This window comes from Anabrus simplex, chromosome 1 (assembly GCF_040414725.1).
Source record: "Anabrus simplex isolate iqAnaSimp1 chromosome 1, ASM4041472v1, whole genome shotgun sequence".
Lineage (NCBI taxonomy): Eukaryota > Metazoa > Arthropoda > Insecta > Orthoptera > Tettigoniidae > Anabrus > Anabrus simplex.
In genome coordinates, this window is record NC_090265.1 from 24,646,080 (window position 1) to 24,767,975 (window position 121,896).

At 39.1% G+C, this 121,896-nt stretch overlaps 1 protein-coding gene across 1 annotated transcript; it reads left to right on the forward strand.

Moving 5' to 3' along the window:
* Nucleotides 1-17,432: 17,432 nt before the first annotated feature.
* On the forward strand, nucleotides 17,433-121,621 carry mRpS22 (mitochondrial ribosomal protein S22). The gene is made up of 7 exons (XM_067155777.2): nucleotides 17,433-17,789; nucleotides 37,819-37,985; nucleotides 38,220-38,384; nucleotides 70,423-70,566; nucleotides 79,740-79,969; nucleotides 100,941-101,046; nucleotides 121,441-121,621. The coding sequence occupies exons 1-7, from the start codon at nucleotides 17,663-17,665 to the stop codon at nucleotides 121,570-121,572; spliced, it is 1,071 nt and encodes a 356-aa protein (XP_067011878.2). The 5' UTR covers nucleotides 17,433-17,662; the 3' UTR covers nucleotides 121,573-121,621.
* The last annotated feature ends 275 nt before the right edge of the window (nucleotides 121,622-121,896 follow it).

Sequence of the window (121,896 nt, forward strand, 5' to 3'; positions counted from 1 at the left end):
TAACTGTAACACGTACTTCGGAAACGCCAACCCTTGCGGTGTCACAATATATTCTAAGAACCATAACTGCATGCAATTAACTTTGAATCACAGTTTAAAGCTCTCAAATGCCATGGAAAGAGACTATTTCCAAAATGTATCCAACACGATGCATTTACAGTATTCAAGCAATGCACTTGGATAACTCACCAGCAAATATAACTTCACGCAATGAAATCAAAAGAAAGAAAACATGATTCAAAGACGAGGAGAAATCTATACTGGCTCCCCTGTGCAAGTGCTTTATTCATTAGATTACTGTACTGTATGCATTTTAGATGCCTTGTGCTTGCATGGAAAGTAGGCCTATCCGATGCCCTTATCAAACTTTCCTATGACGAGGGGAGAAAGTCTCTCACTTCCGTCCACATTACAACAACAGTACAGTGACTATACTTATTTAGTTTATTTTCCGGGCTGAACCATGCTGCTGCCATCCATACATTACGTACAGTCTGCCTGGTTCCTGACCTTGGTCTTTTATATCCTACTACCCTTATAGTGTGATTGCTGCCTGGGAGACTGACTACCTCGGATTGATTAGGGGTATTTCAGTCACATTGAAAAGGAATACTGCAATGTATTCAAAGCGTCGGCAAACTGTACTAATGTATAGACAACAACAACATGGCTCAACCCGGAAAATAAACTAAATAATTCTACACACCGTGGAAGCTCCACCTCTAAGTGACTATACTTGTGTGATTTCCTGCCATGGCACTTCTAAGACTCATTAATGCATGCAATCACCTTGATTCTCAGTTTAAGCTTTTCACATGCCACGGAAAACACTATTTCAGAAATGTATCCAACAAGGTGCATTTACATTATTCAAATAAAGCACTTGTATAAAACAATGGGAAAATATAACCTCATGCAACGAAAGGAAGAAGAACACGATTCAAAGACGAGGAAAAATTATGCTGGCTCCCCTGTGCAAATGCTTTATCTTTTGGATTACTGTACTGTTTGTTGCATTTTTAGATGCCTTGTACTGGCATGGAAAGTGCCTGATGCCCTTAAAACATGGTAGCTTTTTGAACTTTCCTATAATGGGGGAAGGAGGCCTCTCGCTTCCGTGTACACTGCATAGTAACACAGTACATTTCCCGACTGGCAATTCTCTCCTTAACAACCATAAGTCCATTTGGTCTCAGCATTAAAAAAATAAAACAAACATACAATGCAGTTTCATCGGCATTGACAATATTGTTTGGTGCGTACGAATTGATTATGGGCTATAAGCCACGCTTTACCGCCAACTCTTGGCATCGCCAGTGTTCGCGGATTCTACCTCTCTGCACACTGCCTGCTACGTGATATTGTGGCGTTCCTTAAACGCCGGATACAAAATAATTACGATTCCGCTCGAACATAGTAGATATGAAGCACACTGTAGACATGCCGAAGTAGGTGAAAGTGTGCAAAGTTACCCCTGCACGTTCCAGAAGGCGCGTTCTTTCCTGACACGGAGAAATTTTGAATTTAAATTACTCTACTCTGCAAAATACTACATTTTTTTTTAAATGTAAAGGAAGTTTCGAATTAATGGTCTGAATTTCAGTAATGGGACTGACATTGTTCTTCAAAATACGAATTATCCGTATTTCGAATAAAACGATTTAAATAACATGCAAAACCATACCTCATGTTTCTAGGAAAGACAGCTGCTTCAAATTAGGCAAGATTTTGAATTAACTGATTTTGAATTATCGAGGTTCTACTGTATTCCAAAAGTTGTTATAAACATGGCTTACCCTAGCAATGAGAAAATTTCGAACACCATAAAAAATCTGCGATTTCTGGAGGATAGCACAACATTATGGTTTATGAAGATCTGCCAAATTCTAGTTCATTTCCAGAACATCTGTTCAACTCTATGAACTATTTTAACTATGAAGTTTCTTTTTTTATTTATTTGCTTTACATTGCACCGACACAATTAGGTCTAATGACAATGATGGGAGAGGAAAGAGAAGGAAGCGGCCGAAGCCTTAATTTGCATGGTGTGAAAATGGAAAACCATCTTCAGGGCTTCAATCCCACTATTTCCTGAACGCTAGTCGACTCACTTGGTCTACAAACTTTTAATGAGATATGAAGGCATACTAAATCATTCTTTTGATGTGAATCCAGGGGTACCCCCACAAAGAGGGAGAATAAAGATTACAAACAAAAAAAGAGATAATACTAGAAAAAAACTAAAGGGAAAAAGGGGAATTTTTCATCGGATTTGCTACTAGCAAAACAACGCAAACATGGAACAATTGCTGCTTTCCTTGATATCAAAGCTGCCTATGACAACGTGCCCATACACATGTTACTGTCGAAACTTCACAACTTACACCTCCCTGCTAATTTTATTAATATACTCCAACATCTTTTATATTTTCGGCGAATGGAAATCACATGCCAAACCTCTACGTCCAATGTACGATACGCGTCTAATGGGTTGCCTCAGGGCGACATTTTAAGTGGCCTATTATTTGCTCTATACTTAAAGTATTTAGAAGGTGTCGTGTTTCGCGATGCAAGAATATTACTTTATGCGGATGATATAGCCATTTATTCTTCTCATGAAAGTCTGGAAGTCTGCAGAACTCATATCACTCGAGCATTAACTGCTGCTAAAGCATGATTAAACGAGCATGGTTTGGAACTTTCCTCTACTAAAAATGTGGCCATGATTTTCACGCATAAACGCAAGTATAATACAGACTCTTTCAGAATTGCAGATATTGCAATTCCGATCGTCCGGGTGCACAAGTATCTTGGTATATTTTTAGATAATAAACTGTCCTGGAAACCCCATTTTGAATACCTTTCAAAAAGGACTCAAAAATTTATTAATATATTGAAATTAACAATTCGACGAAACTGGGGTGCTGATCCCGAAACGGCTTTATTACTTTATCGGCGTACAATACGCTCGCACTTAGATTATGGATCCTTTTATTTTGATATCGCATCCTCCACTCTTATTCACAAGCTCAACGTAATTCAACATCGAGCACTCCGATTATGTATAGGCGCTTTACCCTCTACCCCAACTAATGCGTTACTTGTTGAAACATGTGACATGCCTCTCCATTATCGCCGTTTGTATTTAGCTTCTAAATTTTTATTGCTCCGAATGGCGCTAGCTAGACATCCTGTTCTACCCAAACTACAATTAATGGAGAAATATCGTCAACGTTCTCAACAGCAATCACGAACTCCAGCTTTGTTAGGCGCATTCAACTTGACGCGACAATATCATACTGGCATTCAACAAAATGCTTCGCTTCCATACATTACAATGCCATACAATATTATGCACTACAAACCAAATATTGTAGTGTCTCAGCACATTTTCTTTAATAACAGCACAATGCAACTTTCTGAAATACCACAACTAACACTTAAAATGGCAATAAACGATCTATATCCTACTCTCACAATATATACAGACGGATCCAAACAACATGTAGGCACGGTAGCCGCATATTACATTCCGCAGTTACACGTCCGCGAGCAATGCACACTTCCAAACTATGCCTCAATTTTTACTGCTGAGGCTTTCGCTATACGACAAGCTTTCATATACATAAAAAATAATCATATCTCCAAAGCGATCATTTTTACCGACTCCTTAAGTGTACTTCAAAGTTTAATGCCACACAAGTACAAATTGGTATATCTGCAATATTCGACGCCTTTTATTTGAACTCGATGAAAATGGTGCTGATATAACTCTAACATGGATAAAAGGTCATTCGAAGAACGCAGGTAATGCTCAGGCTGATAAAATGGCAAAACAAGCTGCATACGGAACCGGAATCAATGCTTCCATAGCCCTTCCCTACACAGATTTCACGCCGATTATTAAATTTGCTGTTCAACAAAAATGGCAGCACAATTGGACACAATCGGCGAAACTCAAAGGAAAATATTACTATCAGCTGCAACCAAGTATTGCTAGTCGCCCATGGTTTTCAACAACAAAATATTCACGCAGACATATTACAACACTTATCAGATTACGCTTTAATCACGCTCTGACTCCGGCTTATAAATTCAAATTAAAGTTAGTGGATTCACCCATGTGCCCATGTAATAATAGTATGGCCCAGGGGGGGCCATTCCGGCAATGGAAGCTGCCATTGGTCGCTCGCGCGTGACGTCAACCGGCGGATAGCCTTGAGACAGCGCATGCTGTGTAGGTTGCGAGAACGTACTACTTTCGTAATTTACAAGTTTTAAAAATGTGTAAAATAAACACAAATACATAGCATACAAAATTAATACGGTAATACGGTACTATATACAATTGAACAAGTTCCACGGCCACGATGCATTAATTTAATTTAATTTGTAGTAAACCGAACATACCTGTATGCAGGAGAGTGAAGGGTATCCTCATTATTTTACTAGCTGAGATGCAGTCCACATCAGATTCTTCTTTGCGGCATATTTCTTTGCTGCTTGCAACTGCCTTTCCTTATTCAAATGCCTGATACGAATAAATGTCCTCGTCCTTGTATATAAATGAATTATATTTTCATGCACCTGAGGAAACTTCGATTTAATAACCGAAGACAAAGTTTTAATCACTTTGTCACACTTCGAACTGTCATGTCCATGAAAACCAGCAAATATAATTTCGAATTGTTTGACTGTGTTCACCCAATCCTTTGTCGGAGTAAAAAGGCCCCCTCGAGAAATAGTAGATATCGAGGAATTAGAACTTGCCCCAGGAACCGGGCACATTTCAGTTCGTGATCCCAAGGATTTATCAATCGCTCGGCATTTAAATGCGAGGTAGCCCGCCATGTACTGGACAGTATCGGGAGAAACGTCCTCATTATTAGAACAGTTCTGCCCTAACTCGTGGACTTTACTCAGTAACTCTTCTTCGTCCTCTTGAATGTCTTCAATGTCAGAACTACGTATAATATTCGCTGGGCGTTCTTCTGTTACTTCAATGCACAGTTCACTACTTATGAATTTGAAGAATTCCTCATCTGTTTCCTCGTCCCGTGTTTCAACGTCTGCCACAGAAGTACTATTTCTTTCTTCAGCAACTGATGTACTTCCTGATAAGGGTATGTCATTTGAGTTTCCTGTTAAGATAAGAAGCCGAATCCTGTGTTTCACCTCAAGTGCTGTAGGGTTGTTATAAAAGGCACCAAGACCTCGAATTCTCGAAAAATAATTTTCTAGACAGTCTTGATTTAGTCGAGATGTTAGGATGTATCTTCCATTCTCTTCTCGGATTTCTTGAAACAGTCCCAGAAGTGATGTGATGGAGATGAGAAATCCCTTTTGAAACGGCAACAAACCTTTTTTACTTCCAAAGCGCATGCCACGGCAAACATCCATGAACCTTCTTAATGTATTCTCCTGGCTCGCAAGATTGAGACCGAATCCGCTACGGAGAGGTGTACCATGGTCAAAGGGAACTCGAGAATTCAGAACATCGAAAACATAATTCACTAATTCAAAGAAAATGCTCTCGCGTTCCTTACCTAGAACATACTTCAATGCTTTATCTGTACGGTATGAAAACAAGCGCGCAGCCATTCTAACATTCTGTCGCGCTCGACCTGTGACACTGATGTGAGCTTCTGATATGTGATGCGTAATAGATAAATCGCCTTTCTGACTATCTAATACGTCCTCAATTATCTTCCTCGTTATCTCAGTTCCATCGGGCAAAACCACCCCCTCATCTAAAAAGTGGTTTCGAAGGAGCTTAAGTAAGTGAGGCACGTCCAGTGGCGGCTCGTGACAAAATTTTTAGAAGGTTCACAACATTTCTGTTCATGCCTCAAATCAGCAAAAGAGTAACATAGGTACATAAATCATTTCACTAACAGTTCCTTGTACGGTTCCTTCTTCACAAATACTTTGGTAGAACCCCTGTAACCGAGGATAAATTTTATACGAGACTAATTTGTTAGTGTAGAACAAAAGTAAAATTCACAATAACTTTACTACACTGAGATTATTGAAGGATGCGAGCACTATTCTTGGTTTTTAAACAGCACGAATTTCACCTGGGTGTTAGTGTAGAACCAAACCAAACCTCATGGCCTACCAAGCAACTGCTGCTCAGCCCGGTGGTCTGCAGATTACGAGGTGTCGTGTGGTTAGCACGACGAATACTCTCGGCCGTTATTCTTGGCTTTTTTGACCGCCATCTCACCGTCAGATAGCTTCTCAATTATAATCACGTAGACTGAGTGGACCTCGAACCAGCCCTCAGATCCAGGTTAAAATCCCTGACCTGGCCGGGAATCGAACCTGGGGCCTCCGGGTAAGAGGCAGGCATATTACCCCTACACCGCGGGTCGGCTGTCTTAGTGTAGAACAATAGTAAAATTCATAATAGTTTTAATGCACTGCGAACACTGAAGGATGCGAGCACTATTCCTGGTTTTTAAACAGCACGAAGTTCACCTGGGTATGACGAGAAGCATAGAAGGAATGTGTACCGAATTTACCGGTATTTTTTAAAAATAATTATTTCCGAATTGACCCCAATAGTCTCCACATTATCTCGGTTAGTTAGGGTTCTACTGTATCACATGGTAATTATTCTCATTTTGCAAATTATTGCCACTACTCTAGCATGCAGTACAACCAAGAATACTAGATCATGCTTATTTAAATGATAGGATTTAGATTAGCAACTCACGTTAATGCTGATTATTTGTACAGGAAAGCAATCCTTCTGTCTTTCAATCGCACAAATTTCTCAATCACTTTACGATTGAAGTCACTGATGTTGTTGACAAATCTCTTCTCAATAGCAAGCATAGCCAGCGCTGACAGTCGTTCTCCAGTCATGGTGTTCCTCAGAAACGTTTTAATTCGTATTCAAAGTAGAAAAACACCTCTCAGGCTCCGCTGTCGTAATTGGGGTTGTGACAACAATTCGGAGTAATTCGCATACTTGTGGAAATGTGTCCCTATCTAGTTCATTGTCAACCAGAAACTGCAACATGGAAATGGCCCCATCATCTTTCTGAAACCCATTTCTCATATACAATACTTCTAGTTCAGTCTTCAGCTGTATCTTATTTAGGCAGGGATACATATGCACCATCGTATTCAGTTCTCTTTCTGGAAAAGAGTCTGAACAGACACCAAAATGCCTATTCAGAATTAGGGTACTAGCGAAATCTGCCGGTAATGTAATGCAATAGTAGCTCCTGGGAGGCTGTGGCTAACCATAATAGGGGAGGTGGCGGACCCTTGTGGTCAACTGTAATACTGCCACTGGGTTGAGGGTGGCTCTAGACGACAAGGCACGTACCTTACCGTGCTCCTCGCTAATGGGAATATCAGTGCAGAAAACCATGACGTCATCTGCTTTGCGCATGCATATAGTCTTCAGCACAATAGCGCATTATCCAGTGTGCTCGCTGCACTGTCAGTCAAAACGAACAACTGTCGGTGTAACGGAGCTTCGATATAAGTCGATTGTCGAATGCTTTCGATCGATTGTCGAAATCAGGTCGAAAGAAAAGAATGAATGCGTAAATATGTAATAAAACTGGGTGTTCACGTGCTCCTGTGCTCCTGAGAGCCCACCGCCACTGGGCACGTCATAAAAAACACAGATATTTATTTCCTTGTCCGCTGGATTTATGAAAAATATTTTGATGTGTTGACGCACAGTTCGTTCCACACTTTTGAATTCTTTCCCCTCATATCACACGTTACCGCCACGACATGTAGCCCTAAATCTTCAACTCTCATTATTATATCTTGGAGCAATTCGCTGTTCATTGTCACATCAAAATCGTAATAAAGTGGTTGCTTCCAAGATTTACACAAACCGCGAATCATCACAACTTGAACATTGCTGTGAGGTCCTAAAATTCTGTCTTCCGAGGCATCATAACAGATACGGCCATCTATGTTCATTTCGTCAAAGCACAACACAGTTTTTTTTATCTAACTCGCTAAATGTACGGGCCTTAACTTTCAAAATTGAAAGAACTTCTTCCGAAACACCCGGATTGCACTTAAAATTCCTAGTCCAATTCTGAAGCGTAGCACGACACGGCAAAGGAATGTTGCGCTTTCTTAAATAGGTATAAGCCTTTCGAGAAAGGGCCTTTAAAGTCAGTGCGTTGGCAATATCCTCGGAGCTCCATCTTACTCGTTTGTTGCCTCGTAACAAGCAGCGAATTTGTCCGGGAGTGAAACACTTAGACAGAACACTTTCCACTTTCTTCCTCACGACACGTTCTTTCAGAGTTCTGGATAATTTCCTCTTGCTTGGCAACATGTGCCTTACAGCTTTGGCCTTTTTTAAGGGCTGCATCACACTTTTTAAGGCAATTTCTTGAACTGCATTTTTCTTCTTTAGGACTTCTATTTCTGTTTTCAGTCTTTTAATTTCTTCGTCTTTCAGTTTCATATCAGAGAGTTCACAGATGGGCTCTGTATTTGTGACTTGGTCCAGTTTCCTTTTCTTCGGGGATATAGACTCCAAGGTTGCAATTGCTCTCTTTCGCACTTCTCTACTTTGATGCCGTTGAACACGATCACGTACAGCCTAAAACGAAAAAAGAACAACTTGTAAGAAATAAGGTAGATAATTGCCACAGTTCCAGGTTTCCTGTTCTATTTCTAAGTAACATAACACGTGTAACCCCGTGGGTCTTATACTTGAACGCCGATGATGTTCTACGTGTCCTAATCCACCGACTGACCTCACGAGGCTAGTGAGACCCTGTACCAATCCCCCATGCTAGATTCAATTACTTGGCGGAATCGGGGATCGAACCCGAAACCTCGGGGATAGTAGTCAATAACGCTGCTATTACTACACCAACGAGGTCGGCTGTTTTGTTTCTAATAAGTGAGGAATCATAACTACCTATGAATAAAAAGAGTCATTCGAGAAGATAAAAGTTAACAAATGAATACTCTAAATCAAGGTTAATCAGTTCAACAGTACTTATGTAGAAAAATCTTTAGAATCCTTACCTCTTCGACTGCTTCGCTATTCGTGCCACATTCAGCTGTACGTACTTCTGCGTGCCAATTTGGTAAATGCTGGGATGGAACTGCGTTTGCTTTTAGTTTCTTATTTAGCGGTAAACCGTGCAGCTCATTCTTTAAATCACGCTCGTAATCCTCCGGAAGGAAATGAGCTGAGCATATACGTGCATTGTTCACGTTAATTTCATCGGCACGCTTGCACCGCGATAACCATTCTCTCTGTGTCATTGCATCTTTAGGGAAACGACGATACATTATACCACTCGTCTTACGGCCATAATTGTTGCAATTTGCAACTGCACAATTACTGTTGTTTTTACTCATGGATGACAGCTTCTCTCACAACGCTTCCTTTTTACTAGTTCCTCACGCACACACTCACTAGTTACCTCTTTTTTCACTCACTCCTAAGTCTGCCGGGGCCTGAGTTATCCGCCACATGACGTCACAGCGCGCAAAGCAGTGTGGGTAAATTCTCCGCTGAACGGGCGGGAGTGGCCTACCTTATAATATTCTACTTACTTAAGGTAATAAAACAGATGGGTAAAAAGAAGTCTTCTGGATTAGATGGTTATTCAAACTACCTTATTAAATGCTGTTACCAATACATAATCAAGCCTCTCTGTTACTTGATAAATTTGTCACTAACCACTGGTAAATTTCCAGACAAATTCAAGGTAACCAAAGTTGTTCCGATACATAAAAAGGGTAGTGAAGAAGATGCTGGTAACTATAGGCCTGTCTGCCTCCCCTCTGTATTCTCCAAAATACTGGAAAGAATTATGTACGATAGACTGTTATCATTCTTAGAGAAGCATAATATATTAGCTGGTTGCCAGAATGGCTTTCGTAAAAATAGATCAACTACCACAGCATTCATTAACTTTATTGAACGGATATATGACACACTAGATGGGAAGGGTGCATGTTTAGGTATTTTCTTGGACTTAACAAAAGCTTTTGATATAATTGACCACAGCTTGCTTTTAGAAAAGTTATACATGTATGGAGTTCGGGGAATGGCTTATGACTGGTTCAAATCATTTTTAGGGGATAGAAGACAGATTGTTGAAATATCATATACCGGTACTGATTTGAGCAAAAATGTAATTAAGAATGTGTATTCCTGTGCCAGAAACATAGATCATGGTGTTCCACAGGGGTCAGTTTTAGGACCATTATTATTTTTAGTATTTATTAATGATATCGTCCAAATTGTTGATGAAATTCAAGGAGTGCAATTAACTTTGTTTGCAGATGATATTACTGTTTTTGTAGCTGATGAAAGTTCTAAAGGGTTGGAATTGAAGGCAGGCAATATAGTGAGTAATATCCTGAGCTGGCTTGAAGATAATAAATTAATTTTAAGTAAACAGAAAACTTCTGTGATTAGATTTCACCATAAGATTAATTTCAATATGGAAGTTAGTCCAATATCATTTGGAGAGACCATAATTGAGTACTCATCATCAACAAAGTTTCTTGGCTTGTGGATGGATGAATCATTAACCTGGGATAAACATACAGAGTTTATAGGGAAAAAGCTTAGTAGAATTTATTTCATGATAATATCTTTGAAAAATAGTTTTAATTTAAAGGCTTGCCAAATTATGTATTTTGCATATGTCCATCCCATACTAACCTATGGAATCATTTACTGGGGGAATTCATGATATAGCGAAGTCATCTTTAAGTTACAAAAGAAAATAATTAGAGGAATGGCCGGTGTCGGCAGGAGGACAAGCTGCAAGAAATACTTTAAACTTTATTTTATTTTACCATTGCCTAGCCTTTATATCTTCCATACACTTGTATATATGAAGGAGAATGTAAACAGCTACACCATAAACTCTGATGTACATAGGTATAATACTAGAAATAAACACAGTCTGCACATAGAACCACACAAAACTAAGCTATATGAATCAAGTTTGAGTTATGCAGGAGTACATTTATTTAATAAATTACCAGACTACATTAAGCAGATAAAACCATGTTCAAAATTTAAGAAAGAATTATTCAAATTTGTTTCTAACCATTGTTTTTATTCTATTGAAGAATACTTAGCTCTTGAAAATTAACTTATGTATCACTTTTTTTTAAATCTGTGCCTCTTTACCACATTGTATATTTCTCTTTATTTATCATGGCATGTATATTACTGTTTTATCCTTTGTTACTGTAAATATGATTATTGACGTGTCCCATATCACTGTATGATCGGTTGGACGAAATAAAATACAATACAATACAATACAAATACCTTGAGTATGGCCGACATTAATCACATATTCTTTCAATGTTCCCATTTCGCCCTACATAGAAAACGTTTTTTCCACACTCTACGCTCGCAAAACGTACAAGTACCCACAACAGTCACTCGCCTCGTTCAACAGCCTGCACCGTCACTTGTTCTTGCTGTTCAAGAATTTTTGGATAATTGTAACATTAAACTCTAACTTCTTTTGACTAGGGAGTCTTATGAGCTTCTTAACTCGCATCCTCCTCTACATAACTGTAACTCAATCTCTTTGCTGTAACTTGGCTGTAACCTGTTCAGTTCCCTCTTAGCAGTGCTCGTGTGCAGTTGAGTTGACAGTTGCTGTGAGGAGGTAGCGTGGACGGTATAGAGTAGTGCTTTTGCGAGTGTAATACGTAAGTTATGGGGGAGCAAAGTGGTGGTGAGGAGTCTCCTGATCCTTCAACCCTCAAAGTTGCTCGAGAAGAGACAGTTCAAATGGAACAGGATGAGGATGATAGTCTAAGTGAGAATAGTAGTACAGTGAGTACACCTAATACACCCAATGAGGTAGTGAATAAAGAGACTACTACTTCGAATTCGAAGACTGAGTCGCAGGAACTTTATCCTAGTACTCATTATGGACCTTTCATTATTTTTGTGGAGTCCACAGCATCAGGCAATGTCGGTAACATGCATCCTATGACCCTAGGTAGGACTTTCTATGAGAACAATATTCCAGGCATAAAATCAGTGGCCCGCAAGGGACGCAATAGGGTACAAATAGAATTTGTCTATGCTGTACAGGCAAACTCATTTTTGAAACACCCTATATTAGTTGAGCTGCAGTTACGGGCATACATACCTAGCTCTAATGTATTGCGGGTAGGAGTCATCAGGGGAGTAGAGAAGACCTTGACTGAGGATGCCATATTAAAGCACTTGAAGTCTCCTGCTACAATAAAATCTGTAAAACGTTTGAACCGTCGAGTTGTTAACGAAGAAGGCACACAGTATGTACCTACTGGATCTATCAAAGTGGTTTTTCGTGCACAGAAACTTCCACAGTACGTGTCTTTATATCAAGTGCATTTAGAGGTGGAGCCATATGTTTTTGCTCCCATCATCTGCAAAAAATGCCAGCGGTACGGGCACGTTGATAAGCATTGCAGAGCAACAAGTCCCAGGTGTGGGAAATGTGCATTACACCATGCTACGGCGAACTGTACTGAAACTTTCTTTCAATGTGTGCATTGTCGCGGTTCCCATTCAACTGGCAATGTGGATTGTCCAACGCACCAACAGCAGGTCCACATTAAAAAGATAATGAGCCACCAGAATTTATCTTTCAAGGACGCTGTACAAAAAGTCCAACCTAGGGAATATAATCTAGTGGACACTTCTCAAAATTTTCCCCCTTTAAATGGGGAGGGGCAGACTCCTACACAGTCGAACCCCCGTAAGAGGAAATTCACTCAAGTAATTTTAAAATCCCCGAGACCAGCACCAGCCCCAGGATATGATAAGGAAGGTTACCAAAATTTGGTTCGCGAGCTTCCCCGCATGGAGATGGCGGCTTCAAGACTTACACCTGTTTACGGCGGCGCAAACCGTCGGATGGAGGCACCTTTTGACGAACCTGTTGCCACGAGTAGCGCATCCATGGCGCAGCCACTTTCGTCATTTCATAGGCAAAGAGAACATCTTCAAAGTGGTCTTTATCAATCTATTCAGCAATTAGTACAATTATTGGGTGATCACCCCGCGTTAGCGCATAATGTATTCCAGTTAAGGGACAGGATTTGTAATTTTATTCAATTCTATGATCAGAATCACTCAATGGAATGCTAGAAGTCTCATGAACAAGCGTCATGAGCTATATAAATTAATACAGGAAACAGTACCTCACTTCGTAGCTATACAAGAAACTTGGTTTCATCTAGAGACTCGCATCAAGTATCCAAATTACACAGTTTTACGTAATGATGGACCCGGTTACGGGGGGGTTGCCTTTTTGGTCCACTCATCCGTGACATATAGCATCCATTTGAACATTCAGGCCATACCCCATACATATGTTATAGGATTATATTATATGCATTTTTTACTTGTGAATATCTACTGTCCTCCTGAATTTTCCATTACTGAGAGACAATGGAACCAATTCTTTCAACAATTTACTACCGAACCATATGTTTTTATCTTTGGGGACTTTAATCTTCATCACACCCTGTGGGGAGGACATTTGGATACCCTTCAAGGTACACAGTTCCTTAATGAAGTAAATAACCATGCTTTCGCTATTTTGAATGATGGCTCTCCTACGCGTTTGACTGCGCCTTCTGCCCCTCCTAGCGCAGTAGATTTAACATTGTGTAAGCGAAATATGGTGTCTATCGCTACGTGGCATACTTTGAGTGATACTTATTCCAGTGATCATTTCCCTATTGTTATTACTTATGGAGTAGGCAGACCTTTTTCTCCACCCCCCCACACTGTTTCACATAACATGATTCGATCTTTAAGGAGTTTTAAACCACAAATATATACCGCCTACATTGAGGACGCGTTACAAAAAATACCGGTAAATACTTTTTCATATCAAACTTTAATGCAGATTTTAACAGCTTATATTAACCTTCATCACCCCATCAGCGCTTCACCTCCTTTATCTTCTAGAAAACCTGTGCATGTTAAGTGGTGGGATGAAGAATGCCATTTGATGATTCAAACTCGTAAAGTACTGTTTCGACAATATAGGCAGCACGCAACACCTGAGCATTACTTCCGGCTCAAACGACACATGGCACAAACCCGCCGACTTTTCCATCAAAAACGGCGTGACGCTTGGAGGGAGTTTATATCGTCCTTCACACGCCAGGTTCCGATTGCAGACTTGTGGAATGCTATCAGGGCAATCACAGGAGTGACGCAGCACTCCCCTGCCAAGACCATCCCAGGTCAAGTATTATCAGATTTTCTTGTTAGAGAAACGCCAGATTTTGTAGTGCCACAGTATGTTCCTTACCAAGACCCACTAGACACACGTTTTTCCGTATTGTTACAACCCTGCGACTATCAGGAATTAGAAGCAGTACTCCGCACATGCTCAAATTCTTCCCCAGGTCCAGATAATGTTTCCTATCAAATGCTCCAATTACTACCTATTCGCGCAAAGAAGGTATTACTAAATAGGTATAATGATATTTTTCGCAATCACAGTACACCTGTTAGTTGGAATGAATTTTTCCTAATCCCCATTCTTAAAAACAAGCAGTTACCCACAGAGGTAAGTAATTATCGCGGTATAGTCCTCGGTTCGTGCATCCGTAAAGTGTTTCTAAAGATCTTACTTCGAAGAATCCTATGGGTATTAGAATACTATAACTTGACGCCTCGATATCAATATGCCTTTTTTAAGGGACGCAGTACATCTGATGCATTTAATAGTTTTGTTATCGATTTACTTTTAGCTCGTCATAGAAAACATAGTACCATAGCGGTTTTTCTTGATATTCAACGGGCTTATGATTCCGTACCTTTGCACATCTTATGGGAAAAACTTGCAACTCTTAAGATTCCTGAGGGATTTATTAGCATTCTCCGACAACTTCTGACTTATAGAACACTACGATTTAAATCGACGCCTTGTACACTCCAGCCCCGGCAGGTAAGTAATGGGTTGCCTCAGGGCGATATTCTGAGTGGTATTCTTTTCGCTCTTTTTATGAAAGATTTTGAAACGGTCATTTTACGTCATGCTCGCATACAGGCGTATGCTGATGATTTTTTGATTTATTGTACACACGAAGATTTACAGCTCTGTAGACAACATATTAGTCTCGCGCTTTATGAAGCTAGAACATGGTTAGAGGCCCATGGGTTAAATCTTTCCATAGCGAAATGTCGAGCAATGATATTTACACATCGCAGAACCTATGACCGATCGCCACTTGCCTTTGATCAGTATGAAATACCAGTGGTTAGCCACCATAAATATCTTGGGTTATTTATCGATCAAAAACTTACATGGAAACATCATTTTTTATATTTGCGTTCGAAGAGTGAACGGTATATTCAGGTTATACAGGCCGTAACCCGTAGGCAATGGGGGGCAGATCCCGTTGTGGTGCTATCTCTGTACAAAACCACTATTCGGACGATATTGGATTACGGATCACATATTTTCGACGTAGCATCTTCTACTAACTTACATATTCTTAACACTTGTCAATATCAAGCAATACGATCCGGTATTGGAGCTTTAAAATCCACACCTACCAATGCCCTCCTCGTTGAAGCCTGCGAAGCTCCCTTACAAGTACGTAGAAAAATACTTGCAACGAAATATTTACTTAAAAAGTTTTCATTCACAAGTCATCCTCTAATTCCGAAGTTACAGTTACTCTCGGAGTATTATTCAGTTAGGCGCCAGGGTTTAAGCAGATTGCCCGCATTGTTTCATGCATTTCATACATTAAAGTCGAAGCAGTGTACCTTAATACACAGTGCTACTTTACTACCCTATACTTTACCCTATCCGGTTTCTCATTTTAAGCCTCAAATCATTTGGCCTATGCGTAATGGCTCTACTACATTTCCTTGTCTGCAGGGGATCGAGATATGTCCAGTTAAACGAGTGAAATTTTCTCATATTCCACGAAGCATAAACATTTTTACAGATGGGGCAAAGAACATTAATGGAGTCGGTTCCGCTTATTATATACCTTCTCTAAATTTTAGTGAACAATATGGTTTGCCTAGTGACTGTTCGATTTTTACGGCGGAGCTATTTGCCATACAGCAAGCCTTACTTTTTGTTCAGCGAAAGGGATATACGCGAGCTACAATCTATACGGATTCGCTGAGTGCATTACAATCTTTGGTTTCTGATGAGTTATCCTATAATTGGTATATTTACAATGTCAAGAGTATCCTTTATATGCTTGACAATGTCGGTATTTCCATAACTTTAGTATGGGTACCAGGTCACGTGGGTATCGCCGGTAATGAAAAAGCAGACTGTTTTGCAAAACAAGCTTCTCGTCTTCCTGTTCCGAATACTAACAATATGGTTCCAGCTTCTGATTATGTAGTTATTTTTCGACAGGAGGGACGTTCAGACTGGCAGAATTTCTTCCGACAAACTGCACAAGTCAAAGGTAAATTTTACTATCATTTACAACCAAGCCTTTTAGTTAAACCTTGGTTTATACGAGGATATTATACTAGACGACATATTATTAATATCATTCGGTTACGGTTTAATCATGCCCTCACACCACAATATCGATCACGGTTCCATTTAACGCAAGATACCAACTGTTTGTGTGGTACAGATATCCGTAATGGCGATACTAATCACATCCTCTTTGAATGTTCTTTGTATGCTAACCAACGTAAAAAACTTATGGCTAACCTCCAGCGAATTAAGCAGGTTTTTCCTACCAGTGTTTCTTGTTTGCTCTGTAATCCTACAGAAGAGATTATTAGAGTGCTAAATTTGTTTCTAGATGAAGCCAAGATCGTGTTATAATTTTGTCTATAATATCCAGTGAGAATTACTCATGCTTTCTCAGGTTCCATTTGAGTGATTCCTCATATCATTAGTGTATTACTTGTGAGTGCTATTTTGGATTCTTCGTGTGGGTGACGTTTTAAACGCAGTGTGATTGCAAGATTGGAAGTTTCCCGTATGACAACAGTCTATATTAGCAAAATGGGGTAGTTATGTGATATAGTGAAGTTTAGTGTTTTGTGTTTTTCTACTTGCAAGTTCAGGCATCAATTATTGAATTGAAGTGTTTTCATTTAGACTAGTGTGTTTACATGCGTAAGCGAGTATTGACTGGGTGAAATGTCGTAGACACAGCCCAATAAGCATCAGCAAGCAAGCAAGCAAGGCTGTAACCTATGAAGACGTCACGTTCTCGACCTGTAACCCTAGTGTTTCTTGAGTGTTTCTACAAGTGTTGATCAACTCTATCAGTCATAAGTAAAACTGAGTATATATTTCTATTGAAGATTTGTGATAAAATAAGTGTTGCAACTGGGTAATGGCTTTTTAGCAGCGCCCAAGAGAATCCGAATGAGAAGAAGAAGAACCAAACAAGCAGCCATTGGTTGCAGATCGAGCAGGCAGTGCCTGCAATATACGGCAGTTGCCGATGTTGCTATCTTCCTTGCTGACATCTTTGACTTTGATTTGAAACATACAAATAATGGGATGTGGTTGTGTTCGAACCTTGGTTGAAACGCAAGGAATAGAAAACGACTTGAAACAAACATTTCTCTGAAGGTAGTATAGTACATATCGGCGCTAAACCGAAATTAATATCGAACGAAGAAGTATAATGTTGTAGTCTACAAGAACCCACTTGAATCATGCCTTCGTTTGGTTTTTCTTTGGTTATGAGACGGTTCTTCCGCAGTTGCAGTGTTCATTATGCAATAAACTTGACAAAGAGTCAATATTTTAGAGGAAATGTGATAGTCTCTCGGAAACTGACAGGTATTTGGTGCTATCTGTTTATATATATATATTATAAAATTTAATAAGTTTATGTAATGATCTGAAGGTTATGTTCCTTTTCGGGTATTGTTTTGGTCTGTAATTCCTTTGGTATCAAAGTTGTGATTAGGTTAGTGCAATAATAATATTGTACCGTAAAGTATTATTCACGGGGCAATAAAAAAATCAAAAAAGCCAGGTTTTTCAACAGATTTAGAATAATTGGATCATTATGATTTCGAAAATGAAAGCCGTTTCTCTGTATTAGGTTAGGTTTTATCGCTATGCCTAAATTACTGCAGAACTAAATCAACGCATTTATGTAACTCTTTTTCTTCCTCTCATAATGTTAGGACATTAGGGCATGAACCTTAATTTCTTTGAACATGTAGAATTATAACGTTATGACATTAGGGTATGAACTTCATTTTCTTTGAGCATCTAGAATGTTCTGCAGAAAGAGTGTCCCTCTTCAAAGTACAACAGTAGTCAGCCATCGTAACTGTATTCCAGCGTCCCTGATACCTCACCTCTATCTACTTCATGTCTTGATGAAATTGTTCTCTTTGCTTGTTGCTGATTGATCCTAAATTGCCGCGAACCTTCTGTGCTGGCATAGCATGAGGAGAGGTGATACTCCCACGTGGCATGTCCCAGGTGGCGGTTAGGGGGATTGTAACTGGCTTGCTAGCGGACGTGGGCAAAATAAAATAGCTCGTGTGGACCAAACACGCAACCTCCTGTGGGTGGGGAACACAGGCGAAAAATCCACCCACGATATCTCCTTCCTGTCATAAGAGGTGACTAAAAGGGGTGACCAAGGGATAATGATTTTAGAACCATGAGACTACTTATGATCAGTACCATTATGTGAGGAATACCACGGGTTGACTTTTCGTGCAATTAGTACCACAATGTGAGGAACAGCATGGATCTAAGTTTCCTAGGAGTAGTACCCGTATGTGAGGAACATTACAGGTCTGGGTGTTGGCTGTGGTTAGTATTACTGTGTGTATTCAACCGAGGCAGGGGGACGGGCATTCGGCTGCGGTGACTAATGTCCATGTGCCGTAACCCTGCTGTGATTAATACCACTATTTGAGACACACCATCAGTCTACGTTACCTGTAATTAATACCATTATAGGAGGAACACCATGATTTTGCTTTACCAGTGATTTGTACCATTATGAGGGGCCGGTGACCTGGATTTTGGACCCCTTTAGATAATAAGCATCATCCCAGTAATTTATTTCTTTATTTGTGTCTTTATTAAGTTATTAATAATCTTGACCATGATGGTCGGGATTGGATCCGTATTGACTTAGTAACAGTAAATATGTTGGAAGATAGTCCGCCTAGTCAATAGGCCTACTATTAATTTATTTACCTTTCACCTTAACATCTAGTACATGTTTCGAGAATATTATGCATTCTCTTCCTCAGCTAGTGGATTAAAATTCAGTATACAATAAGACCTGACTAAAATACGGGGGCCCCCATTAAAAATTCAAAACAGTGAGTATGACAATGTGACACTTCAAAATTTTTGTATAGTACAAACATAGAATTAAAATCCCATTTTGTCAAGTACAAATTAAAAACACAATATAGTAATGTCTAATTAAATACAATGTCTTGTGATGATATGAATTCACAGTGTCCTTGAAGTTGCCTTGCGTAGTTCAAAAATGTTGAGTTAGGAATGAATGAAATTGCATTAAAACTTGAAGTCCTGCCGATATCCACCGTTAATGGGTGTTAAAATGATGTCTATTTAAATTAAAATATTGGACAAGCGTCGTATAATGGTGTGAATTTACAGTGTCCTAGGAATTATAATACTATCTTGCGTAGTTCAATTGGATTTGTACAAGAATAAATGAAATTGCGTTAAAACTTGGAGTCCTGCCATTATCTTCGGTTGATAGATGTATTATGCAGCCAGGTTGACAATAGGTTAAAATGGTCTATAAAAAGGAAATGAAATAAAAATTAACAAAAGTCTCCGACATGAACAATTGAGAATACAACAGGGTAAAAATATTAAACCTTACCAGTGTGATGATGTAAATATTACGTGTGGCATGCATGTGTTAGATAGAGGTTGAGGCACCTGATGTTGTATGGCAACTGGTTACGGAATTACATTGGGTTGCGTGATGGATGGAAGGAGGGGTGGAAGGAACCGCCCCTGATACTACAGTCATACTTCCCCCCTTACACGCTTGACATCATTTGGCCTCTTACTAGGGTATTGGGTTACCAATTTAAACAACTGATTGTCTTCTGCAATGTATTCATTTAGGCTGTTCTCATTATCAAATTTTTGCATTTTGTATATTTCTAATTTCTCTAGGGCATTCATTTGTTTGCCTTTGCTTAATGAATGTAATAAAGTCATATCACGTTCAATATTTGTGAAATGATGGTTGCTTTCATGCATGTGTTCACACATTGCAGAGTATCTAGAATGTTTTCGTGCATTGACATGCTCTTTATACCGTACCACCACACTTCTACCTGACTGTCCAACATATTTTTTTCCGCAATCTTGGCACGACAGTTTGTATACTCCTGATTTACTGAACCTACTGTTGGTGTTTACGCTATTCGAATCGAACAATAAATTATTATTATTATTATCTGTCCTAAAGGATACATGGATATTGTGTTTTCTAAATAGTTTAACCAAACTGTATGATTGTTTATTAATGTAAGTGAATGTAGCGAATTTCTTTTTTTTCTTCCTTATTTACAAGTAGAGTGTTAGGTCTATTCACGACCTTACTCTTTATCCTATTGACATAGCTTTTGGGGTAACCGTTTCTTTTGGCAATATCTTGTATAATGTTTCTCTCTTTATTAAAATCATTTCTGTTTAATGGTATTCTTACTGCTCTATTGATGAAGCTGTAAAAATTGAACTACGCAAGATAGTATTATAATTCCTAGGACACCGTAAATTCACACCATTATACGACGCTGTGTCCAATATTTTAATTTAAATAGACATCATTTTAACACCCATTAACGGTGGATATCGGCAGGACTTCAAGTTTTAATGCAATTTCATTCATTCCTAACTCAACATTTTTGAACTACGCAAGGCAACTTCAAGGACACTGTGAATTCATATCATCACAAGACATTGTATTTAATTAGACATTACTATATTGTGTTTTTAATTTGTACTTGACAAAATGGGATTTTAATTCTATGTTTGTACTATCCAAAAATGTTGAAGTGTCACATTGTCATACTCACTGTTTTGAATTTTTAATGGGGGCCCCCGTATTTTAGTCAGGTCTTATTGTATACTGAATTTTAATCCACTAGCTGAGGAAGAGAATGCATAATATTCTCGAAACATGTACTAGATGTTAAGGTGAAAGGTAAATAAATGAATAGTATTGACTAGGCGGACTATCTTCCAACATATTTACTGTCTTTATTAAGTGGCAAAATTAGGGCTCTTGGCCCTCTCTTACACTTAACCACGTACAATTTTTGACTTCTGCAGCATTAATTTTAAGTATAATGGTAATCAATTACAGTTTATGAGATAAGGAGTAACAATAATACAATTAATTAAGATTACTGTTGATGAAAAAATTAGGGGTAAATAGAGAGTTAGATAATATCAGAAAGATATCAAATTAATACCTAAAGATTATATCTACTAACTAGCTTAAAGAACTTATTCTAATATGAGGCAAAAAAATGAACTGAACATTACTATGCTACAGTCTGAGTATACTAATAACGATGTTACTATGTTATCTATTTCAAGGAACAGTGCATAGTCTTAAATGAGAAGAGTAAGAACGTAAATGGGATAGCTCAAGATAATTAAATCTAGTACGTAATTTTTTGTTTCATTCACACGTCATTCACTCTTACATTCATTTGAGTCAACTGTATATACTCTGGAGGAATTTACGGTAGGCTGTTTTAAATGTCCTAGACGAGCAAGACTTTTTAATACCGGTAATACCTTCCAGGGTCGTATTCATAACCTTGAAGCAGAGGCCAGGAATGAATGGCTGTAGGTATTTGTTCGATGTGGTGCTATTTCAAGTAGTGATCAGGTGTTAATTTGGTGGAATGAAGAAAGAAGCCTAAAATTGGACGATAGATAAGTGAGGCTGTTTGTAGAAAGCAACTGACAGACGATGGTCATTTGGTGGGTTTTTCTACAGTCGTTTAAATGTAACCATCCCAACTTTTTGTAGTATGGTGTTATATGAGCATCATGTTGGAGATGGAAGGCATATCGATTGCAAGAATTCTGTACACATTGTAGTTTTTCTGCTTGTTCACAGGTTAGTTCAATCAGTATATTGTCACAGTAGTCAAAGATTGGAAATAGAAGTGTTTGAGTTTTCATTTAAGGTCCAGTGGGAGAACGTTTTTATAATGCTTTAAAGGACAAAGGGATGCATGTACCTTTCTGCACACATTAGTTATATGTTAATTCCTGTTCAAGATTTGTAACTATCTTGGAGTAGGGCACTTCACTATCACCAATGGTAATTGGTGGAGGATTATTATTATTATTATTATTATTATTATTATTATTATTATTTAGAACACATAGTAAATTTTTGCGTAGCCTCTGTGGCTCAGGTGACAGCGCGTCAGCCTCTAACAGCTGGGTTGAGTGGTTCAAATCCTGGTCACTCCATGTGAGATTTGTGCTGGACAAAGCGGAGGTGGGACAGGTTTTTCTCCGGGTACTCGGGTTTTCCCTGTCATCCTTCATTCCAGCAACACTTTCCAATATCATTTCATCTGTCAGTCATTAATCATTGCCCTAGAGGAGTGCAACAGGCTTCGGCAGCCGGCACAATTCCTTTCCTCACCGCAAGAAGGGGGGCTTCATTCATTCCATCCCTGACCTGGTCACTGACTGGAAAACAGGTTGTAGGTTTTCATTTTCAGTAATTTTTAGTGTCCAGTTATTATGCTTTGGGTCTTTCGTGTGTTAATGAGTAAGTCATTGTTTCTGGTATACGTAGTGAGTCATCGTAGGTCTGTACTCATATGTTGGATCGCTTCGAATATACTATCTATACTAGTATGGTAATATACCAGTAAGTCATCAGCATGTGGATGTTATTCACAATGAACAAGTGTGTGTGAAATATCATTGAGTGCAGGCTGAATAATAAAGGCCCCAGCACAGATCCTTGAGGGACGCCAGATAATCTGATAGCCCAGTTGGACGTATCATCGTTTACTGAGACACATTGACGGCGATTTGTGAGGTAGGATATAAAGAGATTGAGTGCTCTCCTGTCGGCACCAAGGGAGCGCAGCTTTGAAAGGAGAAGTTGTATGTTGACTGTATCAAATGCAGTGCTAAAATCAAGGAGTGTGAGTACCATCACCTGTCGTTTATCCATAGCAAGCCGGATATCATCTGTTACCTGAAGAAGTGCTGTCGTCGTACTGAGGCCCTTCCGGAAGCCAGATTGCAGTGGGTCTAATAGTGAATGATTTGTGAGATATTCAGTTAGTTGCTCGTGTATTAGCTGTTCAAGGGCTTTCGCAAGCGGAGGGAGGATAGATATAGGGTGGTAATCTGATGGGGAATTCGGTGTGGTGTTCTTTAATACTGGGATCACTAGAGCATCCTTCCCAATGGCTAGAGAAGTTTCTGAATTTATACAGTAATTGAAGATATGGGTCTTCTTCTTATTTCCTGTATCTCCTATGTGGAGCATAGGGCATCAATGAACCTCCGCCACTGGACTCTGTTCTGTGTCATCGTCCTGATCTCTGTCCTCCTTTCTCCATCCTTTCTGCTATTATACTACTCCTCCTCCTTGTGTTTCTTGGTCTGCCTTTTCTCCTGCTACCTTGTGGGTTCCATTCCAGGGCTTGTCTTGCTATGTTGGCTTTATCTCGCCGTAATGTATGCCCGATCCACTTCCGTCTCTTCTCCTACTACCTTGTGGGTTCCATTCCAGGGCTTGTCTTGCCATGTTGGCTTTATCTCGCCGTAATGTATGCCCGATCCACTTCCATTTCCTACGACGCATCTCAATATCAATGGGTGTTTGATGGTTTTTTTCCACAGTTCTTCATTGGAGATTACTTGTGGTCACCATATCCTCTGGATTTTCCTCAAACTTCTGTTCACAAATGTTTGAAGTCTGATAATCAGTTGTTTGTTAGTCTTCCATATTTCACACCCTTAGAGCAGTACTGACTTGACATTTGTATTGAAGATGCGTAGTTTGGTATAGGTATTAAGTTCCCTTGATTTCCAGATTGGTCTCAGCATTGCAAATGCTCCTTTAGCCTTGTCTTTTGAGTGATCAGTAATCCAACACCCTCTCTATGTTCTTCTTTTCCTGAGTACAGCAGCGTGTCCCCTTCCTGGGTCTTTATCTCACCAAACACAGTCCATCTCGTCTCACTCAGGCCTAGTATGTCCAACCTGTATTGCTTCATCTCCCTAGATACTTCAGCCAATTTTCCTGCCTGCCACATTCCAATTCTCGTGTCCGATTTCATGCTAAAAGTCAAATCCATTTTATCCATCCGGCTTCTATTCATTGATGTTTCTGTAATAGGTAATCTCGGGCGTGTAGGTTATTGGCCTTCAGCACCCAAAGCGTGGTGAAGGGGCTGCCTTCTAAGTAGCCAGGCCTACTGATTTTCTGTCGGGGTTTCTTCCCTTAGCCTTTGAAGTTCCCACTTCTGACTACAAGGCAGCAGCTCCTGTTCTATTTTCCCCGAATAGGAGGGTTGCCTCGTCCGTCAGTTCCACCGTTCCGAAGTCCGTCTTCTCCACCTTCACTGCCGTTGAGGTCTTCACCGTAACCCTGGCAAGGGACCTTTACATGAGACTACCAGCCGGGTCAGCTGGACCAGGGTTTTTTAAAGAGGTGTTACTCCTCTATCACTCACCCTTTGTCCTGACTTGTGACAGGCAGAGCCTGGCTTCCCAAACACTGGGCCCAGGTTGGTGGGGAAGATATGGGTAATGATTGGTAATACTTCGCCAATGACATTTTTTATGAAGCATATTGGAATATGATCTAGTCCTTTCGTTTGAGATTTAATGGAATTTAAGACTCATCTTACTTCATTTATACTGACAGTTCTTTGCTGTGTAACAATATTCTTTTTATAGTAGCATCGGTGGAATGGAATAATTTTAATGGCAATATATATATATAGTGATGTTTTAGGAACAAATCTGATTAGCGTAGTTCCTATATGGACAGCAGGTGACCATGCAAACTGGTGGAAATAGTACAGATATTATCAAATATCGCAATATTTCGTACAGTATGCTCCCAGGGTAAAATGTCTAAATCAGCAAGAACTTACAATTAAAGATAGAACCACAATTATTAGTAGGCAGAGTTAGCGCATAGCGTTACTGAGAGACAAATCCAGAAGGGCTTGCGTGGTAAGTACAGAGTTCACAAGAAGGAAAAAGGGGAGTGATAGAACTATCAGGAATATTCGTAAGAACAGAGTTGATTTTGTAAGATATATTTTACACACCTTAAGAAGAAACAAAGTGATTACAGTAAGTAAGTTTGACATAGTTAAACATCATAGAATAGGGTGGGTAACATTCCAAAAGTGAAAATTTATACATATATGGAAAGAGTAACAAGGAACTTTAACAAATGTGATCATATTGATCATGACTAGATTTGAAGATGCACGAAGAGTTTTATCGAACTTGAAGGAAAAATCAGTAAAGATAACAATTTTGTGCCAAGAAAGTAAACACTACTATTTTAAAAGAAAGGAATGGAAAGGCCACAGTTACAAATTAAAGACCACCAGGGTTACAAATTCAATATAAATGACTTACAAAGGAAAAAATGGGATCTTAAAACAAATTGAAGATAGGTAAGAGGAAAAATTGAAAGACTGGCAAGGGAGGGACAAGGAAAAAATCAGGCTGCTTTGGTTTTTAACACGTATTATTTACAGAAGAATGGAAAAACAAGTTGAAGCTGAGTTGGGAGAAGATCAATTTGGCTTCAGAAGAAATGTAGGAACACGTGAAGCAATTCTGACTTTATGCCTGATCTTAGAGGATCGAATCAAGAAGGACAAGCCCACGTACATGGCATTCGTAGATCTTCGATAATGTTGATTGGACCAAGCTATTTAAGATTCTGATGGTGATTGGGATCAGATACCAAGAAGGAAGAATTATCTACAATCTGTATAAAAGTCAGTCTGCAGTGATAAGAATCGAGGGCTTTGAAAAAGAAGCAGTAATCCAGAAAGGAGTGAGGCAAGGCTGCAGTTTGCCCCCACCTCCTTTTCAGTGTTTACACAGAACAAGCAGTAAAGGGGATCTCAATCCAAGGAGAGGAAATCAAAACCTGGAGATTTGCCGATGATATTGTTATTTTATCTGAGACTGCAGAAGATCTCGAGATTGTGCTGAATGGTATGGACAAAGTCTTGGGTAAGGAGTCATCATCATCTTCCTTCCAAGTATTGGGCCATGTTTCCCGTTACGGTCTTGCATTTTTCTTTTTGCAAGACTTGAAAGCAATCAAATGTCCTTCCGACAGGTTGGTAGCCTGAAGGAAGTAAGACCATTGGTGGGGTTGCCACCTCTCAGCTAATGGACTAGCTGAAATTATAGCATTTCCTCCGTAATTGATGTAACGGTTATACCGCCGTGACTCGGTCGACAGGGCCTCGTCTGTGGGAACAGGTTTGTTCATCCCGGGAAGGTCAGGTTGGCATTTGGGTAGGAGAGGTTATGTCATCATCATCAAGATGAAAATAAATAAGTCCAAAACAAAAGTAATGGAGTGCAGTCGAATGAAGGTGATGCAGGAAATATTAAATTAGGAAATTAAAGGAAGTAGATGAATATTGTTACTTGGGTAGTAAAATAACTAACGATGGCAGGAGTAAGGAGGACATAAAATGCAGATTAGCATAAGCAAGGAAGAGCTTTCTTAAGAAAAGAAATTTGCTCACTTCAAACATTGATATAGGAATTAGGAAGATGTTTTTGAAGACTTTTATGTGGAGCGTGGCATTGTATGTAAGTGAAACATGGACGATAACTAGCTCAGAAAGAAAGAGAATAGAAGCTTTTGAAATGTGGTGTTACAGAAGAATGCTGAAGGTGAGATGGATAGATCAAATCACAAATGAAGATACTGAATCGAATTGGCGAGAGGAGATTGATTTGGCTAAATTTGACAAAAAGAAGAGATAGAATGATAGAACACATCTTAAGACACCCAGGACTTATTCAGTTGGTTTTTGAAGGAAGTGTAGGTGGTAAGAATGGTAGGGGTAGACCAAGGTATGAATATGACAAGCAGATGTAGGATGCAGTAGTTACGTAAAAATGAAAAGGTTAGCACAGGATAGGGTGGGATGGAGAGCTGCATCAAACCAGTCTATGGACTGATGACTCAAACAACAGCAGCAGACACTAGGTGTATAAAATGTTTTCCCGAGCTGATAATTATTCTCCTGAAATGAAATGGCATATGGCTTCTAGTGCTGGGGGTGTCTGAGGATAAGTTTGGCTCGCCAGATGCAGGTCTTTTGATTTGACTCCCGTAGGTGACCTGCACATCGTGATGAGGATGAAATGACGAAGACAGCACATACATTCAGCCCCTGTGCCAGTGAAATTAACCAATTATGGTTAAAATTCCCGACCCTGCCGGGAATCGAACCCGGGACCCCGTGACCAAAGGCCAGCATGCTACCCATGTAGCCATGGAGCCGGACATTATTCTCTTAAATAAACTTCAAGCATTTGTCCGCTGAGAGAGTCTTGCGACACATCCATGAAAATTTTGAGTAAAGTTTCAAAAGGAAGTGAAAATATTATGTACTCAAATTTGCCACACTAAATAAAGTCGAAGTAGCAATTGATGCCTGAAGGGCAAAATTGTAGTAAGTCTTAAGCCAAAACACCCAATTACTGCATGATGAATTTTTGCTCACCCAGCATTGCGATGAAGTTTTGGAAGTTATGTTGCAAGTTGTTAATAAAAGATCGTAACAGACCAGCCACTTGCGAAATATAAAACTGCTCTCTCCACTGCAGATGGTCACTTAATGCCTGACTGCCAGTTCAAGGGTGGAGCACACTTATATAGTGGAACGAACTGAGGTCCTTCCTCCCTCTCCCGTGATCGCAAAGACTTATCTCCCAGTTTTGAGAACAGATTTGGTATCCCTGTATTTTTTGGGAAATCCCACGTTTTCTGTCGTTCTTTAAGAAGCTGGAGGGATTTGATGTTCAGTGGACACTGGCAAGACAGATGCAGTCAGGTGGTGATGTTCATAAATTTGACAGAATCTGTAACGTAATGCTTTTCGTTTTTGCTTTGAGCGTAGATCTAGTTCAGAAATTTATGAAGGGGCCTAAGGCAGTTACATAGAAGAGTGATATGTTCTAAAGCTCAGATACATGCAGTATTTCAGTATTTATAAATTAATAAATAAGAGAAATTACATAATTGAGTAGTATAATGTGTTAAATATTCTTCAGAGTTACGCCATCAATGATGTCGGGATAAAGTTGGGATGTCTGCAAGCTGATAGCTACGTGACATTTTAATTCATGAAGACATTACGCCTTTGTTGGTGAGACCTAGTGCTATCTTCTGGTATGGGCTAGAGCACTGATTTTTTACAGTCTGATCCTTGGCTTTGATAATATGAAAGTGACTGAGGTATGAGTGATGCTATTAATCTCATTCTATATGCAGGCGCTCCCTGCTGTGAATGGTGTGAAAATGTTGCTCTTAGGGTCATTGGGCTTGGCACACTGAAATGTAGTAGCAACTTCTAGCTGAGTGAGGAAAGCAATGGGAAACTACCTCAGTTTCCTTAGTATGCCTCTTCAGTGATGCCTAGGCCGTCTATGACAGCTAATGGTGTAGCCGGTGAGGATTCAACCAGCCTTCGGGCTGAGGAGTGAACATCGGTTGGCCGGCAGGCCCACCCAGCTTATCTGCCACCCGTTGACTCACCACTCTCTGCTCCACGGCGACAGCACTTCGCTCACTTGACATGAGATAACAATTAAAATGAAGAAAATTAGTAATTAAGAATTTAAAAAATAAGCTCATACCTTGACAGGAGGGGTTGGAAATGTTCTCCTCCTGCATCCACACATTTCTGGCATTGTCTTTTAACATTTTCGTAGCCCGCCATGCTGAATTCTTTGAAACCCCGCCTGTGTGTCCAAGTCGTCTTAGCGATTTTGTAGGCGTATGTTCTAATCTCCCTGCGATTTCATTTACTTTTTTCATGTTAAGTACACGTTTTGTAACACTTCGCTTCATATTGAGTAAAGAACCCGTTCCTCACAGTTTGTTTAAGAGTTTCCGCGCGGTCTATGTGGAGGGCGTGCAGCTGGAAATTGTTACAAATTGCCTAACGACTTCCCTGCGCGACTCTGCTTTCACATAATTATCCTACATAAATATGCTTTCCTCTACCAAGTACACACGTGGAGGCGTTCTGAGAATTACATCCCGAAGTAAGACTTCACTAATCGAGAACAGTTGGAGCGACAGATCAACACTTAAACATGTTCTGAGTACAGACCTGAAGTGATGGGGCAGATAAGCCGGCCAACTGATGAGAGAAACTCGCATGGCTGAAACTGTGCAGACAGAGAGCCCTAGTCGTTGTGTTAGGCTCATCGGTCCATACCATATACTGATGTGGGGGTAAAAGTTTAGTGAGGGCTCTGTTGTATAAATGACATTATTATTATATGTAGGACATTGATGCATTTATTTCCAAGACTATGGATTCACCAACCTGCCCCTAAAAACTATATTTACTTTTATAGCTTCCTCTGCGAATCAGTGGTGTAGTGTCGGCCTCCGTGTCTCAAGATAACAGGTTCAAACCTGGTAGAGGTAGTCTGATTTTTGAAGGGCAGAAGAAAGTTCATTCTACACCCATTTCGTACGATGTTGGCATGTAAATGTATTAAGAAGCTATTTAAAATAGTTTGTGTTGGGTCCACCTTGCCAATGCACTTAATTATAATTGAAAATTATTTATTCATTACATGTTTCAGGAACATTATACATTCCCTTCATCAGTGCAGTCCAATCGAAGATTAAAAACAGTATTTTAAATAGTTTTTAAATAGATTTAGACAAGTCAGTACAGTATCAAATCAAATACAGTACCTATTATGGTTAAGTTTATCAACAGTCGGCATGCAACACATTCAGTGTTTACCCGACAAAATTCATTAAGCCATAGACTCTGCCATCTATACTCCGCACGGTCTTACTTCTAAATTGAAGTTGCGCAAAACAAATGAGCATCGCCTTCCCTCTGTTGCCAGCGCGCTACGCCTGCGAGAACAGCTGATGCAATATGACCGCGGTAAACAGCCCTTTTAAATTGTAATACATACTCAGAAAAACGCATGAATATGGATTGAAAACAAATTCACAAGAACTATACTTTCTAACAATATCTGGCACTAAAAGAGAATATATTATTAACAATAAAAGAGAATGAGGAAATAATACATCACTAACGGCTAATGGCTGGCACAGAAAGGAGGTTATGGTCTACAAAGGGAACACTCTACTGATCTCAGAGTCACTGGAACCCTCCAACAATATGAAAAACACACTAAATATTGAAGGAAAATGCAAAAGATCGCGAACCGCACCGAATACCACACACGCTGAGCGAGATAGGTTAACCACGTGGCGAATGTAAATATTAGAGTTGGCAACTGGGTTTCGAGATCGTGCTCTGCCGATATAAATCGATATGAATGGCAGCTTGGGATTGGTTGGATGCCTGTGCTTCAGCGCATAACCACCAGACAGAGCCAAAATCTGCTAAAACGTCAATTTAGAAGTAGAGCCGTACGGAGTATAGTAGGCCTATAGTACAACAGAATGTTGAAATTGACTAGCAAGTGGCCAGATGGCATCAAATTAACATGCTTGCTCACTGTAGCTGAGGCCAGATGATGATGATCATCAATGTCCCATTCAAGTTACCTTGGTGTGGTTAATAAGCCTCCTCCACTCTTTTCTGTCCTTCCACTTTTCCTACTCCATTACTTCCACCACATCCAATCCAGCTTCTCTAATGTCCTTCCAAATCTGATCCATCCACCTTCTTCTCGGTCTTCCAACCGGTCTCTTTCCCTTACCTTCCCTTTCATTTTCCTTCTTGCTACCTGTTCCTTTCCCTTTCTTTTTACATGCCCAAACCATCTCAGTCTTGCTTTATGTATCTTCTATACTAACAGTTTTATATTTAGCTCTTCTCTGATTTTAATATTTTGAATTCTATCTCTTCTTGTCTTTTTAACCGATGTTCTTAAAAATTTCATTTCTACTGCTTGGATCTTATTATCTTGTCTCTTATTGGTTACCAGCGTTTCTAGTTCGTATGTTACAGTTGGTTTGAAATACTGTTTATATAATGTTAATTTTGTTCTCTTGGGTACTTTGTCATCCCATAAAAGCACTCTGACTTGATGATAAAATATTGTACCTTTACTTAGTCTGTTATTAATTTCAGGGCTGATTTCATTTCTTCCATTAATAATGCTACCCAGATATGTAAACTGTTCTACATTCTCTAACCGTTCTGTCTATGTTCACTTGGCTTCCCTTTTTTACTCTTTTCGACAGTGCATGAGTACAGTTTTCTTTTTACTAATTACCATTCCAGACTCCTTCAGATTTTCATTCCAAACGTCCAGTCTCCTTTGTACTTCTTTTTCTCCCTTTCCCCAAATCACCACACCATCTGCAAATATCAAAGCATTCACTTCATCACTACTCATACTCTCTTTTACACATTTTATGATTTCATCTATCAATATAATAAACAATGGTGACAGCGCACTTCCTTGCTTGAGACCTTTTTTTGTATAAAATGTTTCAGAGTCACCACTCCCCACTTGTACATTGCTTTTACTCTCATTATACATTTTTATCTTGTTAATTAATAATTTTGGTACATTCCTTTTCAGTAGGCATTCCCATAGGCCTACATGTTTTCTCTTAACTGTATCATAAGCTTTTTCCTAATCCAAAAATACGAAGATAATTTCCTTGTTCCTTTCTAGATGTTTTTCCATTATGATGATGATGACGATGAACCAAATATAAATTGTGCAATACTTTCCATACCACCAGCGCCAAAGTCGCTGCTTTTAGCTGAAGTTTGTAGAGTCTCTTGTCACTCCAGAATTTGACAAAGATTTAATTGTCAACTGTGATGCAGTAAACTATCCTTACTGAGGAAAATGAATGAGTGAGTTTTCAAACCTTAATATACACCCACATTTAAATAAATTACACCTTACACATCACTTTGCTTGGCATATTGTTGTGCTAATGACGTTTAGAGACTCTTTATTAAGCAACCCTAACCATTTAGACCAGTGGAGTTTCACTAACAGATATCTTGTCAAGTGTTACAAAGAAAGTCTCTAGAATCAGATTATCGAGGTGCAGTCTGAACCTGCAGATGTCATGGCTGGTGAGCATGTACTCAAGTTCCACCATTCCCCATCTCCCTCTCTGCATTTCCTTGTAAAACCAAAAGGACAAGTCCTTGATGTCTTAGGATGTGGCCTTATACTTTATATTTCCTCCTGATCAGTTTTTCTCAAATTTTTTATTCAGATTGTCTGTGATCTGTTCATCTCACCTTCAGCATTCTTTTGTAATGTTACGTTTCAAAAGCCTGGAAGAAAACTGCATTACCAGAGTGTACGATGTTCAGTATGTAAGTAACATTAATAGTGTTATTGGTTTTTCCGTCCCACCAACTACTTTTATTTTTTTCGGAGTACAATATTTAATAGTCAATGATATTACCTGCAAGACAGAAGATTTGAGGTATTCAACTCCAAACTGTAAAAAAAAAAAAAAAAAAAAAAAAAAAAATCAGTCCTTCCTTCACTATGTTACTTACTGATTTTTCATGTCAAGTTATGTATTTCTGTGATTCATCAGCCACAATGGGTTGTTATTTGCTTCAAAGATATCTCAAATAGTGCAGGGTTTACCTAGTGTACTTCAGACAAGATATGTGACATTCTGGATATCACTGCATTACCAAAGTGCGTTGAATCCCACTTCTGAAGGTTGGATGCCTACTCTCTCTGTTCATTGACCTTTGTACTGGGCAAGGGAGGCCTTTCTTTGCTGTCCAACTGCACACCTATAATGTCAGCGTTCTATTTAGTGTTGTGGCTAGTTTCCTGGAGGGCTTGTGACCTGGAAAGGAAGTACTTCTCCTCGATCTTAGACAAGGATCTAGTGGGTGGTGGATGTACAACGGGTGGCGAGGGTCTCATTCTTACTTATTCCTTCTTATCTTAGGTGAAGCAATTCCAATCAGAGGAAACAGTTCGTGTAGGTGTTGGTTTAAGGCACCTAGTGATGATTGCTGTTCCTGCCACCAGGGTTCTGTTTCATAAAAGTTACAATTTTACAGGTGGTAAAAAATTATTATCGGACACATTTACATATTGACAATTTTGTAGATTTGTACGTTTGACTGACTTAATTCGTGTTGTTCTTCGTGTAACATGGGGCATCAACAAAGCATCTCCATCTGGTCCTGTTGACAGCCAGCGTTTTAACCTCACTCCAGTCATGCCTTCTTCCTTCTCTTCCAAGTGAAAAATTCTTTGCCACGTTTGCTAGGGTTTCCCTCTCTTCCTTTTACCCTGTGGGTTCCAGTCCGGTGCAACTCTCTCAGTTGTTTTGTTCCCCTTCCTCACTGTATGCCTGATCTATTTCCATTTCTGCCGCTTTATCTGTATGGCCATCTCATTCTCACCCGTCCTACTCCAGTGTTCATGGTTGGAGATTCCTTCCGGCCAGTAGATGTTGAGAATCCTTCACAAACAGCGGGTTAACAAAGGTCTGCAACTCGGATGTAATTACTCCAGTTACTTTCCAAGTCTCAGACCCATATAATAGAACTTGATATTACTTTGGAAGATGCAGAGTTTGGTCCTGATACTGTAGATATTCTTTCTTCCACACTTGATAGGGTTGAAGAAAAGCACAATTTGCTTATTTAATGCGCTGCGAGACATCTTGTGCAGCTCCTCCACCTTAGGCAACTACACTGCCCAAGTAAGTGAAGCTGTCCACATCCTCAATAAATTCACCATTGAAGACAAAAGGGTCTAATTTGTTGGTGTTAATCCTTAGGCCTTAGTTTTTTTTAAAAATGAATATTGAATTTTCACGACCGCATTGTAATCGAAACAGACTTTCAACGTATTAGGTCGTGTTACGTACATGTAGTACGTGTTGAAGAGATGTTAAGTACAGAACAAAAATGGCCAGCCGGACACCAGTGGGATCCGAACCCGCAACCGACGGGCTGGCCATTTTTGTTCTGTACATAACATCTCTTCAACACATACTACATGTACGTAACACGACCTAATACGTTGAAAGTCTGTTTCGATTTTTTTTTTAAGTTCATTAGTTCCACGTTTTTCCCCTTCCTCTACCAAATCTTCGAGCTTTGCTTGCATTTCGCCATGTGCCTGAGACGGGAGAGACAAATCATTAGCAAATTCCGAATCTTCAAGCCTGTTGACTAATCCCCATTGGATACCACATTCCATATATCAAGTTACCCTGTTCGTATTGCCGCATCAATCACAACCAAAAACATAGTTGGCCACAGGATACACCCTTGACATACTCCTGAACATACAGATGTTTTTTGAGTCATCAGTCCATAGACTGGTTTGATGCAGCCCTCCATGTCACCCTATCCTGTGCTAAAACTTTTTATTTCTACGTAACTGTTGCATTCTACACCTGCTGTAATCTGTTTGTCATATTCATACCTTAGTCTACCCCTAACGTTCTTACTGTCTACACTTCCTTTAAAAACCAACTGCACGAGTCCTGGGTGTCTTAAGATGTGTCGGATCATTCTATCTCTTCTTATGGTCAGATTTAGCCAAATCGATCTCCTCTCACCTATTAGATTCAGTATCTCTTCATTAGTGATTTGATCTATCCATCTCATCTTCAGCATTCTTCTGTAACACCACATTTCAAAAGCTTCTATTCTCCTTTTTTCCGAGCTAGTTATCATTTATGTTTCAATTCCATACAATGCCACGCTCCAGACAAATGTCATCAAAACATCTTTCCAGTTCCTATATCTATGTTCAAAGTGAGCAATTTCTTTTCTTCCTGTTCTGTCAGTTGTATATAAACATTGAAAGGGGGGGGGGGGGGGTAGAGAGAAACTGCAACCTTGCCTCACTCCTTTCTGGGTTGCTGCTGGTTTTTCAAAGCCCTCGATTCTTATCACTGCAGACTGATTTTTGTACACATTATAGATAATTCTTCATTCTTGGTATTTGCTCGTGGTAGTCTGCTTTTTGTCTCCTTACTTCTGCCATCACTAGTTATTTTACTGCCCAAGTAACGATATTCATCTACTTCCTTTAAGACTTCATTTCCTACTCTAATATTTCCTGCATCACCTGACTTTCGCCCGTAGTGGCTAATTTTATTATGGAGCATTTTGAGGAGGAAGCTATTGCTTCAGCGCCCGTCAAACCTATGATTTGGTGGAGGTATGCTGACGATACATTTGTGGTTTGGACAGAAGGTCCTGAGAAACTTCATCTATTTCTAAACCACCTAAATCAGCAGCATCCTTCAATTAAATTCACTATGGAGATGGAGTCGGACGGTTGCCTTCCTTTCTTGGATGTTCTAGCAAGAAAGAAACCAGACGGCTCCTTAGGACATACCATCTATCGTAAGCCTACCTACACAAATCGCTATCTTCATGAAGATTCTCACCACTATCCAGCACAAAAACAAGGCATTCTCACGACACCAAGAGGGCAAGACAGATTTGTGAGCCATCAAATATCCAGGTGGAGATGGACACACTCAGTCACGTTCAAGGGTAATGGTTACACTGATTTGCAGATTCATACAGCCAGAGAAACGACCAAGCAAAGCTCACAGAAAAAAGAAGTGAAGGGAACTGCCTACCTGCCTTACATTCACAACACCACAGATCGAATTACCAAGGTCCTCCGCAAACACAGTATAAAAACCGTGTTTGGTACAGTCACTAAAATTGCTCACGGTCTGGGTAAAACTAAAGACAAATTGTCAGCACATTATATCCTGGGGTATACGAAATTTCCTGTACTTGCGGCAAGGTAAACTTTGGTGGGCCAAACATGCCGGTCCATTGGTACTCTTATCAAGCAACATGAACGAAATATTCGTCTCAACCAGCCAGACAAATCAGCAATAGCTTAGCACACTGTATCATCGGGTCACAATGTCATGTTCCAAGACACTCGAGCTCTTACCCACATTAGGTACTACAGGTCCAGGATTATATGGGAAGCTGTGGAAATACGTGTAAATCCTAACCTTTTCAACAGGGACACTAGCTGTCAATTAATACGTGGTTACCAGCCATTAAAGATTTATGTAGGTCCCTTCACTATTGTTATTTAGTTTCAGTGTTTTCCAAATTCATACGTTCTGGGCAAGTTGGCCATGCGGTTAGGAGCGCGCAGCTGTGAGCTCGCATCCGGGAGATAGTGGGTTTGAACCCCACTGTCGGCAGCCCTGAAAATGGTTTTCTGTAGTTTCCCATTTTCACACCGTGCAAATGCTGGGGCTGTACCTTAATTAAGGCCACGGCCGCTTCCTTCCCATTCCTAGGCCTTTTCTGTCCCATCCTCGCCATAAGGCCTATCTGTGTCTGTGCGACATAAAGCAGCTAGCAAAAAAAAATTTGTACATTCCTCATCATCAGATGTTTCATTCCAGGATTGTGTCATTGTCATACTTTCATATATGTGTACACCTGTTATGATATGTGACTCCCTCTCAGACTGATCCTGATGGCTCCGTCAGCTTTCGCTTCGAACGCTAGCGCCGTACCTTGTCCGCTGAGCCATCTGGTGACAAATGGACGTACCCCTTTCACTTCTCTTACAACGTTTAAATTCAAACCTCCTTCTTTGAGAAACCTTTCTCGTGAAGAATCGAGATTTTCTTCTGAAGACGCAGAGCAAAGTTCTTTGCGAAGTGTAAAGAATTTCACCTTATTTTCTTGACACGACATAAGCCCAAAAGTATGGGCCGTGAAAGCATCAATGGCAACATCGTTGAAAATATTTAAGAAAATGCTAGGTAAACAATTGTCAGGGAATCTGCCATCTGGGTGACAGCTCTAAATGCAGATCATTGCTGACGTCTTTGTACTTCAGCTTTTTTTTCTTTATCCTGGACATCACTTCCCTGTTGATGTTATCAAAAGCCTTTCCAACAACCACGAAGACTACAAACTTGCTCTTGCCTTTCCTCATGTGTTTCTCAATCAACAGCCTTAAAGCTAGGATTGCTTCTCTTATTCCTGTGGCTCTCCTAAACCCAAATTGGTCTTCTGTTAGAAAGGCTTCTCCTTTGCTTTCCATTCTTCTGTGGGTTATTTTGGTGAGTATTTTTGATGCATGCAAGAGGATGCTCAGAGTCCAGTACTGTTTACATTTTGCTGCTGCTGTTTTCTTTGGGATAGCCACTATAAAGCCGTTCGTAAAATTCACCTATTACTTGATGAATACCCAATTTGATGGATTCGATCCTGGCTCAGTCCAGTGGTATTCGAAGGTGCTGAAATATGCCAGCCTCTTGTTGGTAGATTTACAAACACACACAAAAACTCCTGTGAGGCAAAATACTGGCACCACAGCATCTCTCATTTAAAAGCTTTATTATTACCTTATGAATAATGAACTTTTTGTCTCCTTAAAAATCATGTTCTTGGAGTTGGGATGTTCTTCATGTTAAAAGTTCAGTTAGTGGAGAATTCAAGACTGAATATGAAAATTAACCAGGGGATACAACTTGGAAGAACAATATTCCCTGTTGAAGTACTCTGTGAAAAAATACAGCTACAGGAAGTGATTTGCACTGTAGTCAAATTGGAACTACTCTTAAAATTGTTTCCGCTTGTTTAAGGTGGTGATGTCAGAGATCCAGCGCCACTATTTTTTAATCCTGAAGTTCAGAAACTGCTGAGAAAACTTACTAAAGTTGATATGAAGAAAGTGTTCAAGCCAAAGAAGGATGGCCAGAAACTGGATTCTCCAGAGTATAAATTTATGACTACTGAGGAACTGAATAAGGTAAGTTGGCTTCATCTGCAAAATTGATGTTGAAGAGAACACCAGTAAAACACATCTGTAACACAGTAACACAAGGCATCACAGGGTTGATGTGCCAATCTTTGTAGACTTGTGTGAGAGTGTTTTGAGCGGATAAGTACAAGACATTATAAAATATAAAACCAGTGGAGAGCAGTGACTTACCAGATGTTCTGTATCTTCAGAATTCTGTTACTTAGTACATTGTTGTTCCAGTGTATTGCTGAGGCCGAGAAAAGAGCAGAAGAAAAGTTGCAGATTCCTCCTATCGTGAAGGAGAGGGAAGACATCAACGAAGAGCTGTTCTGTGATCCTGCTCTGAAAGGCTATGACCAGGCTAAATATGTCTTCACAGACATCACATATGGTGTGTCTGACAAGGTATTTCTCCCCATTACTACCACCCATTCTGTATTTCCTAACAGGTTAAACCTGATAATACAAACTGATATTGCGGCTGTGGGGTGTGTGACGTTGTTTTCGAGATACGCATACACAAATCATAAAAATTAAAATAAATATAATAATAATAATAATAAAATGTGAATACAGAAATAATAAATAATAGAAACAGTTAATAATATGACTAAGGAATTAGTAAAATGGCACAGTGGCGGTGAATTCATATCAAAACACGGAAACGTGACGAGTATCTTTCGTTACGCAATATTAAATTAAATACAAGGGAACACTTACAGGCCTAAAAATGACAACTAAGATAGGAGAGTGGAAGGTGCTTGGAAGCCCTACGAGGTCTATGGGAACGTATAACGTTATGGGGGAGAAAAGACTTACATGAAACACCCTCTAGCTCAACTATATTAAAAATAACAAACGAAAAATTACAAAAACAAAATTAAATCACAAAGCAGGCGATACTTAACGCTTTTGACAAACTGGTACAATTACGAATCCAAAAACACAAATGAATGGATTGTTGATTTAAAAAAAAAAAACACGAGAAAGACTTGAAATTACCAACATTGGGAATCTAGGGGAAACTCGGACACGTTAAATTTAAATCTTTAAAAATGACATTAAGGAAGGAAATACCAAAGTAATTAGATTAAATGAAACCAGAAAACATTGAGAATAACATTGAAATAACACTTACCGCGGAAAGGCAGGGGTTCCCGAGGGAAGCCCTCGAGCTTGCGCTCACTAGGGCGGTCGGATGTAAATGACGCCGAGCACATGCATGGTATTTCCAAAGTCGGCAGAAAGTCTGGAAATGGCCCGATCACAACCGACCAATGGGAAACAATTTCCACTAGATTCCCTATATTTTCGCCAATAGGAAATCTTGTTATTCTAGCAAATGAAATTGCATGACCATATATGGTCATATTAAGATAGCAACTTCTCGAGATTTCCTATTTCAACACCCAAAACCGCACATGCAGTATAGGATGTTTCACAACTAAAGCATCTTTACATTTTTTAAATATTACCAAATTACATCATGATATGCAGATCACTTAATCACTCTTGCAATGTTAACAATCCAATCTTGAGGTTTTCTTAAATTACATTTTTACTAGTTACATAATTTTTGAATCAAAATACTTTTTGCATCTTGCAATGTTCATTTACAGTTCCATATATCTTGAAGTGATAGCATTCCGAAGCGTTCCCGGTAGAAGCCAAGAAAACCATTGCCATCACTGCAACGAGATAGAAACCCTCCGTCATGTTCTTGGTTTCTGCTCGAAAGGGGAACTATTGAGAAATAACAGGCATCATAGGGTTAGGAGTAGTATTGCAGAACTTCTCAAAAAATCTGGCAGATTTGAAGTCTTTGAAGAAGTGCACTGTATCTTTAGTGATGGATCTAGTAAACGTGCAGACATTGTCGCGATTAACAGGAAGAGAAATATCGGCGTTGTTATTGATTCAACAATAAGGTTTGAGAGTAACAGTTCACATTGGTGCACAAGGATCTATCACAAAATTTTCAGTGAATTTCTTCCTTAGTTTTGCTATTCCTATTGCGTATCTAAAAGATATTTGTTTATATGTTTTATGAGATTCTTTGGCAATTGTAAATCATCATTTGTGCGGTATGTGTAAAATAAAGTTTTCCTGGTCGGGGATAGCTGTTGGGCTACAACAGGGGAAATTCAAAATTTTTAAAAAATATATAAGCTCATTTTATCCTAAGATAAATAGTGTGAAGATAGATAATAATTTGATGTTACCGTACGGTACCCCTTGTTCTAGGGGAGCTATCCCTTGTGGATTCTTTCTCTCTCTATTAGAAAATAAAATATTACAAACACATTTCAGTTACATTAAAAAAAATTCCAGCATAGTCCAGAGTCCTGTCACAATACAAAATATTACAAACAAAATTAAATTCTTCGGAGACGTTACATAAAAAAACTTTAAAATTATATTTCCCATTATTGTAGTTTTCAGTCTCACCACATATTACAGGGTGTTTGGATTATCCTGAAAATAAACCTGTACTTCTGTCTACACGTATGTTTATGCGATGCTTGTGCAGTATCCCGTTATCAAGCAGGTTTAGTTGCTTTACCAAAAGATGATCTCCAGTGCCTGAAACTTGCTGTATTTTCATACTAATGTGAAAGTTACGTAAGTTAGAGAAAAATACACTGCCTTATGAAATGCAATAATGATGTTTTGTAAGCACAGGACACAATAGCTTACAGTATTTGTCATTCTCTCTCTCTCTCTTTTTTTTTTTTTTACATTGTGCTTTACATTACACAGACAAAGATAGGTCTTACGGCGACGATGGTATAGGAAAGGGCTGGGAGTGAGAAGGAAGCGGCCGTGGCCTTAATTAAGGTTGCACCGAACCCAATACGAAAAAAAACCACATATATAACCGACGGGAGATTCGAGGACGTGGACTCCGATCAGGAGAGGCGGATAACAGCCTCGAACTGAAGACGTTGATTACTAATAATAATTCATGACAAGGAAGAACAACTTAACTACCAGCAATAAAAAATCAAATGAAATTAAATGAGGGTTTATTAAGATAAAACGTAAATGCAAAAAGGAAGCCACCCAAAAAAAAAAAAAAAATTTGAAACATTATTACATACGTGCTTTTGTCCTTCAGGTCAGTAGAAGCTAGCATCGTAACCTTTTGAGCACAACATACCATAAACATGTGGATAAACAATACCTTGAGACGTGCTCACGGCTTAATTGATATTTTCACAACATCTTTAAACACCTACAACAGAAAGGATCCTCACAGACTTATTTTGGTCATTTCTTTCCGCGAAGCAGTTCACATTATATTTTCCAAACATTACTCAAACCTCCATCATTATTACAGCATCAACAATGACCATCACAAGGATAAAAGATCACGCAGCCTCTCGGAGTAGAGCGAACAATAGTTACATGAAGGCAATGAAGGTATCGAGATGGCCAGGGGTGCAGCATCTCTGTACCAAAGAGCACACAAAAGGCAAAGAAAATAAAGCGGGTGTGCGCATCACCCGAATTGAAATGAAACAAAATGGCGGCCATAAGAACGAGCAAAACGGTCATAAAATAGACCAAGATAAAAATAATAAACACAGCACTCGAAGTGAAAACCAAGTGTACGAGGAATAAATGAAAAGGAAACATAAATTAACTAACTGATACGACATCCTTTTAGCCCCTCGCTCGCTCTCACACATACACACAAACATTCAGGCATTGTCGACATCGGGCAACAATAGGGTCAATAACCTCTTTTCAAAACAGATCGTAAACACATGTAGTATGACTCACCTGACCATAAGTAAGTTCCCGCACACGGCGTAGAAACGTGCACACTGCAAAAATATATATATAAGCAGGACGATATGGACCCACGGCCCATGTACAAGCCCACCAACACAGGCACTGGGTACGATGTATCTCCGTGTCGACACCCAGAGCCTAGTAACATTTGGTGGCAATAAAGAAGTATAATGTCATGCACATGATGACAATTCTCGTAGAGACCCAGTTACCTCGTCACCACCACCACAATAATGCCCGCAAACACACACCCATTCATATCGCGGGGCAAAGACGTATATCAGTCAGTCGCGATTACAAGGCACTTGAAACAGCCACAAGATAAACATAAAATAAAAGCGAAAACACAGCTCACATTACCTGAGGTTGAAGCTGATCAATTAAAAATCAGAATATGAATACAGGCAGAGTTTAAACCTGATAAAAACCCATCGATAATTCAAAAATGCTACTCCGAGTAGAGGCGACTCCATCTTTCAGTCTGTCCTTCAGGTCATAACAACAACAAAGACGTCAAGTCAAGGAGATAAAAGACTCGCGGAAGGAAGGACCATCCGTTTACAAAACAGGGACGCTGCCCTCTGCGGTACAGTTTGGGAAATAGTTAATAGCCAGTTTAGTGAAGTCAAACGAGAGCTAATGCAAGCTCTTAGCAATCACAGATAAACCTACATGTTATGAACATGCTAAACGAGCATGTTTCAAGGTACAGCCCCAGCATTTGCTTAGTGTGAAAATGGTGAGGTGTATGGTGAAATTAGATATGTCATAGAGAGGGGGGTACGATAAAATAGACGGATAATTGCAGGAAAACTTGAAAGAAAGGAGTGGAAGCATATAAGTATTTATAGGGCCGTTTGATATCAGAGGCGATCCGTGAATGTACAAAGGAATGAAAGAAATGTTTCAACAATAATAAAATTTAATTAATAACAATAATGAGTATTTTTTTAACATGGAACAATATTCTTTTTTTTTAACAGAAAATAAGGACATTAAGAACAGTTTGAACTGTAATATACATACGACTGAAAAATTACCTCACCAGGAGGTTGAATACGATCAAACAATAGGTAATAACAGGTAATGATCGAAAGGCTACCACATCTTTAAAGAAAATTTATTTTAAAAATTTAACAATAACCACGACAGAATAATAAGGCCTAGGTACCTGAAAACACGAAAGATCGATAACGAGAGGGGTAAAGTTTCCTTCTTCAAATAATGGAAGAGAACTGACCATTTAAATACTCATAATAAATAAATAACGGAGAATTAGGGAATTTACTGTAAGATCCAAACATGTTTAACAGAGAAATGTCACACACTGTTTACAGGAGTAGCCATGACACAACAGTCCAGGCAACTTGACCACACACAATACAGATGTTCGAACAGTTCAGGGAAAAAAAAGATCGGAGTTCGTAAGTTCGGCGCATCAGCACGACGGGCAACGTCATTAAAGTTCTGTAATGCATTTTGGTTGAAGACACAAATTGAAGATTAAGGAAAAGTGAAGGAGAGGAGAAAACTCTACCAGTCCATGGATTAGGGTCCCCAGTATCATCTAACACTTCAGGAAAAGTGACACAGTAGAATAAAACTTTGTAAGAAAGAACTGAACTGGGAAGAACCAGCTTACCCAGAAAGTTAAATGGTCTCTCCCCCTACCTGGGCAATGTTGAATCTTCAGTAGAATGAAGTAAAGAGCCGTTATGTGGACGGAGTGGAAAATAGGTTCCAGTCCCGAGCTGATTGGATGCACATGGACCAAGAATGAAGTGACGGACGAAAATTTATAGTCGGCAGAGTATGACGTAAACAGACGTCATGGTAGGTGCGAGAGGGGAAAGATAGCCAGAAAGTTCAAGAACATACGAGCAGTTGATGACACATGTAGCGTAGGTAGAAGTGTGGAGATCCAGGGAAGAAAGTAAGGTTAGAAATATGTGCCTTGGTGAATTGATGGCGGAAGGTAAGAGAACATTACAATGGGAAACTGTGGGAAACCATCTTCAGGTCTGCCGACAGTGGAGTTCGAACCCACTATCTCCCGAAGGCAAGCTCACAGCTGCACGACCCTAACCGCACAGCTAACGTGCACTTTTCTGTTTTTTCATTCCTATGTTAGAGCTTGACTTCTGTTAGAACTGCTGTTTACTCTGTGGATCATTGTTAGTGTATTGGCCTCCTAATTCCAAGATCGCAGGTTCAAACCGGGCAGAGGTAATTTGATTTTTAAAGGGTGGAGAAAAGGCCATTTGACACTCCATGCCGTACGATGTTGGCGTGTAAAAGATCTCTGGGGATGCTTTTTGTGCTTAATTTAAACTCAGCAATCAATGCACAAGAGAGATTCATTGTACTCTGGCATATAGTGGGCTTAGATTAAAACAGAATGTCAAAATTGATGGGCAGGGTGCCGGATAGCATCAAATTAGAATGCCTACACACAGTATCTGAGGTATTATTATTATTATTATTATTATTATTATTATTATTATTATTATTGATAACCCTTTGTCGACGTACAGATCCAAGCAGTTTCTGCAGCCAGGAGGTACGTGTTTTGGAATGAACAAATAAGTTCATAAAATGTTACGGTTTTACATATTATTATATCTATCTAATACAAAATTGACAGACACTAAAAATACCTATTCCTGTACCTAAAAACCTGCATGCTTTCCAATTAATATACAATGCATAAGGTTTACATCTACCAGTTTCACCAAATTACTCACTGTAAAACAGTAGTGAAAAAATAATCAGTAGGCTCTGCATCAAGTAGTAGGTTCATCTTTATAGGCTACAACAAATTAACTTCATACTTTGTTCCATATTGTTGTACAGTTTATGACCAAACAATTTCTACAAAGGAAACTTTGTTCATTATACGTCCATCTATTCAGTACTATAGTCAACTATTCGGTTTCAATAAATAGTTGTTTAATGAAAATTAGTTCTTTAGTAGGTTTCCTGTCGTCAGGCTTTACTTACCTTACTCGTCAACATCTGATAAGTTTCCTGCATTGTCTTCACTGCTGACAATTTCAGCACTCTGTTGTTCTTATGTCCTTTGTATTTTATTTTCAAAATTGCTATCATTACTGCTGGTTTCTTCTCCTAACACTTCATTTATCTGTTCCTCGTCTAACATATTTTACTGCTTTCTGTTCATCCCGGATGGCCAGTTACAACCTGGTCTGATGCCATGTGGTCAAGCAGTGAATATGTTTGCTCTCGTAGTTTATTCTCTTTGCACGTTTCCCAGTAGTTGAAAATATTGTGTGGAGATGACAGTTGAAGCTACTCCATGGTTCCTTGGACGTATCCATTGTGACCACTCTAATGTATAATCGACAAGCGACCACTCTAATGTATAATCGACAAGCGACTGCACAGAACAGAAAAAGTGAGATGTTGACTATATATTGATAACTGGCCGTGGAAGTGTACTGTATTACATTTGCTAGTTATATATCAACATACGTCCATAGAAGGTTAACATGCTAAATCAGTAGTTCCCAAACTTTTCCAGCTGGTGCCCCTCTTTGAAAGCTCTGAAAATCCCATCCCTCCTTTCCAATCATACCATTACTATTCTATAAATGTGTTTCATGTTATTTGCAACCAAAGGAGATTTTTATAGTATAAATACTCACACATTTGAGCTTTTAGCACATAACATTTTGGCTGAAATTTTCAGAAAAAGGAACATTAATATCACATACAGAACTGATAATAATACTAATAAGATCATTTTCAATTCAGATAAAATTGAGAATAAATGTATATTTAATAAGTCAGGAATTTACAAATTGACATGCCAAATATGTAGGCAACTATACATAGGACAGTCTGGAAGAAGTTTGCTATAAGGTACAAAGAACACGTTAATGCAGTCAAACATTGAAGATATTCAGCAGTAGGAGAGTATATAGTTGGAAAGAATTATAAATTTACAGACATTTCCAATGATATGGAATTAATACATTTGGCCTAAAAAGGGAAAAATCATGAACATTTTAGAAATTTATCTTGTTCGAAAAATTCACTTTGAATCAAGTTTGAATTAAAGAATTACAGATGGAAACCCATTGTATAAACTAGCATTTGGAAATATTCGTAAAATTGTTCACCAATATATTTGATTCTTCGAAATTTCCTAAGACATGGCAGATAGGTATAATATGTTGAATTTACAAAAAGCTTGGGGAGAAAGGTAATCCAAGTAACTACAGAGGCATAACACTACTGGACTCCCTAAGTAAATTATATAGCCTACAAGAAGTTTGGAAAATAGACTGCTGAAATGGGCAGGAGATTTTTTGTATTCTCGAGATATCAGAGTGGTTTCACGAAAGGTAAGAACAGTAGATAATATTATGATTGTAAAAACAGTAATATTCCAAATGGAAAGCAGGAAAACTATATATAATGGCTATAGATTTTGAAAAGTCCTTGGACATAGTCAGCAGAGGTGCATTGGTCGTGAAATTACGCCTATTACAGGTGTCTAGTAAGATGATCCAAGCGATTGAGGCGATCTATGGAGGGGTGCAATGTAGTATTAGGGTAGGTGATGGGGTAGTATGTGGTCAAATAGAATCTAAATTGGGTTTGAAACAAGGGTGTAAGCTTTCTCCTATTTCATTTTTGTTATTTATCAAGGTTATATTAATTGGACATGGAAGAGATAAGTGGACGTGTCCAGTTGTAATAAATCATGAAATACCAGGCCTAATTTTTTGTGAGCGATGTCCTGCTGATGGCGTTAACGGCCAGAAACATGCAAAAGAGTGTCATTGTTGTGGCAGAGTTTTTAAAAAAATGGTCATTAAAAATTAACATCTCCAAGATGAAAGTTCTGATTGTAAAAAGGGCTGTAAATGTATGTCATAGAAAGAAAGAGATCCACCTTATCAATACTAAATTTAATATTGTTATTTAAAACAGGACCGGTTTCGACTTATTACAAGTCATCTTCAGCTGTCATTTACATACACATTAGAATCATGTTCAAACAGTTGTATCTTACAAATAAACATGTCATGTTTGATAGACATTAGGTAGTATGTCTAGAAGTGAAATTCTGCTTCTTACATCTAAGTTTAAACGATCAAGAATATTAAAAAGATATCTATCTTTAACACATTAAAAAATTACAATACATGATAAAATTTCTTGTTTACACCTGACCTTGAATATAGCATTATCGTTCAAGTTTTACTAATAAGAGTTCTTAAAAGGACTTTTATATTGCATTGTTTTTAGTCGACTAAATATGCTTAAATGTAGCCGCATGTGCTTATACAGATACTTCTTATTAGGCTTAGACTTCGTCAAAATGAGTAATGTGAATTCAAAGTTGAAATTACAATAACAAAGTGAAGTGCGTTTGAATTAATAGTGATCTAGGTAATTGTAACCTCTGTTGAATAACTCCTGCAATTATATGCTATTTAAAATACACTTCATGCAAAGAAGACATTAGCACACTTCAATATATAAAAAGTAGAAAGGTATAAAACAATCATATACGTTTTGTGAAATTCATATGAAGTAATGTTCTTTCCTCATGCGTATGTGTCAATTTCAAATGGGGTAGTATACTTTATATAAACTTTGTCAAATTAAGTAATGTGAAATTGAATTTTGAGATTGCGTTGAGAAATGAAATGCCAGGTAATTAAAACCTGTATTGAATGACCTCTTCAAATATATAGTGTATAAAATACATTAAATTCAACATAAAACAATGGTACATTTCAATATAAGTTAAAAGGTAAAAGGCAGTCCTGCAAATTTGTAAAACTTCATATGAAGTACTGTTCTTCACGTGTACATGCCAAGTTCAAATGGGGCACTATTGTCGACAACAGACACCAATACCACAAGTTCACGATATAGTACACGCCAAGCTGCCAAGCGATACACTTCCCAATCATCTCACGACAATAGTTAGCAAGTATCATAGACCGAAAAAGAACCACCTACAACAACAGCTTTCATAACCCCAGCAGCACATTCATCTTCAATCTGTATATTCAACAAGACAATATAAATTTATTGTGATTGGACTTTAAGCAAATAGTGGCCAATAGTGCCCCATTTGAACTTGGCATGTACACGTGAAGAACAGTACTTCATATGAAGTTTTACAAATTTGCAGGACTGCCTTTTACCTTTTAACTTATATTGAAATGTACCATTGTTTTATGTTGAATTTAATGTATTTTATACACTATATATTTGAAGAGGTCATTCAATACAGGTTTTAATTACCTGGCATTTCATTTCTCAACGCAATCTCAAAATTCAATTTCACATTACTTAATTTGACAAAGTTTATATAAAGTATACTACCCCATTTGAAATTGACACATACGCATGAGGAAAGAACATTACTTCATATGAATTTCACAAAACGTATATGATTGTTTTATACCTTTCTACTTTTTATATATTGAAGTGTGCTAATGTCTTCTTTGCATGAAGTGTATTTTAAATAGCATATAATTGCAGGAGTTATTCAACAGAGGTTACAATTACCTAGATCACTATTAATTCAAACACACTTCACTTTGTTATTGTAATTTCAACTTTGAATTCACATTACTCATTTTGACGAAGTCTAAGCCTAATAAGAAGTATCTGTATAAGCACATGCGGCTACATTTAAGCATATTTAGTCGACTAAAAACAATGCAATATAAAAGTCCTTTTAAGAACTCTTATTAGTAAAACTTGAACGATAATGCTATATTCAAGGTCAGGTGTAAACAAGAAATTTTATCATGTGTTGTAATTTTTTAATGTGTTAAAGATAGATATCTTTTTAATATTCTTGATCCTTTAAACTTAGATGTAAGAAGCAGAATTTCACTTCTAGACATACTACCTAATGTCTATCAAACACGACATGTTTATTTGTAAGATACAACTGTTTGAACATGATTCTAATGTGTATGTAAATGACAGCTGAAGATGACTTGTAATAAGTCGAAACCGGTCCTGTTTTAAATAACAATATTAAATTTAGTATTGATAAGGTGGATCTCTTTCTTTCTATGACATACTATAGATATCAATACGGAACATCATGAAATTTATTAATCAAGGGCTGTAAATGAGCGAAGAATGAACAATGGACAATAGATGGTTGTCAAGTGGAGGTCACGAATAGGTTAGAGTACTTGGGAGTACATATAGCAAATAGCAGGAAATCGGTCCACCAGATAAAACAAGCAAAATGGAAAGACCTTGGAGCATTATCAGTAGTTCGAATTCTTGAAAATAAATTCTAAAATATAGATAATAAGATTCAGAAAAATATCCTGCAAGGTGTAGAATATGGGCATGAACATGTTAATTAAGGCCTCTGTTGTTTCCTTCCTAATCCTAGCCTTGTCTTACCCCACCTTCGCCATAAGACCTGCCTATCAAATGACGTAACTATGAAAGTTGAGATTAGAAGAACAGCTAATGAAAGCAAGAAAAAAACGAGATTTTGACAATTGTCAGGAGAACGCTGTAATGTGATTGGCACAGAAGATAGAGGAAGTGTTGATAGGCTTCTGTGTGCTCGCTAAACTGAAATATCACCACCTATCAACAATGATATGGCCATTCCAATGCAATTTTATGTCTTTTTACTTGGCAACGTGAAAAAATCAGAATATTTAATTATATGGTGTCAGATGAGAAACTTTAACAGTGCGTAGAGAGCATCAGAGTACATTGTAGTGCAGCTTTCTGTTAGTTACACCAGAATTATTAATTTTGAATTACAACTAAAATATCTTTTTTGATGTATATGATGTTCTCAAGGGGATGGTGGGAAACAAATTTCAGGTTATTGGGCATAGCAAATGTCAGTTCTTAAATATTGTCCCGTTACAATCTATGAGATTGAAAGGACTGTTTTGTCATTTGGATACAGTCTTGTTGACAACAGAAAAAGCCTTCTTGTTGGAGAATTTAGAAAAATATGTACAGTAGAACCTCGATAATTCGAAATCGGTTAATTCAAAATCCCACGTAATTCGAAGAAGCTCTCATAGAAAAGTTCGATAAACTACAATGTTTTAAGGGCGTCGGGCACTTTCCATGCCAGTACAAAGCATCTGAAAGTGCAAACAGTACAGATATCCAAAAAATAATGCATTTGCACAGGGGAACCAGCATAATTTATCCTTGTCTTTGAATTGTGTGATTTTTTTTCTTTCGTTGCGTGAGGTTATGTTCGTCAGTGATTTATCCAAGTGCATTATTTGAACATTGTAAATGCACCTTGTTGGATACATTTTGGAAATAGGTTTTCCATGGCATTGGAAAGGTTTAAACTGTGAATCGAGGTGATTGCATGTATTAATGGGTCTTAGAATACTTCGTGACGTGGCAAGTGTTTACATTTCTGAAGTACAAGAGAAGTACCATGGCGGGAAATCGTACAAGGATAGAGTCATAGGAAAGTTTGATTTTAAGGGCATCGGGTACTTTCTGTGTAAATACAAGGCATCTAAAATGCATATAGTATAGTAATCCAATGAATAAAGCACTTGCACATGGGAGCGAGCATAGATTTCTCCTCGTCTCTGAATCGTGCTTTTTTTTTTTTCTTTCTTTCGTTGCGTGAGGTTATATTTGCCAGTGAGATATGCAAGTGTATTATTTGAATACTGTAAATGCACCTTTTTGGATACATTTTGGAAACAGTTCTTTTTTCAAGGCATTTGAATCAAGGTTAACTGCATGCAGTAACGGGCCTTAGAATATTTCGTAACGCGGCAAGGGTTGGTACTTCTGAATTGCGAATTGGCGGTTAATTCGAAATCACGTAATTCGAAGTTCAGTTTTTGAGTCCCAGCGACTTCGAATTAATGAGGTTTTACTGTAGTAATTTATTGCATTTCCAAGAGAAATAAAATAAAGTTATGTCACAATATTCTTATGTACACGCGCGCACACTAATGGTGTCCCGATGTAAGCAATCAACACTGCCCCACTCCAGTACTGGAAAGGTGGGGAGGGAGTGAAGGGATAGTGTTGAAGATCACTCCAGAACAAAACAGGAGGGAAGGGGTAGTGCCGAAGGCACAGTCACTCACCTTCTCGCTTAACGCACGCATTGCTGCATGTAGACAGCCCTCTACAAGACTTTGTTGTGATTGAAATGGGCACAGCGGCGGATGTATTGAAGTACAGTATTAGGTAACCTGCTCTGATAATTACAGTATCAAGAGGTAAAGGATGTTTTTAACCGAAAATTATCTGATACATTCTATAAACAGGAAATTAGTATGCTAAAATAAGATGTTGATGTATAAATTATTATAACCGTGTAAGCATTTCTTTATAAAAATAACGGAAGATACGTTTTAATTCTTGATCAATAAGCTAATACATATGAAAATAATTCAATATCATTAATATTCAATTTCCATAAAATATAAAGTCGTGTCTTAAAATATACAACAAAAATGCTGTTATTGCAACATCTCAACATAAATAATTATTATAAAATTAAGAGATTTTTACAGAAATATCGTATCAAAAATATGAACATATCGCACCTTGCTAGAAAATATATAAATAAAATAAACGTACGGTAAAGCAATACACATAATGCACTGTCCACAGTTACATAATTTCAAGAAAAGAAAAATGGAAATTAAAACTAATTGTGAAATGGGTATTAAATAACTAAAGAGTTGTGTCAAATACTGCCTTTACAACAAGTGTAGGTGACAGGTTCAAACTCCCTTCCAGAACATTAATAATCGGACCATGCCCCGTTCCTCTTTATCACTTGCTCTAGCCGCTTGGGAATGGAACCTATTAGATGTTGGAAAAAGTCTGGTTCATTCCTTAGATTTGCCCAAACTCGATGGCAGTGCATTAACAGAGCCGCTCTTGTCCTCTCCTGGCGTGGAACCCATGTGTTTACCATTTTTGCCCAAACATGTTCTATTGTTTAAGTCAGCTGACTTAGGAGGCCAGTAAAACACGTGAACATCAGGATGCTGTTTGAAGAAAGCTTCGGTTACATGCTCAGTGTGAACAGAGCAGTTATCTTGCACAAACCTGTTAACGGGAACTTCTTCTATGGGGTAAATAGCTCGAACACTAAGAAGAACAGCACCTTCTAAAACGTCCACATATTCACAAGCAATCATATGTTGAGAGACCTCATGGAGCAGCACCACTTATCCACCCCAATACGCCACATGTGAAGCGACCCTACTGATTAGTTACCTGGACAAAGGGCTCTTCATAACGTTTTCTAGTTGGACGCCACCACTTCAGCTGTTTACCTGGATTGGAGCAAAATACCTTCTCATCTAACGAAATTGTAATTTCCCATTCCTGTCGTGGAGTAACACTTTCTTGTAGTGCAAAGCCTACGCAAAGTTCTCCGTGGATAGGAATAAGTCGCCCCTTTTTCGCAGCTCAGCGATTGTGAATACATGCAGCGTGGAGTTGGCGACTCACGGTAGTACGGCTTACTGGCAATGCCAGTGTGACAGTCGCATCACTGATAGTCGCAAACGGAGAACTGTCCATAGTTTGAACGATTTCAGCATCCTGTTCTGGAGCAGTTCTTCTTGCTATTGGCTTTACGTCGCACCGACACAGACAGGTCCTAGGGCGACGATGGGATAGGAAAGGGCTAGGAGTGGTAAGGAAGCGGCCGTGGCCTTAATTAATGTACAGCCCCAGCATTTTCCGGGTGTGTAAATGGGAAACCACGGAAAACCATCTTCAGGGCTGCCGACAGTAGGATTCGAACCCACTATCTCCTGGATAGTAGTTCTTCTAGGAGCCTTGTTATGTGTCCTATGATCTACCAATCTTTTTTTCTTTGCTAGTGGCTTTATGTCGTACCGACACACATAGGTCTTGTGGCGACGATGCGATAGGAAAGGCCTAGGAGTTGGAAGGAAGTGGCCATGGCCTTAATTAAGGTACAGCCCCAGCATTTTCCTGGTGTTAAAATGGGAAACCACGTAAAACCATCTTCAGGTCTGCCGACAATGGGGTTCGAACCTACTATCTCCCGGTTGCAAGCTCACAGCCGCGCGTCCCTAACCGCACGGCCAATTCGCCCGGTCAAATCTTTCTTCACCTTGTTCTTGCCATATTTCTACTCACCTCCAAACTGTCTTAAGACGGCATGGTATTGCTTCAACTATTGCTTGGGGGACCATGTGAGCCTCCCACATTTCAATAATATGGCCTCGATTCACTTGTGATAAGATAGGAGCCATCTTACAGTGTTACAGTATAACGAAATGTAGGCCGCTATGGAATACACACACTGTGCCTTCAGCACTACCCGTTCACTCCCTTCCCCTCCTTTTCGGTACTGGAGTGGCCTTCAACACTACCCCTTCACTCCCTACCCTCCTTTTCAGTACTGGAGTGGGGCAGTGTTGATTGTTTATGTCGGGACACCATTAATGTGCACGCCTGTACCAGAGATGCCAACTATTACGATTCAATCGTAATAATTACGAATTACCCATCATAATTATGCCTTTACGAATCACACACCACAAATTACGATTTTTTTGTTGATTTTTAAATCTAAGTTTATGAAGTGTTCAAAAGGATACACAAGGAATGCCATTAGAGCTTGAATTCTCAGAATATTATTTTTGGATTTCTCAGTAATAATTTATACCTCTTTCCTGTCCCTCGCTTAAGAATATTTCGAGTTTTCACGTGCCGAATGCAGTTTGTGTTTCCAGTACCAGAAATATAGGTACCTGTGAAGTGGTATATCTTGTGGAGTTGTTGTCTTTGTTCGTCACATGATCAGACTGCCTTGCAAGTATGCGAGTTCTATTGTCTTTGTTTTGGCGGCAAAGTGGTTACAAACTCCGTTTCATTGTGAATACTGTGTGCATGACTGTTGAAGAATTATTTATTGCGATTTTGGTTGCCAAATTTACATATATTACTCTTCTAGGATATGTGCTAATCGTGTGTTACGAAATGCGAAAGGTTTGAAATAATTAAGCGATTTCTTGCGCAGGAAAATACGTCTGAATATGTTACCGTGACTAGTGACGCTAGTAAGAAACCAAAAATAGTTCAAAAATGTAGGGAGAAATGCTTGAAAAAAATTACCCTGTTTACTGCATTCCTCAAAATCTAATTCACACATGTTTAGTACGGTAGTGTGCGTGTAGCCGTGACATTTCAGATGCGCATGATGAGGAAGAACAAGACTGAATACCGTGTTAATATGAACTCGGAACTGTTATGTGCTCTGTTAGTGCAGAGGATGCACATGATATCAAAAGAAAAAATCATGTCACCAGTGTACGTTTACCAAACAGGAACTACAAGCTTTCAGCGGAGTATGTAAGCTGGTAAGATCTCGGAAAAATCATTCTACGACCGCCCCCCCCCCCCCCCTCCACGTGCCTTAACGGCTGCATTACGAATTGCCTTTCTTAAAAGTTGGTATTTCTGCTGTACCATATTACAGAAAAACTGTGTTGCATTGAAAACGTGGTACAGTACCAGTAGGGTAACAACATTTTTGGGACCTCACAAATTTGTTATAATGAAATTTTCAACTTATGAATCTCATTTTTGTCCCCTATTGGCATCAACTCAACTAAGGGCCTCTCAAACGCCCAAAATTTCAGGCGTGCAAATCGAGGCGCATGAGCTCCCTGCACTGTGCATCGGTTCCACTCGGCTCGGACAAACGCTTTGTCTCTGGGTTACTCGGCTAAGCTCGGCTCAACTCGTCTCGGATTTGGAGCGCTACGGAGCAAGTGAGGAAGAAGGAGACAGGGAGAGCGAGCGAGACAGGCGTGGCTAAAGAGAGAGAGAGAGAGACTGCGCTATTGCTACAAATCGAGGAGTGGGGGTCTGCACTCTGGTCAACCAAGCGAAGTCATCTTTTCCACCATGCACAGTGCATGCACCCTGAGAGGCCCTGGTTTAGGTTAAAGGAAGAATACTTACTTCCTTTTTATGGCTGGCTTTTTATTGCAGGATCTACGTTACTTCACCATGAATTTACAGATAAAAATATTGCTATTTGTTAAATGGTAGGGAAATGAGGATATTTGTACATGAAGTAATGATATACAGTATTTGCAAGATGTTTTCTGTAAATTTTATATCGTTCCGGAACTCTATGTTCTGAACTTTATTATTTGAAAAAGTCTGTAATTTTCTTCGGAACACTCCCAGACGTAAAATAACATTTAGGATAGTCACCAACCACTGCACAAAAATTCAAGACAGATTCTGGCACATCACTTTGTGAGTGAAGAAAATTTTGGACTATGTGCCATGTTTGTTGTCAGCACTTTGAGGCACGTCTTCCTCTTCCACCTCATCATCACACAGATATATATCGCTCAGTGTCCGCCACAGTGTCATCATCCGTGATTTCTTTTTTGTGCTAAATGCAATAAAAACTTTTCAGTCTGTCAAACACACAGCAATTACAATATAAATTATAACACTATAAACATACCTGTAAAATACACACTAATATACAAAGAATGATAGGTTTCGTTCTACAAGAACATCCTCAGATTCTATCAAATCACTTACAACATGCTTATATATGTACAGCATTGTTAACGTTGTGTAAACATTTTTTTTTTTTTTGCTAGGGGTTTTACGTCGCACCGACACAGATAGGTCTTATGGCGACGATGGGATAGGAAAGGCCTAGGAGTTGGAAGGAAGCGGCCGTGGCCTTAATTAAGGTACAGCACCAGCATTTGCCTGGTGTGAAAATGGGAAACCACGGAAAACCATCTTCAGGGCTGCCGATAGTGGGATTCGAACCTACTATCTCCCGGATGCAAGCTCACAGCCGCGCGCCTCTACGCGCACGGCCAACTCGCCCGGTTTGTGTAAACTTCTCAATGATGGACAGTTTAGTGATAACATGAACCAGTAATGACAAAAATAAATAAATTTACAAGTATTAATATAATGGAAAACTTACGTACTTATCAAGACTGCCTATGCTAAGTCCGTTGTCACCAAACACTATTTCAGGACTGTGGTCATGGAAAGTTTTGGGCAAAGCACACTGCTCGCGGAGTGGGGAGGGGAAGCATGGGAGGGGCCTTGTGGAGCGTTGTGGATCTGTCCTATTGGATGATAGAGGCGAGCACACTGTACCGTGGAGAGGGAGTGGAGGTTATTGACCTACTTCATGTTATAAGGTACGTTATGTAATATGGATGAATGCAAATTAAAGAAGGCAAGGGGAAACCACCTGATTATCATCCCATGAGCACATCATGCAGAGTCAAGAAATGAATATTGGTATGCTGCGCGACCCGAGTAACGATAGGCGTCAGTTTGGGTCTGAGCCGAACGATGTGAAATGTGCGACCGGACGTGCAGAGGTGAACGATCAGGCCTTGCACGGTAAATCTGCTACTGATCAACCAAATGCAGACCAACTTCGCAAAGGTACAGCAATAGCTACATGGAATGTGAGAGGGTTACTCCAGACATGGAAACTTCGCATTGTAGAAAGAGAACTAAAACATCAAATCGACATTTGTGGACTGTCAGAAGCTCACTGGAAAGGATGTGGGCAATTTGAAACAGATGACCATGTTTTATACATCGCTAGGGCAAATGATACAGGTCAGAATGGCGTCGTGTTTTTTGTCGATCAAGGGGACCTTTGGAGAAAGGAAATCTAGGTGTATGAATATTAAGAGCTCAGATGGAAAGCCACTTCTAGGGAAAGAAGACAAAGCAGAAAGATGGCAAGAACATATCCAACAGTTGTATCAAGGTGAAGATGTAGATAATTTGGTTCTGGAACAAGAAGAGGCTGTTGATGCTGATGAAATGGGAAACCCAATTTTGAGGTTGGAGTTTGTCAGAGCTTTGAGCGACCTAAATAGGAACAAGGCCCCTGGAATTGATGACATTCCCTCTGAATTACTTGACTGCCTTAGGAGAAATCAGCATGGTAGGGTTATTCCATTTAGTGTGTAAGATGTATGAGACAGGAGAAGTCCCATCCGATTTTCGGCAGAATGTTGTTATACCTATTCCCAAGAAATCCGGTGCTGACAGGTGTGTAAACTATCGCACCATTAGTTAACTATCTCATGCCTGCAAAATTTTAACATGTATTATTTACAGATGAATGGAAAAACAAGTTGAAGCTGAGTTGGGAGAAGATCAGTTTGGCTTCAGAAGAAATGTAGGAACACGTGAAGCAATCCTGACTTTGTCTGATCTTAGAGGATCGAGTCAAGAAGGACAAGCCCACGTACATGGCATTCGTAAATCTAGAAAAGGCATTCGATAATGTTGATTGGACCAAGCTATTTAATATTCTGAAGATGATAGGGATAAGATACCGAGAACGAAGAATTATCTACAATCTGTATAAAAATCAGTCTGCAGTGATAAGAATTGAGGGCTTTGAGAAAGAAGCAGCAATCCAGAAAGGAGTGAGGCAAGGCTGCAGTTTGTCTCCCCTCCTTTTCATTGTTTACATAGAAGAGGCAGTAAAGGAAATCAAAGAGGAATTTGGAAAGGGAATCACAATCCAAGGAGAGAAAATCAAAACCTTGAGATTTGCCGATGGTATTGTTATTTTATCTGAGTCTGCAGAAGGTCTCGAGAAGCTGCTGAATGGTATGGACGAAGTCTTGGGTAAGGAGTTCAAGATGAAAATAAATAAGTCCAAAACAAAAGTAATGGAGTGCAGTCGAACGAAGGCAGGTGATGCAGGAAATATTAAATTAGGAAATGAAGTCTTAAAGGAAGTAGATGAACATTGTACTTGGGTAGTAAAATATCTAACGATGGCAGAAGTAAGGAGGACATAAAATGCTGATTAGCACAAACAAGGAAGAGCTTTCTTAAGTAAAGAAATTTGCTCACTTCAAACATTGATATAGGAATTAGAAAGATGTTTTTGAAGACTTTCGTGTGGAGCATGGCATTGTATGGAAGTGAAACATGGACGATAACTAGCTCAGAAAGAAAGAGAATAGAAGCTTTTGAAATGAGGTGTTACAGAAGAATGCTGAAGGTGCGATGGATAGATCGAATCACGAATGAAGAGAGACTGATTTGAATTGGTGAGAGAACGATTTGGCTAAATTTGATGAGAAGAAGAGATGGAATGATAGGACACATCTTTAGATACCTAGGACTTGTTCAGTTGGTTTTTGAAGGATGTGTAGGTGGTAAGAGCGGTAGGGGTAGACCAAGGTATATATGACAAGCAGACTAGAGCAGATGTAGGATGCTATTGTTACGTAGAAATGAAAAGGTTAACACAGGATAGGGTGGGATGGAAGCTGCAGCAAACCAGTCTATGAACTGATGACTCAAACAAAAATTGGATATCCCAATATGTTGAGGAATACAGACCTATCAGTGGAAGAATACTGACCCTCACTCTCAACACCAAACCATATAAACTACACCTGATCGAGGTATATCTACCCAGCATCGCTTTAGACGACCAAGAAATCGAAGACATCTATGCAGACATGGCAAATTCAATAGCATCACTTAAACCAAGAGGTATTACCATCATACTGGGAGACTTATATGCAAAAGTAGGAACCACCTCGATGGACAACCACTTGCGAGAAACTGTAGGACAGTATGGCCTGGGTGCACGTAATGGGTGAGGCAATCGGTTCATACAGTTCGCAACCGACAACAATCCATTATGAATACCATGTTTAAACACCACAAGCATCGTCTCTTTACGTGGACCTCCCCAAATGGGCATTTTAAGAACCAAATTGATTACATCTTTGTCGATAAAAGATGGAGAACCTCCTTCCGTAATGTGAAAGCAAAACCTAGTGCCGAATGCGGATCGGATCATCATCAACTCTGGGCCTACCTTAGAATCAAACTGAGCAAACCAGTCGTCAAAATGAACTCCAAAAAGTTAGCTGCCCCTGAGCCAATTGCTTTCCAAGAAACACTACGAAGCAATGGGCCACCTGACCTAGAGGGAAATTGTGACATGGCTTGGAAGAGAATTGAAGAATGGATCACAGATGCAGTGAGCAAGGTCACAAAGATGCACACTGTAGTGAAGCGACAACACTGGATGACTGACGAAACTTTGGCACTGGTTGAAATGAGACTTAACATCCAGTTCACAGTTACAGATACAGATACAGAACAACAAGGACGACTAATGAAAAAATGGACAGTGATACCAAACACGCTTGTAGAAGAGACAAGAATGTACACATTAAGAAACTATGTGCAGAACTAGAGGCACATGCGACCAAAAATCACAGCGCAGAACTGTACGACAAGGTGAAATAGTTAGCAGGAGAGTTTATGCCTAAGACTCAGATTATTAAAGATGACCAAGGGAATATCATCACAAATGCAGCGGGCATCGCCAAAGTATGGAGAGAATACTGCATCAAGTTGTTCACTGATGACCCACAACCAATGCCAGGTCACCAGAAGCCAACAGACTTTGAATCGGTGATCCTTGGAGAAGTGGAACATGCAATAAGAAAGCTACGGAACCGGAAAGCACCAGACCAGGATGGAATCACTGCTGAAATCCTAAAGAACATGGGTGACCTAGGTGTTGACATCCTCCATAAGTTATGTCAGAAGATATGGACATCTGGAAATTGGCCGGACCAGTGGTGCCACTCCGTCTTCGTACCACTGTTCAAAAAAGGTTCTCCACGTGACTGTGCAAACTATCGAACGATAGCGCTCGTCTCCCATGCCAGTAAAATTATGCTCACGGTGCTGAACGAGAGGCTGAAGACCTTCTTACTTCCACAAATCTCAGCGGGACAAACTGGGTTTGTTCCAGGCAAAGGAACTCGTGAGCAGATCCTAAACATCCGGCAGCTCATAGAGAAGACAAGGGAGTACAATATCAAGATGTTCCTATGCTTTGTAGACTACAAGAAAGCCTTCGACAATGTGAGTACAATATCAAGATGTTCCTATGATTTGTAGACTACAAGAAAGCCTTCGACAATGTAAAATGGTCAAAGCTCTGGGCTATACTCATTGAGATTGGTGGGGACGCCGAGATATTTAGTGTATCTGATTCAACAATTGTACTCTTCAAACACTGCAACAGCAAGAGTTAATGGCGACTTCTCAGACATCTTTTCTACTAGTGCTCGAGTGCGTCAAGGTTGCATTCTTTCCCCCCTCCTATTTAATGTATACAGTGAGTACATTTTGGGGGAGATTCTCAAGCACTTTAGTGACGACATCACAGTTGATGGCAGGAAAATTAACAATCTCAGATATGCGGATGACACTGATAATTGCAACAGATGATCATGAACTAGAAGCCATCATGCGGAGGTTGGACGAGTGAAGCAGAGAATATGGTCTTGAAATCAACAATAAAAAGACCAAAGTGATGATTGTAGACCGTTTTAATAACAACAGACCTGCCATAACAAGAATTGCGGATTATGAGGTTGTCAATCGCTTCGAGTATCTAGGATCTATTGTCATAAATACTGGAGACTGTGACCTGTGATCCGCAATTGCATTGCGATTGCGAGAAATTCAACAGCAAAACTTACTCGCATCTGGAAGGACACCTCCGTCACTTCCAAGACAAAGCTCACCCTCATTCGAACTCTGATCATCCCTATCGCGACCTATGCAGCAGAAACTTGGACGATGAAGACGGCGGATCGTCGCAGGATTGATGCTCTAGGAATGTGGTGCTATAGGAGATTACTGTGAATACCATGGACAGCTCATCGTACTAATGAATCAATCCTGCAACAGCTCGGTATCAGAACAAGACTGTTCACCCTTATCAACCAAAAACAACTTAGATATTTTGAACATATTGCCAGAAGACAGGAGGCAATGAAAATATTTATCATAGAGGGAAAAGTCGAAGGCCGAAGACCTAGAGGACATGCACCGTTACGATGGATGGACCAGATCAAGAACTTGACCGGAAAGAGCTTACAGCAAGCAAGTCACCATGCCCAAAGCAGAGACTCCTGGAGGAAGATCACCAAAAGGATTGTCGCGTAATGCCACTACACCCTTACGAAGGGTTGGACTAAAAGAAAGATCTTAATAAAAAATGGTATGCAGAATCGAGGAATACGTAGCTAGAATCTAGGCTATAAATAATTTTATTCTTGCTGAGTGAAATGGTAGTTTAGGGGAAGGCCTAAAATTTTATTTTTAAATATTTATGTTATTAGTGGTCCTATTTCAAAGTTATGTAGAATTAAATTTCTGACCATTTATGTCTTATACATTTTTTTTTGCTAGTTGTTTTACGTTGCTCCGACACAGATAGGTCTTATGGCGACGATGGGACAGGAAAGGGCTATACTGAAATTCAAGTTAAGAGCTTAGGAAAAGTATCCTTCCGCATGTGAGCACGTCCCCTGTTACCCCTTCCCGTCTCATCTTGGTTCTCCATCTCCGCCACAACCAGCTTATCATTAACGCCGTGCGTCCATCTGACAAGTACAGTACTTCATTCTGAAATAGTGAAGCATCAAACGAAATCACTGCCTTTCACATAGCTGTACTTTGATTGTGTACCATACCTATTTATTCCTTTATTGACCATGTAAAACCTACAGATTACTGACGAATTCCGAGGCAAGAGAAGCAAGAATTATTTTTGTTTCATAATGCGATTTGTGTGAGGCACATGGAGACTTACAACATAAGTAAACGATTCCGCTCTCGTGCAACGACTGTCAGTGACAGTTTCTCATAGTTAAAAAAGCTGAAAAACCCACCGGTGAGTGGGATTGCAAAATACAATGCTTCCAGGAATGTTGTAAATATTGTAGTCTCGTCATTCGGAAGGTAAAAACGAACTCATGATCCTCTCATGACAACATTTCTGTAGGCAGAGGGCGGTTGCGAATATAAAGTAAAGTACACATTATTATTATTATTATTATTATTATTATTATCATCGAATACGCCAAAGATCCTATTCCCATACCGTGTTAAGGCCCTTCCTGTTTTATTTACGGCGAGTGCTGAGCTGACACATCGTTCTTTCCCTGGAGACTTGGATTTTCCATTCCAAGCGAACGGCGTAAACACTGTACACAGAAATGCCGATCAGCTGCGCGGACTTTTTCACGTCTTCCACAGTCCACAGTGGATTCTAATCTCGTAGGCTACTGTAAACGTTTAAAACAATTTGGTTTAGATTTTCTACTTTATTTTCCTCTACTTTTGTTAGCTTTAAAGTATTTCACAGGGAACTCAAGCGTCACAGCATCACACACGTCTTGCTCACAGCTGGCAGCCATTATGAATACTGAACAGTGAACACGCTGTTGCAGCCAGTATTGCCAACAGTTTTCTTGGATCCATCTTCAACGTCCCACCTATTATGCGAACTTATCAACAGTGGAATGAACTCGAACAAACTTACTAAGTACACAGAGCAATAAGATATCAATATCATATTAAATTATTATTATTTTGCTACATACACCACTGAAAACAATAACTATTCACAGCCATCTACGTATGAAATATAAGAGTTGGTAACGAACCCGAATAACATACAACCTGTGATATATTTTCCATATTTATACAGGGCAAAAATTTTAATTCATCAAGTCAGTTCACCAGAATATCTAACCAAACTGAAGGAAGCTCCTGACTTCAGGAACAAGTAACAAACCTAGGGAATTATTTGGCGCTGCGGAAGCCTTTTCACCGACCAGAAGTCTGACTAACATCAAAGGGACCGCTAAGGTCTTAAGTTGACTCTCAGTATAGGAGTGGGAGGGAAGCGGCCGTGGCCTTAATTAAGGTACAGCCCCTGCATGTGCCTGGTGTGAAAATGGGAAACCACGGAAAACCATTTTCAGGGCTGCCGACGGTGGGGTTCGAACCTACTATCTACCGAATGCTGGATACCGGCCGCACTTAAGCGACTGCAGCTATCGAGCTCGGTTTATACATTTTTAATGGAAAATTCTAAATTCCCATGGAGGGAATTAGATATTTTTCACCAATAGAGTATGGGAATTTTCCATTCGGAATTGCTAGGCGGGCAATAATTCCATTGTGGAGATTTATCTCCCGTATGCAGTTATCAGACTGTGCCTCATATATAGGCTTCTGATAAGCTCACCTGCATACACCCAGCGTCTGACACATCCCACTTCGACGAGTCTAGTGTCAGACCTAAGACGAAATGCTGATTAATAGAGCAAACGCCTGAAAAGCCGTACATCTGATATGTTATACATTTTTACCGTACCGGCTATGATAACACAGATATTCATGAAATTGTATTTTTGTTGCTAAGTCCATATCAGCGCCGAGCCACAAGAAAATGGGTTAACAGAATGTAATGAAAATCATTATATAGAGTCGGGGAATAAGAAACTACAGTCTAAGCTATAAACAATTTTATTTATCCTGGATGAATTTGTAGTTTAAGAGAAGGCGCCTAAAATACCAGTGTCATTGGTCCTATCGAAAAGTACTTCATAAAAAAAAGTTATAGAGAATACAATTTCTGATCATTTTTCTTTCATTCAGTTTTACCGTACAGACTATGATAAGAGTGGTATTTCAGAGTTGAAAGAAAACGAAATGTGAAGGCCTATAATATCGAAAATGCATAACAATAATCAACAATTTACATTCAAAATTGTTAGGTATGGGGATCCACCTATTCAATACAACAAATAGTGATATTTATAAAGTCATCACATATTCAATTTGGGACCAGTTTCGGCAATAGGGCATGCTATCATCAGCCTAGGAAGTAAGACAAAGACATAGGACATAGAGTACATTACATTTCTTAAAATTATTAACAATACTTTTTTTAAATGTACGTGCTTGAACTAAATTACATTGCATATGTACAATTGTTTTTATCATTAACATTAAATATAGAAAGGTGTACACCAAAATATTTGTACAGTTAAAATTACAAAAGTGAAATGAACTTTTTTCACATTGTAAGAACAATATGGGTCGAAGCTACTATATAGTCATATTGGTAGCCTACATATGAAATTGAGTTTCTTACTTCAGTAATAACATTAGCAGTCATGATAGATAGACTGATGGACTAGTTACTTAGAGTTCCTCGTAGATGTTCAATAATTATTCAACTTGGATATGGAGAGGATAGGTTACCTAGGAGAATAATGGACTCTGCTATGGAAGGTAAGAGAAGTAGAGGGAGACCAAGACGACGATGGTTAGACTCGGTTTCTAACGATTTAAAGGTAAGAGGTATAGAACTAAATGAGGCCACAACACTAGTTGCAAATCGAGGATTGTGGCGACGTTTAGTAAATTCTCAGAGGCTTGCAGACTGAACGCTGAAAGGCATAAGTCTGTAATGATAATGTATGTATGTATGTATGTATGTATGTATGTATGTTGGATATAGCAATGTGTGAAGTCTTATACAGCTAAAATATAGTAAGTCTGTGTCACAGGTTATGTCCATAAGGGTTCAGTAAACAAAAAGGATAAGTCCATTGTATAGCGTGATCAACAATAATATTACATTGACCATTGTTTATTGTGATGTTCTTTGTCTCTTATGCTGCCTCTCAACTCCGATAGACTGTTGCGTACCGAGTATAATAGCCTGACTGAATTTTGGTGGGAAATAGCCGGGGAGTTAGAAAACTTTCTTGTTTAGCATGCCATTCTTCTGCTTCATACATTTTCTGATACAGCTGGTACATAACACACTGGTTCATCATAGTATTTCAGCTATTCGATCCCTACTCTGACACGCTGTTTTGAATGAGCAGTGTGCACACTTAAGGCAGAGACTCACTTGGTGGTGGTGGTGGTGGTGGTAGTAGTAGTAGTATGGCCTGGTCTAGGATAACAATTTAGGCCTATTCCATATTATAGCACCACAATATTCACTAAACTCAAAATTCAACCCTGAAAAGAGCCGTTTTTTAAGAAAAGCTTCTTTATCTTCACTTTTATTAAATTCTACATTCATTTTATTCCAAATTAGCAGTGAAGAGGGGGTTCTCCTCTGGCTTGGAGGAAAAATATGCCTTTAAGTAAGATAGATTTTTGTGCCACCAGTGTAGTGAATTGATATTTTCCAACTCATCGGGCACTCCTAGGAAACAGATTAGTCATTGGGCATAGTTTTCGCCCTGGGAGTCTCCACTATTCGACCCTCTCCCCGCTGAAGAAAGCTGAAGAGTGTTCACGGATCACGGCTGTCTGCGGCTTGCTCATTCTAGCTCTGGAACGTTAGATCGGCAGCGTAGTCCTGTTCGTTAAAAGTGAGAAAATGTGCGGTGTTTCATTTGAACGAGTATTTCATATGAAAGCATTGCTTCTAATCGCGCGATTCCTACTGACGTCATTGTAATGTATGTTCATTTCAGTTGGGAAAACCACTAAGACAGTCTTTCTGAGGATGTAAAAAGGCATTATAATGAAAACACCCCAACCTGATTGTGAATGATGGTATGCAGTTGGGTCTAACATTACAATGATAATTCCCTAACTCGGTCTTCATATGAGAAAAGATGTTTGGTGACTTCCCCGTCGCGTTTCTAGGGTAACGTTAAGAGCTATACAATTTAATACAATCTTGCTCACAACGTGTACACTAATCTAGAATTCTGTATACAATATAGAATTCCGTCGCGAAGCACAGGTAGATCAGCTGGTGATAAAGGCATACGTTACGCCTACGTGTTACCTTTAAACAATTTGCTTATATATAAAGTGCCCATCAATGTCCTGTAATTGTTTTTCCTAAAATAATTGAAAAAACGGAAGTGGAGGGTGAATTAGGCCAGCTATGGGAATGGTAGAGGCTGGAATTTCTTTTTTTGTTCCTTATAAAACAGGCTGTTTGGCGAATTTACTTGTCACTCAGTTTTCGTGAGTCAGGGAAATTTTTCGTAGTACGGTAGGTCAGGGAAACTTGAGAGAACATTTCTGTGGACACTGTGAATCTCGTAATTATTTGTTTACTGTGGTTTAAAGTGCAAATGAACTGTATTCAGTATTTGCCTAAGAATTAGCAACTGTTTGTGACTCCATCTGCCATTACTTTCTGAACTACATGGTGTTTGCTGGCTATGCAGGTTTGCCCATACATGTTGTATTATCTCTATAAAGCTTTGTTCTTGTTATCTCTCTTGTGGTTTGTTTATCCAGCTTCCTTCTTGTCCTACATTTGTGACATAAGTTGGGAAGACGCTATTAATATGGATGCTTGTCCCTGTCCTGACACCCAGGAACTACCAAGAGATGATTCTATCCTCCTGTCCAACTTTCTGTATTCAGTACATGGTAGTTGAGGACCTACAGTTACATGCATATTAATTGCTGTACTTTTATCTTTACTTTTATCAGTAGTGATGAACTGAATGCTTTGGTATTTGCAGATGATTTGGGAAAAGGGAGAAAAGGAAATACAAAGGAGCATTCGTTCATTTGTGCTCAAAGTTTGGCAGGAGGTGGAAACCGTCGGCAGGGATATGTTGCATGTAACCAAGTGCAAAAGGTATTCACTGGGTTCTGATTGTAGTTGTAGTAAAAATAATTAATAATCTTATGGTCTTATCACCTTCGCTACCATGTTATTATTTTATTAATACAACTTCCCCCATGCGGAGGCTGCTACAAGGACAGAGTATGTTGACTACATAGTATTTTGTCTTCTAAGTTACTGTTGAGTTTGCTAATGTGCCAGGTAGAAATAACCACCACAAGGCTCAGGAATAAATTTGCAATGAACTTGGGATATGGCATGATGTATGGTTCTTCAAATGTCATATGGATGATTGCGGAGTATAGTCACTGAATCTCATATTGCGGCGATAGCGATGTCGTGAAGTCGTGTCAGGTTGAGACTGACAGAACCCCATAGCTGTACAAGAAATTTAGAGATTGTGCCTCGAGCTCCGATCATGAGTCCATGGACGGAAATATTGTCTAGGTGATATTTATCTTTATAGTAGTTTACAGTTGGCTGGTAAATTGACTTCTTTTTGGCGTCCACCTCTTCGGCCTGGCCAACATGCGACTCAAAGCGTATTGTTGGATCTAAGATTAGTCCTTGCTTGCTAGCTGGTTGAAAGACTATCATGTCAATACGCCTGTTACTCCCATTGGTAGCTACGCCAGAGACCTCTTCGTGCACCGTGAAACCGTGATCCCTCAACGAGGTCGCAGTCATGTGTCGTATTGTATAATGGTAGGAATTTCTCAATACCTCTCCGTGAGGACAGGCTCCCAAGACATGGGCAAGGGTTTCGTGTCCTCTGTGGCAAAGCTGTCAGAGGGTGTTTTCCTAGGACCTTCCCAGCATGGAGCGAACGGCGCACACATTCGCTGTAATGTTGATGGCCTCTCCATTCTGCACAGGATAAGCCTCGGTGATCTCTTATCCATTTGTTCCCTGGCGTGTATTCCTTTGTGCGGCAACTTCATCCATGCCTGAACTTCTCTTTCTCATATTATCTGTCGGATCTTCCTTACATGGGGAAGATGGCTACTTTTGGACATAACTTGATCATCCCTTTCTATGTCTAGATCTTGTGAACAAACTGTATGTTCTTGCTCCAAGTTCCTAGTTGCATTAATGTAGCCGTTATTTGCAAGCGATAATTTACTACAGATGTTAATATGCTGTAGTTTGGATTCCCAAGTGGCGCAAAACAAACCGAGGTCTTTATATTTCCTTTCGGTAGATTTGGCGCCATGTAGGCTGCCTCCGCGTTATTTATCATGTTCTGTTTTACTTTACCAGGTGGCCATACAGAGAGTTGTTGGTACGTTATTATATTTCTTAGTTCTGCTTGGTGTATCAGATCGAGCTGCTTGTTGAGAATTATGTCTGAGCTTCATACATCCAGTGAAGCAAGCACGTAGTGGCTGTTGGCTGCGTAGCTTGAGGCAGGCAGTAGCTGACCAGTGGGACGCGATGGACTGTCCTGTCAGAAATGATCTCTGGCGCTCGAGTCTTACGTCAATGCTAACTGTTACTTCCCGTGATGTACCCAATCTAGCCATAAATACTGTTACAACTTAAAAAGTGAAAAATGCAAATATTATGAGAAGTATTTTAATTTTCTGTTAGTATGTTGTTCTTAGAGGCATTCTTTACACAAATCACCAATCACTTTTCGAAATAGTCACCTTTGGCACTGTTACAGGCTCTGAGTCTTTGTGGCCACTCGTCTATGGCGGAATGGAGGACATCCAGAGGGAAATCTGCCACTGCCGACAATAAGGAACGCTTTTAACTTCCAGTGGTGGGGTGTCTCTTCTTGCAGATGATGCCCACAAGCACTGACCATAGTCAGTAGTCCAAGGGGTTCAGGTCCGGACTGCTACTGGACCAATCTTCAGTTAAAATGAAGTCGGTGACACGACACTGAAGCCACCCTTTAGTTGACCTAGCCTTGTGGGCTGGAGCAGAATCTTGCTGGAAAGTCCAGGGTTGGTTTTGAAACAATGTGTTCTTCACAGTAGGCTACAAAACGGTGCTTTCGTACACTCTGGTGCTGGTTTTAACACCCTTTTCGCAGAAATGCAGCTGGGTGGTGCCAGAATAACTCGCTCCCCACCACACCATCACAGAGGAGGTATGATGGGCTTTCTGAACTTTCGGAACCTTCTTACTGGCTTCTTGAGACGATGATGCATAAACCCTGGTGTTTTGCACATTGAAAGATTCTTCAGTATTGATACCTTTTCGTCGGTGTTTTGATGACCATTTTGTGCATAACGCTGCAGGAGACATCGACATTTAAGCACTCTAAGCTTCTTTAGGCGCGCGTCCAGGTAAATGTCCTGTTCGTCGACGATAAGTCCGTAGTCCAAGGTCCTCTGACAGAAGCTTTGGCAGACCTTTTTGAAATGTTCATTTCACGGGCCATGATAGGCTGCTTCTGCACCGCATTTCTCTGAATACGAGCCGCCACTGCCTTTTTTGCTGCTGGGGTCCTGACACTGTGTGGGCGACCCTCCCTCGGATGATCCTTTACAGTCCCGGTTGCAGTAAATCGCTCAGTAATCTGGTACACAAACATACGACTGATTTTCAGCTTTTGCAGCGTCTTAAAAATGTCTCTTGGCGATTTTCATAATCATACAATTCTATGTTGAAACCTGGAGCTAGATGCTTCATCTTTCACAGACATGTTAACAATGGTTCAAGGTTAACGTGTGCACACTGGTAGTTCTTTACGTGCCAAACCGGTTGTACAGTGTGTGTCAAACGTTTGTAACAATATTTATGGCTAGACTAGGTATTGATGTCTTGCACCCTCCATGGTGCGAAACTTGGGTGGAAATATATGGAGATCCTGGGCTGCCCACAAGACAGAATTTCCCTCTTGATCGTGCTGGTAGTGTCCAACACGTTTGGTGCCAGTACTGCTGCAGGAGTTGCTGAGAAGAGATGAGTATGTCATCCAACCGCCTTAGGGGCTCCACTCTTTATTTTTTGTAGGGGTCTACTCTTTTAGCCTTTACTTCTTGCACCAAGGATTGGCAGCGATGATGGAAAGGAAGGTGCGGGCTTTAAGACCGGAGCTGAATACCAGTTACGTAAAAGAGGAGCGGTAGTATAGCCAGCAAAAACCGAGCCGTATGTTATGCTAAACATTTATTACAGCAGAAAAATTCAAACAAGAATAAGATTCGTATTCATGGGGGACCTGCCCTTTCACAATTCAAACTCTACTATTCTCAAATTCTTCACAATTTCATGGGCCTCAAGCCACATATCAATTCGACTTTAATGAGGGCAACTCTAATTTATCAAGAAACCGAGGCTCGGCCTCGTGAACAATATCCATTAAATACAGCATATTAAAACCAGGCTCACACATTAACATTTTCAGAAGGAAACCCTCTTTCTAATTGACGAGGCCCATAGCCTCTACTAACAGCACAACAAATATATTACATTCGTAAGATTAAATGACTCCCTCCCTAAGCCAGAAGATACTTCACAAACATCCTTCCTACCTCCACACTCACGGCTTGGTGACCAGGCGGCTTGCTCGCTCCGGGCGATCTGAACAACCTTCCCTAAGCAGCAGACAGCACCGCGCCCTCCCTCTCCACTGGAGAAGAGGGGCGAGGCGGGGAGGTAACGAGAGAAGTGTGGAGGCCGGAAGAAGGCCTGCCAACGTAAGGTGGAAAACGCCACCAGGGCGGAAATAATTTCCCTTTTCCCTGGGGCCATAAGGGGGATGGGACGACATAAATATGTATTTTATTAAAGAACAAAGGGTAAATATGCTGGATTCAAAATATACAATACATACACAGATCGATCTGGTTAAATAAAAGATGCAAGCAAATACGGCGAGGGAGAATAACTCTTGGTACACTTCTCCCAGAGTTGACCCAAAAGTTAGAGCAGAAAAAGTTGAGGACAGTTCTTCCACTACGTCTGCTATTGGGATGAGGTTCCTCGCCTGCCTTCAGAACCGTTGACCGCCTTCTCTTGTAACCCTGGAAAGGGGTCCTAACAAGGTGCTGTCTGCTGGGCCAAGGTTTTTAAAGAGGTGTTACAGCTCTACTCACTCTTTGTCTTGATTTTTAATCCAACTATGTAGTACATTACACATGCTACCTAAGTTACTTACTTCTTCTCTTTCAGAACCGTCTGGTGGTTGTTCGTGATGCAAATGGCTCTCTCCGGAAGGCTTCTTGGGATGAACGGTTTCGAATGAATCAGATATACTTTCCCCGACCAGGGCGTCAGTTAAGACCTCCGCACATGTTTGAAGATGATTACCTTAAGGTGAGATATGTGGTGGCGATGATATGGGTGTATCCGTATTTACTTTTTCATAATTTGATTTAGTGTTAGTAACCCTATTTATAATCATATTGTTAACCTTGGTAACCATGCTGTGTGCAGTGAGGGACTACTAAACAAACATGGCTGATCAGAGTCTTTTGATTTTTGCTAGTTGTGTTAACATTGCATTGACTCAGAGAGGTTTTTGGTGACAGTAGGATATAAAAAGGGAAAGAAGTGTCAGCATTCCAGGGCATTTTGACTGTATGGTGCGTCACAGTTTCTGCAAAATGTCTCCATAGCACTGGGCATTGATTGTGGTTCCACACATGGAGAAGTTGACAAGCTGAGGATCCGTGCAGTCATCCTGACTTAACCAGAATTTGTGTCGCGGCAGAGAATTGTGATATTTCCATTGTTAGCATTGCTGTTTGCTCTTGGGCTCAAAAAGGTGGCACCATCTTTCATCCCCTGTGACGATCCTCGTGGTACTGCTGCAGATGACTCAGATGTGATGCTTGCGATACTCTGTCTTTCCAGGGACGATATCATATATGATGGTCACAGCCATATTGGCTGTACACTGGAGATATTAACTGTGGCAATAATAATTTCTTTATTTCTATATATTTTTGTAATAAATATCTTGTAACCGTTCAATCAATCAATCAATACTGATCTGCATTTAGGGCAGTCGCCCAGGTGGCAGATTCCCTATCTGTTGCTTTCCTAGCTTTTTCCTAAATGATTTCAAAGAAATTGGAAATTTATTGAACGTCTCCCTTGGTAAGTTATTCCAATCCCTAACTCCCCTTCCTATAAATGAATATTTGCCCCAGTTTGTCCTCTTGAATTCCAACTTTATCTTCATATTGTGATCTTTCCTACTGTTATAAACGCCATTCAAACTTATTCGTCTACTAATGTCATTCCACGCCATCTCTCCGCTGACAGCTCGGAACATACCACTTAGTCGAGCAGCTCTTCTTCTTTCTCTCAATTCTTCCCAACCCAAACATTGCAACATTTTTGTAACGCTACTCGTTTGTCGGAAATCACCCAGAATAAATCGAGCTGCTTTTCTTTGGATTTTTTCTCGTTCTTGAATCAGGTAATCCTGGTGAGGGTCCCATACACTGGAACCATACTCTAGTTGGTGTCTTACCAGAGACTTATATGCACTCTCCTTTACATACTTACTACAACCCCTAAACACCTTCATAACCATGTGCAGAGATCTGTACCCTTTATTTACAATCCCATTTATGTGATTACCCCAATGAAGATCTTTCCGTATATTAACACCCAGATACTTACAATGATCCCCAAAAGGAACTTTCACCCCATCAACACAGTAATTAAAACTGAGAGGACTTTTCCTATTTGTGAAACTCACAACCTGACTTTTAACCCCGTTTATCAACATACCATTGCCTGCTGTCCATCTCACAACATTTTCGAGGTCACGTTGCAGTTGCTCACAATCTTGTAACTTATTTATCACTCTATAGAGAATAACATCATCCGCAAAAAGCCTTACCTCTGATTCCACTCCTTTAATCATATCATTTATATATATAAGAAAACATAAAGGTCCGATAATACTGCCTTGAGGAATTCCCCTCTTAATTTTTACAGGGTCAGATAAAGCTTCACCTACTCTAATTTTCTGAGATCTATTTTCTAGAAATATAGCAACCCATTCAGTCACTCTTTTGTCTAGTCCAATTGCACTCATTTTTGCCAGTAGTCTCCCATGATCCACCCTATCAAATGCTTTAGACATGTCAATCGCGATACAGTCCATTTGACCTCCAGAATCCAAGATATCTGCTATATCTTGCTGGAATCCTACAAGTTCAGCTTCAGTGGAATAACCTTTCCTAAAACCGAATTGCCTACTATCGAACCAGTTATTAATTTCACAAACATGTCTAGTATAATCAGAAAGAATGCCTTCCCAAAGCTTACATACAATGCATGTCAAACTTACTGGCCTGTAATTTTCAGCTTTATGTCTATCACCCTTTCCTTTATACACAGGGGCTACTATAGCAACTCTCCATTCATCTGGTATAGCTCCTCCGACCAAACAATAATCAAATAAGTACTTCAGATATGGTACTATATCCCAACCCATTGTCTTTAGTATATCCCCAGAAATCTGATCAATTCCAGCCGCTTTTCTAGTTTTCAACTTTTGTATCTTATTGTAAATGTCATTGTTATCATATGTAAATTTTATTATTTCTTTGGCCTTAGTCTCCTCCTCTATCTCGACATTATCCTTGTAACCAACAATCTTTACATACTGCTGACTGAATACTTCTGCCTTTTGAAGATCCTCACATACACACACCCTTGTTCATTAATTATTCCTGGAATGTCCTTCTTGGGACCTGTTTCTGCCTTAAAATACCTATACATACCCTTCCATTTTTCACTAAAATTCGTATGACTGCCAATTATGCTTGCCATCATGTTATCCCTAGCTGCCTTCTTTGCTAGATTCAATTTTCTAGTAAGTTCCTTCAATTTCTCCTTACTTCCACAGCCATTTCTAACTTTCTTTCCAGTCTGCACTTCCTTCTTAGTCTCTTTATTTCTCTATTATAATAAGGTGGGTCTTTACCATTCCTTACCACCCTTAAAGGTACAAACCTGTTTTCGCATTCCTCAACAATTTCTTTAAACCCATCCCAGAGTCTGTTTACATTTTTATTTACCGTTTTCCACCGATCATAGTTACATTTTAGAAACTGCCTCATGCCTGCTTTATCAGCCATATGGTACTGCCTAACAGTCCTACTTTTAAGACCTTCCTTTCTATCACATTTATTTTTAACTACCACAAAAACAGCCTCATGATCACTAATACCATCTATTACTTCAGTTTCCCTATAGCGCTCATCTGGTTTTATCAGCACGACATCCAGGATATTTTTCCCTCTGGTTGGTTCCATCACTTTCTGAATCAGCTGTCCTTCCCATATTAACTTATTTGCCATTTGTTGGTCATGCTTCCTGTCGTTCGCATTTCCTTCCCAATTGACATCTGGCAAATTCAGATCTCCCGCTTCAATCACATTTCTTTCCATGTCGTTTCCCACATAGCTGACTATCCTATCAAATAATTCCGAATCCGCGTCAGTGCTACCCTTTCCCGATCTGTACACTCCAAATATATCGAGTTGCCTATTATCTTTAGAAATGAGCCTTACACCTAGAATTTCATGTGTCTCATCTTTAACTTTTTCGTAGCTTACAAATTCTTCTTTCACCAGAATGAAAACTCCCCCTCCCACCTTTCCTATCCTATCTCTACGATACACACTCCAGTGCCGTGAGAAAATTTCTGCATCCATTATATCATTTCTCAGCCATGATTCAACTCCTATTACAATATCTGGTAAATATATATCTATTAAATTACTTAATTCTATTCCTTTCCTTACAATACTTCTACAGTTCAACACTAACAATTTTATGTCATCCCTACTTGATTTCCAGTTCCCTGTTCCCTTATCACCGCTCCCTAGGCCATCCCGTTTCCCTGAATGTACCTTCCTATTACCCTTCCAAACAAATTTCCTAACTTATACGTACCACTGCGGTTTAAATGAAGGCCATCTGAGCGCAGATCCCTATCTCCTACCTACCCATTAGGATCTAGAAATTTCACTCCCAGTTTCGCACATACCCACTCCATAGTCTCATTTAAATCCCCAATCACCCTCCAGTCAGTATCCCTTCTACACAGTATTCGACTAATAACAATCTCCGCTTTCTTAAACTTCACCCGTGCTGCATTTACCAGATTCCACACATCTCCAACTATGTTGGTACTTATATCAGCTTGCCTTACGTTGTTGGTACAAACGTGAAACACTACCACCTTCTCCTTCCCCTCCTCCCTCTCTTCTACTTTCCTCAACATCTGCCTCAACCTAATTCCTGGATAACACTCTACCCTGGTACCCTTTCCTCCACACACTTTCCCCACGTGTCTAACGATGGAATTCCCCATGACCAGAGCCTCAACCGCTACTACAGCGGTTACACTAATTACTACGGCGGTTACAATAAACAAAAACTAAACCCAGTACCCAAAACACAACACACTCAGAGAAACATCAGCAGAAACTACGCGGATGTGCGCTAACAACAATTTTCGTAAATATCAGTAGGACCAACTAGTGTACAATAAACCAGGAAGGTGGGAAGGGGGCTAGGTCCTATCGAGGGCATGGACGTGGCTTAGATTGCAGATTCCAAAATAATCAACCGTGATCCTTAAATTTGAAAAATCTTATTTACAAATGGATTTTACAAATACATTCCGAACAAAATCCGCCAACTTGCAACTTACGAACTATATTTTCTGTGATACACATAACTTAGAGGTTCTTTGGTAATATCTTCCTACAAGTTCAACCTTTCAAACCACCTATACATCTAGTTACAAATCCAGTAGTACAATGCAATTTACAGTGAAGTAAAGGTACTCTCCAAAACTCTAGAGTACGTCAAGTGACACTGAACTACCAGAGGCAAACCGCAAGGTAAATATATTAAACTACAATCTACTTTTTTAGTAAAACAAGGAAATGGGAATGCCTCGAAAACAAACAGGTAAGCCCAGCTGAAAAGCTAAGGCGTCATAAGTAATTAATTTGGCAAATCTAGGTGAGGTTAGGGCAGACTCCTGTATGAAAAAGCAAAACAAACATTACGGAAATTTTAGCAGGAATGGAATTCAATAGTGCTTATCCGAAGGTGGGCCATCCCGGTAGTGAGGCGACGTCAAAACTTCGGACAACCAGTTTGGCTGCTCACAGATAGACCAAGACCGACAGAATTCCTCACGAAAGTTGCCTCGCGCTCTTATAAAGGTAAACCCTGGCCTTGGAGTAGCCAATCAGAATGCACGAGTCCCCCCATCGCCACCGAGGTTCACCAATCACAATTCCTACTACAGTCGCGAACTATAAAATACATTCTGGAATACGCACGATCGCGAATTTTCCATTTCCAGAATAGTCAGAAAATACATTCTAGAATACCTAACCAACAAAAGGCATCACACCTGTTCAAAAATTTATGTAACAAAAGTTTCTGGACACTTCCAGTAAATATAGAACTGAATACTACTATTTACAAATACCCTATGTTACTAAAATATTACACTGTACAGGTTAGGTCGTTACAAATAAAACATATCACCACACTACAAATCATACAGTAAGTACTAAGTAAGGTTTACAAATAAAGTTTTCAATAAACACTTTCCACTTCCAATACCTTTTACAGCTGTGACATATCTAAAACCAGACTTCTTAAATAGTGAAAATGTTTTAATACCCCTTAACTCAGTTGGCAATTTGTTATATGCTGCTGCAGCAGAATATGCTTTACTTTTTATTCCATTTCTTGAAGAAGATACATGGCCATTGTATATCTGATATACTGACCTAGTTTGGTAGTTATGAATGTCTTTCATGTACCTAATTTCTGTGTTTAAGGAGATCATACCATTTTTAGATTTGTGCACGAGTAGAGCTTCAGAATATGAATTTGGAATTTTTACAGGAGATGATAAAAACAATTAGAGAGTCGAATACTTACAGTTAGGCAGTTTTGGTTTTTATTCTACTCCAGAAATGAAATTTTCATTTTATTGTCAAATAGGTTATGTATTTATTCAATCGTAGCAAAAAGGACTTAGTTTAAAGTTATGAATGTTGCTTACGATTGTTTCTGGTCCTTGTCGAGTGCATTGTTTAACAAAGTGGTGCTCATATGATAGCTTTTGTAGCTCTTGCAATATTTCGGAGGGTAGATCGCTTTGCTTGGAGGTTTAGATACTCATTGTGCAACCTTGTGGGTATAAGTGCAAAGTCTAGATCTTGGTACTTCCTTTCCGATGCTGGAATAGGAAATAGTAAATCTTCTCTCTCACTTGGTTTGGTTGTGTTGTTGATGTGGCATTTTGTCCTCTTCAGCTAATCTCCTTGTTGGATATCACCCATTAGTCGTCAGAAGTACACCCAGTTTACGCAGAACTCGCTCAAAAATTTATTTACAAGATAACTACTGTCATGTCATGGCGTGTGGCCTCCAGAGAGGTCTGGTGCAGGTGTTTCAAGTTGACAACCTCGATTAAAACCCTTGTTATTTCTAATCTTCTTCCAGTTGAAACCTTACTTTTTTTACAATACTTCCCAAACTGATAAAACTTCCTTCGAAATCAGTCCTCTCTCAGGTTGTAATTTAGATATTGATGGAGTTGTTTTCTGAAGAATGCAAAATTCATTAATTATGCGTTGAAATCTTAAACATCCATTACACTCTTTTACCTTTTCCGTGTTTTTCTTGGTGTACCAAATGAAGTTTCTTTAGTCTAGTGTTGTCCTGCTCTAATTTTTTTTCCTACTTGATTAACGTCACACTAACACATCGAGGGTTTGTGGCAACAGAGGGATGGGAAAGGACTAAGATCGGGAAGGTATTGGTCGTGGTATTAAGGTACAGCCCCAGCATTTGCCTGGTGTGAAAATGGGAGACCACAGAAAAACGTCTTCATGGTTGCAGGCGGTGGGATTTGAACCCACTATCTCCCGAATGGAAGGTCACAGCTGCACGATTATAACTAGACCCCTGCGCGGATATACAAAACAATATCCGCATCTGCATCCGTGAATGGATATCCGCATTTGCAAAATTGTTATTTGCGGATAACTTAAATATTTAACTACAGTATATTACACCCAAGGTACTGAAGCTGATAGATCTGTTAACATGATAAAATAGGTGTGACACCTGGCACCAGAACTCGTACAGTCGCAGGTTTATGAGGGATTTCTCTTACAACAACTACCGACGTATTGAACTTTGTTCCTTCCTTCCATTAATTGCGGGCAGGAGCCAGTTAGGCTTAAGTCAGATTTACGACTTTATGGTCTTAAGGCTCTTTATACTGTATATCACTATTCTCCCATGCCAATTTCAAGGGTCACCTAACCACAAGCAAAAACTAGAGTATACCTGAGTGAAAATCAATAAACATGATTATTTAGAAATGATCAGCAAAATTATCCACACTGCCATACAGTTTGTATCCGCCAAGACACTAACTTCATGGATATCCGCATGAGTGCAGGGCTCTAACTATAACCACATGGCCAACTTGCTCACTTAAAATTCTCTTGACCGTCCTCTATAGCACTTTTGTTGCATCTGCTTGTTGCACTTTCAACAACTCCCTTCTCATACTGTTCTTGTGTTTTATTCTTTCTCTCTTCAGCTTCCTTATTCATAAAACTATGAACACTGAATAATCTCTTGCATTTGTCTCCTTATTGTTGCTAACCTTCAGTTTAGAATTTTCGGCGGCATAATTCACTTTGTGCACCAACGGTAGGAATATGTACCGACAGTAAACAGATTTGTTTAGCTATCGTCCGTACTTGCTCAGTCAAGTCTGTCACAAGAAGCAGCCCCTTCTCTTCTCTTTCCACCCCTCTTCTGCATTCCACTAGTATACTAGCTGTCGATCAACATGCGATAGGTCCTCCAGCAGGCTTTGCCTTATGTTTCAAGTGTCAAATTGATTTGAGGCAGTTATAAAACTTGTACTACAGCAATGACTGACAACAGTCACAAATAATGAAACTGACATATCTCACATTCCCTCCAGAATTAAAACTTATTGCTTACGGCTGTACGCAAATTACAAGATTGTAACTCCGGTGTTGAAGATGTAATGACTGGTGCTTATGATAACGTGATGTTCTGTATATTACTGATGGTGGTTATGGCAATTTCTTTTTTACATTGTTCTTATCCTCTAAACTCATTTGACGGTTACAATACTTTGCCAGCATGTACAGTGTAGTCTGACTGACATATAAACATCGTAACCTCAATTTTGACAAAAATGTTGCTTACAATACTTTACCTTTCCAGGGACAATATTATGAATATTAAATCTTTTTGACCATTAATTGTAAAGCCAAAACTGAAGAAGTGCAGTCCTTCCCTCGAGCTGATAGGTTATTGGGACAGTATTCAGAATAAATAAATAAATAAATAAATAAATAAATGAATATCTTCACAGTAACTTGTTACAACATCTTTAAAAGAAAAATTGTCGGAAAGAGAAGAAGACAACCAGGAGGGTCGTATTTTGAATCGTGGTTACCAGAATGACCTCCAGTTCTTATAAGTCGTGTAACTTATTGCTGAGTTTCGTGACCCCATTTAACTTCACACGATATTCTCAACTAAGCGTCGCCATCTTTGACGGTGTTCAGCTTCTCTTAAAGCCATCTGAACAGTCAGGCCAGTTGTGTGATTTACTTGATCAATCCACCTGCTTGATGTCCTTCCTTATAGTCTTCTGCCAACAACATTGCCCTCCATGATACACTTCTCCTGATTTTCACCATCTCTTCTCACTATATGCCCAAAGAACTGGACAGTTCTCATTATGAAGCGAGAAGAGAGAGGCTTGGAGATACAGTTCTTGTATAATAGACGCATTGGTTCTTTCTTTCTGTCCAAGGTATACAGAGCATCCTTCTCCAACACCACATCTGTAAGGCATCGATGTGGCTCTTATCACTTGCCTTGAGGGTCCAGGTGTTGGAATCATAGGAGAAGACTGAGAACACAAGTGATTCAAGCAATATGATCTTTGTGCTGTTCGTTATGGCTCTGCTCTGCCATATATCAGTGAGTTTGTTCTTGGCAGCTCAGCCTGAGGTGATACGTCTCCTAATCTCTTTGTCGGAACTTCCTGTATCGAAGATATTTGACCCAAGGTATATAAAGTCATTCACCACGTCCAGTTCCCGTACTCGACCTGTCAGCTGGATCTGTGCTGTTCTATCAATTATCATTAGTTTAGACTTGCTCAGGTTGATCTCTAGTCCATATTCTAAACTTGCATTCTTTACTCTTGCTAAAAATAACTGCTGAAGGCAGAACAATGTGGTTGGAGCGATAAGACTTAGCCTTCAGGGCTTGAAAATTAATCTCTTCACCCTCCCTTGTTTGTGTTGTTAAGAACTACCCTAGTTTCTACAGCTTTTTGTTGCTCAATCAGAAGCCTCCATCCAATGTGTGCTGTCCACTGTCCAGTAAATTGTGTATTATTATGTTTCTTTTCTCAGAGGCTTCTTGAGAAAGAAGAGTATGAATTCATTCTGGACAGAGCGTGTGTTCAGTTTGAACCAGACGACCCAAAATACCATGCTGTGACATCGGCTGTTTACATGCACATCGAAAATGGGCGTAAATTTGAAGTTCTCGCATCCACTCGCCATTTTGGAGCCTTCGTATTTCATCTGGCTTGGAGTAAATGTATCGACAATCTCCTGCTGCACTACATTGGTGAGGCAAGGTATGTGATTCAGTTTAATGAATAGTGGTTTAGAATAACATAGTCTGTTTGTCTTAACTATTCGGGGCCAATGACCTAGATGTTAGGGCCCTTTTAAACAACAAACATCATCTAACTAATCTACTGTAAGACTTTCATAAACTAAGCTTATTTTTCAGACTCAGGTATTTCTATCCACCAGGATCATCAGAGAGCATTGTTTTGACAGAAGGTATACACCAAGGATCAGCGCTGTCTCCTCTCCTTCTCGTCGTAGTTATGGACACCATAGCCCAAGACCAACATCAGGAAGTGCCTTGGACTTTGCTGTACGCTGATGATGTGATGCTTGCTGCCAGTTTACAAGACGATCTCTTACGATCAAGTAGAAAGATGCCTATTTGGCCGTGTAAGACAGAGCTCCCTGAAATTGTTATAAGAATCCCACCTACATAACAATGGTTGCCTGAATGAAGAAGTGCGTACAAGAACCACCGCAGTGTGGATGTCAGGAGGAACATCACAGGCGTCCTTTATGACAGAATGTATCAGACAGTGGTAAGACGGGTTACACTTTATAGCACGGAGTGTTGGGCCTCAAAAAAGAGCCAAACTTTCTCTCCATGCTGTGGAAACGATGAAAATCTTGCAATCATGTCTGTAACACAACCATCTGGCACCAATGATGTGGGAGTGCAGATTTTATTGATATGAGCATATTGTAAGGGCAGCTCCTGACACTGTCAGGAACACTTAATGTTGATGGATGAAGACCACGTGAACAACCAAAGCTGTGGAGGCTGGACATTGTCAGTAGTGACCTGAAGCTTTTAAATATATGCCCAGAAGGTGGAGCAGATAGAAGAAAGTGGTGTTCATTGGTCATTACAGCGGACCACGTACCAACGAGATAACGTAAATGTTGCCTTCATTTCTGTTTTTGATGATAAATGAATTAGCTTGTTAGAGCACTTTCAACAACTACCTTCTGGGACTTTTGCCCATTACCAACATTCCAGTATTGTGTATGTGTCTGTTTGTTCAGAATGTTCGTCTTTTGAGTTATAGTGGGTGTGTAAATTTGATATTGCTCTAGGTTACTGGTTCTCAACCATTTATTGTTCACGGTACTCTATTCTTTGTTGGGAGCTCCTGCGGCATGTTAATGTATGAGTTGGCAGCTGCGCAGGAGACTCTGATATTGAGCATACACAGCTTGCTTTCAGCAGTCAGTTGTTTGTAGGCTTGCTGTCGTAATTCTGTGTCATTTGTGTTCTGGTGTGTTTTGACGTACTTAATTTGACATGTGCCAGCTTGTAGCATCGACGTGATATTCTCTTTTGGGCAGACAATAACAAAAACCTCTGCACTTAGTGTTTTACGACATTTTGAAGGACTTCATGAATATATTGTTAGACTTTTTTTTCCTCCAGTGGTTTAACATTTCACACTCGCATCAAAGTTTTTCAATTAATTAATTAATTAATTGAAGGAACTTTTGCCAAATGTAAGCAGCTGATGATGAATGCAATGTATTCGAAACATGTTCTGAAATTTTAATTTAATGTCTATTGAAATAGCCTAAGTCTAAATAAAAGTGAAAGTATCGATCAGGTGGATTCTTGTTCCTTCAGTTAATTGTATCATATAGTCGATATGGATATGAAGTGGATAGTATGTAACATCAAAGTTTTTCGGCGATGCAAGGATGGGGAAAGTGCTAGGATTGGGAAGGAAGTGGCTGTGGCCTTAATTAAGGTACAGCCCCAGCATTTGCCTCGTGTGAAAATAGGAAGCCACAGAAAACCATCTTCAGGGCTGCCAACAGTGGGGTTCCAACCCACCTTCTCCTGAATGCAAGTTCACACCTGCATGATCTTAACTGCACGGCGGGAGTGGTTCTGTGTCAGAATGATGTATCAGGATAATTCCTAATCGCTAATGGGTTTAAACAAGATTGTCTCATTGCTCCTGCACTTTTTGCCCTGTACCATACAGCTCACCCAGATAACTGAATTACCTTATGCAGTTGACAATGCTTCTCCAGCTCATTCACCTACAGAGCTGCAACTATCGGTTGACTCCTTCAAGAATGCATGTGAATGGTTTGGTCTGACCATAAACAGTCATGTAGCTAAAGTGCTTGCACAACCTCCCTCAAGAATTATTTTCCAAGTTCTTAGTATTGTCTCTCAAATACATCTGTGGAACAAGTACAACACACAATGAATTGGTGAAACATCAGAGCCAGTGGAGGAAGAAAATATGCTGAAGTTGTTATTCTGCAGTCCATAATGGCCCAAATTGAAATGAGAAAGAAGTAACATCACAAAGACTCAGAAGTATTGTGGCACAGTTGTTGAGAACTATTGCTGTGTAGTTTTAACAGGGCTCGCAATGTCTCTTGTAAATGTTTCTGAATTCTCTGTTCATAAACACTTGGCAGTTTACAGTTGTGTTCTGAAACTTTTCTTGCACCCTAATTTTCTGTTTTTAAAGAAATATCTAGACACAAGAGACAAAGAGACCGTTTGGTCTATTTTAGCTCCCTGCAGTGTGGACTTCCCCAACTATCGCTCTGAGTTGGCTCTTCTAATCCTAGGGTATTCCCTCGTGTATCCAGGCCACTGGGGCGTCCTTCCTTAAGGTGGTTTCAGCTATTTGCCACTGTGTTGCTCTTGGGCGTCCTTGGTCTCTCCTTGGATTTTCAATGGCAAGAACTTTTTGTACAGGAAGATTTTCATCATGCCGCTTGCTGTGCCCGTATCAGCAGTTTTCTTTCCTCCAGTTTCTCACCAATAGTGACTACACCAAACTATCTCACATGTGCTCATTACGCACTCAATCGGCAGAGCATTGGCCTTTAAGCCCAACTAGGCAGGTTCGGTCCTGGCTCAGTCTGGTGGTATTTGAAGGCGCTCCAATATGTCGGGCTTGTGTTGGTAGATTTTGTGGCATGTAGGAGATCTCCTGCAGGACCAAATTCTGGCACCTCGGGATTTCCAAAAATCTTAAAAGTAGTGGGACATAAAATCGATAACAAAGTAATGCCTGCAGATCACTGCAGCATTCACGTCTCAGTGATGTGCGTTTTCTGATCCTGCTTCTTCTGCCTTTCCTGGCATTCAAAGCCATACAAGAAGGCAAGTCATGATGAGTATCCATAAAGGGGCCATCTTGACAATTCATCAGTCTTGATAGCTCCCTCTGATCAAATACTGGACTCTGGGTCCCAAGGTCGTGGGTTCAAACCCAGTGAAGGTAGTAGGATTTTTGAGAGCAGGTGGAAGTCCATTTGACACTCCGTATTGTACAATGTCACCATCTCTGGTAACACGTTTGGCATATACCAGACAAAATTAAAACTCGGCTATAATTGCCCAACAAAGATTCAGTTTACTCTGCCATCTGGTAGAGGAAAATGGAATATCAAAATTGACACAGAGAGCATAGATAGCCCAAAATGCTTGCACATGATAGCTGAGGCCATACGATTACGGTAGAAGTCCACTATAACGAGAACCCCATTATAAGAACAATTTTTTTCCTGTCTCTTGAAAATTCTTATATTAGGCCTAACTGTGTATTATCCTTTGGTACTACAGTTCATGAATTTCATCTCGTCTCAATATCCATGTTGAAAAAATATACAATTATTATCAAGTGAAAAGGTCCACCTATTCAACACTTTCTATATCACACATTTGATTATGCATTATTCTTATAGAGTACATGTTTCATTTCCTATAGGAGACATCTTCAGTTCCTTGAAAAACTTAACTTAATATGACAAAGGTAACAATCACAGTTACAATGAAGACCTTATCACTGATGCATCCGTTGTTTCAAGCAATTAAATGTGTGCTTTTTTTTTTCCATTATCGATATTTATGCGCTTCAGCAATTATATTAAAATGCCATCGATCACCTTCGGTACCTGAGTTCATGTTCGCTGAGGCAATTATTTCCCCAGTAAAGGTATTAATTGGTGTTGTCTACAGGCCTTCCAGAGTAGCGCATATGACTGACTTTGAAGACATTCTACATCGTCTCTTACCAAATTATGAATACGTATTAATATTCGGGGACTTCAGTACTCACATATTACAGCACACAGGTGAAACGAAGTAACTGCTAAACATATTCGAGTCGTGTAACATTACATTATTACCACTACAACTGACTAACCACACTATCGGAACCATCTCATCATCTCATACCCTTCTTGATTAAATGGTTATGAATAATCATCATAAAATTTTGTCTCTTGGCCAGATTCCTGTTCCATGCATTTCTAAGCATGACTTGATATACTTGTCATATTCTCTTAAAATACCAAAATATAAAACAAAATATATCACTTACAGGGATATTACAGTAAACATACAAATATGCATGACTTTATACTGGATACTTCTAATTCTCCCTGGGAGGACCTAATTAACATAGATTATATTGATATGAAACTACAAAAGTTCAGTTCTCTCCTACTTGGTCTCCTCGATAAGCATGCTCCAAAACGTAGAGTTAAAGTTTCTAGACCTCCCTCCCCAAGGCTAACTGATGACGTTAAAAGCCTGATGTCCCATCGAGATTCATTACATTGGCTATATAGACAAACCAGCTCTCCTGATGTTCTTGAACAGTATCCGTCTCTGCACAACAAGATTAAAGTAGTGATCCGAAATAAGAAATTATTTTACTACCAACAGCTAGCCAATAATAATTTGAAGGCACGAAGCACATGGTCAGAGCTTCGCTCCATGGGAATAGGGAAACTTGAACCTAACCATTGTGACCCAGATATATCACTTCACGACTTAAATAAATATTTCTCTGACATTAAAATTAAGCACCAACCACAGATCATAACTTATACAATAAACAGATTACTGACTAAACTGCCACCAAATAGACCAATGTTCAAATTCCATACTGTTATTGAAACTGAAATGAAGGGTGAACTGCTTTTGGTTAAGTCAAATGCCACTGAAGTTGATGATCTCCCCATCATCATCATTAAATGTATCCTAGATATTATTTGCCCAGTAATTACTCACATATGTAATTTCTGCCTCAGTTTTGGAACATAACCAAGGATATGGAAAGATGCAATCATAAATGCGGTACCAAAAATGTCTCCAGCTGTTTCCCTATCAGACTATTGACCAGTGTGTATACTTTCATCTCTCTCCAAACCCTTTGAATGGATAACCCATCGGCAACTAACTGAGCATCTTACCAAATATTCCTTGTTTGACCCATTACAATTAGGCTTTAAAAAGGGATACAGCACGACCACTGTCTATTGAAGGTTACAGATGACATTAGATACGCAATGAGTAAACAGAAGGTCACATTACTTACTCTTCTTGATTTTAGTAGTGCATTTCACACTGTAAACATAGACATATTGCTGGTCAAATTAAAATCCTGTCATCTAAATCAGACTGCTATACAACTCTTTAGCTCTTACCTCACAAAATCCAGACTAGTCATTATAAAGAATAAGACTTCTCATTGGGCAATGAAACAGACACAGGTATACAACAACTTCCTGTAATTGGACCATTGAAATTTATTTTGTACATAAACGCCATAGCATCTCATTTGGAATATTGCAATTATATACACCAGATGACTTCCAAATATATTACCACACAAAACTGGGAGATATTTGTATAGCAACTGATGAAATGAATGTTGACTTACAAAATATATCATCATATGCTTGTGAAAAGTCTATATTCATAAATCCCTCCAAGACAAAACTATTGTAGTTGGACAGTCAAAATTAATAAATATGACAAAGTTTGGTAAGTAATGTAGGTGTTGTCATAAATGAAAATCTAAATTGGAATGAACATATCACAAGTATCTGTAACTAGGGGGCCGATGACCTTCAATGTTAGGCCCCTTAAAACAACAAGCATCATCATCATCATCATCATCACTATCTGTAACAGATTATATGCCTCACTCCATCCTCAAAATACCACTATGACATTTTACCGTTAAATATGAAAGTCATGCTTATAAAAACATAGTTCTCCGTTTATTCTATTATTGTGATGCTGTATTCATGGATGCAAGGAAAGAACAAATTGGAACGATACAAAGGACCCTGAATTCCTGCATCAGATTTATATTTTCACTACGTTGTGACACTCATGTCACACCTTATTCCAAGCAACTTTCCCTCCTGAAATTTGAAGAACTCAGAAATCTTATAATAGAGAAATAAAGAGACTAAGAAGGAGGTGCAGGTTGGAAAGAAATAGTTAGAAATGGCTGTGGAAGTAAGGAGAAATTGAAGGAACTTACTAGGAAATTGAATCTAGCAAAGAAGTCAGCTAAGGATAACATGATGGCAAGCATACTTGGCAGTCATACAAATTTTAGTGAAAAATGGAAGGGTATGTCTAAGTATTTTAAGGCAGAAACAGGTTCCAAGAAGGACATTCCAGGAATAATTAATGAACAAGGGGAGTGTGTGTGCGAGGATCTTCAAAAGGCAGAAGTATTCAGTCAGCAGTATGTAAAGATTGTTGGTTACAAGGATAATGTCCAGATAGGGGAGATGAGTAATACTAAAGAAGTATTAAAATTTACATATGATAACAATGACATTTACAATAAGATACAAAAATTGAAAACTAGAAAAGCAGCTGGAATTGATAAGATTTCTGGGGATATACTAAAGACAATGGGTTGGAATATAGTACCATATCTGAAGTACTTATTTGATTGTTTGGTCGGAGGAGCTATACCAGATGAATGGAGAGTTGCTATAGTAGCCCCTGTGTATAAAGGAAAGGGTGATAGACATAAAGCTGAAAATTACAAGCCAGTAAGTTTGACATGCATTGTATGTAAGTTTTGGGAAGGCGTTCTTTTTGATTATATTAGACATGTTTGTGAAATTAATAACTGGTTCGATAGAAGGCCTGACGCTCAAATTGTAGGATTCCAGCAAGATATAGCAGATATCTTGGATTCAGGAGGTCAAATGGACTGTATCGTGATCGACCTTTCTAAACCATTTGATAGGGTGGATCATGGGAGACTACTGGCAAAAATGAGTGCAATTGGACTAGACAAAAGAGTGACTGAATGGGTTGCTATATTTCTAGAAAATAGATCTCAGAAAATTAGAGTAGGTGAAGCTTTATCTGAGCCTGTAATAATTAAGAAGGGAATTCCTCAAGGCAGTATTATCGGACCTTTATGTTTTCTTATATATATAAATGATATGAGTAAAGGAGTGGAATCAGAGGTAAGGCTTTTTGCGGATGATGTTATTCTCTATAGAGTAATAAGTTACAATATTGTGAGCAACTGCAGCGTGACCTCGAAAATGTTGAGAGATGGACAGCAGGCAATGGTATGTTGATAAACGGAGTTAAGTCAGGTTGTGAGTTTCACAAATAGGAAAAGTCTCTCAGTTTTAATTACTGCGTTAATGGGGTGAAAGTTCCTTTTGGGGATCATTGTAAGTATCTAGGTGTTAATATAAGGAAAGATCTTCAATGGCGTAATCACATAAATGGGATTGTAAATAAAGGGTACAGATCTCTGCACATGGTTATGAGGGTGTTTAGTGGTTGTAGTAAGGATGTAAAGGAGAGGGCATATAAGTCTCTGGTAAGACCCCAACTAGAGTATGGTTCCAGTGTATGGGACCCTCACCAGGATTACCTGATTCAAGAACTGGAAAAAATCCAAAGAAAAGCAGCTCGATTTGTTCTGGGTGATTTCTGACAAAAGAGTAGCGTTACAAAAATGTTGCAAAGTTTGGGCTGGGAAGAATTGAGAGAAAGAAGAAGAGCTGCTCGACTAAGTGGTATGTAAGGCTTTTCAGGCGTTTGCTCTATTAACGAGCGTTTCGTCTTAGGTCTGACACTAGACTCATCAGAGTGGGATGATATGACAAGCTCTATTGGTGAAAAATATCTAATTCTCCATGGGAACTTAGAATTTTCCATAAGTGGTATGTTCCGAGCTGTCAGCAGAGAGTTGGCGTGGAATGTCATTAGTAGACGAATAAGTTTGAGTGGCGTTTATAAAAGTAGGAAAGATCACAATATGAAGATAAAGTTGGAATTCAAGATGACAAACTGGGGCAAATATTCATTTATAGGAAGGGGAGTTAGGGATTGGAATAACTTACCAAGGAAGATGTTCAATAAATTTCCAATTTCTTTGAAATAATTTAGGAAAAGGCTAGGAAAACAACAGATAGGGAATCTGCCACCTGGGTGACTGCCCTAAATGCAGATCAGTGTTGATTTATCTTCATGTAGCCATGTTGGGGTTCAGATCACTAACTGAAGTTAGACCAGCCATTGACCACTTCAATTCTTGTTTTAAAAATCATTGTGTTCCAGGGAAAACACTCAGTATTGATGAGACATTAGGTGGTACTAAAAACAACTCATCTGGTTCAGTATCTGCCAAACAAGCATCACCATCAGTGGGGAATTAAACTTTTCAAGGTGTGTGAACCAGGTTCCTCATATACAATGCTTTTCAGTGTTTATTCACCTGTAAAGTCTGGAGGTTCTGCAGCAAGTGGTAAAGGATTGGGGTTTGATGTATTACCGAGGAAATTGGAAAAAGAATACAACAAGCAAACAGCTTCTACCAGAGTGTAAGGGGTATTTTGTGGAACCAAGATGTCTCGAAGAAATGTAAGGAAGTATTATATTCAACCTATTATGAACCCATACTAACCTATGCAGCTGGATCGTGGACTACAACAAAATGAGAGGAGATTAGAATACAGGCAGCGGAGATGAAATTCCTAAGAGGTATCGAGGGCAAGACCAGAAAGGATAGAGTTAGAAATGAAGAGATAAGGAAAAGGACAGGAATCTTGAAACTTCAAGACAGGATAGAAACAAGAAAGCTAAAGTGGTATGGGCATATGATGAGAATGGGAGAAGAGAGAGTGCCAAAAAAAGCTTTTTCAGAGAAGTTGACAGGAAAGAGACCACGAGGAAGACCCCGAAAGAGGTGGACAAGTTCAGTGTGGGAGTGCATAGAGAAGAGGGGAGGAAAACCAGAAGATGTACTTAAAAGAGTGTTGGAGAGACAGGCAGTGATGGAGGTCCTTGATTCACAACCCGACCCGGGAAACTGTAAATGATGATGATGATGATGATGATGATGGTTAGAGTTCGTGGTTTATAGCATTTAAAAATCAGAGATTTAGCGTTTTGATTTCCAAATTTAGCGTTTTGTAGCATCTAAACTTCTCAAATTTAGTGTTTTGTAGCAAATTGGTTAAAAATAGGCATAAGTTGCTAAATTGCACACACAACAGTTGGGAGTAAAATCATACTCTTTAATCACACATTGCTCGTCATGCAGTTTTGAATTCACTATGTAAAATAAGACAAACAACATAAGACTGCAAGAAGTATTAATGTACACACAGGATATTCACTTTACAAAGGTGAAAAATGATAGTATCCTCCTAATTCAATACAATAAATGTTCCGTCATTAGACGGAGTAAACAAATTCAAACATGTTTCGGCTCGTTTGAGCCATCTTCAGTGAAAAATGAGGGGAGTTTGAAATAATTTACATAATATAAGTTGAAAAAATGCTAGAAAACATAATGAAGGAGAAAATGAAAAAACAAACAAAAGAGAGCCTAGACTGAAACAAAATTAGCACAAATATACAATATTTACATCAATATGCGGAGCAAAAAACAACTCACTGCGACAAAATTCAGTGAAAAGGTGTTAATTTAAAATAATAATTGAAACTAAAAACTGTGTTAACCTAAGAAAACAAAGGAATGAAAAAACAAATGATCCAGATGGAAATGAACAATAGTAGCACATGGTGAGGTTGTTGGACCTTATAGTTTACAAAATATTGTTTAGTAACAATAACAAAACAGGTTGAAATCATTGTCGAAAATCATCCTATCACATTAAATTGGTCAGGAGGGGAGCGGGAGCAAACATTTTGAGAAACCAAGCCTGATATAACGTGCAGGCGAAAAGCCTGTGACAAGGAAAAAACACCAATGAAATCTAAAGCTTTAGAAACAGCAGCATTCTCAATATCTTCTCAATCTAGCGGTCCCTTTCTTGATTATTCTTCCATAATGTTGGCTGGTGTCTTGCCTTGTTATAAAGGGTCGGAAGGGCCGCGATATAAAATTTTTATTTTCAAATTTACAAACACAATTTCAAAGTGAAAAGTACTATTCTGAACGTATTTATTTATCACAGTACAACACACCTACATGGAAGAGGAATTTCAATGATGATTATTAAAGTACAACATGCCAATTGTTTAAAAGGTGTCCTCCATTTGAGACCGCCTATCAGTTACAATTATGTTGTACTTGCTAAGAAAAAAAGCTCTACATCGACACTGTTTGTAGAGGCCCAAATGCACAGAAGTGCTACCAAGGCAAAGGAAGGAATGCAAAACATTTTTTTCCTTCTTCAAGTCTTTGATTGCAGAGTCGGCACATCAATATAGGCCATCTGTATCGCTTACATAAAAATGTCCCGATTTGTGACTCGGCATGTTGTTTGATCGTCACTTCACCTCTACTCATGGCTACCAGACAATAAAATAAATTGCTACCGTACTTCTAAACATAACTACTACTCAACACCAATGTCAAGAATAACCGACTATGATCAAGGGTCAACACTCAAAGAGAATGAACGTGGTGCTTGAAACTGTATTTCTGCTTGATTGATTGTTCTTTTCAGTGCTCTTTAGCCAGTGAAAGAAATTCCACACATTGAATAATTTAACCCTTTGGCCTACCATTACTTGTGAAAGGAAGTATTCCCTTACATACCATTTATTTTTTCGTCACTTTAACATAAATTTGATTAATCACATAGGCTACATAAGAATACACAAAGCAAAGTGAGCTTTTAGGTCGTCTATAGTAACAGGAAACCAGTGTGTTTGTTCGTAAGTATTACTGGTTTCAAGGGAAGCAGATAAATTAGCAAGAAATGTAGAGGTCTAGGCATTGGTTTCCTTAGTAACGTGATCCCAGAACTGTGGGGTTAGAAATTTATTCCCTACGTCCATTTCTTTCTGATTATTACCGAACCCCCTCCTCACTATAGAGTGAATTTCAAAAACTGGTTTACATGTTACAGAAAGAGGCTTATTGTCAACAAGATCATAATTCCAAGTATCATTTTACTAGACTTCTCACCGGGCGAGTTGGCCGTGCGGTTAGGAGCGCGCAGCTGTGAGCTCGCATCCGGGAGACAGTGGGTTCCAACCCCACTGTCGGCAGCCCTGAAGATGGTTTTCTGTTGTTTCCCATTTTCACACCAGGCAAGTGCTGGGACTGTACCCTAATTAAGAACACGGCCGCTTCCTTCCCATTCCTAGGCCTTTCCTGTCCCATCGTTGCCGTAAGACCTATCTGTGTCGGTGCGACGTAAAGCAACTAGCAAAAACAACTAGACTTCTCACTCGCTCTTGTTGCATTCTGGTTTTGTCATGTAATTTCAATTGGCACCTGAAATCGAAATCACTTTCATCACTGCCATTGAAGAAGAACTATTTTCACTCTCCAGAGAATCATTTCCACTTTCAACATCACTATTTTCAAGCCAGTTACGAATAAACTCATCCCCGTGCTTGGATGCCGCCGTGATTGTTTACAACGAGCAGCAAAATGAGGTGCTTTTTATTTTCCACATTACAGCTCAGAGTTACTATTTACACAGAGAAAATAGCTTCAGGTATCATCTTACATCAATCGGGTAAGCTGCAAAACAGAGAATAAATCTCTCCGACCAGCTAACTGCGATAATGAACTTATAAATGTTCCGTGTACCAGGACGGAAGTGTCCGTCAAAGCATGTTACCGCTTTACAATCGCAATGGGCGCCGTACTAATTATTTCTCCTGAAATAAATAACATATATCTTATTTTTAAGAAAAATGCATCATTTTTAAAAAGATATGAAGGACTTAGTGGAAAAAGGGGGTATCCTTCCAAAGTGTAGTTTTGAGATATTTAGCATTTTATTAGATTGCCTGTTAACTTTATCAAAACAATAAGAATCAGAAAATGTTTTAAGAATTGAGTGATGTAGGTACTGAATTAACTTCCTGCAAATGTGGTGCAGAATACGTTGATTTTTATTGTAAAAAAAGTTCACTTGACTACTGACATGTAGATGTTATTGTAGACAAAACACAGATTTTCAAATACAACAGAGAAAAAATAACTCTAAATAACCTCATGAACATTAAACACCCTAAATAACATCAAACCGATTGGTTTCTTCTATTTCATTTCCATTGTCTGATTTCAAATTCTGATAATAGCCATGGTGTATGGGAGGCACAAACTTCAACATGGACATTATATCACGCAGTTTAGCCGCTTTGATGGGCCTGCCATTAGGATACTTTGGTTCCAGAACAGTGTCATTTTCTGTGCCCTTCCCTTACTCTTCTGCAGACTTATGGAAGTATATTGGCCTATATCACTGTATGTGAACTGTACATGTACTTTATGCCCTTCCTGGAACCTCAGATCAGATGCCTCTCGGCAGTCCACGCTTATGCCAGAAGGGTTTTTGTTTCATTTTGTTAGCTTCTTTGTTAATGGAGTTAAACTAACAAAATCCTCTTTCTGCCTTTCCACTACAGTGAACGTTTTCTTTTTCCTTGCATTTCAGATCAGGTTCGCCCATTCTTGAGGGGTGTAAACGTATTGCGTACGTCACTTTAAGTTTTCAATGATGCCAAAATCTGCATCCCAAGGCAAATATGTATGGCCAGGCACCAAAAATCTATGTTCTATGCTGTCAAACCAGCCCATTTCAATCATGTAGATCCACACACACACACAATGGGAAAGTTCTTATTTTGTCCCATACAAGAATCGCTATAAACAATAAGGTGTTTCATGTTTCCTCTAATTTTGGGGATAATTTGAAGCAAAACTATTTCATCCGCTCCATGTCCTGCCATACACTCTGGCCAAAACACCCAAAAAGATAGGCATTTTGGATATTTCGATCTCCTAATTTATAAAAGGTATTAAAAAGTTCTTTCTTCCTGTCTTCTGCAATATCCTTGTAGCAGCACCATTCTGTTTTACAGCACTGGATACTGGTACAGGTATAACCTCACCTCCGCGTGCAATATATTTTTCTCCACTGTTATGTGCCTTCTTTCTGCTATTATTTTCCCATTTTTCTGGATTTCTCTTCTTCTTTTTCGCTTTTAATTTCTATATTTTCTTCATTCATAAACAAACCACTACTTTCTGCATCAGCCATATTGATTATAAGCCCAGGTTTGCAGCCTGCTCTCCCATTGGTTGGTTAGGTAATCATTTAGCCATTCGGAACCCAGGCATCAGAGAGAATTGGGATACCTCCTTATTCCACTCAGAAGTGTGAGACTGCTCTGTAAGGCCTGTTATATTATCCTCTTTAGTACTGACATGGATAGTTTAATAAACAGATGCCAGATGGACCCAGCTCACATAATATGCACTTAGCTCAATTTTCACCAAAAGGAGGGATATCCCCTTTTTCCACTAAGCCCTTCATATATATTTATTTTGTATAAAACTGAGAGTTTCGCATCTATTTCGCATAAATTGTATAATTTCGCATTTTGAACCAATTTCGCATTTTATCACTAATTTGAAATCGCTAAAAACCACTCGTACGGGTCATATAAGATGAAGGCACATACACTGACAAAGTTTCGACATATTTCGCATTTATCGCAAATGCTAAAAATCACAAACTCTAATGATGGTATTTTTCAGTTAACTGAATAGTATTGGAAGTATATTTGGGAAGGGGTATCATATTGCTGTGCACAAATGGTATATTTCTGTTGACCTGGCATTCTCTTTGGGAAGAGAACACTCTTTTCACCAGTACTGCTCGCAGTAATGGTAAAATATCTTCCTCCAGGAATAAACTGTTTAAAATTAGAGCCTGAACAAACTGTGTATAAAAGAAGTGGCCCACTGCTATTCACTGCATGGAGAGAGAAAAAAAATCTCAGAAAAAGTTATCAGTTCTCTCTACTGCATGCCCAGCTATCAGTCACAAAGTGAAAGGTTCGCATTGTTGGATGCGCTTGAGAACGGTTGGCTGTTGAGAGAGCTCTTGCATTATTGTAGTGATAAAGTAGTGAAAACCTATTGAAATAGCTTAATTTTGTGTATATCTGATTCATTTAGTGCTGTTTATATAGTGGTGTTTAGTGCTTGTTGGTAGAAATTGGGAGTAGTAACAATTATTTAAATTTTGTAACAAGTAATTCAGTTGGTCTTCAGTAAATTACGTTTTCTAGGTTAAGTAGGCTAGCTAGGTGCAACTTGTTTCGAATTTAGGTTTAGGTAATACTTTAGGTAACAATATTAACTTGAAAAATATTTGTAAATACCGGTATCTGTAGGTTCGTTGGTTGTACTTACAAAGGCAGATTATCATAAGGAATAGTACAGTAACTTCTGCAGCAACTTCTCCGGTATTTCGTGTAGATCCTACGTTCAAACTATCGCGAAAGTAATAATTTACTACATTAAAAAACACGATTCGCCTGTAAACTTCCATTTAAAAAGAAGTTAAAGAGATTGCACGGTAATAGTTAACAGTCGTATTGTTATTGATTATTGTCGCTCCTCATATTCAAATATTGCATTGTTGGCTACAGTCGTGAACAAAGGGTGTAGTGTAGTCAAGTAGATATAAATAAAAATCAGCTGACCTTGTATTCCATTCATTTGTATTTCTGAGTAAGTAGTTAGTATCCGTAATTTATATTTCGCTCCCTTGATCTTTCAGTATTTATGAGCGGTTAGCTAATAATAATAAAGTTCATATATCCCAGTAATTGCAGTTCAAGTCCCTGGAGTAAATAGTAGTAGTAGTTTTGACAGAAATATTTGAGAAATTATTGTAGACAACCTCGTATTTTTCAGTAGGCCTAATTAAGGACACTTTTTTTTTTTCTCCATCCCGTGGAGTAGGGAAAATAATAGTAATCCACCAGCTGTAATAATCACATAACCACATTTCAGTAGAATTGTAGTGAAGATAAGGTATAATATATTAGATAGTATTAGATAGTATCCAGTTATATTCGTGTTTTTCTTCGTGTACGGCAATCCTTTTGATACTTAAGCATTTAACCAAACGCAGTATAGTGTAGTGTAGATACATTGTAGTATAGATACAGTACGGTACCGTACATTTAGATAGTGCCGTATCTTGCTTGCTATATTCGTGTGTATCTATTAGACCCTAATACTAATAATAATTTGTCTAAGCATTTAGCTTCGTTGGTAATCTTTGAGTACAGTAGTTCTTGCAAATTTCATTTCTGTTCTGCTTAGTAGTGACATACGGTACAGTACCGGTATCGTAATTAGGATACGTCTGAAAGTAGTTTAAAAATTACTGTAGTGTACTGTACAGTAGTATACGAGTAATATCCTATTAGAATTTAGTGTGCTTATTTTATTATTGTAAAATATTTGTGTAGTACTGGTGTAGTAGAGGTATCCGTAGAAACTCTTACTAAAATATTGTTGAAATTAGGATAGGCTTAATTGCAGTTTGGAATTGTGTAGTTCTTGTGTATTACTTTCGATATTCAGTAATTAACAGCAGTTTTTATCCTGTTAGGGGTTGTAGGATTAAAAAAAAAATAGAGCACGACTAAGTAGTATTGTAGTGTAGTCGTATATTAATTACCTTATTGTTGTGTACTATCCCAGACAATATATCCCTCCATTCATTTTTTTTTTTTTAATTTATAATTTTTCTCCCGTAAAGAATGGCTAAGGAGCGCGAGTGTACTTATTGTGGGTGTGGTGAGGCATTGAGGGGTATGAGGGAGGAGTTGGAAAGTTTGAGGGAGATAATTAGGATTCTCACAGAAGACAGGAAGGAAGATAGGACTCCCTCAAACAATGTACAGGTTACAGTAGGTATACAAGAGGGAGGGGAAGGAAAGGGAGGAGTTGTAGAAGACAGGTGGTCTAACGTTCTAAGGGGAAGGAGATTGCAGGCCAAGGGCTCTATTCAGGATCAGAATTCAGGACAGGTGTCTGTGCGAAATCGGTACGAGTCACTCCAGGTAGAACAACAGAGGGAAGATGAGAGACAGGGAACTGTTGCTGAGATGCATGGAAGTAGGAGGAAGGGAAAAGGTAGGAAAGGGAAATGTAGAGTAGAGGATAGGAAAAGACAGGTGGAACAGGGTCATGGGAAGGAGAAAAGGAAGGAGGAAGTAGCTTCTGCAGCTATCAGGAAAGATAGGGCTGACCAGGAGGGGAGGGGATCAAATGAGGTGGGTAGGGTTGAGGCTCTGGTCATGGGGGATTCCATCGTTAGACACGTGGGGAAAGTGTGTGGAGGAAAGGGAACCAGGGTAGAATGTTATCCAGGAATTAGGTTGAGGCAGATGTTGAGGAAAGTAGAAGAGAGGGAGGAGGGGAAGGAGAAGGTGGTAGTGTTTCACGTTGGTACCAACAACGTAAGGCAAGCTGATATAAGTACCAACATAGTTGGAGATGTGTGGGATCTGGTAAATGCAGCACGGGTGAAGTTTAAGAAAGCGGAGATTGTTATTAGTGGAATACTGTTTAGGAGGGATACTGACTGGAGGGTGATTGGGGATTTAAATGAGACTATGGAGTGGGTATGTGGGAAACTGGGAGTGAAATTTCTAGATCCTAATGGGTGGGTAGGAGATAGGGATCTGCGCTCGGATGGCCTTCATTTAAACCGCAGTGGTACGTATAAGTTAGGAAATTTGTTTGGAAGGGTAATAGGGAGGTACATTCAGGGAAACGGGATGGCCTAGGGAGCGGTGATAAGGGAACAGGGAACTGGGAATCAAGTAAGGATGACATAAAATTGTTAGTGCTGAACTGTAGAAGTATTGTAAAGAAAGGAATAGAATTAAGTAATTTAATAGATATATATTTACCAGATATTGTAATAGGAGTTGAATCATGGCTGAGAAATGATATAATGGATGCAGAAATTTTCTCACGGCACTGGAGTGTGTATCGTAGAGATAGGATAGGAAAGGTGGGAGGGGGAGTTTTCATTCTGGTGAAAGAAGAATTTGTAAGCTACGAAAAAGTTAAAGATGAGACACATGAAATTCTAGGTGTAAGGCTCATTTCTAAAGATAATAGGCAACTTGATATATTTGGAGTGTACAGATCGGGAAAGGGTAGCACTGATGCGGATTCGGAATTATTTGATAGGATAGTCAGCTATGTTGGAAACGACATGGAAAGAAATGTGATTGTAGCGGGAGATCTGAATTTGCCAGATGTAAATTGGGAAGGAAATGCGAACGACAGGAAGCATGACCAACAAATGGCAAATAAATTAATATGGGAAGGACAGCTGATTCAGAAAGTGATGGAACCAACCAGAGGGAAAAATATCCTGGATGTGGTACTGATAAAACCAAATGAGCTCTATAGGGAAACTGAAGTAATAGATGGTATTAGTGATCATGAAGCTGTTTTTGTGGTAGTTAAAAATAAATGCGATAGAAAGGAAGGTCTTAAAAGTAGGACTGTTAGGCAGTACCATATGGCTGATAAAGCAGGTATGAGGCAGTTTCTAAAAAGTAACTATGATCGGTGGAAAATGGTAAATAAAAATGTAAACAGACTCTGGGATGGGTTTAAAGAAATTGTTAAGGAATGCGAAAACAGGTTTGTACCTTTAAGGGTGGTAAGGAATGGTAAAGACCCACCTTATTATAATAGAGAAATAAAGAGACTAAGAAGGAGGTGCAGACTGGAAAGAAATAGAGTTAGAAATGGCTGTGGAAGTAAGGAGAAATTGAAGGAACTTACTAAAAAATTGAATCTAGCAAAGAAGGCAGCTAAGGATAACATGATGGCAAGCATAATTGGCAGTCATACAAATTTTAGTGAAAAATGGAAGGGTATGTATAGGTATTTTCAGGCAGAAACAGGTTCCAAGAAGGACATTCCAGGAATAAGTAATGAACAAGGGGAGTGTGTATGTGAGGATCTTCAAAAGGCAGAAGTATTCAGTCAGCAGTATGTAAAGATTGTTGGTTACAAGGATAATGTCGAGATAGAGGAAGAGACTAAGGCCAAAGAAGTAATACAATTTACATATGATAACAATGACATTTACAATAAGATACAAAAGTTGAAAACTAGAAAAGCGGCTGGAATTGATCAGATTTCTGGGGATATACTAAAGACAATGGGTTGGAATGTAGTACCATATCTGAAGTACTTATTTGATTATTGTTTGGTCGAAGGAGCTATACCAGATGAATGGAGAGTTGCTATAGTAGCCCCTGTGTATAAAGGAAAGGGTGATAGACATAAAGCTGAAAATTACAGGCCAGTAAGTTTGACATGCATTGTATGTAAGCTTTGGGAAGGCATTCTTTCTGATTATATTAGACATGTTTGTGAAATGAATAACTGGTTCGATAGAAGGCAATTCGGTTTTAGGAAAGGTTATTCCACTGAAGCTCAACTTGTAGGATTCCAGCAAGATATAGCAGATATCTTGGATTCTGGAGGTCAAATGGACTGTATCGCGATTGACATGTCTAAAGCATTTGATAGGGTGGATCATGGGAGACTACTGGCAAAAATGAGTGCAATTGGACTAGACAAAAGAGTGACTGAATGGGTTGCTATATTTCTAGAAAACAGATCTCAGAGAGTTAGAGTAGGTGAAGCTTTGTCTGACCCTGTAATAGTTGAGAGGGGAGTTCCTCAGGGCAGTGTTATCGGACCTTTTATGTTTTCTTATATATATAAATGATATGAGTAAAGGAGTGGAATCGGAGGTCAGGCTTTTTGCGGATGATGTTATTCTCTATAGAGTGATAAATAAGTTACAAGATTGTGAGCAACTGCAACGTGACCTCGAAAATGTTGTGAGATGGACGGCAGGCAATGGTATGTTGATAAATGGGGCTAAAAGTCAGGTTGTGAGTTTCACAAATAGGAAAAGTCCTCTCAGTTTTAATTACTGCGTTGATGGGGTGAAAGTTCCTTTTGGGGATCATTGTAAGTATCTAGGTGTTAATATAAGGAAAGATCTTCACTGGGGTAATCACATAAATGGGATTGTAAATAAAGGGTACCGATCTCTACACATGGTTATGAGGGTGTTTAGGGGTTGTAGTAAGGATGTAAAGGAGAGTGCATATAAGTCTCTGGTAAGACCCCAACTAGAGTATGGTTCCAGTGTATGGGACCCTCACCAGGATTACCTGATTCAAGAAGTGGAAAAAAATCCAAAGAAAAGCAGCTCGATTTGTTCTTGGTGATTTCCGACAAAAGAGTAGCATTACAAAAATGTTGCAATGTTTGGGCTGGGAAGAATTGAGAGAAAGAAGAACAGCTGCTCGACTAAGTGGTATGTTCCGAGCTGTCAGCGGAGAGATGGCGTGGAATGACATTAGTAGACGAATAGGTTTGAATGGCGTTTATAAAAGTAGGAAAGATCACGATATGAAGATAAAGTTGGAATTCAAGAGGACAAACTGGGGCAAATATTCATTTATAGGAAGGGGAGTTAGGGATTGGAATAACTTACCAAGGGAGATGTTCAATAAATTTCCAATTTCTTTGAAATCATTTCGGAAAAGGCTAGGAATGCAACAGATAGGGAATCTGCCACCTGGGCGACTGCCCTAAATGCAGATCAGTATTGATTGATTGATGATTGAAATGTGGATCTTCGAAGGGGAGGGAAATTGTTATGCCAGTTGTAGTGACAAGAGTATAAGAAGGGGATGAGGGGCATTAATGTGTGTGATCAGAAAATTGATCAGGTGTCAGCTGAACGAGCTAGCCATAGGAACTGGTATGGTTGATAAGGCCATCCTCAATGCCTATACTCTATATACACAGAATACAGATGAAGATAAACTAATATCAAGGTCTGACTTTATTGTGAACATTGCGGAGTGTCTCTTTGGTGCTGAAGAAGTTCAAAACTTGGCAGCTTCCTGCAGCACCTCCCACACTATTGAGAAACTTCCCAAAAATTGTCAACGCAGGTGTGTTGTATGCAATTCCCCTGGAAATAAAGTGAAAAGGTCCAACTATGGCTGCTTTGTTGTGCGTGTGAACTGTTACAAGGATTTGGATCACAACACCAAAAAGAGGAGGGTGTGAAGACCTTAGTCCACCATGCTGGTATGTTGAGGTAAATCTTTTATTTTTTCAAAAGGGAACTAATGGCTTAAAATTAATGCTATGGATCTCCATCATAAGCTTATAGTGCACAAATATTTTCAGTCACATCAACAAATGATTTCAGCCACTTTTAGGCCAGGATTTCTAAACATTTTTGTAATTGTTTAAACGTGTTTATATATTTTTCACAGTATTACCCGTTATTATTAATGCAATCTTTCTGTTTCTTGCATTAATGTGCTATTTCTATGCTTTGAACTGATATACAATACATGTATATTATGATTTATTTGTGGCTACAATTTTTTTTTAAAATGTCTGTAATCCAGTAACTTTACCCTCAGCATTTGAGGTAAAATCCTGCAGCAGTACTAGGGTTTAATAAATAGTAATATCAGTCATGATGTAGGAAATATAGGATAAGAAGAAAACTGGACAAATATAGGAAAAAGAAAGACCCATAAGATGACGTTGAGTACAGTTGTTAAGACTAGCATCAAGGAGAAAAGGATGAGTGTTATGGGCTCGTTGGGGTCGGGGAAGAGATGAATGTAGAACTGTGCTTGATGAGGACTGACCCCATCTGTTTGAATATAACAGTATACAAAGTTGTGGAGATTGTCCTTGTTATTGCTCCCTCTTCCCACGCTAGACCTGGTGTAGTGATAATCTTATTATGCACTTTTTTTTTACTTTTTCCTATCTTTCTACATATGACTTGATTTGATATTTGTTTGTTCCTTTCTGTTACTTCAAATGGTTTTCTTTTCAGACTGACTGATGCAGTGGATCTTATTCGTTTGTATTCTATCCTCAATCCAGAGACGAGATCAGATGATGTTAAGTATGATGATGAGCAGCCCATCCCATTAATACAGGTGAGTGCATATGACAACAGTGTTTGTTCGTTTACTCAGTCTATGCATGCAACTTTATAAATACCATAGTGACTTGCCTATAACACCCCCCTTTTAACCCTAATTTTCATCTTCACAAATAGGGGAGGATATACTAGGTGACAAAAAAAGTTAAGCACCCAGAAGCAGTGATTGAAAGCAACTACAGTACATATGCTGAAAGACCATGTGCATTTATTAATCTTATTACGATATGGGATGAAAGAGACAAGGCCGTTGGCAGTTACAGGTGGAATTTTGGCACCACGTCTGTAGGGTGTCGCGCACCCCCCCTCCCCCCCCCCCCCTCCTCCTCCCTCCCCCCCCTCCCCGCCGGGCCCATAATGCATGCCCTTATGACGTTCAGAATGGTGTCAAACAGCCTTTGGATCCTCTTCTGAGGCAACTTCGTCCACATTTGTGGCAGCTGCCCCTTCAGATCCCGTAGGTTGGTACTCGGGCGGAGTCCCCTTCCAATGTCATCCCACACGTGTTCAATGATGGAGAGGCCTGGGGATCTTGCTGGCCACAGGATGACTTCAACATGCTCTAGGCAGTCCATAGACACTCGTCCTGTGTGTGGATGTGCATTATCTTGTTGGAACACTGTCCCAGGCTGCTGTGCCATAACGGGTAGGACGTGTGGACGCAAAATGTCTGTGACGTATCGCTATGCCGTCAAACTCTGCCGAAGCAGCCCACACCATGATGTCAGGGATTACGCCTGTGTGTCTTTCCACAATATCTGCCCTCTGCCCTCGACGCTGTCAAACCCGCACACGATGGTCATGAGAAGTGGGACTCATCACTGAACATTCCTCCTGGGCAAGGCACCACTCCAAATGCAGGCATTGATGTTCTGGTGTCAATGGCAACCGACGCATTGGTCAGTAGGACCTCAATCTGGCAGTTGCAAGTCGTCAAGACTCTGTGCGGGAACTCGCAGGATGTTGTAGAGTCTTCAGTACATGTTCGCGGATGGCGGGTGCCGAAGTTATGGAATCCCACGATGCTTGGCGCACCATACGACGTTCCTCCCTCGTGGCTGTGCTCTTGATCGACCCGAACCTGCACGATGTGATTTGGGTGCCCTCATGTATCTATTGAGTCCAACATCGGGCCACTGTGTCATCTGAATGGCCCACATGCCTGGCTGTTGCACGATACAACCAACCAGCCTCATGCAGTCCCACAATGCGGCCTCTGTCAAATGCTGTCAATTGATGGATAGGCTGTCTAACGTGTCTATGAGGCATCGTGGGTGCTTCGTACTGTATGTAGTTCGCTCTGCACGTCTTGCTTAACTGTCTGACTCGCAGCAGTTGACTGGTAACAGCTTAACAACTGGACATTGCCATAGCGAAAGCACTCTGGTGGGAGTTCTACACATTACAGATCGTTGTAAATCTAATCATTTACTCGCACGTCAGTGGTATGCATGTATACCAAAACGGGATAATATTGGACCACTCTTTATGGGTGCTTAACTTTTTGTGTCAGGCAATGTAGGTTGGCATGGTTTAAAAGCAGAAAAAGGAACATCTAGCATCTTCAAGTTAACACACAAAATACAGTGAAACCTCGTTAGGGCATGTGGTAGGAGGGTTGTTATGGGAATCAATTATTATTATAATTATTATAATTTATGAAAGGTAAAAAGATCGTGGAAGCGACATTATACAAGTGCTGGGCAATCCAGAGGTAAACCGTGGATGGTACAAACGGGGAAGATAGCAATGCATAAGCAGTCGGGAAAATAAAGGGACACTAGGAGATAAACAAGAATTGCCAACTTCAGATGAACAAAATAGATGTATTGAAACACAAGACACAATAGGTAGAGAATAGTACAGCATCAAAAATATCAAAGAGTAGAACACTGTTCAGAAGGAAGCATAAATGAAATATCACAAAGCTCTGCGATAGGGACAATTTAGATTTCATCTGAGTAACATTTACAATAGCATTCAGTAAACAGAACAGATGTTTCCCAACCAACTGTACAAAGACAAATAAAAGAGATTAGGGAAGATAGGAAAGACGATAAATAGGAGAATGAATTAATGATCAGCATTTTAAAATTACAGTATGAAGATATACTATAAGAATTGACCTGACTAGAAAGTAGTGCGCTATATTAAGTTCCAGAAAACACTGAATGTAACACTGATGTATTTTGCCAAACAGGAAAAATTTAAACAAGTTCAAGGTCAAAACATTTACGCAGTAGAAGTATAAAAACTAATTTGAAGTACCAGAAATTTTCAAGAGTATTGACAGACAGAGAGTTGATAGTCACATAACTTAAAGCAGCATTCCAAACAAAGGAATTAGAGATCCACCTGCTCACTTATGGATACATAATCCAGGACAACCACTCGAGAACATAGTGATGCAAAGTTCAGAATACCTCATGGTCGAGGTGTGAAAATTTACTTCGGCCTAACATAAGATGTTGCCCTCTCTCCGACAGCCGAAGAATGCCTTGCCGTACCAGGCAAAGAGTGCAGTTTATATAGGGCCATTTGGAGAGGGCAGGTATAGGGGAAAGCATGACACACGGCACTAGAAACACCAAGAACGTCCGTGAGGAGTGTAGAGTCGGTGGCTCGATGACGTCATCCAAGTTTCAGGCGGGTAATAAGCTGACAGGAATCTCGTAGCAGTGGCAGTGTGCGGATGTCAAACATCGAAAAATGACGAATGTAGCGAAGGTGAGTCGACAACATTACATGCTTTCCTCATTAACACGTTTTGCCGCTTAGCACGTTGTAAATTCGAAGTCCTGATTCTCATCATATTAAGTGTATATAAAAATACCGCACTTATCGCATCACGAATTTCTGCTATTACCGCTTAGTATGATCACATTTTTCCTAGCCCTGAAATTTTTGTCATCCCTTGTGAAACAAACACGAATTCCAACTTGGGTAAGATCCGTCAGCACAGTTGTGTGATAACGGAAAAAGGCCTTAAATTCCTGAACTTCACAGGATAACTTGCACGCTTACTTGCCGGTTAGCAGCAAGATTGCTGAATAACACAGTGAGTCTATTTGTGCTTGTATTTCGCATTCCGTTCAGAATTAGAAATTTATTTTGTGTATTGAGTTGTACAGTGAAGTTTTATTGCGTGATACAGTAGCCTGTATCTGGATTAGGAATATAATCGTGTGAAATTGACTAGCGTGGTGTATATTTGTCTTGAGTTAGCCTAGTTATGGATGCGGAAAAAGTCTTGAAATGCCTTACTAATAAAGACAAAACTAAAAGCTTAGAGAAAGTGGACTGGCATCTTTAAGCATGCAGATGTTGCGAAAGTTGAACTCGCACTCTCGAGTTTCGACTCGATCATTTGACTTGGTCGAAATTTTTCAAAATGGCGGTCAAAATCATTCCTCCTGATTCCTACCGGTTGCACATGGTCGAGTATAACTTCTAATTCATGGTCTAAGAGTGTGACCAGAAAATAATGTTTATTAACCCACTGCTCCAAAATAAAAGGCTCCTACTAACATTTGTTTAGAAAGAGTGTGATCTGCAATAATACTTGGATATTTTTATTGGCCCCCATGCATATGTTTTCATATTTGTTGTTTTTCACACCTTTTAATACTTTCTACTCATATTTAGAAATGGTAGATATAGTTTTCACTGTACCTGCGGATACACGACACATAATGCCCTCATGTCTGAAAAAATCGTATCTAATGTTTACATATCACTGTTGGATATTTTTTATTTCACTAATATGTTTTCTCACTTAACACTTTTTTTTTTTTCTTTCTTTCTTGTCCCCTGCAGAAACGTCTTACCGAGGTTTTACTGTATCTGTTTGTCCAACGATTCAATACTTTTATAAATGTATACTTTTATAATACTTTATAATACTTTTATAAATTTATTTAGATTATTTTACATGGATATTCGTACACGTTTCAGTACTTTTGAGCCATCATCGGCCACTAAATCTTCGCAGATGGTTAAGACATAACCTAAAATTCTAGAATTCATAATACATAACCTGTGTGTTTTACATGTTAAAAATATTTAATAATAATAATAATAATAATAATAATCATCATCATCATCATCATCATCATCAATGTCCCACTCCAGTTGCCCGTACTGCTTGATCTTATTATCTTGTCTCTTATTAGTTACCAGTGTTTCTAGTCCATATGTTACATTGGTATATATAATTTCCATTTATTTTGGAAAGACCTCCTGTATTTACAGGCTGCCGCTAAGAACAAGGTAAAACATATCAATTTTATGTACATATGTATTAATAAAAGAACATTCAAAATTAGCTGTAGAGGTGGTGCCTCATGATCTTGATGGAGGCTCGGAGGACGAGGGTCGCGATTTCCGGGATGAGCTTCATTGGGAGTTGGAAGCGCTTCCATGTGGCGACGAAGTGACGAGGTATGGTACCGCGTGCTCCGACCATTATCCCTATTATTTCAATTTCCTGAAGGTGGTATTTGGATTTGTAGTAAGGGATAGTTGGTTTGTATTTTTTAATCTTTTCTAGATTAACCTCCTCTGGCTGACCGCTATGGTGCTCGAACCTGACCGTCGGATCTAATATGAATCCTTGAGAGCTGTTTTCTTTAAAGGCTATGATGTCAATTCTTTGCGAACTACCATTTACGGCCAGTCCATGTACCTCCTCATGTACACTGAATCCCTTCTTTCTCAGTTCTGCGGCAATGAAGGATCTTATCTGGTGGTGCCGCGTGTTTCTAAGGAGCTCGCCGCGTGTGCAGAATCCCAGGACATGACCAAGAGTTTCTTTCTCTCCGTGGCAATGCCGACAGAGGTTGTTGTCCAGGGATCTGCCTGGCACCGAGCGCACCGCAGAAACATTAGCAGTCATCTTTATAGCCTCTCTCCACTCATTACAAGACAGTCCGGTATGATCTTGCACCCAAGAGTTTGCTGATGTATACTCTTTGTAAAGTTGTACTCCGAGTCCCTTTTGCGGTAGTGAACACCAGGAGGTGAATTCACGTTCTCGTAGCTCTTGACGGATCTTCTTAGTATCGTACAGGCCGTTCTTGGCGGTTATTTTCTGGGTATCAGCGTTTGTTAGTTTTAGGCGTTCTATACATTCCCGACTCTCCGCGTGACAATCCCTCGAAGCGACACCAAGTGGATGTTTAGTCTTCAGCAAGATATTGCAGGCATTAATGCATTGTAGGTAAACTTCCCACGAGGTTTAAACAGAGCGAGTCCTTTGTATTTCTTTCCGGTGTACATCATGCCATCTGGGGTATCCGTCGGCAACTGCAATATCTCCTTTGTTGCAATTTTCTTGAAACTGCATGTCAGGAAAGGGTTTATATAATGTTAATTTTATTCTCTTGGGTACTTTGTCATCCCACAATAGCTCTCTGACTTGATGATAAAATGTACCTTTACTTAGTCTGTTATTAATTTCAGGATTGATTTCCTTACTTCCATTAATAATGCTACCCATATATGTAAACTGTTCTACATTCTCTAACCGTTCTCTGTCTATGTTCTCTTGGCTTCTCTTTTTCTTTTTTCTTTTTACTAATTACCATTCCAAACTCCATCAGATTTTCATTCCAAATGTCCAGTCTCCTTTGTACTTCCTTTTCTCCCTTTTCCCAAATCACCACATCATCTGCAAATACCAAAGCATTCACTTCATCACTACTGATACTCTATTTTACACATTTTATGATTTCATCCATCAATATAATAAACAATAATGGCGACAGTGCACTTCCTTGCTTGAAACATTTTTTTGTATAAAATGTTTCAAAGTCACCACTTCCCACTTGTGCACTGCTTTTACTCTTATGATACAACATATTTATCTTGCTAATTAATGATTTTGGTACATTCCTTTTCAGTAGGCTTTCCCATACATGTTTTCTCTTAACTGTATCCTAAGCTTTTTCCAAATCCAAAAATACGAAGATGATTTCCTTGTTCCTTTCCAGATGTTATTCCATTATTGTTCGCACTGTAAATATCAAGTCTATTGTTGATCTATTCGGTCTAAAGCCATATTGTTCTTCCTCTGTGTTTCTATTATATCCCTCAGTCTTTTGTCTGTGACTTTCTCCATTATTTTTAGCCAATGTGATAATAGAGTTGACTTAATATCTCTCATTCTCCCTGGAACATAGGGCATCCATGAAACGTCTCCATTGTGGTCGTCGACTTGCTATCCATATTTTCCCCAGTAATGGTAGCAGCAAATTAATGGTGGCCTCTTCATCCAATTTTAGTATTTCTGGATCTATATTATCTATACCTGCTGCTTTGTTTCAATGCTAACCTAACTTCATGGCTTGTTGGGGGATCTAGCTTTTTTTCTTGAGTCTTCACTATCTAAGCCTTCATTTACTTCTTCCTGCATTTTCTGCTCATTTCCATCATCTTTGTTTAAAATTTCTGAAAAATACTCTTGCCATATTCTCAATTGTCCTTCTTGTGATAACAGCATATTTCCTTGCTTATCCCTCACTGGTTTACTCTTCCTATAACCTCCTCTTGACAGCTTCCTTGTAAAAGTATAGAGTTGTTTCATATCATCCTTCTTCTCAGCTTCCTCTGCAATTTATGCCTGCTGGTCAATCCATCTTCTTTTATCGCTTCTCACACTCCTTTTAACCATTTTGACAATTTCTGAATATTTCCTTTGGGCTTCTTGACTTCTGCTGTCTTGTTGTGCTTCGGTTTACTATAGCTTTTGCCTCTTTTCGTTTTTCAATTAAGTCCCATGTTTCTTCAGACATCCAGTCTTTCTGTTGATAGCTCCTATAACCAATTACTTCTTCACACGTTTCTAAGTAAGTGTTCTTAACATTTTCCCAAGTTCTTTCCACACTCAACTCTACCTCTTTTTCAAGATTTGAAAGGACTTCAAACTGATTTTTCAACTCCAGACTAAATTCTTTCCTCCTCTTTTCACTGTTTAACCTTTGTATGTTGAACCTCTTTTTTCTTGTTGCAAACTTCTTCGATGCAGCCTTTATTTTCAGTTTAAACTCAGCTACTACTAGATGATGATCACTACCAACATCATCTCCTCTTCTATTCCTCACATCTGTCAATGATCTCCTAAATTTCTTGCTAATAGCTACATCAAGAAGTAAGTATAAATAACCACCTAATCGATACTTTATTAATGCCTCAGGCAAAATTGAATAAAATTAAAACTTACAGGACATGTTTCGACCACTTAGTGGTCCTCTTCAGCGGTATAAATAAAGAACTGAAAAGAAAAACATTGACAATAAGCACAAATAAAAGTTCTTTGGAGACTCCTTTGATAAAAATGGAGGTCATCAGAATAGGTCATCTTGCCTCTCGTTCTTGTTTGGAAAAGATGTTTATTCTGCGCTGTCTAGAGGGTCTGTCTTTGAGCGCGACCTGGTGAAGTAACGATGTGATACAGTTTGACAGTTCATGGAAAGCTCTGGAGAGAAGGGAAGTAGAGTTTTATCGTCATCTAAAATAACATGTGAGGGAGGAGGGAGATTGGGCTGTGCTTCTGCGATGTCGTGTTTGATTATATCTCTTGTTCGTCTAGTCTGTTTCATGTCTACCCATTCTAAGTATTTGCTAATATTCTCATATAAGATGTTTTTATGCTCGTTGGACTTCCAATGGGAGCGCCGGCTTCTGGAATTTTAGCTAACTTTTACCTCGACTTTTTGGAACACACTCAGATAGTAGGTCACATTAAAGGAATCGATCTCTGGCTTCGATATGTTGATGATACCTATGCCATAATTAACAAGGAAATAAATGATAGTCACAGTATCCTTAATACTTTGAATAATTTAGACCCAAAGATAAAATTTACAGCTGAAGAAGAAGAGAAAGGCATACTCAATTTTCTGGATATCCAAACAATTCGTAAAGACAACCATTTCCAATTTAAAATATACAGGAAACCCACTTTTACCCCGACTACAATCAAAAGTGATTCTTTACATCCCATCTCGCAAAAGAAATCAGCTTATTATAGTTTCGTCAACAGAGCCTTTGAAATTCCGCTAACAGAAACAGACAGAAAAAAGGAACTTTCTTTCATTCGTCAACAGGCTCTACATAATGGTTTCAGTTTGAAATTCATCAATAAAATCATCACTAAATGCAAATACCAACAACAAATTAAACTTAAACAGCATTCAGAAAAAGAAAAAGGATATGTAAAATTCACCTTTAATAACCCGAAGATTTACGAAATCACCAACTTATTCAAGAAACACAATACCAAGGTAGCCTTCTCTACAAACAACAACACGAAACATAGATTCTTTAGTCATAATAAAGCTAATAAACTTAAAGATGACGAATTCCAGGAATCGGGTATTTATAAGCTGACTTGTGCTCAATGTAAAAAAACTTACGTGGGACAATCTGGAAGGAACTTCTCAATTAGATATCAAGAACACGTCAATGCTGAAAGATACAAAAGATTCTCTGCCATGGGATCCCATATGAAAGAGTCCAACCACGAATTCACCAATATAAAACAGGACCTTCAAATTATCTGCATGATTAATAAAGGTAATCTTATGAACAACCTGGAAAACATCCACATCGTTCTTGATAAGGTGGAAAACGGTGAAGAGAATCTCAACGAAAACAACGAGCATAAAAACATCTTATATGAGAATATTAGCAAATACTTAGAATGGGTAGACATGAAACAGACTAGACGAACAAGAGATATAATCAAACACGACATCGCAGAAGCACAGCCCAATCTCCCTCCTCCCTCACATGTTATTTTAGATGACGATAAAACTCTACTTCCCTTCTCTCCAGAGCTTTCCATGAACTGTCAAACTGTATCACATCGTTACTTAACCAGGTCGCGCTCAAAGACAGACCCTCTAGACAGCGCAGAATAAACATCTTTTCCAAACAAGAACGAGAGGCAAGATGACCTATTCTGATGACCTCCATTTTTATCAAAGGAGTCTCCAAAGAACTTTTATTTGTGCTTATTGTCAATGTTTTTCTTTTCAGTTCTTTATTTATACAGCTGAAGAGGACCACTAAGTGGTCGAAACATGTCCTGTAAGTTTTAATTTTATTCAATTTTGCCTGAGGCATTAATAAAGTATCGATTAGGTGGTTATTTTTACTTACTTCTTGATTAAACATCGATACGGTCATGAAATGGACAACTTGTAATAGCTACATGTTAAAAATTAAATAATTGAAAAAGAGGTTCAACCTATTCAATACATAAAAGAAAGGAATGTAGTGATTACATTCTTATTTAATAGTGATTAGAAATGGGACCGGTTTCGACCCTAGTCCAGGTCATCGTCAGCCGTTCAAAACATAAAAAACAAGAAAAACAATGCATATGAAAAAGAATAAGTGAACTCTGGATCGCTATAAGATGAAATATAAATTGATGATGGGGGTAGAGATTGTGAGTCACTTAAAACAGTACGTAATATTATGAAAGGTAGTACGGCACACGCAATGATAAGTAAAGTCTCTCAATGTTTATGAATAGTGGAGAACGGTCAAATGGGTCAGTTTTTACACTCTGTCAGGTACAAAGTCACAACACTATCGAACAACATATGATGATCCATAAATATTTTGAAGTCGCAGACGAATAGATTTATAGAAGCAAACTGCCAGCTCCCGGTGATCAGCGCGGCACATCCAAGGTCATGCGCTGTGGTCTCGAACGCCAAAGTAGAATGGAGAATATCCTGAAGGTCCAGTATTTGCCTCGGTTGCGGGACGTTAAGTACGTATATATAGAAATATACAACGCAATTCAGTATAATTGAATGAGTAATTGTGCACAATTAACTTGTCCCTCCAATCACCATTTCCTGGCTAACACACAAATTTACAAATCTCTCTCCATTATCATTCATTTCATCTAATCAATGTTTCTCTATCACATGCTCTAGTCCCTCATTATGTGATCCAATCTTTGCATTCATATCACCCATAATAATAGCAATATATCTTTTATTTATATTCTTCATAGCTCCATTCAACTGATGATAAAATTGATCCTTCATGTCGGCATCAGATACTTCTGTTGGTGCATAACAAACTACTATTGTTACATTTCGAATTTTACCTTGAAATCTAGCTGTCATCATTTTGTCTGAGATGGGACTCCATTCAATTAAACCATTCTTGGATGTCCTATTTAGCAACATACCCACTCCATTTCTCCGTTTAGCATCCTCCCCAGACTGTCCAGAATAAATAAATGAATTCCCATTTTGCGTCACGAGCTCTCCAAAATCGCACCACCTCACTTCACTTAAACCAAGAATTTCCAAGCCATAATTTTGCATCTCTTTCTCAACCTGCTTTAGTTTACCTTCTTCTGTCAAAGTTCTAACATTCCAACAACCAATTCTCATTTTCCGTTTTGGGCCAGAGTTCGTCATCGAGTTATCCATCCGGTTTCGTTTCACTTCAGTTTCTTTAATAAGTGGATTTAAGATGTGCGAGTTATTAGCCCACAGCACCCGAGCTGCCACCTGAGCCTCCAAGCCTGCCGTTTTCTGTAGGGGTTGTCTCCCTTAGCCTTTGAAGATCCCTCTTCACCACAAGGCAGTGGTTTCCCCCATTTCTTCAACCCCAAGGAAGAAGGGTTGCCTCGTCTGCCAGATTTGCCGTTCCAAAGGTCTCCTCCACTGCATCTGCCATTGAGGACTTCACCAGAGCCCCATTAACTGTCACTTTTCAGGATTCCTGAAGGGCTTTCACAGCTACCGTAGCCATCCTGGGGCACACACAGTCCCCGCTATACATCATCCCTACAGGCAATCCCATACTTCATGCCGTTGCCCACTTCCCACGACGTGGACGGGGGGTTGGACTTATGGGAGGCTAATAGAGTTAGACCTCTATAATTTTCACATTTATTCCTTTTTTGAACAGTATAATTAAAGTCATAACAGTACATGAATGAGTAAACACTGAATACATTTGAATATGTCATAATTTGATCTTTGATTCTTCATGTAATTATTTTTTCCTTGTCTAAATTTAATTTATTAGTTCTTGTTAGCTGTCATTCAGGTTTATTTTAATGCTCACAAAATAACCCAGTATTGTTAGAACACCTGCAATATTCAGTTGTGTTGCTGATCAGTGTTTTTGCAATGGATAGGAATAAATCAAAATACTCAGATTACCCAATGAGTTATTAATGTTTATAGTTTTGCCAGTCATTTTTGCTATACTTTATTTCCAATTTAAGTTATGGTGTATGACAAGTAGTAACTGTACTCACAAGTAATTTTTTGGAGAAAATTCAAGTATGTTTCGCTGTTGCTCACAGGAACACAAGTGCCAAGTGCCTTGGTACTTCACAGCCAACTACATTCATAGCTTACGTAAACTCAACAGTGACTTTGGATGTTGCAGCAAAATGTTCTAAAATATTGAAGGTTTCCTGCTATCTAGGTGGAACTACATTGTCCTCATGATCACTGCCACTACCTCCAACGATAACAGCTGTTGATCTTCAATAGTGTTCTTTCCGTACATTTAAAGTGCACATTATTGAAGGAGTTTATAAACTAAGAATATAAGCTGATTGTTGACTTGGTGATATTCACAGTTGTCAGTCTAATCTTACCCAAAAGAAAGTCAGTGTTAACCCGCCTACTCGTAGCTAAATGAAAATTAACTATGGGTTGACAATAGTTTCCTTTCAATGCGGGTTTTGTCCCTCAAGAGACACTATTGATACAATCTTCTTTACAACACAACTCCAGGAAGAGTGCAGAGAACAACAAAAGCCTTTGCTTTTTCTGTCCTGCGATCTTGAAAAGTGCCTAGAGAAGCAATGTGGGTGGTTTTAAGGCGATTTGGCTGCTCAGACCACTTTGTTGGATTGATACAAACTCTTCATGATAATATGCTTGGACAAGTGTTGTACCAAAATGAATCTTCAGAAGTATTTCCCATCACTAATGGACTTAGGCAAGGCTGTGTACTTTCACCAACACTCTTTGTCCTGTACCTGGCTGCCATGCTCTATGAAACATCGTCCAAGAACAACACAGGTGTGGAACTTAAGTATAGGCTTGATGGAGGGCTATTCAATCAGGCCAGACTCTGATCAGAAAGACTTACTAGTCTCACCCGTGTAACGGAAGTGCAATATGATAACGCTTTTCCAGCTCATACACCTGATGAGCTGCAAATATCAGTTAACTGTTTCACTAGGGCATGTGAACAATTTGGTCTACGGCCTGCTTTTCCAGATTTCTGTATTTCTACCTCCAATTTGCCTCTAGATCAAGTAGATCATTTCCTCTATCTAGGAAGTATTCTCTCTAGTAACTGCTCAATGGAGAAGGACCTGGAGAACAGAATACTTGCTGCCTGTGAAGCTTTCGGACGTCTTAAACATCGGGTCTTCCTGAATAAAGATTTAAAAATATATACAAAATTGATGGTGTATCGAGCAGTTGTCATCTCCACCCTGCTCAGTGGATGCAAAACCTGGACTCTATATAACCATGATATGAAGGAACTAGAACGCTTTCACCAACAGAAGCTCAGATATATTTTGAACATCAGATGGGATTACAAGATATTAGAATCATTCCGTATTGACGGTGAAAAATGAGAGTATCCTCCTAATTCAATACATTATATATTCCGTCATTAGACGGAGTAAAAAAATTCAAACATGTTTCGACTCGTTTGAGCCATCTTCATTGAAAAAATGAGGGGGGTTGAAATAATTTACGTAATATAAGTTGAAAAAAGCTAAAAAAAACATAATGAAGGAGCAAATGAAAAAACAAACAAAAGAGAGCCTAGACGGAAACAAAATACAGCAATTCTAGAGAGGGCAAATGTGAACTGTATAAGTCACCATTGTTGGTCACTAAGACTGATTGGGCATGTCCAGTGCATGGAAGATGACAGACTTCCTCAAAAAATTAAGTATAGTGAAATCTGTACAGGCAGGAAACCCTATGCTGCCCCTGTGGAGCGCTATAAAAGAATCAGATTAATTAAGAAGACCTTCAGGTGCACTGACGTTGATCCAAGTACTTGGTATATCATTGCAGAAGACCGCACTTACTAGCGCACAACTACTGCAGTTTCTGTTGTACAGTTTGAGCATGGACATCATAGACAGGAAGTAGAAAATGTGTAGACGCATAAACAACACCAGGCTCAACCACGACCACCACCCTCTATAAGGGGCAACCAGCGTTTCATGCCAGGATTGGTCTCCTTAGCCATTAAAGGCATCTGAATCCCTGAATTCAAATATTGGAAGAATCGCAGGAGATATATGAATACCCGGATACGAGTAACAGCTGCTGCCGCTGACTTTCAATTTTGTGCATTTCTTGCACACGATGAATAGCACTGTTAGTTCGTGTTAAACACGATATGATGCAAGGGGGTAAAGAAAAATTTGTAGTTCGTGACAATGTAACGTGAGACAATAGAATGAATAAAATTCACACTGTAGCATGGCAGGTATTAAAGGTTACACACAAACACTGTGATGGGGCAATATTTAAATATAAATGACATGGTGGCAGTTAAGAAAAATACACAGAAATGTGAGGAGTGACAGATAATTATGAACACAGTAACAGTGAGGCCTTCACCAAGCACTAAGATCAGGCAAGATCAAAATTCACACACACTGTGCACTTAGTGATACCAGAAAAATCAAACATTAAGTAGCAAAACAGTATCGCTACACCCCAAGCAGTAAATGAATAAGGAACAGAAATGAATTAGTACATTCAAGAGGCAACTTACCTCAAAAGGGGTAAATATGTGGCGGCCGAGCTCATTAGTGGACCATTGCAAATGTGACCATGATTTAAAAATATCAGAATTAATATAGTAAATTTTAGAGATTAATTCAGAACCGTTATCATGAAAGGATAAGATCTAGTTTAGAAATAGTAAAATTTATTAACAACGGTGTATGAGTATTACATATGTCCTTAAAGGACCCAACAAATTAACCAATAAATTGTTTGTTTGTTTTGGAATGAATAGCTCGAAGAAGAAGAAGAAGAAGCTGGTAGTTTAACAATAAAATTAATTGACAAAGATAAATGAAGAAAAACAAAACTAATACTTTAGTACGGTGTGAGCACAAGAACAGAGTACCTGTATATTAAAGTTACCAGGGAGCAGAAATCTAGAAACAAATGCCCTCAAAATATAATAAAACACATGAAAACCCACCGCACAAGGGACACCGTTAGAGATAATTCCAAAATCAATTAAGGTAGAAGAGAAGTTAAAATTAACTGAATTAAAACCAGAGGGCCAGGTTAGATTAAATTAAATAAAACAACCAATGAAGTAGAAGGAATGCTCACAACCAAACGTGGAGCAAGGTCACTGCCACACTTTATCACCAACCTCAAGTCAAGGTGAAATCACACCTTAATCCAAATTACTAATTAAAATGCAGGGGAATCAGGTAATGGATGACACGAACAGTCACCCAAAGTAGTGGTGAATAAAATGTGAGACCAGTAACTATCACCACCAAGTCTTCTAGACCAATGTCAAGTCAAGGAGAAATCACTCCTTAATTCAATAAATTCCTAATTAAAATGCAGGAGAATCATGTAATGGATGAAACGAACAGTCACCCAAAGATGTGGTGAATAAAATGTGAGACCAGTAACTGTCACCACCAAGTCTTCTAGACCAATGTCAAGTTATATCAATCAGCAACGTTCTCCCTATTTCAGTGAAATCAGACTCAAGTCTCAATTTGCAAAACCAAAAATTGCCACAATAAAGTTCACCAAGACCAAAATAAGGCAAAGAAAACATGTGACAAATCAGCATAATAATAATAATAATAATAATAATAGTGAGTTTCATTTTTATCAATATATAATTAACGACAATTCGTGATTACCTAAGTTACCACCTCAAGGTGAATGATACAGAATTGCTGAGGGGAATATAAAAGTTTGCCTTCAGAACAGATAGACATATTTAAGTTATCGGCCACCAGTAATTAAAACAAGGTAAAAAAATAGAATTTAGGAAAACGGCCAATAACATCCCATTAAAGATAATACTACACGAATAGTACATATCTGACACATTAGGTAGAATTAAAACATACAATAATAAAAACTAGACGTTGGAAGAATACCACCGGATACAGAATTACAAATGGAAAAAGCACAAGGTAGATGGCCTTCATAACAGGAGGACTGAAACAAGATTACTGACCACCAGAAATAATTTAAACCACAAAAACAATGGGATTTAGAAAAAGGTCAGTAATGAACTAATGATAAAATCTGCTCCCAATACTAACGAGAATGGCGGTAATCCATGAGAAATGTTGCATTGGAGAACCCAAGTTCAGAACAAATAAACACAAGGTCAATTTACGTATCGTAATCTATAATCTATATCTATCTAATATAACGAACACATAAATGCGGTAAAACACAATCATTTTTCCTCAATAGGACAACATGTCGCAGATTATAAACACAGTTTTACAAACATCGATAACGATATGCAAATCCTAAACATAAACCCCAAAGGCCTCCTGCTCAACTTAACAGAAGAATTTTACATTACTCTAGATCAGTACACCTATCCAAATTACAACATAAATGAAATCACAGAAAAAACTAACATCATCTTCAATACAGTCATCCCCGCTCTAAAAAACTCTTACCTTAAGTTAATTGACAAACAGAACGCGACACGTAACAGAAAAACATCAAACAACACACCCAGCTCCACCCCTACCCCCACAACAACAATCTCCCTACCCCTCCTTCCCTTCCCCTCACAGCAGCTAGTATGAGCCCAAGAAGAACACAAAGTAGTACACTACAAGCTCGCACATCAAACGCAACTCGGCTACACCAACAATAGTAAGTACATATTCAAATTTACACACATAACCTTTAGACATTCCTCCAACATAATATCTCTCATAGCTCAATCTTATCTTCCACAGATAAACATAACACCATTGCACAGCTACAAATGGGAAAGGAGCCATTACTTTGAACCCAATTTTACGGACGCCACAGGACAACAAGATTTGATTCTAACATAAGGCAACATACATAGCAGAGCTGAACATATTTTAGCCGAATTTTATCCATACATCTGGCAACCCTTTTTTTAAAATTGGAAAGTGTTTTATCCCACATGAAGACTAATCTTTTACTCATGCAATTTTACAACCATATCTTTTAAACTCCAAGAACAGCAGCTGAGTGTACAAATGTAAATGGGACTTAAATACGAGAGTTGATGAATTGACCAACAAGCAAGATACGAATCTTCATGTGCACGAAATGTTTTTTATATATTGTATTTTATCCTGTACATATATATAAGTTAGTTTAAGTGAAGATATGTTTTATACACTAATTTTAGGACCTCAACATAATATTTTAGACATACAGTTGCAATATTGTACATACTGACATATATGCCAATTCACGATAAGACATGCCCCATTTGTATGTGACTAAATGCACATCATCATATAACATTCCTTTGACAATGCAATTTAATCAAAGCATCATATAAATATGTATTCATGGTTCAGCTGAAGATGACCTTGTATATGGGGTCGAAACCAGTCCTGTAGCTTAATATAAGCAATAAAAAAACAAGTATTGATTGGTGGAAATTCTCTCCTATTTTTAATTGTCAATTTACATATCAAAACATGATCAAAAGGTAGAAGTTAAAATAAAATGGCACTTACAAAGCTTCCCACCCAAAGTGTATAGGAACTGGGGTAAACACCGGTAATATATCAGAAACCACTTGATGCGTGTGTATTGTATGAAAACCAGAAGTCGACTGCAAAATGGCTTCTCCATCACAGCCCAAGGGTAATCCAGGCTCCCGTTAGCAATAGGAAGAGAGGGGGTGATACACCAATCAGGTGTGTGGGACAACACAGAGCTAAACAGATCTTTCTCTGTTTAGCTCTGCTAACATATAAGGTGGACATGGTTTACAGTAATTCCAATTTTAAAATACCGTTACAATAATCGTAATTCATGTTAACTGAGGAGACCTTCCTTAAGACATTCATTACCTGCTGGGACTAAAGTTTTGTTCAAGTGAACAGAGTGTTTGTCTCGGGCGAGTTTTTGTTAATGAGATTTTACTGTATTTAATCTGTACTTTCCTTGTCTGCATGGACAAAGAAGGAAAAGATAATAGAAGAAAGGGTGAAGAAAACACCCGCACGGATATCAGACCAGCAGTGCTGTAGGTATTTACATGCAAATTGCCAAGAGTTATGCATGCTGTTAAATTTAAAAGCAGGGCTGAACAATTAAGAAAAAAATCTAGGCACCAGACACAAAAAATAAAAATAATTTTTTTACCCCTATAATATTAACAAGTTTGACCCGTCTGTCCATCTTAATCACCTTCAAATCACATTCACTAATCAAGACTCTTCATTTAATGGGCTGAAACCAGCAAATTGGCCACACAGTTAGGGTAATGTAGCTATGAACTTACGTTTGGGAGATCATGGGTTTGAATCCAGTCGGCAGCCCCGAAGATGGTTTTCCACAGTTTCCCATTTTCACACCAGGCAAATGATGGGAATGTTCTGTACCTTAAGGCCATAGCCACTATCTTCCCAAGCAATATAAATAATGGGCTCAAATGTACTAAGCCCCAAGTAGTACTTACTGTTTAGTAGCACAGTACACAAAGAACACAACGTAGAAAATCTGGTGCAGACCGTCAAAACTGAAGGTTTTGCTTGTCGATGTATTGGTTACGAGCAATAAGAAGATATGCAGAGTACTCACATCGATTCACATCAATGTTCGTGTGTAGCCGATGCTTATAACAAGTTATAACCGCTTGTAAACCTTATAATCTATTGTTAGATATGCTAGAGAGACAACAAGAACAACAACAACAAATCTTTGGAACGAGAGAGAGAGAGAGAGAGAGAGAGAGAGAGAGAGAAATGCATTCGTTTCTGCTTCCCCCATTTGAAGCCTGCCAAAAAGACAAAGCTTACATGAAAATTTAATTATTTCAAGGGTCGTTTAAAATATGTCTATAAATGATGGGTGTACTATGGTAAAGCCTACTTAATAATTTAAAAGAAATTTATACCAGTCAATAATTTTGAAATCCATGAGGAATTCCTCATAGGACGAAGATATAGCTAAGAGTATCGATGATTTTTTTACTATTGCTAACAATCCTTTCAGAGTTGCTAACCAAATGTCCTTAATAAATTGGTTATGCAAATTAACTTTCTTACAGAAGTGTGAAACGTGCGAGTAATGGTGCCTTGTACTTCTATGGAGTCCAGATGATATTTTTTGGCATAGTATGGAATTATAGGTTCATATATATCACATTTCTCCTTGTGTACATCATGTGGTTGAGCATTTAATAAAATGACTGACCACAATAAGTGGATGATGCTTTGGTTCTAATTGTGGGGTCTATTATGAACCCTTCACTTGATCTCGGTGGTATAGCTATCATATCAGTCTGCTGGCTTGACCCTGTCTGAGACAATCCATGTACCTCGTCGTAGACTGTATAATGCTTTTCTCTCAGGGCTTCAGCAATCATAGATCGTATGTGATGATGTCGTGAATTCCATAGGGTGTCATTAATTGGACAGGAACCCAAGACGTGACCTAGTGTTTCAATCTCACTGTGGCAGCGCCGACAGTGCTTATTGTCTTGGGACCTGCCAGGTAACGCACGAACTGGAACTACATTTGCTGTCAGTTTTATGGCATCTCTCCGGTTGCTGCTGGTTAAACCTTCAGGTTTTCTTACCCACTGATTGGCTGGTGTGTATTCCTTATACAGTATAACACCCTTACCCTTTTGTGGCAAGGCACACCATGCATCGTATTCTTTATCATGGAGTTGTTGTAGGAGCGAGACCTTGACTGATTCGTATTCAGTATTCAGGAGTAGGCCTAGTTTCTCGAAGCACTTCTCTTGTTTCTGTATGGAGGTCTCTGGTATGGTTAATGTGCATATTGTTGGATCGTTGGAGAACTTGGCATGCATTTATGTGCTGTAGATAAGCCTCCCAACCACACTTGAAAAGACAGTCATTTATACTGTTTATTAGAGTATAACATGCTGTCTGGTGTATCTATTGGAAGCTGAAGAACTTTTTTCAAGATGCTTTTGATAAGTTTGTCAGTATCAGTTAGGATACTCGCAGGTATTCGATGTAAGGTGTAGTGTGGAATTTGTTGATCAAAGATGGGCAAATGTAGGTCGATAGCACATTAAATTTCTGGTGTGGTTGCAGTAGTGGAGTTGATGCTAATGCGTCTAGTTTACTCTGAAGTTTTTTTATTGTTAATAGCCTCAAATACAGTAGCATTGTGATAGTTTACTCCGAGGTAGTGGATTCTCTCTGCAGGAGTTACAGATTTAATTTCATTGTAACCATCTAATGTTAGAGATTTTTAGGTACAATCAACGTATCATCAGTAAAGCCTAGAATGGTTACGTTAGGAAGGCCCGGCATTATACAGTAAGTTCTTCCTGGAACTCCTTTGATGAAAGTTCTTCTAAAATGTATTCAGTTGCAATGCTGTAAAGCGCCGGTGATAAGGGAACCCTGCATTACACCTTTTATTGAGAACAATTGGTTTGGTTTCTATTTAAGTAATGTTATTAGTTTGTAGTGCCATTATTAGATCAGACAGTTTTGATGGTAGGGTGAGGGAGGAGAGGGCATTCTTCAAGTGTTTATGCCCTACGTTGTCAAAGGCCTTGGTGATATCCAGGAAAACCAGGTTACAGTCGACCTTTTGGTATTTGGTTGATGTCAGAATAGATTCCAAAATGGAAGTGTTGATATGAGGTGCCAGCAGACTTTGTAAAGCCACATTGATTTTCATTAAAGCTCACGTAGCTATGTGTTGAGTGTTTTAAAATATCATCAAATTATTTTTTATTGGTTATTTCCTCAGACTGGAATTTAGCAGTTACAATTTGAAAATTTTTGGTGCCTACATATTTATTTTCGTCACTATGGCAACCGGGCGCCTGAGATTTGTCCAGCCCTGTTTAAATGTCCATTTTCTCGTTAAATAAGGGTGAACGGCACAAATTCTCAGACATGTATTTTTGAGGTAGATCAACCTCGTGAAGTTTGAAAAAAATTGTGACCTCTTTCTCTTGTAGTCGTCTGCTAGTTTGTAAAGCACTGTTTGGACAAACTTAAATGTTCCAAGAATGCTCCTGTTTATATATTGTAATGAGTAAATGACTGTAATATTAATTGGTAATGAGGTGTGGATGTTTCTTGGTTAGTTAGTGTTATAAAGTTAACACCTGCTTACTTTGGTTTCAGCATTACATCGAGCAACATTCAGCCAAGAAGAGTGCCCTGGAGCTAGCATTGCAGACGTACCATGAGCTGGCTAGACAACGCCAGGAACTAGAAGATGGTATCCGTAGAGCTCATGGACACATCACTGGCTAGTTGTAGTTTTACAGTCGACTGTTAATAAAGATGTTACTTATTAATTTTATTATCCATCTAGTTCCTTTGTTTTGTAACTAGTGGACCACATCATATGTTACCTGATTGTGTAAGCCTCAGAATGAAGAAGAAATTTTAAGTACGTACCAATATACATATTGTTCTTGGGCCAATTGCAGAAACAGAATTTTGACAATGTTTACGGTTAAATATTGTCCGAGTATGACTACCCCGCTGCAAAGAAGTTATTTATCACATAAACACCATCTAAACTCGATATTCAAGAGGCCATGTTTAAACACTGTTCAGGACACTGTCTAACCT

What these genes read in the sequence shown, in the direction of transcription:
- mRpS22 (XM_067155777.2), top strand. Translation starts at nt 17,663, where the DNA reads ATGCCTTCGTTTGGTTTTTCTTTGGTTATGAGACGGTTCTTCCGCAGT. An exon ending in TTGAAGATGATTACCTTAAG is followed by an intron (nt 70,567 to 79,739) that starts GTGAGATATGTG and finishes TTCTTTTCTCAG; the next exon opens with AGGCTTCTTGAGAAAGAAGA. An exon ending in CACTACATTGGTGAGGCAAG is followed by an intron (nt 79,970 to 100,940) that starts GTATGTGATTCA and finishes TTTTCTTTTCAG; the next exon opens with ACTGACTGATGCAGTGGATC.